We start from the raw sequence: 144,179 nt of genomic DNA on the forward strand, positions 1-144,179 counted from the left end.
AATGGTAGTCGTGGCACAGCTGCGTATGCTTTCTGAAGTGGTAATCTGGGCTTCTCCTCAGTAGTATTTGTTCTTTTTTGTCTATTTAAATCCAATTAATTTTGTATTTATTTTCCTCAATAGTGGTAATTGGAATTTCATGGAATTAAATTAGAATTCAATTCCAAATTCACAAAATGAAATAATTGATATGGAATTGAATTTTAAAAATTGTGTGAGAACACACTACACACGTCGCGCAATCATTAAAATACACACACACATACTCACTAAAAACACACTATGCACGCGCATACTCACATACCACATCGCTAAAAACACACTACACACACATACATAACTCACTATATACGCTAATACGCACACTATACCACTCACAATACACACACTACATGCCATGTGTGTATGATTGTGCATGTGTCATGTGTGTTTTTCAAGGTGTGTGTTTGTGTGTGCACGCGCATGTGTGAGTGTGTGTGGATATGTGCTGTGTGTGAATATGTGTGTGCAGTGTGTGTAAGCAATGTGTATAATTTAATAAATATTTGCAATACAACTACTTTTGCTATAGAATTCAACTTATGGAATTGGAGGATTTGGAATTGTAATTTAATTCCAAATTAAAGAATTTTTGGATACCAAACACTGGATTTGGAATTGAAGATTTCAATTCTAATTCCACACCTCCAATTTCGTTTACCAAATGGAGCCTTATAGAAGTTTACATGATAGCCTAAATAAGTTAGTGTAAAAATTGTAATCTCACAAATTTTATTTTTTTCTACTTTCCAGATATTATTCTTAGTTAGTGTGAAAATTAAATTGAGAATGAAACATAGACGAACAATTGGAACGTACAAACCGATTCTGGGATTAAGAATCAAAGAATTTGGACAAGAAATACACCAAGAGCACAAGAATTACGTGGTTCGGTTCAAGAACTTACATCTAAGAAAAAGAGACTTTGATCTTTATTAATCACAGCTACACACATTACCTACAATTGAGCTCATTGCTGAGAACTAAACACTACTTCGAATCACAATCTGATTCGTCTCCCTCGCTTGAAAACTGATCATAGTAGGGAGAAAAAATGTCTACATATGATACGGAGTGAAAGGCGGAAGGACTGTATGCCCTCGATAATTGTCGGTATAAGTAGCATATTGCCCGGCAGGCATGATAATTTTGCAGAATAGTAACAGTAACAAGGACGTAAACTTAGAAGTCTGGTAATTCCACTATAGAACAACTATGTTGTAAAATATCGCAATGAATTTATTCGAATGAATAAATTAAACTGCGATTTCTATTTGACACAACAAGGCCAAACCCAAACACTAAACGACATAGAAGCCGAAAACTACATAGACAAACAAACCATCGACACGAACACATATATGTAGACTAAAGTTAAGGACTAAAACGATATCACATTCTCGAATCCAAAATTCTTGAGTGAGAGAAGGCTCGGATTAAAAATCAGGGCACAACCCTTCACATTTGCATCCTTAAACATATCGACGTGTTGAAGAGTTCTTGTCTTGTTGGAGTAGTAGAACAGATAAGAATTGTCCACCAACATCAAAACGTCACCATCTTTAAAAAGTTTAATTGCTTCAATAGATAAATAATGCCTAGGAAAGTAGAAACCGAAACCATTAGTACTTATCTTGTACTCTATGGTCCAAGATTCATCGACTTGGTATTCCTTCATCATCCAAATGACAATTTCATAGTTGTAGAGTGTGTAGTAAGAATAAAACAGGCAGTCCTCAAGGCAGATAATTTCCCAATTCCAATTCCAGCCACAGGGAGAGAGAAGATGCTAAAACGTTTTGTTTCAAAGTCAAAACCACAAATCAAATTGATGCAGACACGAATCATATCCCATCCATTGGAGGTTGCCATTACATAACAAGCGTCCAACAGAATGAAATTTGAAGCCTGAAGCCGCGCCAGCTTCAAGGCGCCTCCATGTCTCTGTCCCGAGGGTGTATACATAGTGGGAGTCGAATTTGCCGAGCGCATTGATACAGACCACCTTATTTTGCTCACACCAAATCCAAATTGCAACACATGACCACGGGTGTCTTTCTCAGGGCAGCAAAGCTCGGTATACTCACGAGGGATCGGATTGCATATGTGAAGATGATTCCTTGATCTTGAGTACATAAGAAGCAATCCATTCACAGAGATACCTCTTAGTCCTTTGATGCCTTCCATTAGTCCTTTGATCTCCAAATCTGTGAGCGGGTGGCACTGAAGATCATGGCTCTCCAAATCGTGCACCTAGTTGACTCGGTTGATTTTAAGCGAACTAGGATGGGTGGGGTTTTGATTTTGGATTTGACGAAATCGTCGGACTGCTAAAGATCGCACCATGGTTTGCAAACGCATTTGCTGATTGCAAGGCTTCCGGTAGAGAGGCGTGAGAGGATGTTGGTGGTGAGTTCCGATGGTAGATTTGTGAAGTAATCAGCCTCCATTAATGGTGCAAATCAAGAGAAGACGAAGCGGCTGCGTATATTTTGTGAATTAAGAATTAGAGTTCTTCCCATCACTTTTTATATTATTTTATTTATTTATTAGCTAATTTACTTTTTCTAAAAATTAATATTATATATTCCATTCATTCTAATTCAAGACAAAAATTATTTTTTGAAATCGTTTGATTAATGTTACATGTGCTTGTAACCGTGACCTATTTTGAAATTGTTCGATTGTTACGTGTGCTTGTAATTTGAGGTCATATATATTTATTTTTTATTCCATTGTATTTTTTCTAAAAGAGATTCAATTATTTGATAAAAAAATAAAATATTTTATTTTTAATGAGGTAGAAGGATTTTATAAAAGTGCGTGTCGTGTGGGACACATATATCAATAGCTTTTCTAACCATTTTTTCTTTATATTTTTTTAAATCCATGTTGTGACTAAAGTGAAAAAATTTTTAAATCCATATTGTGACTAAAGTGAAAAATTATTGGAGAACGGCGGGAGTATTATTTTAAATATAGCTATAGATTCGAGCATATGTATTTCAACGACTAGTCCAATAATTTGGTGTATGTAGTTCATCAATTTAGATTTCAAATTATTTCGATTTCATTTTTCTAATATAGTTTATTTGTCTAAATTTCATAAAGTTGTGACATGACTTACCTTCTGTTATTTATCACTTATTCCATGACTCATCTATTGAGTTATGAAACTTTTGTTTTGTTTTCTTTTCTTTTTCAGATACCTCAATAAAACACGAACCCCACTCCCGATTTTCTCTCTTTCCCAACGTGAAAAACAGCCTCACATGTTAATAAATTAAATAGACTCTTCTTCTTAATATGCTAATTTTTTATATTATTACCTGTTAAAAACTTTTCATATTTAGACTTTATTTAATTTTGTGGGACAAATGATAATACTAGTCTAATTTTTGGGGATGAGTGGATTAAATAGGTCCTTGACTAGATATCTTGAAAAAAAAAAAAATTTGGGATGGTATAATTTATAAACCATATTTCTCTTCTTTTTTTTTTTTTTTTTTTTTGTTGAGACCATATTTCTCTTTTGATGATTATTAAGTCTATTGAGAGGATTGTGTCATGCTTTTAGGAGAATTGTTCCTCTTTAAATTTTAGTTTTAGCATGGACTTCCATTTTCTCTTTTTTGTTATTTTTCGTGTTCACTGCCTTTAATCCTGTTTTCGCACTAATCAATAAATGGACCAGTTCAACGTTATCCATCTATAAAGTTTTAGTGTAACTATCTATCTAAATTTTTATTCAGAATAATGATTGGAGAGACTAAGATTAATAATATTATTTGTATGCCTTTGTCATTAAAACTCTTTCAAATTCATTTAAGTTATTTTACTTTATTGTAGTACTCCCTCCGTTCCATAGTAATGGAGGCAAAACTTTTTGGTATGGAGATTAAGAAAAATTTTGTTAGGTGAGTTATGTAAAGAGAGAATAAAGTGGAAAATGAAAAGAGTAGAGAAATGTAGAAAGAAAAAAGTAAGAGAGAATAAAGTAGGTGTGGAAAAATATGTTGACTTTTACTAAAAAGGGAAATGACTCTATTACTATGGAACGGACGGAAATGAAAAAACGCCCCTATTACTATGGAACGGAGGGAGTAATATACTTCATGTAAAAGAAATTAATATATAACCTATAAAGTATCATCGTGCATTGCATGTTCCAATAATTAAATGGTGAACAAAATGAACTGAATAATCCAAAGCACTTATTCTTCTCTAAAATATTTCATGATGATTAGCATCCTTTACACTTAACATCAGTCATTATATTTTAATATATATATATAATATATATTATATTCCACTATTTCAGAATATAAGAATAATACATTCTTATTCCAAAAAGGAGGACCAACATATATTAATCATCGATAGCTATTTTAAAGCATCCACTATTTAATACATTTTCGTGTTTTTTCTCCTTTAAAATATGGACTCTTATGCAGGGACCTAATGAGAAGTATGATTGGTCTAAGGAATTTTAGAAAAATTTTGTGGGTGATTTTGTATTTAACATATCACCTTTTTATATAAAATATATTTCTAGTTCATAAATAAATAATCCAATAATTGAACCTTTTTTATCTGTATATTTATATTTCGAGACAAATACAGTAAAATTTCATCTCCTATAATGACGGAGTCATATGGCTTTAGTGGGCCTTTTTTGAGGGTGTATAAGTAAATTTGTATATTTTTTTAATAGTATAAAACAACACAAACCCAAAGGCACAATTCTCACCTCTAGCTGATAGATGAATTAATAATCAAAGCTTAGAAGTTAAAACTAATAAGGAAACATGTATGGTGTGTGTGTAAGTTGGTCTATGATTCCAGTAGAGTGGTTGATATCCGAAGGTCAAATGTCTTGGGTCTCAGTCTACTATAATGAAGATTTTAAATTTCTATGGATTTACCTATGTAATTAAACATGTTATCTCTCTCGTTGGGCATATAATTGAGTTGGAGTTCATATACTATATACTTATCAATTTTTCATTAAGAAAATTTTATATTTACGTATCAATTTAATCCGACAAATGTTACTTTAAACACATGTTAAAGTTGGCTTATGCTTATTTGAATTTGCTCTTTTACTTTTTACCAGGTGATAAGGGGCCACTAATCAGAACACTACTTTCTTCTTTAGGCAAGTATAGATAATGTATAAAGTTTTATACCATTTTAAAGTTAGAAGCACATTACTCTCTTCTTTAGTTAAGTGGAGATAATATATAAAAGGTCTTGGTCGGGTCCGGCCGCACCATACATCCGGGCTGGCTACATTTCTTATTTATTTAATTATTTTTAATCAATTGGTAAATATATTTTCAACGAAAGAAACATAAATTTGAATTAATGATTATTAAATGTTAAACAGGAATTCATGGATTTTTGGGGTTGGAAGCGTTTAACCGTTGATTAAAATTCCCAAAATATTGGGAGAGAAAAAAATATAGATGGAAGTGCATTTTCATTGACCCTAGCTCTATCGAAATAACAATCAAAATAACAAATAACCTAACACTTAATATACTCTTAAGTCTTGATCATTCTCCAAAACTTAGTATTGATATAATGATAATTTAGATAATAGTACATTTAATTGGAGAGATTAATACATCTTAATTGAATAATAGGACAGATGCATCGTGCATCTAGATTCCTATATCTAAATGGCTGCAACCGACAATCATTTTAAGCTTACAATGCTCCTATTTGGATTGCTCTTCGTCACCTCTCTTCATTTCACAGGACCAGTGATCAATTGCTCAAATTATTTACTCGCTCCGTCCCGAATAATTCAGGTCACTTTGACTGGGCACGGGTTTTAAGAATTGTAATGAAAAGTGGGTTGAAAAAGTTAGTGGAATGTGGGTCCTACCTTTATATATTAGTTTTATAATAAAATGTGAGTAGGAATGGGTTAGTGGAATATGGGATCCACTACCAAAAATGGTACTCCCTCCGTTCCTTCATAGTTGAGTCATTTTTCCATTTCAGAAAGTTCCCTCATAGTTGAGTTATTTTCATATATAGTAACTTTTTCCTCTTTGTTACTTTACTCTCTGTTATTTTATTCTCTCTATTTTATTCACTTTTTACTTTATTTTCTTTACCTTTTTCTCTTTCTTACTTTTTTTTATCTATTTATTTAACACACTCAACATTCATTTCCGCCTCAACTATGAGGGAACGGAGGGAGTAAAAGTGAAGTGAGACAAATTATGTGGGATGGACCGAAATGGAAACTGAGACGAATTATCCGGGACGGAGGGAGTATATCTTATCGTTAATTCTAACACACAAACACTAGTGTAGTAGATGCACTTTGTCGAGCGTAAGTAATGCATTTGTTTCATATAACATAAGCATAAATTTTGTTAGGACTGAGTCATGATCCTTGCTTTGCAATATTGAATGAATAGCAGGATCAAAACTCAGTCCCAACGAAAATTGCTTCAACTATGTTGCATGAAACACATATGGTCAACCAATGTTGACTCGTTAGAAAGTCTTACGTAAGTATAATGACAGTATCTTTGTTGTTTGTGTTTCGTGCAACATAACCTTAAAACTTGTTAGGACTAAGTTTTGATTCTGCATTGGCAGGATCGAAAACTGGCCCGACAAAATCCTTGCTTAGTTATGTTGCACGAAACACATGTATATGTATTTAACCTAGTCTTACACAAGTAGAATTATGTAGCTGGCCAGGTTGGCACTTTGTTCGGAAGGCTGGGCACCAACGTGCCCGGCCCGGCCGCAACGGTGCCCCTGTACCAGCAGAACAACATCCGCCGGATGCGTCTCTTCGACCCCCACGCCCCGACTCTTCGCGCCCTCAGCGGCACCAACATCCGCCTCATGATGGGCGTCTCCCACTCCGACCTCTGCGATCTCTCTAACTGCCCCCAGGCGGCGACCTCCTGGGTCCGCCAGAACATACTCCGCTTCCCGAATGTCACGTTCCGCTACATCATCGCCGGGAACGAGATCGACCCCAATTCTGAACTGGGGTCGTTCGTGTTCCCGGCGATGCAGAACATGTACCGCGTGACCCGCGCGGCCGGGCAGGGTGGTCGCGTCCAAGTCTCGACGTCCATCCATATAAGCCTCCTGAGACGGTGCAGCCCGCCCCAGGCGGCCGCGTTCAAGTGCAGCGTGAACTGGTTCATCCGCCCGATCCTCGAGTTCTTGAGGGAAACCCGAGCCCCGATGCATATCAATATATTCCCCTTCAACGCCTACATCAACGACCGGAGGAACATCAACCTCTCCTTCGCCCTTCTGCAGCCCAACAGCGGTGTCGTTCTCGGCGGCGTCTACTACGACAACCTCTTCTACGTGATCCACGACGCCTTCATTGCCGCCATGACCAAAATCCTTGCGGCAGCATCGCCATTATCCCTTCAACAAACACATGAAATGCAGTCTGGAATGCAGGTTAATTAAGGGAACGACTGGTATTCCATCAGGTGGGGAAAATGTGATACGAGTATATGTACAAGATATTCTCATATCTCTTTTATTTAATATATTATTGTTAGCATATACTACCTCTGTCCCTGAAAATTTGATACATATTACCATTTCGGTCTGTCCCTGAAAATTGGATACATTTCACTTTTATCATTTTTGGTAGTGGACCCCATATTCCACTAACTTATTCCTACTCACATTTTATTATAAAACTAATACTTTAAAAGTAGGACCCACATCCCACCAACTTTTTCAACTCACTTTCCATTACATTTCTTAAAATCCGTGTTGGGTCAAAGTGTAGCAAATTTTGGTGGACGGAGGTAGTATTTCTTATTTCTTGATCATTAAGTTAGGTTATTAATTAGTAGTATAACTTAGAGTCTCTGTTATCATTGGAGGGAATCATTCAAGAAATACAATTATCTTTTTATTGTCTTTTACTTTTACGTCTCTTTCATTCTTGCAAATTTATCATTCCAAAACCTAAAGGACGGCGGCTGCTCGACGGAGAAAACCTCCGCAAACGATCCTCCCCCTTCGGAAACTCTTGCCGGACGCACAGATACGATCACAATCGTATCATCTGGTGCTTTCATTGAGAGTTAATTGTCGTAAAACCCCAATATTGGGTATGATTCAATGGAGTTAATTGTCGATGATAGTGATGAATCAGTAAAATCTTGTTCGAGTCCTGCAATTGATCGATTGACTAACCGAGATCAAGTTGGAGTTGAAGAGGTGTTTTTAGAAGATGAAGAGAGTGATGGATTTCTGAAAGCTTCATCACTGTTCCCAATGTCTATGTGTATTCATAACCTTTGTTTTCGAGCTCATCGTGAGATACTAGGGTGCATTCAAATTGGGCTAGGTGTCTATGAAAAGATCTACTCTTTTGATGTAAGAGAAGCTGTGATTTCAAGCATACATGAGGTAGATGCAGGTGCTATCAATGTTGCTTCGCTTTCGACTAGGTGGTTGTGTGCAAAACAACGATCTTGTACATTCGATCTCGGAGGGTGTACCTCACCTAGCTTTGATCGTAATGGGAAGAAGATTGAAGCTTTGATTAGATCGAATACATCGACAGTTCAGACACATAGTCATGCACAACAAGGTAACGATTTTGCAGGTGCACATGAAACAAAGGATCCAAATGCAAGGAGTGGTTTTGTAATCATCATGAGTGCAAATGGAAAAATATATCAGCCAAAGGCTCATGGTGTTTTGATGGTTCTCTCCACATTTATCAGTGGTATAAGTAAGTATCTCTCTACTAATCTTCGAAACACTCAATCAGTTACTTTTGGGGTAGAAAGTGCACTGATGGATATATCATGGTTTACATATGTCACTTCCATTGGAGGAGACATTGATGTCCTTTGTAATCCACGGTAATTTCCTCGTTGTGTTGGTACATTTTGCCATAACTAATGCAGTTGAAGAGGTGGCTGATTCAGAAAGTCAGATTGTAGTAGCTTCAAAAAATTTGATTTCTAGTGGAAAAGTGGAGGCTCCTCTTGTTGACTTTCTTGGTAGAATTTCAGAGTTGGGTGTCTTTGCCGGGGGACTTATGACCCATCGATCTAAGAATTGTCCAAGGATTTCCAAAGTTGATCTATTCGTCATGGCTTCTTCATCAACGCGCTTTGTCGCTTCTTGGTTTCCACCTTGAGGACAAGGTGAATTTTAACCATGGGGGAGTTGATACGAGCATAATCCCTATGATTATCCCCATATCTATTACTCCCTCCGTCCCGGATAATTCGGGTCACTTTGACTGGGCACGGATTTTAAGAATTGTAATGAAAAGTGGGTTGAAAAAGTTAGTGGAATGTGGGTCCTACCTTTATATATTAGTTTTATAATAAAATGTGAGTAGGAATGAGTTAGTGGAATATGAGGTCCACTACCAAAAATGGTAAAAGTGAAATGGGACAAATTATGTGGGACGGACCGAAATGGAAAACTGGGACGAATTATCTGGGACGAAGGGAGTATTTAGTTAGTTATTGATTTCCTATATCTTTTCATATATTATTAGGATCTTTATTTTCTTGTTCCCTAAGCCAGAGTAGTCTTATAAATAGGAGATATTGTACTCTTCAATTCAATTCAAGAAATATCAAATCAATTTATCTTTTATTATTCTTTTATATTTTCTTCTTTATTTTTCTGCAAGTTTCTTCCACCGCCAAACCGTTGGCGTGTGAATATCGTAACTTCGACGGAGCAATCCTCTGCGACGGAATACTTCATCTCGGTGGCAGAACCACCTTATTCCACGATACGAGTTCATCTCGTATCAAAATGCGGCGCCTCCGCCGGAGGGAAGCATTCCGTTCGAGCGCAACACGATAACGCTCAGTGATGGACCGATCAACACGGTTAACAACGCGAGAACCTACATCAACAACTTGGTGCGCATAGTGAGGACTGGAACGCCGATGAGGCCCGGCCGGCCAATAGAGACGTACATATTTTCGATGTTCGATGAGAATCTGAGGCTCGGACCGGACTACGAGAGGATTTCGGGATCTTCCATCCGAATGGCCAGCCGAAGTTCACGTTTCGATTCCGGTGATATCTTGCCATCTATGGTGGTGGTGGTGTGAACGAGTTTGCAGTGTGTGTATCGTGAGTGCAATAGGATATCCATATCCTACTATTATTGTAATTTCAAGTCCGATGATGGATTATATCTCTTTATCTCTTCTCTTGCCTACCCACGTGATAGTAGTCCGATGTGTCATTCTGGCCCACACGTGAGGGGACGTGTTAAAACTCTCTATATCTTGTCCCACATCGACTTGGTGACGATCCTAGCTCACCTATATAAGTGTGGATAACCCTCCCCCTTATGAGGCCTTTTAAGGAGTGAATAGCCATTTCTAATAAGTTGATTGATTTAGTTGGATGTGTTGTGATTGAAAATGTGACATAAAAGTTTAACTTTAGTTGTGGTAATAATAATTCCAGTTGAGCAATAATAGCAATATTAGGAATTTAGGATATAAGATGTATTCCCAATTCCCATATATTTCCCCGTCCTAGCTTCACTTTTCCCATTTAAGTATGTTTCGTATTAAGAGTCTACTTTTACTTCTTTTTTTCTTTTTTTTTTTATCATAGTAGATCACACATTTTACTAACTTATTTAGCTCAAATTTTATTATAAGACTAATATATATATTATATTAAGTTTTTCAACCAATTTTCATTTACAATTTTTGAAATGTACCAAAAAGAAAATTGGCGTTCGGGACAGATCTGTGCCAACATACTAGACACTATACAACCCTTCAAATCCATAAATACACACAAAATCACTACTACTCCCTCCACACTATACAACCATTTGCAATCTATAAATACTCACAAAATTCACAAACTACTCCCTCCACAATATACAAACATACTTGCCACACCAAATACCTCGACACACAAACATACACAACATTATTATTTAACTAAAGCAAGTATTTAACAATCTATCACCTGCGATGCTTCTTCTGCATATCTTCCACTGTAAACTTTGCTTTGATCTTCTGTAGAGCAGCTACTACTTGCTTCATGTTGATTCTTTCATGTGGTAAAAAGGCCAAACATTTCATCGCCAGTTCAAAAACAGATGTCACACATTCTAACTTTGCAGAGAATTGTCCATCTTCTATTGATACCAAAACAGAGGCCACAACTACGCTTATTGCATTTTCGTTTAATGCTTTACCCACCCACTCCTTTATGCTCATTTCTCCATTGAACATATCATCTGTCGGTTTCTTGCTTGTAAACGTCTCCAACAACAGTATCCCATAATAACAGTATACATCTCCCATTGTAGATACCGTTCCTTCTGATCCAAACTCTACAAATTGTAATTCACACGTTCAACACCAATCAACATAATAACATAATAAGAAAGTGAAATTCAAGATTTTATAAATTACGCATCACCTGGTGCTGCATAACCAATAGTTCCCCTGGCTATAGTGTGAACTACAGCCTCGTCGTGGTCAAAGAGCTTGGCGATACCAAAGTCCCCAACATGAGCAGTCATATCTGCATCAAGCAACACATTGCTTGGCTTTATATCACAGTGAATGACAGGGTATGTATGGTCATGATGAAGATATTCCAAAGCTAACGCCACATCTATTGCTACTTGTAGTCTTTGCACCAGATCAAGACAATTCTTGTCCGAATGCAGCCATTTCTCCAAGCTTCCATTCGGCATATATGCAAGAATCAAAGGTTTGAATTCAGGGTTACTGCAACAACCAAGTATCTTCACCAAGTTTCTATGTCGAATAGTGCTCAATATATGACTCTCACTTTCAAAGATCCTGATGGCTCCTTCTACTTATAAGTTGAACACTTTCACCGCAACTTCTGTCCCATCTGCTAGTGTTGCTTTGAGGACTTTACCGATGCTTCCTTTACCAAGGAGATTTGTCTCACTAAAAGAACTTGTTCCCTGCTCTAGCCAATATTTTTCTAGCAATATCAAAATGTCACCATCTTTGGAAAGTTTAAATGGATAAAAACACCATTCAAAAACAATCCCAATCAAAATCGAAATCAAAACTAGCAGTACTTGCAATGCTAGATCAATGCATCAAGTAATAGTTGAATACTTCTCAGTTAATCAACAAATTTTATTCATGATCGTATCAAACAACACCAATTCGCCATCTAACGGTGGCATATAGTGCGTGTTGGGTTGACATGGATAAGGCCAAACCCAAACACCACACTGCAAAGAAACCTTCAACACAAACAGGACCAACTAACGACAAAACAACATTATGAACTAGAATGAGAGATTACATTCTCAATTCCAAAACTCTTTAGTGAGAGAAGGACAGAGTGAAAATCATGGCATAGGTGAGGTGATTCCGTACATCCACATCCTCGATCAAACGTAGATCTTCCTTGACCACACCGGGTAACCCCATCACACCGAGCTGTACATCAATCAACCCGAGCTGTTCAATGGTACCTGTCTTGTTGGAGTAGTGGATGAGCCACCTCATTCTGGAGTAGAAGTTAAAGTCTTCCGGCACCATCAACATCAAAACGTCACCATCATTGAAAACTTTGATAGGATAAACAGACCCTATCCCATAGTCAAAATTAACACCATAAGTGCTCAACCTGTACTCCATGGTCCAAGATTCCTCGTCTCGGTATTCCTTCATTGACCAGATGACAATTTCATTCTCCGGTGCATAAGAAACACACAGACAGTCGCTCAAAACACTCAACTCCACAGTTAGGCGCTCATCCACAGCGGCAGTAGGAGCAGAGAAGATGCTAAAACATTCTGTTTCAACGTCAAAACCACATATCAACAAGGGGCGAGTGGAGTCATACACGGTCCAATGGAGGTTTCCGTTACACACGACCCGTCCATCTAAATTGAATGCAAAACCAGAAGCAGCGCCCGCTTCAAGGCACCTCCATGTTCCCGTTCCGAGGGTGTATGCGTGATGAGCAGATCCATCGCGATTGATGCAGACGACCTTATATTCCCCACTAATTCGACTCACACCGAATCCAAAACTCAACTTAAATATATAGGAAATGGATTGTTTGGGGCTGAAGAGATTGATGCATTGACGAGTGAGAGGATTCCATATAAAAAGAGGGATGCTAGGATGCCCTAACTGTGAGTATACAAGCAACAATCCATTAGCTGCGATACCTACCATTGAATATGGGTTTGATTCTCCGGCTTCTCCGAGCTGAGTATAGAAATTTGTGAGCCGCTTGTAGTGAAGTTCAAGGAAAATTGGATTTGGAAATCGGCAATCGACTTCATCTTCTTCTTCATCTTCGTCTTCGGTTTGGAATTCGTGGAGATTTTGATTATGGTCTTCGCGTTCTTCATCATCGATTAGGACTTCCTCTTCGAGTTCGAAAAGTGTGCAGCGAGTTGAGCCAGACTCGTTGTAGAATATCGACGGCGTCAAGCAAGCAAGGTCGGGAGGGGTTTCGAAATCGGAAAGAAGGGATTTGGCGAAATCGAGAGAGCAGAGGAGATTGCGCCATGGTTTGCAGACGCATTTGCTGATTGCAAGGGTTCGGAGAGGGAGGCGTGAGAGGATGTTGGTGGTGAGCACTGATGGTAGATTTATGAAGAAATCACGCCTCCCCATTGATGGATTTGAATCAATGCTTGAAGAAGAAGAAATGAAAATTGCGGCAGAGTTGCGTTTGCTTTGTGAATTGGTAATTAGGGTTTCTTCTCAGTAGGAGTCTTATTTATTCTTTTTTTGCTTTTTTAAATCCAATTAATTTTGTATTTTTTAAATTTGGTAGAAAAAGGAATCAAACACAGTACCTCCGCAGATGCAAGAGGAAGTAAGGGTTGTGTTGGCTCTGTGTTGTTGGTGTGTGATTAATGTGTGGTGCACGAACCTCGAACACTAGCATCGAACGTGTTTATGATACTGAACTTGGCGTTAGTTCCAACGCGGCCTTCTCCAATCCTTTCCACGCGCAATGGCATGTCAAACTGAGCATGCTTCTAAAGAGCGAGTAGGTACCATCACTCATTGTAACTGTTGATATGGAGTAAAGATAATTCGATAAAAAAAAATAACGAAAATAGAGAAAAGCCAAACTCAATAGAAGAACAATACTCCGAAGAAACCCTATACTATCCTTTGAAGAGGCCTAATATTCCCCTCACTGAAGGCTACTATTTATACGATAATATACACTTTATTTTTCGAGATATCTAGCTAAGAGTGTAAAGAGAAGCTATTTATAGGACTTCTAATAAGTCTATTCAAGGAAAGTAAAGCAACATATAAACAAATAAATAAGGAAACAATTCCTCAAATTTAAAGTAATCTTCGACAAAACTATTATAATCTCAAGATATAATGAAGATCACTAGCTTCATCTGTCAAATCAGTGGCGGATCCAGGCGGGGGTAGGTGGGGGCGGTCGCCCCCACCTTGCGACTAATTTTCCTTTATCCTGGATGTATATTTTCCATATCTGCCCCCTCCGTTGCCTCCGACGTCGCCCCGTTGACCGAAAAAATAACCATTACCCCATGCTCAATTGAAATAACATCCACAGACTTGCTAAGTTGTATGGCATGCCTCGATCCAAAAAATGATTTCGCTGCTTTTAAAATTGATAAGCTTGTTCATCTTGCTACTCTTTACCCAAAAGACTTCACATCGACTCAACATACTGAATTGTTTAAACAACTTGAAACTTTTGTTGATATTGTGAGAAGAGATGCACGCTAGAATGCTATTGAAGATTTGGCTAGCCTATCTCAGAAGATTGTTGAAACTAAGAAAGATAGTTTTTTCGTTGGTTTATCGCCCGATTGAGTTGGTATTGATCTTACCCGTAGCGACTGCATCTGTTGAAAGAGTATTTCCAGCAATGAAATTTGTCAAGACTGACTAGTGGAATAGGATGGAAGATGAGTGGTTGAATGACAGTTTGGTAGTATATAATGAAAGATCCATCTTTGCTAGTGTTTCTAATGAAAGAATCTTGAAACGTTTTCAAGATAGGATTTTCAAGATATGGATACCTTAGAAATCAGTTGTCTCGGTTAACAGATGCTAGAGCTACTTGAATTGTAATAGACTTTCATTTTGCTAAAAAAACATATTGGAGTATTATATTTAATATTTTATTATTTTATTCCGCCCCCTCCATTTTTTAATCCTGAATCCGCCACTGTGTCAAATCCATTGAGTCATTCACGCAGCGGCGGAACTACACAGGGCCAAGGCCCCGCGCCAGCGGGGGCTTAGCCGGCACCAGACCCCGATTCCCTCTTATACGGCCTTCCTCCGACCGGCATCCGCCCCTGCACTCCAATCGTCCAGTTCCAGCGAGTTCCGCTCAGCGCCGCTCTCTGCGTCTCTGAAATTGAATTAGGGGAGAAGACAAAGACTTGGGCTTCTTAATTTTTGGACCAATTATTTTATTTTTGGGCCGCTTTTTATTTTTGGCCTTTAGTGTAGTACTAAATTAACTAATGATGCTTTGACATAATTAGCCCAAATTAATAATCACGAGTCACGCCCCTGCCAGAGATTTGCACGATTCTGGTAAGAATTTTGATGGATATTAGGGTATGTAAATGTTAATTATTTGATAAAATTACAAAATATAATAAAATCGAATATAATAATCTAATTTGGAGCAATAGTGTACGTAATTGTGCTTTTTATGTTTATAAATTTTTTATGCCTCAATACCTTACTTGGATTTGGACTTGGATACAACTTATTATTATAGATTTGAAAAGTAGAATGGGAGATAAATGGGAATGATATCTTAGCTATCTAAGATTGAGAAAGAATTTTAAAAAAAAAAAATTTAAAAATGAGATAATTCTTCAGCGATTTGAAGGTACGACTACTTGCTCAAAACAATTAGTCACTCTATCTACTATTAGGAGTCTCATTTTTTGAAGGCACAAGTTTTAAGAAATGTTGAAGAAAAGTGACTGAAAAAAAGTTAGTGGAATTGAATTCCACTTGTACATAGTATTAGTTTAAAATGAAATGTGATTGGAATGAGTTAGTGAAATGTGAGATCTTATTACCATTTACAGTAAAAAGAAACCGAAACTCTTATTTGCGGACGGACTAAAATGAAAAACAAGACTCCTATTCGCGGACAAAGGGAGTATCATCTAGTATGTCGTAAAAATTGTATAGACATTATATGTAAAATTAAATATTTTCATACTATATTTAAAAAAAAAGTAAAAAATTAGCCTCGGCTTATTTAAATTTCTGGTTCCGCCACTGCATTCACGCACCAAATGATATGGAGAAAAGGCGGTTGTTATCGGAGAGGCCCAAGACAGTCCTCCGAAAAGACCTACTAATCCTCTCAATAAGGCATATCGTTTGCACCGATTACATATAATCTTCAACACCATTTTCATCATGAAAAAGTGTCCCATTTTTCAAAATGGGTTTTCCAGACCGGTCCAAACCTAGAATTTTGCTTCTTCTTAGAACTTTTTATACTCCTATTTTTTTATTTATCCGTAAAAAATATTGCCTACACTGTAATTTTAATTGTGAAAATGCAACCTTATTCTTAATAAAAGAATATAAATCAAAATTAAAACCTCAAACTACTTATATCAATTTGTATGTGTGTGTGGTTAATTGTTTGATGTGTTGTGTTAGATAATTCCACTTTTGTAAGTAACAACTATGTGTATGATTCGCATGGAATTCATTCGAATGAATAAATTAAACTACAATTTTTATTCGACACAACAAGGCCAAACCCGAACAATAAATGACAAAGAAGCCTTAGAACTGGAAAACTACACACACAAAAAATCTTCGACACAAACACACAAATGTAGACTACAATTATGGACTAGAACGAGATCACATTCTCAAATCTGAAACTCTTGAGTGAGAGAAGGCTAGGTTTGAAAATCAGGGCATAACCATTCTTTGCATCTGCATCCTTCATCATATTAACTTGTTGGTGTCAGATGGGAAAAAACTTTGATACATTTCGAACTGTTTTCATGCTAAATTTATAATTATGCTTCCGTAATTTACTTAAGATAAAAGAATTAAATTACCTTTTATTCATTAGAACGCACAAACAAGCTCCGGATGAAAAAAAATCAATCCATAAACAGTTCCAGATGAGCCTACAAAGACAACCAAACATTCGACACAAACACATATGTAGTTAAAACAAGATCACATTCTCGAAACCGAAACTCTTCAGTGAGAGAAGACTAGGATTGAAAATCAGGGCATAGTCTGCATCTGCATCGTTCAACATATTGACTTGTTGGAGAGTTCTAGTCTTGTTGGAGTAGTAGATTTTAATAGAATGGTCCAGCAACATCAAAACATCACCATCTTTAAAAATTTTAATTGCTTCAACTGTGTATAATGCCTATCAAAATAAGTAGTACTCATGTTGTACTCTATGGTCCAAGATTCACTAACTTGGTATTCCTTCATCGTCCAAATGAGAATTTCATCTTGGCGTTCGTTGTAATAAGAATAACACAGGCAGTCCCTCAAAACAGATAATTCCCCATCTCTAATTCCCGCAAGAGGAAGGGAGAAGATGCTAAAACGTTCTGTTTAAGGTCAAAACTACAAATCCATTTGATGACTCAAGTCAACTACTTTCCAATGGAGGTTGCCATTACATACTATGCACCCAACTAAATCGAATTCGAAACCAAAAACCGTGCCGCCTTCAAGGCACCTCCATGTTCCTGTTCCGAGGGTGTACACATAATGAGAGTCGGATTTATGGAACGAAATGATACAAATCACCTTATATTGCCCACTTATTTCGCTGACATCAAATCCAAATCGCATCACATGATCCGGTCACAGGGCAGTAGGGCTCGGTATACTCATGAGTGATCGGATTGCATATGTAAATAAGATTGCTAAATCTTGAGTAAATAAGAAGCAATCCATTAGCGGCGACACAGTGCTTTCGCACTCTGTAGCCTTCCATTAGTCCTTTGATCTTGAAATCTATGAGCGGATGGTAGTGAAGATCATGGCTCTCCAAATTATCTACGTCTTCAATCTCGAAAATCGTGCACCGAGTTGACTTCCACCATCTGCTCGACGTCAATCGAACTAGGGCGGGCGGGGTTTTGATTTTGGATTTGACAAAATCATCGGATTTCAAAAGATCGCGCCATGGTTTGCAAACGGATTTGTTGATAGCAAGGCTTCGGATAGAGAGCCATGAGTGGATTTCAGTGGTGATTTCTTATGGTAGATTTGTGAAGTAATTAAGCTCCATTAACAACAGAAATTAATAAAATTAAGAATCAGGGTTCTTCTCTTCCGAATATGGGCCACTTTTTTTATAACACAAAACTCAGACAAAATATTAGGCATGATTCAGTTACATGATTTGGTGATATTATTGGCTTGATGTAATGATATTTCTTTCTTAAATCTTAATCAAATCTTGAATAAATCATTTAGAAGATTTGGATATAGTGACTTAGTTTTTTTTAGGAATATGAGTATTAGTTTATAGGATATATTTAAGTATATAAAAATATTTTAGAAATTTAATCAAAATTGGAAGGAATATTTACTATAACAAATAATGGAGTATATGAAAATAATTTAGGAGAGTTATCTATAAAACTATTATAATCGTAAGGAAACCGATAGCTGCATCCTTAAACATACCTATGATAATATACCGCCCAATGTGTGAGAATAACACAGGCAGTAATTCATTTGCGAAGCCAGCTATGTGTGCAAAGCTGTTTCCACATCGGGGTAGTTGATAGAGACCAAGATTGTGATCTCCATTATAATCTTGAAATTATATTCAGCTGTATCTACATTATGTCAACATTACTTTTCAAGTTTGAGGGTCTGTTTCCTTGTTTAATTAGTTTTTAGTTAATTTACATTTCTAGGTTAGAGTTGCTTCCCATAAACATTTCCTATTTTGAAGAGTTTGACATCTCTTAAAACAACAATAGGCTTCTTTGGAGGATTGTTCTTCTTTAAGTTCTAATTTTGTGTTAAAGAGCCTTCCTTCCTTCATGACAAACCCGTAGAAGACAAGATAAGAAAAGTCTTAGCACAAAAACGAACACGACAACAATGTGATTTAATTTTTGTTCAAACAGCCCGATAACAAAAAATGTAGATTAACATTACAGACTAGAATGAGATAATAATCAACAGCCCGCATTAATATATACACTAGCTAATCAAGCCTAACAAATCGTGCGTGTTGGCTTGACACAATAAACATTTGAAACGAACAACAACAGATAGGGATAAACATAGACGTAGACCAACATTATTAACTAGAAAGAGAATATAGACAACATCGCAAAATATATGTACAGGCTTGCAAACAGTGTGTGTCAGGTCAAACAGTAAGACCAAATCAAACAGCAACCAATAAACAAAATCTCAACATACTTTCTGGTTGCCTGATGCTGAAACTGCAGAATCTGGACCAAGGACGTCGAAATCTGATTGAACCTCTGACAAAAGCCCATGAAAGGCTCTCCATAACAGAGGTAATTAACAAAATTCCATTTAGGGTACAATTTGGGGTTAATTGATGCGCATTATTGCAAAATCGCAAGAGATAGTATAGGTGCAGTAGCGACAACAATATTACATACAACATCCAAAAATATATATAGTACCCAGGCCCCACATATAGTGTGTGTCGGGTCAACAAGATAAGGCCAAAACTGAACAGGAAACAACAAAGAAGACTTATAATCCAAAAACTACACCACAAACAAAACTTCCATACAAACACACAAATCTAGACTAACTAAAACGAGATCACATTCTCGAATACGAAATTCTTGAAGGAGAAAAGGCTTGGAGTGAAAATCATGGCACTAACGTAATTCTGCGCAGTTGCATCATTTAACATACCTACTTGTTGAATAGTTTTTGTCTTGTTGGAGTAGTAGATGAGTTTCTTTTGGTCCAGCAGCATCAAAACGTCACCATCTTTAAAAAGTCTAATTGGTTTAACACCCATATATTTCCAATCAGATGCAAAATCCCAATCCAAATCAAAACCATTTCTACTTATCTTGTACAGATTGGTCCAAGATTCCTCGACCTGGTACTCCTTCATCAACCAGATGACAATATCATCTTCCCATGTGTACGAATAACAAAGGCAGTCCATCAAAGTAGACAACTCCCTGGTTTGACTGCCACGTCCATCTACAGACGGAGGAGGAGGAGGAGAGAAGATGTCAAAACATTCGTTTTCAAGATCAAAACCACAAACCCATAAGGTATGAGCCAAATCATCTTCTCCTCCTACCCAATGGAGGATGCCGTTAAAAACAAAGTATCCAGGTGAACAGGTTCCGAGACCAGAAACAGCGCCAGCCTCAACAAGCCTCCATGTTCCTGTTCCAAGGGTGTATACATGACGATAAGAGTCGGAACTCGCGTCTATATAATTACAGAGCACCTTATATTGCCCGCTAATTTTGCTCATTCCAAATCCATAACTAAGCATAATATGTACATCATCATCATCATCATCGTCATCATCTACAATGTATTCCTCAGGGCACCAGAGCTCGATATATTGACGAGTGATCGGATTGCATATAAAAAGAGGAATTTGAGGAAACCCTCCCTGTGAGTGTATAAAAAGCAATCCATTTGCAGCCATACCTACCAGTATTTCTGAATTTTCGTCTCTAATTTCGAAATGTGTGAGCGGAATGTAGTGAAGATCATGGATCTCTAGATCGGCTCCGTCTTCGTCTTCAAATTCGAAAATCGAGCACCGAGTTGAGTTTGTCTGCTGCAAGAGAGCTAGGGCGGGTGGGGTTTTGAATTTGAAATCGTCGAAATCGAGCAGATTGAGCCATGATTTGCAAACACACTTGCTCAATGCAATGCTTCGGAGAGGGAGGCGTGAGAGGATGTCGGTGGTGATTTCAGATGGCAGATTTGTGAAGAAATTGCGCTCCATTGATGGTAGAAATGGAATGCTTACAGTGAAGAAGAAAGAGTAGCAGCGGCAAAAATATTAGAATTTAGGGCTTCTTCACATTAAATACTACAGAGTATTGTTTTCTTTATTTTCGAAATTAATTGCACTCTTAATTCTAATGGAGACATCGTTATTCTAAAATTCAAAAAATTGGAGAAAATTTTCTTTTATCCTCAAATTTTAAACTCCGGCTTCGCTGCCTCCGTTGGAACGAGGGTGCCTAAAGGGTAAAGGCAAGCGATGAGACAACGGGTTAAGCAGGCGGCCCTAAGGGCATCAACAACGGTGGCCCTTAACCAGGTAACACGTAACTAAGAAATTGAGCTCCTTATGTCTTGTTTGGGCTTAAACCCGAACATGTCTACGCTGCAGCGGGCTATAGTAATTGAACCGGGCAATGCCACGATGCTCAACCTCAAATTGTTAAGCAAGCACACAATCAAGCATATTGCATAAAAAACGCACAAAGTTAATTCGAGGATTAAATGCTTGATCGAGCATACTCGACCTCTCAATGGTAGGTAAGCATGATCGAGCATCTTGCATCAAGTTTGTTCAATGCTCAATACTTAGTTGTAAATTTGGAATTATTTATTCTTGTCGTTTGTATCCAAATAAAGAAAACGCAAACATTAAAGCTTAAAGCTAATGATGTTTTGTGATTAAAATTGCTATTGCACATCATATTATTGGAAAATCATTTAAAGGCCCGACATTCTACGAATGAGCTTTGCGGATCGCGTTGCATTTACATACTCAATTATGACAATGATACCATATGTCATGAAAAATTACATATAGTTAACATGCTTGAAACAATTGGATGACCAAGATCTGTAAGTAAACTAACAATTGATGAGTAAGTTGCAATTTTTTGTACATTCGAGCACATTATCAAAAGAATCATACAATGAAAACTAATTTCACGCGGTCAAGACAATCGATTAGCAGGCACTTCAATAGTATACTGCAAATGCATAAAATTGCAATTCACAGCATGCAGACTACGGCCGGTGGGGTTTCGAATGCCACCTCCCCTCGATGCTTGACCGATACGTTCTAAGTCCTACCTAGAATGCTCGTTGGTTGTTCGCACGATAATGCATTAAACTCACCACCGCCACAAACCACCTTCTAAAATTGGCAACACAAACAAGTAACAACATGGCTAAGACCACCATCACAACAATAATTCATTTTAATGCGGTTGGTGTCAAATGGGAAAAAACTGAGATACATTTCGAATTAATTCATGCTAAAGTTATAATTATGTTTCTGTAATTTACTTAAGATAAAAGACTTATATTACCTTTAATTCATTAGATGGCACAAACAAGCTCCGGATGAATAACAATCAATCCATAAATAGTTTCAGAGGAGCCTACAAAGACAATCAAACATTCGACACGAACACATATGTAGACTATAATTATGGATTAAAACGAGATCACATTCTTGAATCCCAAACTCTTGAGTGGGAGAAGGCTAAGATTGAAAATCAAGGCAAAACCCTTCTTTGCATCTGCATCCTTCAACACATTAACTTCTAGAAGAGTTCTAGTCTTGTTGGAGTAGTAGACTAGAAAAGAACTGTCCAGCAACATCAAAACATCACCATCTTTAAAAAGTTTAAATGCTTCAACAGATATATGTTCCTTAAGAAGAGATAAACCTAAACCAATAGTACTCATCTTGTACTCTGTGATCCAAGATTCATTGACTTGGTATTCCTTCATCGTCCAGATTACAATTTCATCGTTGTTGTGTATGTAGTAAGAATAGCACAGGCAGTCCCTCAAAACAGACAATTGCCCATGTCTAATATCCATAGGAGGAAGAGAGAAGATGCTAAAACATGTTTCAACGTCAAAAGCACAAACTACCCATTTGCCTTTCCTCCAATCATATACCAACCAATGGAGGTTGTCATTACATAATAAAACGGGTCCACCCTAGATACTTAAACCAGAAGCAGCCCCCGCATCAATGCTCCTCCATGTTTTCGTTCCGAGGGTGTTTACAAAATGAGAGCCGGAACCGGTGTCCGCGTTGATTGAGAGCACCTTATATTTCCCACTTATTTTGCTCACACCTAATCCCAATTGCAACAACATATACGGAGTGGAGTCGTCAGGGTAACTGAGCTCGGTATATTCACGACTGATCAAATTGCATATGTAAATAGGATTACCTTTTCTTGATAGTGAGTAGAGAAGAAGCAATGCATTAGCAGTGATGCCTAACATTTGTCTTGTGTATCCGTGAGGGATCACCAAATCTGTGAGCGGATGGTAGTGAAGATCGTGGCTCTCCAGATCAGCTTCGTCTTCGTCTTCAATTTCGATAATCTTGCACCGAGTAGAGTTATTCCCCCCATAAAATTGAACTAGGGCGGGTGGTGTTTGATTTTGGATTTGACGAATGCTTTGCAAACAGATTTGCTTATTGCAAGGCTTTTCTTAGAGAGACGTGACAGGATTTCGGTGGTGATTTCTGTTGGTAGATTTGTGAAGTTATCAACCTCCATTATTGAAAAGTAGCTGTGTATATTTTGTGATATAGAGAGACTTGGTTTTTTAATTAGAATATGAGTATTAGTTTGTAGAATATATTGAAATATATAAAAATATTTAAGAGAAATATTTAATTAAACAAAAAATAATAGGGAATGAAAAAGATTTAGAAGTTTTATCTATAAAACTAGTATAACCGTGATTTTATTAAAATTTTAGGGTGAACTTTGGATTAAAAAATTTTACATGATTTTATTTAAGATTTAGAAAATAAATATTACTCCTAAATCACATCTGATATTATATGGAAAAGACTTAGGATATTTTCATTACGCCTAATTCACGTCTAATATTATATGGAAAATATTTTGGAGATTTTAATTAAGATTTAGAAAATAAATATGATAAAATCATGCCTAATATCACCAAATCAGACTAAATATGTACTCATTTTGTTCCTAAATAATAGAAAACATTTGAATCTATAATGGTTTTAATATAAAATTGGTAAAGTAAAAGAGACAGAAAGAAAAAGTAATTGGAGTATAGTTAGTGTAGAATGAGACTCACCTTATTAGAAAAAAAATATTTTCTTAAATAGAATTGATCTATTTTTAAGAGACATTCCAAAATAATAAATGTAATCTATCTTTAAAAGACATAGGCCCTTTGTTTCTTAAAATTGAAAATTTCTTAAACGGCATGATTTTTAATTCAAAATTAATAAAATAAGAAAGACATAGAAAAAAAAATATTCTCCCTTCCACGACAAAATAGGACACATTATGAACAACACGAGTTTTAATGTTTAATTGGTAAAGTAAGAGAGAAAAGAAAAAAAGTAAGAGAGAAGTAGTGTTAGTGGAATGTGGGGTCTCTATTATTAGTAAGAGAGAATGAAAAAAAGTAAGGAGATAAGTTGTTGAAAACTTTTCTTTTTAAAATGTGCTCTATTTTTCGTGGATAACCAAAAATAGCAAATGTGCTCTATTTTTCGCGAACAACCAAAAATAGCAAATATGCTCTATTTTTCGTGGACGGAGGAAGTATATTAATAAAAATGATTCTCACATGAACATTTACCACTAAATAAATAACTTCTTCCTTTTACCAAAAAAATAATAACTACTTCAACTAATAAAGTGATAACTAATTACATTAAATTTTAAATTTCAAAAAAGTATTCTTATAATATAATAAGTAGTTGAAATGTCTTCACTCGCCAACAACCAACCAGACTTCAAATTGATGACAAGTCTGAAGTTAATGAGTCAAATTGGTGCTTCCTAATTTCTTGGTCGCCACTAGATCTGAGGAGGTATTAGTTAATGTGTTTAATTAAAGAGAGAAAAAGTGGATGTAAATATTAAAATAGAAAGAGAAAGAAAGATGAATATTTTAATAGGAGTGAAAAAAAAGTGATTGGATTTGTTAATTAGAAAGAAAGAGTTTCCTAAAAAAAAGAAACGTGTCATCTTAGTTGGGACAAATTAAAAAGAAAAATATGTCATCTTAAGTGGTACGGAGGGAGTATAACATAACACAATATTTTCAAATAGACTTGTAAAACAATAAAAAAAAATTAAGGTAAGATCATAATTTGCTATTATAAAATTTAATTAGCGGGGCAGCTTGAAAAGTTTACAGGATCAACCAGATTTTTAAAGTGATCAGTAATGGTTCCTCGTTTACTCTATACTCTACTTCCAAAATCCAACTTATTTGTTGGAGGTGAATGTCTTACAAACTAAATTTCTTTTCATCATCTTTTGAACTAGCTAAATTGTATTCCAAACTTATTACATCTTGTAACATGCACGTTCCTTGTCCATCCCCGGAACAACGCATCTCGCAAACATCCTATCGTCCTTTCACAATCACAAGATCGATTTTCCTATTCAAGAAGACTTAAATATTCGGTCTGATGATTCTTAAATGGTGGCTATAAATAAAATACCAAAACTTGAAATCACTCTAGCAAAAGTGATTCTAGTATATACGGTGCTCCACAATATGTATATGCTACCTCCCTCCTTAAAAATCAAAACTATTTCCATTTTAGTATGTCCCTTAAAAATATAAACTTTTTAGTTTAAGTGGGAAACATAATCCACTAACACTACTTCCAATGCTTTTTTCTTCCTATCTCTTACTTTACTCATTTTTCGCTCAGTCTTACCAATTGTGTATTAAAACCGGTGTCATTTTAAAAGTTTCTACTCCCTCCATCCGACAATAGGAGTCACACATTGCATTTTGGTCCGTCTCACAACAAGAGTCGCACTTCATTATTACCATAAATGATAAGTAGGTCCCACAATCCACTAACTCACTTCACTCACGTTTTAAACTAATAAAAAAAAGTGGTTCCACTAACTTATTTTAACCACTATTCTTTATATTTCTTAAAATTTGTGCCCACAATATGAGTGATTCCTATAGTGGGACGGGGTGAGTATTTTTTAATGACGATGATAGTACTACATTAGCCAGATAAGATAACAACACAGCATCAAAAGGTAATATCCAAACACCACACGATAATAAAACATTCAATACAAACGCATCTTAATGACATAATGTAAATAAGGCCATATAACGACCAAAACATTTTGTACATGTGCAAACACCATAGCAAAGAATAGTTTATACTAATACAGAAATGTTAAGCAAAACATAGCAACGCATAGATAATACAAAAACAAGACAGAGATTTTGATTTTTTATGAGAGTATATATGTAGTAACTAGTAAGTGGGAGAGAGAATTAATGGAGGAAGTGAGATGTGAAAATAAGTGGATCATAATGACATAATGTAAATAAGGCCATATAACGACCAAAACAAAAATGTAGACTAAAATTATGATTTGGAACGAGATCACATTCTCTAATCCGAAACTCTCTAGTTTGAAAAGGCTAGGAGTGAAAATGGTTGCAACATTAACGTAATACCCCTCATTTGCATCATTAAACATACCTATATGTTGAGTACTTCTTGTCTTGTTGGAGTAGTAGATAAGGTCTTCTCCATCAAGTATCATCAAAACGTCGCCATCTTTGAACATTTTGATACGACAAGCAAAATTGTTAACCCAACCACCATCGATATCAAAACCAATAGTACTCAACTTGTACTCTATGGACCAAGATTCCTCAACTCTGTATTCTTTCATTAGCCAGATGATAATTTCATAATCCACTGTGTAACAAAAACACAAGAAGTCGCTAACAACATTAAACACCAAATGTAAATCATCAACTCTATCATCAAGAAGAGTTAGAGGTGCAGGAGGAGAGAAGATGCTAAAATATTCTGTTTCAACATCAAAACCACAGATCCGAAAGCAAGGTCTATCCAAAACATCCACCGTCCGATGGAGGTTCCCATTACATGCAGCATGTTGAACAAGATAACAGAATGTGAAACCAGAAGCAACGCCGGTTTCAACGCGCATCCATATTCCCGTTCCGAGGATGTATACTTGAAAATACTCAGATCCACCAACCTCAGTGATACAGACCACCTTATATTGCCCACTTATCTTAGGATGGCAGAGCACAATATATTGACGAGTGAGAGGATTGCATATGTTAAACCAGATTTTCAACATCTCTTCTAATTGTGTATAGAAGAAGCAATCCATTAGCAGCGGTACATCCCATTGGTTCGCATCCGTGAGGTGTATGGAAATCCGTTAACGGAACATAATGAAGATCGTGACTCTCCAAATCGGCTTCGTCTTCAAGTTCGAAAATCGTTCAACGAGAAGCGTTCTCCTTCAAGCAAACTAAGGCGGGAGGGGTTTTTATTTTGAAGTAGTCGGAATCGAGCAGATTGAGCCATGATTTGCAAACGCATTTGCTGATTGCAATGGTTCGGAATAGGGACGCGTGAGAGGATGTTGGTCGTTAATTCTGATGGCAGAATTTGGAAGAAATCACGCCCCATTAATGGAGAACTCAAACATACGTAGAAGAAGCGGGAGAAAACTTGAACGAGGGATTTTATTGCTTGATATCTTTCCTTTATTTTAGATATTTCGGGATCTTCCTTCCGAATGGCCAGCCGAAGTTCACGTTTCGATTCCGGTGATATCTTGCCATCTATGGTGGTGGTGGTGTGAACGAGTTTGCAGTGTGTGTATCGTGAGTGCAATAGGATATCCATATCCTACTATTATTGTAATTTCAAGTCCGATGATGGATTATATCTCTTTATCTCTTCTCTTGCCTACCCACGTGATAGAAGTCCGATGTGTCATTCTGGCCCACACATGAGGGGACGTGTTAAAACTCTCTATATCTTGTCCCACATCGACTTGGTGACGATCCTAGCTCACCTATATAAGTGTGGATAACCCTCCCCTTATGAGGCCTTTTAAGGAGTGAGTGGCCATTTCTAATAAGTTGATTGATTTAGTTGGATGTGTTGTGATTGAAAATGTGACATAAAAGTTTAACTTTAGTTGTGGTAATAATAATTCCAGTTGAGCAATAATAGCAATATTAGGAATTTAGGATATAAGATGTATTCCCAATTCCCATATATTTCCCCGTCCTAGCTTCACTTTTCCCATTTAAGTATGTTTCGTATTAAGAGTCTACTTTTACTTCTTCTTTTTTTCTTTTTTTTTTTTATCATAGTAGATCACACATTTTACTAACTTATTTAGCTCAAATTTTATTATAAGACTAATATATATATTATATTAAGTTTTTCAACCAATTTTCATTTACAATTTTTGAAATTCGTACCAAAAAGAAAATTGGCGTTCGGGACAGATCTGTGCCAACATACTAGACACTATACAACCCTTCAAATCCATAAATACACACAAAATCACTACTACTCCCTCCACACTATACAACCATTTGCAATCTATAAATACTCACAAAATTCACAAACTACTCCCTCCACAATATACAAACATACTTGCCACACCAAATACCTCGACACACAAACATACACAACATTATTATTTAACTAAAGCAAGTATTTAACAATCTATCACCTGCGATGCTTCTTCTGCATATCTTCCACTGTAAACTTTGCTTTGATCTTCTGTAGAGCAGCTACTACTTGCTTCATGTTGATTCTTTCATGTGGTAAAAAGGCCAAACATTTCATCGCCAGTTCAAAAACAGATGTCACACATTCTAACTTTGCAGAGAATTGTCCATCTTCTATTGATACCAAAACAGAGGCCACAACTACGCTTATTGCATTTTCGTTTAATGCTTTACCCACCCACTCCTTTATGCTCATTTCTCCATTGAACATATCATCTGTCGGTTTCTTGCTTGTAAACGTCTCCAACAACAGTATCCCATAATAACAGTATACATCTCCCATTGTAGATACCGTTCCTTCTGATCCAAACTCTACAAATTGTAATTCACACGTTCAACACCAATCAACATAATAACATAATAAGAAAGTGAAATTCAAGATTTTATAAATTACGCATCACCTGGTGCTGCATAACCAATAGTTCCCCTGGCTATAGTGTGAACTACAGCCTCGTCGTGGTCAAAGAGCTTGGCGATACCAAAGTCCCCAACATGAGCAGTCATATCTGCATCAAGCAACACATTGCTTGGCTTTATATCACAGTGAATGACAGGGTATGTATGGTCATGATGAAGATATTCCAAAGCTAACGCCACATCTATTGCTACTTGTAGTCTTTGCACCAGATCAAGACAATTCTTGTCCGAATGCAGCCATTTCTCCAAGCTTCCATTCGGCATATATGCAAGAATCAAAGGTTTGAATTCAGGGTTACTGCAACAACCAAGTATCTTCACCAAGTTTCTATGTCGAATAGTGCTCAATATATGACTCTCACTTTCAAAGATCCTGATGGCTCCTTCTACTTATAAGTTGAACACTTTCACCGCAACTTCTGTCCCATCTGCTAGTGTTGCTTTGAGGACTTTACCGATGCTTCCTTTACCAAGGAGATTTGTCTCACTAAAAGAACTTGTTCCCTGCTCTAGCCAATATTTTTCTAGCAATATCAAAATGTCACCATCTTTGGAAAGTTTAAATGGATAAAAACACCATTCAAAAACAATCCCAATCAAAATCGAAATCAAAACTAGCAGTACTTGCAATGCTAGATCAATGCATCAAGTAATAGTTGAATACTTCTCAGTTAATCAACAAATTTTATTCATGATCGTATCAAACAACACCAATTCGCCATCTAACGGTGGCATATAGTGCGTGTTGGGTTGACATGGATAAGGCCAAACCCAAACACCACACTGCAAAGAAACCTTCAACACAAACAGGACCAACTAACGACAAAACAACATTATGAACTAGAATGAGAGATTACATTCTCAATTCCAAAACTCTTTAGTGAGAGAAGGACAGAGTGAAAATCATGGCATAGGTGAGGTGATTCCGTACATCCACATCCTCGATCAAACGTAGATCTTCCTTGACCACACCGGGTAACCCCATCACACCGAGCTGTACATCAATCAACCCGAGCTGTTCAATGGTACCTGTCTTGTTGGAGTAGTGGATGAGCCACCTCATTCTGGAGTAGAAGTTAAAGTCTTCCGGCACCATCAACATCAAAACGTCACCATCATTGAAAACTTTGATAGGATAAACAGACCCTATCCCATAGTCAAAATTAACACCATAAGTGCTCAACCTGTACTCCATGGTCCAAGATTCCTCGTCTCGGTATTCCTTCATTGACCAGATGACAATTTCATTCTCCGGTGCATAAGAAACACACAGACAGTCGCTCAAAACACTCAACTCCACAGTTAGGCGCTCATCCACAGCGGCAGTAGGAGCAGAGAAGATGCTAAAACATTCTGTTTCAACGTCAAAACCACATATCAACAAGGGGCGAGTGGAGTCATACACGGTCCAATGGAGGTTTCCGTTACACACGACCCGTCCATCTAAATTGAATGCAAAACCAGAAGCAGCGCCCGCTTCAAGGCACCTCCATGTTCCCGTTCCGAGGGTGTATGCGTGATGAGCAGATCCATCGCGATTGATGCAGACGACCTTATATTCCCCACTAATTCGACTCACACCGAATCCAAAACTCAACTTAAATATATAGGAAATGGATTGTTTGGGGCTGAAGAGATTGATGCATTGACGAGTGAGAGGATTCCATATAAAAAGAGGGATGCTAGGATGCCCTAACTGTGAGTATACAAGCAACAATCCATTAGCTGCGATACCTACCATTGAATATGGGTTTGATTCTCCGGCTTCTCCGAGCTGAGTATAGAAATTTGTGAGCCGCTTGTAGTGAAGTTCAAGGAAAATTGGATTTGGAAATCGGCAATCGACTTCATCTTCTTCTTCATCTTCGTCTTCGGTTTGGAATTCGTGGAGATTTTGATTATGGTCTTCGCGTTCTTCATCATCGATTAGGACTTCCTCTTCGAGTTCGAAAAGTGTGCAGCGAGTTGAGCCAGACTCGTTGTAGAATATCGACGGCGTCAAGCAAGCAAGGTCGGGAGGGGTTTCGAAATCGGAAAGAAGGGATTTGGCGAAATCGAGAGAGCAGAGGAGATTGCGCCATGGTTTGCAGACGCATTTGCTGATTGCAAGGGTTCGGAGAGGGAGGCGTGAGAGGATGTTGGTGGTGAGCACTGATGGTAGATTTATGAAGAAATCACGCCTCCCCATTGATGGATTTGAATCAATGCTTGAAGAAGAAGAAATGAAAATTGCGGCAGAGTTGCGTTTGCTTTGTGAATTGGTAATTAGGGTTTCTTCTCAGTAGGAGTCTTATTTATTCTTTTTTTGCTTTTTTAAATCCAATTAATTTTGTATTTTTTAAATTTGGTAGAAAAAGGAATCAAACACAGTACCTCCGCAGATGCAAGAGGAAGTAAGGGTTGTGTTGGCTCTGTGTTGTTGGTGTGTGATTAATGTGTGGTGCACGAACCTCGAACACTAGCATCGAACGTGTTTATGATACTGAACTTGGCGTTAGTTCCAACGCGGCCTTCTCCAATCCTTTCCACGCGCAATGGCATGTCAAACTGAGCATGCTTCTAAAGAGCGAGTAGGTACCATCACTCATTGTAACTGTTGATATGGAGTAAAGATAATTCGATAAAAAAAAATAACGAAAATAGAGAAAAGCCAAACTCAATAGAAGAACAATACTCCGAAGAAACCCTATACTATCCTTTGAAGAGGCCTAATATTCCCCTCACTGAAGGCTACTATTTATACGATAATATACACTTTATTTTTCGAGATATCTAGCTAAGAGTGTAAAGAGAAGCTATTTATAGGACTTCTAATAAGTCTATTCAAGGAAAGTAAAGCAACATATAAATAAATAAATAAGGAAACAATTCCTCAAATTTAAAGTAATCTTCGACAAAACTATTATAATCTCAAGATATAATGAAGATCACTAGCTTCATCTGTCAAATCAGTGGCGGATCCAGGCGGGGGCAGGTGGGGGCGGTCGCCCCCACCTTGCGACTAATTTTCCTTTATCCTGGATGTATATTTTCCATATCTGCCCCCTCCGTTGCCTCCGACGTCGCCCCGTTGACCGAAAAAATAACCATTACCCCATGCTCAATTGAAATAACATCCACAGACTTACTAAGTTGTATGGCATGCCTCGATCCAAAAAATGATTTCGCTGCTTTTAAAATTGATAAGCTTGTTCATCTTGCTACTCTTTACCCAAAAGACTTCACATCGACTCAACATACTGAATTGTTTAAACAACTTGAAACTTTTGTTGATATTGTGAGAAGAGATGCACGCTAGAATGCTATTGAAGATTTGGCTAGCCTATCTCAGAAGATTGTTGAAACTAAGAAAGATAGTTTTTTCGTTGGTTTATCGCCCGATTGAGTTGGTATTGATCTTACCCGTAGCGACTGCATCTGTTGAAAGAGTATTTCCAGCAATGAAATTTGTCAAGACTGACTAGTGGAATAGGATGGAAGATGAGTGGTTGAATGACAGTTTGGTAGTATATAATGAAAGATCCATCTTTGCTAGTGTTTCTAATGAAAGAATCTTGAAACGTTTTCAAGATAGGATTTTCAAGATATGGATACCTTAGAAATCAGTTGTCTCGGTTAACAGATGCTAGAGCTACTTGAATTGTAATAGACTTTCATTTTGCTAAAAAAACATATTGGAGTATTATATTTAATATTTTATTATTTTATTCCGCCCCCTCCATTTTTTAATCCTGAATCCGCCACTGTGTCAAATCCATTGAGTCATTCACGCAGCGGCGGAACTACACAGGGCCAAGGCCCCGCGCCAGCGGGGGCTTAGCCGGCACCAGACCCCGATTCCCTCTTATACGGCCTTCCTCCGACCGGCATCCGCCCCTGCACTCCAATCGTCCAGTTCCAGCGAGTTCCGCTCAGCGCCGCTCTCTGCGTCTCTGAAATTGAATTAGGGGAGAAGACAAAGACTTGGGCTTCTTAATTTTTGGACCAATTATTTTATTTTTGGGCCGCTTTTTATTTTTGGCCTTTAGTGTAGTACTAAATTAACTAATGATGCTTTGACATAATTAGCCCAAATTAATAATCACGAGTCACGCCCCTGCCAGAGATTTGCACGATTCTGGTAAGAATTTTGATGGATATTAGGGTATGTAAATGTTAATTATTTGATAAAATTACAAAATATAATAAAATCGAATATAATAATCTAATTTGGAGCAATAGTGTACGTAATTGTGCTTTTTATGTTTATAAATTTTTTATGCCTCAATACCTTACTTGGATTTGGACTTGGATACAACTTATTATTATAGATTTGAAAAGTAGAATGGGAGATAAATGGGAATGATATCTTAGCTATCTAAGATTGAGAAAGAATTTTAAAAAAAAAAAATTTAAAAATGAGATAATTCTTCAGCGATTTGAAGGTACGACTACTTGCTCAAAACAATTAGTCACTCTATCTACTATTAGGAGTCTCATTTTTTGAAGGCACAAGTTTTAAGAAATGTTGAAGAAAAGTGACTGAAAAAAAGTTAGTGGAATTGAATTCCACTTGTACATAATATTAGTTTAAAATGAAATGTGATTGGAATGAGTTAGTGAAATGTGAGATCTTATTACCATTTACAGTAAAAAGAAACCGAAACTCTTATTTGCGGACGGACTAAAATGAAAAACAAGACTCCTATTCGCGGACAAAGGGAGTATCATCTAGTATGTCGTAAAAATTGTATAGACATTATATGTAAAATTAAATATTTTCATACTATATTTAAAAAAAAAGTAAAAAATTAGCCTCGGCTTATTTAAATTTCTGGTTCCGCCACTGCATTCACGCACCAAATGATATGGAGAAAAGGCGGTTGTTATCGGAGAGGCCCAAGACAGTCCTCCGAAAAGACCTACTAATCCTCTCAATAAGGCATATCGTTTGCACCGATTACATATAATCTTCAACACCATTTTCATCATGAAAAAGTGTCCCATTTTTCAAAATGGGTTTTCCAGACCGGTCCAAACCTAGAATTTTGCTTCTTCTTAGAACTTTTTATACTCCTATTTTTTTATTTATCCGTAAAAAATATTGCCTACACTGTAATTTTAATTGTGAAAATGCAACCTTATTCTTAATAAAAGAATATAAATCAAAATTAAAACCTCAAACTACTTATATCAATTTGTATGTGTGTGTGGTTAATTGTTTGATGTGTTGTGTTAGATAATTCCACTTTTGTAAGTAACAACTATGTGTATGATTCGCATGGAATTCATTCGAATGAATAAATTAAACTACAATTTTTATTCGACACAACAAGGCCAAACCCGAACAATAAATGACAAAGAAGCCTTAGAACTGGAAAACTACACACACAAAAAATCTTCGACACAAACACACAAATGTAGACTACAATTATGGACTAGAACGAGATCACATTCTCAAATCTGAAACTCTTGAGTGAGAGAAGGCTAGGTTTGAAAATCAGGGCATAACCATTCTTTGCATCTGCATCCTTCATCATATTAACTTGTTGGTGTCAGATGGGAAAAAACTTTGATACATTTCGAACTGTTTTCATGCTAAATTTATAATTATGCTTCCGTAATTTACTTAAGATAAAAGAATTAAATTACCTTTTATTCATTAGAACGCACAAACAAGCTCCGGATGAAAAAAAATCAATCCATAAACAGTTCCAGATGAGCCTACAAAGACAACCAAACATTCGACACAAACACATATGTAGTTAAAACAAGATCACATTCTCGAAACCGAAACTCTTCAGTGAGAGAAGACTAGGATTGAAAATCAGGGCATAGTCTGCATCTGCATCGTTCAACATATTGACTTGTTGGAGAGTTCTAGTCTTGTTGGAGTAGTAGATTTTAATAGAATGGTCCAGCAACATCAAAACATCACCATCTTTAAAAATTTTAATTGCTTCAACTGTGTATAATGCCTATCAAAATAAGTAGTACTCATGTTGTACTCTATGGTCCAAGATTCACTAACTTGGTATTCCTTCATCGTCCAAATGAGAATTTCATCTTGGCGTTCGTTGTAATAAGAATAACACAGGCAGTCCCTCAAAACAGATAATTCCCCATCTCTAATTCCCGCAAGAGGAAGGGAGAAGATGCTAAAACGTTCTGTTTAAGGTCAAAACTACAAATCCATTTGATGACTCAAGTCAACTACTTTCCAATGGAGGTTGCCATTACATACTATGCACCCAACTAAATCGAATTCGAAACCAAAAACCGTGCCGCCTTCAAGGCACCTCCATGTTCCTGTTCCGAGGGTGTACACATAATGAGAGTCGGATTTATGGAACGAAATGATACAAATCACCTTATATTGCCCACTTATTTCGCTGACATCAAATCCAAATCGCATCACATGATCCGGTCACAGGGCAGTAGGGCTCGGTATACTCATGAGTGATCGGATTGCATATGTAAATAAGATTGCTAAATCTTGAGTAAATAAGAAGCAATCCATTAGCGGCGACACAGTGCTTTCGCACTCTGTAGCCTTCCATTAGTCCTTTGATCTTGAAATCTATGAGCGGATGGTAGTGAAGATCATGGCTCTCCAAATTATCTACGTCTTCAATCTCGAAAATCGTGCACCGAGTTGACTTCCACCATCTGCTCGACGTCAATCGAACTAGGGCGGGCGGGGTTTTGATTTTGGATTTGACAAAATCATCGGATTTCAAAAGATCGCGCCATGGTTTGCAAACGGATTTGTTGATAGCAAGGCTTCGGATAGAGAGCCATGAGTGGATTTCAGTGGTGATTTCTTATGGTAGATTTGTGAAGTAATTAAGCTCCATTAACAACAGAAATTAATAAAATTAAGAATCAGGGTTCTTCTCTTCCGAATATGGGCCACTTTTTTTATAACACAAAACTCAGACAAAATATTAGGCATGATTCAGTTACATGATTTGGTGATATTATTGGCTTGATGTAATGATATTTCTTTCTTAAATCTTAATCAAATCTTGAATAAATCATTTAGAAGATTTGGATATAGTGACTTAGTTTTTTTTAGGAATATGAGTATTAGTTTATAGGATATATTTAAGTATATAAAAATATTTTAGAAATTTAATCAAAATTGGAAGGAATATTTACTATAACAAATAATGGAGTATATGAAAATAATTTAGGAGAGTTATCTATAAAACTATTATAATCGTAAGGAAACCGATAGCTGCATCCTTAAACATACCTATGATAATATACCGCCCAATGTGTGAGAATAACACAGGCAGTAATTCATTTGCGAAGCCAGCTATGTGTGCAAAGCTGTTTCCACATCGGGGTAGTTGATAGAGACCAAGATTGTGATCTCCATTATAATCTTGAAATTATATTCAGCTGTATCTACATTATGTCAACATTACTTTTCAAGTTTGAGGGTCTGTTTCCTTGTTTAATTAGTTTTTAGTTAATTTACATTTCTAGGTTAGAGTTGCTTCCCATAAACATTTCCTATTTTGAAGAGTTTGACATCTCTTAAAACAACAATAGGCTTCTTTGGAGGATTGTTCTTCTTTAAGTTCTAATTTTGTGTTAAAGAGCCTTCCTTCCTTCATGACAAACCCGTAGAAGACAAGATAAGAAAAGTCTTAGCACAAAAACGAACACGACAACAATGTGATTTAATTTTTGTTCAAACAGCCCGATAACAAAAAATGTAGATTAACATTACAGACTAGAATGAGATAATAATCAACAGCCCGCATTAATATATACACTAGCTAATCAAGCCTAACAAATCGTGCGTGTTGGCTTGACACAATAAACATTTGAAACGAACAACAACAGATAGGGATAAACATAGACGTAGACCAACATTATTAACTAGAAAGAGAATATAGACAACATCGCAAAATATATGTACAGGCTTGCAAACAGTGTGTGTCAGGTCAAACAGTAAGACCAAATCAAACAGCAACCAATAAACAAAATCTCAACATACTTTCTGGTTGCCTGATGCTGAAACTGCAGAATCTGGACCAAGGACGTCGAAATCTGATTGAACCTCTGACAAAAGCCCATGAAAGGCTCTCCATAACAGAGGTAATTAACAAAATTCCATTTAGGGTACAATTTGGGGTTAATTGATGCGCATTATTGCAAAATCGCAAGAGATAGTATAGGTGCAGTAGCGACAACAATATTACATACAACATCCAAAAATATATATAGTACCCAGGCCCCACATATAGTGTGTGTCGGGTCAACAAGATAAGGCCAAAACTGAACAGGAAACAACAAAGAAGACTTATAATCCAAAAACTACACCACAAACAAAACTTCCATACAAACACACAAATCTAGACTAACTAAAACGAGATCACATTCTCGAATACGAAATTCTTGAAGGAGAAAAGGCTTGGAGTGAAAATCATGGCACTAACGTAATTCTGCGCAGTTGCATCATTTAACATACCTACTTGTTGAATAGTTTTTGTCTTGTTGGAGTAGTAGATGAGTTTCTTTTGGTCCAGCAGCATCAAAACGTCACCATCTTTAAAAAGTCTAATTGGTTTAACACCCATATATTTCCAATCAGATGCAAAATCCCAATCCAAATCAAAACCATTTCTACTTATCTTGTACAGATTGGTCCAAGATTCCTCGACCTGGTACTCCTTCATCAACCAGATGACAATATCATCTTCCCATGTGTACGAATAACAAAGGCAGTCCATCAAAGTAGACAACTCCCTGGTTTGACTGCCACGTCCATCTACAGACGGAGGAGGAGGAGGAGAGAAGATGTCAAAACATTCGTTTTCAAGATCAAAACCACAAACCCATAAGGTATGAGCCAAATCATCTTCTCCTCCTACCCAATGGAGGATGCCGTTAAAAACAAAGTATCCAGGTGAACAGGTTCCGAGACCAGAAACAGCGCCAGCCTCAACAAGCCTCCATGTTCCTGTTCCAAGGGTGTATACATGACGATAAGAGTCGGAACTCGCGTCTATATAATTACAGAGCACCTTATATTGCCCGCTAATTTTGCTCATTCCAAATCCATAACTAAGCATAATATGTACATCATCATCATCATCATCGTCATCATCTACAATGTATTCCTCAGGGCACCAGAGCTCGATATATTGACGAGTGATCGGATTGCATATAAAAAGAGGAATTTGAGGAAACCCTCCCTGTGAGTGTATAAAAAGCAATCCATTTGCAGCCATACCTACCAGTATTTCTGAATTTTCGTCTCTAATTTCGAAATGTGTGAGCGGAATGTAGTGAAGATCATGGATCTCTAGATCGGCTCCGTCTTCGTCTTCAAATTCGAAAATCGAGCACCGAGTTGAGTTTGTCTGCTGCAAGAGAGCTAGGGCGGGTGGGGTTTTGAATTTGAAATCGTCGAAATCGAGCAGATTGAGCCATGATTTGCAAACACACTTGCTCAATGCAATGCTTCGGAGAGGGAGGCGTGAGAGGATGTCGGTGGTGATTTCAGATGGCAGATTTGTGAAGAAATTGCGCTCCATTGATGGTAGAAATGGAATGCTTACAGTGAAGAAGAAAGAGTAGCAGCGGCAAAAATATTAGAATTTAGGGCTTCTTCACATTAAATACTACAGAGTATTGTTTTCTTTATTTTCGAAATTAATTGCACTCTTAATTCTAATGGAGACATCGTTATTCTAAAATTCAAAAAATTGGAGAAAATTTTCTTTTATCCTCAAATTTTAAACTCCGGCTTCGCTGCCTCCGTTGGAACGAGGGTGCCTAAAGGGTAAAGGCAAGCGATGAGACAACGGGTTAAGCAGGCGGCCCTAAGGGCATCAACAACGGTGGCCCTTAACCAGGTAACACGTAACTAAGAAATTGAGCTCCTTATGTCTTGTTTGGGCTTAAACCCGAACATGTCTACGCTGCAGCGGGCTATAGTAATTGAACCGGGCAATGCCACGATGCTCAACCTCAAATTGTTAAGCAAGCACACAATCAAGCATATTGCATAAAAAACGCACAAAGTTAATTCGAGGATTAAATGCTTGATCGAGCATACTCGACCTCTCAATGGTAGGTAAGCATGATCGAGCATCTTGCATCAAGTTTGTTCAATGCTCAATACTTAGTTGTAAATTTGGAATTATTTATTCTTGTCGTTTGTATCCAAATAAAGAAAACGCAAACATTAAAGCTTAAAGCTAATGATGTTTTGTGATTAAAATTGCTATTGCACATCATATTATTGGAAAATCATTTAAAGGCCCGACATTCTACGAATGAGCTTTGCGGATCGCGTTGCATTTACATACTCAATTATGACAATGATACCATATGTCATGAAAAATTACATATAGTTAACATGCTTGAAACAATTGGATGACCAAGATCTGTAAGTAAACTAACAATTGATGAGTAAGTTGCAATTTTTTGTACATTCGAGCACATTATCAAAAGAATCATACAATGAAAACTAATTTCACGCGGTCAAGACAATCGATTAGCAGGCACTTCAATAGTATACTGCAAATGCATAAAATTGCAATTCACAGCATGCAGACTACGGCCGGTGGGGTTTCGAATGCCACCTCCCCTCGATGCTTGACCGATACGTTCTAAGTCCTACCTAGAATGCTCGTTGGTTGTTCGCACGATAATGCATTAAACTCACCACCGCCACAAACCACCTTCTAAAATTGGCAACACAAACAAGTAACAACATGGCTAAGACCACCATCACAACAATAATTCATTTTAATGCGGTTGGTGTCAAATGGGAAAAAACTGAGATACATTTCGAATTAATTCATGCTAAAGTTATAATTATGTTTCTGTAATTTACTTAAGATAAAAGACTTATATTACCTTTAATTCATTAGATGGCACAAACAAGCTCCGGATGAATAACAATCAATCCATAAATAGTTTCAGAGGAGCCTACAAAGACAATCAAACATTCGACACGAACACATATGTAGACTATAATTATGGATTAAAACGAGATCACATTCTTGAATCCCAAACTCTTGAGTGGGAGAAGGCTAAGATTGAAAATCAAGGCAAAACCCTTCTTTGCATCTGCATCCTTCAACACATTAACTTCTAGAAGAGTTCTAGTCTTGTTGGAGTAGTAGACTAGAAAAGAACTGTCCAGCAACATCAAAACATCACCATCTTTAAAAAGTTTAAATGCTTCAACAGATATATGTTCCTTAAGAAGAGATAAACCTAAACCAATAGTACTCATCTTGTACTCTGTGATCCAAGATTCATTGACTTGGTATTCCTTCATCGTCCAGATTACAATTTCATCGTTGTTGTGTATGTAGTAAGAATAGCACAGGCAGTCCCTCAAAACAGACAATTGCCCATGTCTAATATCCATAGGAGGAAGAGAGAAGATGCTAAAACATGTTTCAACGTCAAAAGCACAAACTACCCATTTGCCTTTCCTCCAATCATATACCAACCAATGGAGGTTGTCATTACATAATAAAACGGGTCCACCCTAGATACTTAAACCAGAAGCAGCCCCCGCATCAATGCTCCTCCATGTTTTCGTTCCGAGGGTGTTTACAAAATGAGAGCCGGAACCGGTGTCCGCGTTGATTGAGAGCACCTTATATTTCCCACTTATTTTGCTCACACCTAATCCCAATTGCAACAACATATACGGAGTGGAGTCGTCAGGGTAACTGAGCTCGGTATATTCACGACTGATCAAATTGCATATGTAAATAGGATTACCTTTTCTTGATAGTGAGTAGAGAAGAAGCAATGCATTAGCAGTGATGCCTAACATTTGTCTTGTGTATCCGTGAGGGATCACCAAATCTGTGAGCGGATGGTAGTGAAGATCGTGGCTCTCCAGATCAGCTTCGTCTTCGTCTTCAATTTCGATAATCTTGCACCGAGTAGAGTTATTCCCCCCATAAAATTGAACTAGGGCGGGTGGTGTTTGATTTTGGATTTGACGAATGCTTTGCAAACAGATTTGCTTATTGCAAGGCTTTTCTTAGAGAGACGTGACAGGATTTCGGTGGTGATTTCTGTTGGTAGATTTGTGAAGTTATCAACCTCCATTATTGAAAAGTAGCTGTGTATATTTTGTGATATAGAGAGACTTGGTTTTTTAATTAGAATATGAGTATTAGTTTGTAGAATATATTGAAATATATAAAAATATTTAAGAGAAATATTTAATTAAACAAAAAATAATAGGGAATGAAAAAGATTTAGAAGTTTTATCTATAAAACTAGTATAACCGTGATTTTATTAAAATTTTAGGGTGAACTTTGGATTAAAAAATTTTACATGATTTTATTTAAGATTTAGAAAATAAATATTACTCCTAAATCACATCTGATATTATATGGAAAAGACTTAGGATATTTTCATTACGCCTAATTCACGTCTAATATTATATGGAAAATATTTTGGAGATTTTAATTAAGATTTAGAAAATAAATATGATAAAATCATGCCTAATATCACCAAATCAGACTAAATATGTACTCATTTTGTTCCTAAATAATAGAAAACATTTGAATCTATAATGGTTTTAATATAAAATTGGTAAAGTAAAAGAGACAGAAAGAAAAAGTAATTGGAGTATAGTTAGTGTAGAATGAGACTCACCTTATTAGAAAAAAAATATTTTCTTAAATAGAATTGATCTATTTTTAAGAGACATTCCAAAATAATAAATGTAATCTATCTTTAAAAGACATAGGCCCTTTGTTTCTTAAAATTGAAAATTTCTTAAACGGCATGATTTTTAATTCAAAATTAATAAAATAAGAAAGACATAGAAAAAAAAATATTCTCCCTTCCACGACAAAATAGGACACATTATGAACAACACGAGTTTTAATGTTTAATTGGTAAAGTAAGAGAGAAAAGAAAAAAAGTAAGAGAGAAGTAGTGTTAGTGGAATGTGGGGTCTCTATTATTAGTAAGAGAGAATGAAAAAAAGTAAGGAGATAAGTTGTTGAAAACTTTTCTTTTTAAAATGTGCTCTATTTTTCGTGGATAACCAAAAATAGCAAATGTGCTCTATTTTTCGCGAACAACCAAAAATAGCAAATATGCTCTATTTTTCGTGGACGGAGGAAGTATATTAATAAAAATGATTCTCACATGAACATTTACCACTAAATAAATAACTTCTTCCTTTTACCAAAAAAATAATAACTACTTCAACTAATAAAGTGATAACTAATTACATTAAATTTTAAATTTCAAAAAAGTATTCTTATAATATAATAAGTAGTTGAAATGTCTTCACTCGCCAACAACCAACCAGACTTCAAATTGATGACAAGTCTGAAGTTAATGAGTCAAATTGGTGCTTCCTAATTTCTTGGTCGCCACTAGATCTGAGGAGGTATTAGTTAATGTGTTTAATTAAAGAGAGAAAAAGTGGATGTAAATATTAAAATAGAAAGAGAAAGAAAGATGAATATTTTAATAGGAGTGAAAAAAAAGTGATTGGATTTGTTAATTAGAAAGAAAGAGTTTCCTAAAAAAAAGAAACGTGTCATCTTAGTTGGGACAAATTAAAAAGAAAAATATGTCATCTTAAGTGGTACGGAGGGAGTATAACATAACACAATATTTTCAAATAGACTTGTAAAACAATAAAAAAAAATTAAGGTAAGATCATAATTTGCTATTATAAAATTTAATTAGCGGGGCAGCTTGAAAAGTTTACAGGATCAACCAGATTTTTAAAGTGATCAGTAATGGTTCCTCGTTTACTCTATACTCTACTTCCAAAATCCAACTTATTTGTTGGAGGTGAATGTCTTACAAACTAAATTTCTTTTCATCATCTTTTGAACTAGCTAAATTGTATTCCAAACTTATTACATCTTGTAACATGCACGTTCCTTGTCCATCCCCGGAACAACGCATCTCGCAAACATCCTATCGTCCTTTCACAATCACAAGATCGATTTTCCTATTCAAGAAGACTTAAATATTCGGTCTGATGATTCTTAAATGGTGGCTATAAATAAAATACCAAAACTTGAAATCACTCTAGCAAAAGTGATTCTAGTATATACGGTGCTCCACAATATGTATATGCTACCTCCCTCCTTAAAAATCAAAACTATTTCCATTTTAGTATGTCCCTTAAAAATATAAACTTTTTAGTTTAAGTGGGAAACATAATCCACTAACACTACTTCCAATGCTTTTTTCTTCCTATCTCTTACTTTACTCATTTTTCGCTCAGTCTTACCAATTGTGTATTAAAACCGGTGTCATTTTAAAAGTTTCTACTCCCTCCATCCGACAATAGGAGTCACACATTGCATTTTGGTCCGTCTCACAACAAGAGTCGCACTTCATTATTACCATAAATGATAAGTAGGTCCCACAATCCACTAACTCACTTCACTCACGTTTTAAACTAATAAAAAAAAGTGGTTCCACTAACTTATTTTAACCACTATTCTTTATATTTCTTAAAATTTGTGCCCACAATATGAGTGATTCCTATAGTGGGACGGGGTGAGTATTTTTTAATGACGATGATAGTACTACATTAGCCAGATAAGATAACAACACAGCATCAAAAGGTAATATCCAAACACCACACGATAATAAAACATTCAATACAAACGCATCTTAATGACATAATGTAAATAAGGCCATATAACGACCAAAACATTTTGTACATGTGCAAACACCATAGCAAAGAATAGTTTATACTAATACAGAAATGTTAAGCAAAACATAGCAACGCATAGATAATACAAAAACAAGACAGAGATTTTGATTTTTTATGAGAGTATATATGTAGTAACTAGTAAGTGGGAGAGAGAATTAATGGAGGAAGTGAGATGTGAAAATAAGTGGATCATAATGACATAATGTAAATAAGGCCATATAACGACCAAAACAAAAATGTAGACTAAAATTATGATTTGGAACGAGATCACATTCTCTAATCCGAAACTCTCTAGTTTGAAAAGGCTAGGAGTGAAAATGGTTGCAACATTAACGTAATACCCCTCATTTGCATCATTAAACATACCTATATGTTGAGTACTTCTTGTCTTGTTGGAGTAGTAGATAAGGTCTTCTCCATCAAGTATCATCAAAACGTCGCCATCTTTGAACATTTTGATACGACAAGCAAAATTGTTAACCCAACCACCATCGATATCAAAACCAATAGTACTCAACTTGTACTCTATGGACCAAGATTCCTCAACTCTGTATTCTTTCATTAGCCAGATGATAATTTCATAATCCACTGTGTAACAAAAACACAAGAAGTCGCTAACAACATTAAACACCAAATGTAAATCATCAACTCTATCATCAAGAAGAGTTAGAGGTGCAGGAGGAGAGAAGATGCTAAAATATTCTGTTTCAACATCAAAACCACAGATCCGAAAGCAAGGTCTATCCAAAACATCCACCGTCCGATGGAGGTTCCCATTACATGCAGCATGTTGAACAAGATAACAGAATGTGAAACCAGAAGCAACGCCGGTTTCAACGCGCATCCATATTCCCGTTCCGAGGATGTATACTTGAAAATACTCAGATCCACCAACCTCAGTGATACAGACCACCTTATATTGCCCACTTATCTTAGGATGGCAGAGCACAATATATTGACGAGTGAGAGGATTGCATATGTTAAACCAGATTTTCAACATCTCTTCTAATTGTGTATAGAAGAAGCAATCCATTAGCAGCGGTACATCCCATTGGTTCGCATCCGTGAGGTGTATGGAAATCCGTTAACGGAACATAATGAAGATCGTGACTCTCCAAATCGGCTTCGTCTTCAAGTTCGAAAATCGTTCAACGAGAAGCGTTCTCCTTCAAGCAAACTAAGGCGGGAGGGGTTTTTATTTTGAAGTAGTCGGAATCGAGCAGATTGAGCCATGATTTGCAAACGCATTTGCTGATTGCAATGGTTCGGAATAGGGACGCGTGAGAGGATGTTGGTCGTTAATTCTGATGGCAGAATTTGGAAGAAATCACGCCCCATTAATGGAGAACTCAAACATACGTAGAAGAAGCGGGAGAAAACTTGAACGAGGGATTTTATTGCTTGATATCTTTCCTTTATTTTAGATATTTCGGGATCTTCCTTCCGAATGGCCAGCCGAAGTTCACGTTTCGATTCCGGTGATATCTTGCCATCTATGGTGGTGGTGGTGTGAACGAGTTTGCAGTGTGTGTATCGTGAGTGCAATAGGATATCCATATCCAACTATTATTGTAATTTCAAGTCCGATGATGGATTATATCTCTTTATCTCTTCTCTTGCCTACCCACGTGATAGAAGTCCGATGTGTCATTCTGGCCCACACATGAGGGGACGTGTTAAAACTCTCTATATCTTGTCCCACATCGACTTGGTGACGATCCTAGCTCACCTATATAAGTGTGGATAACCCTCCCCTTATGAGGCCTTTTAAGGAGTGAGTGGCCATTTCTAATAAGTTGATTGATTTAGTTGGATGTGTTGTGATTGAAAATGTGACATAAAAGTTTAACTTTAGTTGTGGTAATAATAATTCCAGTTGAGCAATAATAGCAATATTAGGAATTTAGGATATAAGATGTATTCCCAATTCCCATATATTTCCCCGTCCTAGCTTCACTTTTCCCATTTAAGTATGTTTCGTATTAAGAGTCTACTTTTACTTCTTCTTTTTTTCTTTTTTTTTTTATCATAGTAGATCACACATTTTACTAACTTATTTAGCTCAAATTTTATTATAAGACTAATATATATATTATATTAAGTTTTTCAACCAATTTTCATTTACAATTTTTGAAATTCGTACCAAAAAGAAAATTGGCGTTCGGGACAGATCTGTGCCAACATACTAGACACTATACAACCCTTCAAATCCATAAATACACACAAAATCACTACTACTCCCTCCACACTATACAACCATTTGCAATCTATAAATACTCACAAAATTCACAAACTACTCCCTCCACAATATACAAACATACTTGCCACACCAAATACCTCGACACACAAACATACACAACATTATTATTTAACTAAAGCAAGTATTTAACAATCTATCACCTGCGATGCTTCTTCTGCATATCTTCCACTGTAAACTTTGCTTTGATCTTCTGTAGAGCAGCTACTACTTGCTTCATGTTGATTCTTTCATGTGGTAAAAAGGCCAAACATTTCATCGCCAGTTCAAAAACAGATGTCACACATTCTAACTTTGCAGAGAATTGTCCATCTTCTATTGATACCAAAACAGAGGCCACAACTACGCTTATTGCATTTTCGTTTAATGCTTTACCCACCCACTCCTTTATGCTCATTTCTCCATTGAACATATCATCTGTCGGTTTCTTGCTTGTAAACGTCTCCAACAACAGTATCCCATAATAACAGTATACATCTCCCATTGTAGATACCGTTCCTTCTGATCCAAACTCTACAAATTGTAATTCACACGTTCAACACCAATCAACATAATAACATAATAAGAAAGTGAAATTCAAGATTTTATAAATTACGCATCACCTGGTGCTGCATAACCAATAGTTCCCCTGGCTATAGTGTGAACTACAGCCTCGTCGTGGTCAAAGAGCTTGGCGATACCAAAGTCCCCAACATGAGCAGTCATATCTGCATCAAGCAACACATTGCTTGGCTTTATATCACAGTGAATGACAGGGTATGTATGGTCATGATGAAGATATTCCAAAGCTAACGCCACATCTATTGCTACTTGTAGTCTTTGCACCAGATCAAGACAATTCTTGTCCGAATGCAGCCATTTCTCCAAGCTTCCATTCGGCATATATGCAAGAATCAAAGGTTTGAATTCAGGGTTACTGCAACAACCAAGTATCTTCACCAAGTTTCTATGTCGAATAGTGCTCAATATATGACTCTCACTTTCAAAGATCCTGATGGCTCCTTCTACTTATAAGTTGAACACTTTCACCGCAACTTCTGTCCCATCTGCTAGTGTTGCTTTGAGGACTTTACCGATGCTTCCTTTACCAAGGAGATTTGTCTCACTAAAAGAACTTGTTCCCTGCTCTAGCCAATATTTTTCTAGCAATATCAAAATGTCACCATCTTTGGAAAGTTTAAATGGATAAAAACACCATTCAAAAACAATCCCAATCAAAATCGAAATCAAAACTAGCAGTACTTGCAATGCTAGATCAATGCATCAAGTAATAGTTGAATACTTCTCAGTTAATCAACAAATTTTATTCATGATCGTATCAAACAACACCAATTCGCCATCTAACGGTGGCATATAGTGCGTGTTGGGTTGACATGGATAAGGCCAAACCCAAACACCACACTGCAAAGAAACCTTCAACACAAACAGGACCAACTAACGACAAAACAACATTATGAACTAGAATGAGAGATTACATTCTCAATTCCAAAACTCTTTAGTGAGAGAAGGACAGAGTGAAAATCATGGCATAGGTGAGGTGATTCCGTACATCCACATCCTCGATCAAACGTAGATCTTCCTTGACCACACCGGGTAACCCCATCACACCGAGCTGTACATCAATCAACCCGAGCTGTTCAATGGTACCTGTCTTGTTGGAGTAGTGGATGAGCCACCTCATTCTGGAGTAGAAGTTAAAGTCTTCCGGCACCATCAACATCAAAACGTCACCATCATTGAAAACTTTGATAGGATAAACAGACCCTATCCCATAGTCAAAATTAACACCATAAGTGCTCAACCTGTACTCCATGGTCCAAGATTCCTCGTCTCGGTATTCCTTCATTGACCAGATGACAATTTCATTCTCCGGTGCATAAGAAACACACAGACAGTCGCTCAAAACACTCAACTCCACAGTTAGGCGCTCATCCACAGCGGCAGTAGGAGCAGAGAAGATGCTAAAACATTCTGTTTCAACGTCAAAACCACATATCAACAAGGGGCGAGTGGAGTCATACACGGTCCAATGGAGGTTTCCGTTACACACGACCCGTCCATCTAAATTGAATGCAAAACCAGAAGCAGCGCCCGCTTCAAGGCACCTCCATGTTCCCGTTCCGAGGGTGTATGCGTGATGAGCAGATCCATCGCGATTGATGCAGACGACCTTATATTCCCCACTAATTCGACTCACACCGAATCCAAAACTCAACTTAAATATATAGGAAATGGATTGTTTGGGGCTGAAGAGATTGATGCATTGACGAGTGAGAGGATTCCATATAAAAAGAGGGATGCTAGGATGCCCTAACTGTGAGTATACAAGCAACAATCCATTAGCTGCGATACCTACCATTGAATATGGGTTTGATTCTCCGGCTTCTCCGAGCTGAGTATAGAAATTTGTGAGCCGCTTGTAGTGAAGTTCAAGGAAAATTGGATTTGGAAATCGGCAATCGACTTCATCTTCTTCTTCATCTTCGTCTTCGGTTTGGAATTCGTGGAGATTTTGATTATGGTCTTCGCGTTCTTCATCATCGATTAGGACTTCCTCTTCGAGTTCGAAAAGTGTGCAGCGAGTTGAGCCAGACTCGTTGTAGAATATCGACGGCGTCAAGCAAGCAAGGTCGGGAGGGGTTTCGAAATCGGAAAGAAGGGATTTGGCGAAATCGAGAGAGCAGAGGAGATTGCGCCATGGTTTGCAGACGCATTTGCTGATTGCAAGGGTTCGGAGAGGGAGGCGTGAGAGGATGTTGGTGGTGAGCACTGATGGTAGATTTATGAAGAAATCACGCCTCCCCATTGATGGATTTGAATCAATGCTTGAAGAAGAAGAAATGAAAATTGCGGCAGAGTTGCGTTTGCTTTGTGAATTGGTAATTAGGGTTTCTTCTCAGTAGGAGTCTTATTTATTCTTTTTTTGCTTTTTTAAATCCAATTAATTTTGTATTTTTTAAATTTGGTAGAAAAAGGAATCAAACACAGTACCTCCGCAGATGCAAGAGGAAGTAAGGGTTGTGTTGGCTCTGTGTTGTTGGTGTGTGATTAATGTGTGGTGCACGAACCTCGAACACTAGCATCGAACGTGTTTATGATACTGAACTTGGCGTTAGTTCCAACGCGGCCTTCTCCAATCCTTTCCACGCGCAATGGCATGTCAAACTGAGCATGCTTCTAAAGAGCGAGTAGGTACCATCACTCATTGTAACTGTTGATATGGAGTAAAGATAATTCGATAAAAAAAAATAACGAAAATAGAGAAAAGCCAAACTCAATAGAAGAACAATACTCCGAAGAAACCCTATACTATCCTTTGAAGAGGCCTAATATTCCCCTCACTGAAGGCTACTATTTATACGATAATATACACTTTATTTTTCGAGATATCTAGCTAAGAGTGTAAAGAGAAGCTATTTATAGGACTTCTAATAAGTCTATTCAAGGAAAGTAAAGCAACATATAAATAAATAAATAAGGAAACAATTCCTCAAATTTAAAGTAATCTTCGACCAAACTATTATAATCTCAAGATATAATGAAGATCACTAGCTTCATCTGTCAAATCAGTGGCGGATCCAGGCGGGGGCAGGTGGGGGCGGTCGCCCCCACCTTGCGACTAATTTTCCTTTATCCTGGATGTATATTTTCCATATCTGCCCCCTCCGTTGCCTCCGACGTCGCCCCGTTGACCGAAAAAATAACCATTACCCCATGCTCAATTGAAATAACATCCACAGACTTGCTAAGTTGTATGGCATGCCTCGATCCAAAAAATGATTTCGCTGCTTTTAAAATTGATAAGCTTGTTCATCTTGCTACTCTTTACCCAAAAGACTTCACATCGACTCAACATACTGAATTGTTTAAACAACTTGAAACTTTTGTTGATATTGTGAGAAGAGATGCACGCTAGAATGCTATTGAAGATTTGGCTAGCCTATCTCAGAAGATTGTTGAAACTAAGAAAGATAGTTTTTTCGTTGGTTTATCGCCCGATTGAGTTGGTATTGATCTTACCCGTAGCGACTGCATCTGTTGAAAGAGTATTTCCAGCAATGAAATTTGTCAAGACTGACTAGTGGAATAGGATGGAAGATGAGTGGTTGAATGACAGTTTGGTAGTATATAATGAAAGATCCATCTTTGCTAGTGTTTCTAATGAAAGAATCTTGAAACGTTTTCAAGATAGGATTTTCAAGATATGGATACCTTAGAAATCAGTTGTCTCGGTTAACAGATGCTAGAGCTACTTGAATTGTAATAGACTTTCATTTTGCTAAAAAAACATATTGGAGTATTATATTTAATATTTTATTATTTTATTCCGCCCCCTCCATTTTTTAATCCTGAATCCGCCACTGTGTCAAATCCATTGAGTCATTCACGCAGCGGCGGAACTACACAGGGCCAAGGCCCCGCGCCAGCGGGGGCTTAGCCGGCACCAGACCCCGATTCCCTCTTATACGGCCTTCCTCCGACCGGCATCCGCCCCTGCACTCCAATCGTCCAGTTCCAGCGAGTTCCGCTCAGCGCCGCTCTCTGCGTCTCTGAAATTGAATTAGGGGAGAAGACAAAGACTTGGGCTTCTTAATTTTTGGACCAATTATTTTATTTTTGGGCCGCTTTTTATTTTTGGCCTTTAGTGTAGTACTAAATTAACTAATGATGCTTTGACATAATTAGCCCAAATTAATAATCACGAGTCACGCCCCTGCCAGAGATTTGCACGATTCTGGTAAGAATTTTGATGGATATTAGGGTATGTAAATGTTAATTATTTGATAAAATTACAAAATATAATAAAATCGAATATAATAATCTAATTTGGAGCAATAGTGTACGTAATTGTGCTTTTTATGTTTATAAATTTTTTATGCCTCAATACCTTACTTGGATTTGGACTTGGATACAACTTATTATTATAGATTTGAAAAGTAGAATGGGAGATAAATGGGAATGATATCTTAGCTATCTAAGATTGAGAAAGAATTTTAAAAAAAAAAAATTTAAAAATGAGATAATTCTTCAGCGATTTGAAGGTACGACTACTTGCTCAAAACAATTAGTCACTCTATCTACTATTAGGAGTCTCATTTTTTGAAGGCACAAGTTTTAAGAAATGTTGAAGAAAAGTGACTGAAAAAAAGTTAGTGGAATTGAATTCCACTTGTACATAATATTAGTTTAAAATGAAATGTGATTGGAATGAGTTAGTGAAATGTGAGATCTTATTACCATTTACAGTAAAAAGAAACCGAAACTCTTATTTGCGGACGGACTAAAATGAAAAACAAGACTCCTATTCGCGGACAAAGGGAGTATCATCTAGTATGTCGTAAAAATTGTATAGACATTATATGTAAAATTAAATATTTTCATACTATATTTAAAAAAAAAGTAAAAAATTAGCCTCGGCTTATTTAAATTTCTGGTTCCGCCACTGCATTCACGCACCAAATGATATGGAGAAAAGGCGGTTGTTATCGGAGAGGCCCAAGACAGTCCTCCGAAAAGACCTACTAATCCTCTCAATAAGGCATATCGTTTGCACCGATTACATATAATCTTCAACACCATTTTCATCATGAAAAAGTGTCCCATTTTTCAAAATGGGTTTTCCAGACCGGTCCAAACCTAGAATTTTGCTTCTTCTTAGAACTTTTTATACTCCTATTTTTTTATTTATCCGTAAAAAATATTGCCTACACTGTAATTTTAATTGTGAAAATGCAACCTTATTCTTAATAAAAGAATATAAATCAAAATTAAAACCTCAAACTACTTATATCAATTTGTATGTGTGTGTGGTTAATTGTTTGATGTGTTGTGTTAGATAATTCCACTTTTGTAAGTAACAACTATGTGTATGATTCGCATGGAATTCATTCGAATGAATAAATTAAACTACAATTTTTATTCGACACAACAAGGCCAAACCCGAACAATAAATGACAAAGAAGCCTTAGAACTGGAAAACTACACACACAAAAAATCTTCGACACAAACACACAAATGTAGACTACAATTATGGACTAGAACGAGATCACATTCTCAAATCTGAAACTCTTGAGTGAGAGAAGGCTAGGTTTGAAAATCAGGGCATAACCATTCTTTGCATCTGCATCCTTCATCATATTAACTTGTTGGTGTCAGATGGGAAAAAACTTTGATACATTTCGAACTGTTTTCATGCTAAATTTATAATTATGCTTCCGTAATTTACTTAAGATAAAAGAATTAAATTACCTTTTATTCATTAGAACGCACAAACAAGCTCCGGATGAAAAAAAATCAATCCATAAACAGTTCCAGATGAGCCTACAAAGACAACCAAACATTCGACACAAACACATATGTAGTTAAAACAAGATCACATTCTCGAAACCGAAACTCTTCAGTGAGAGAAGACTAGGATTGAAAATCAGGGCATAGTCTGCATCTGCATCGTTCAACATATTGACTTGTTGGAGAGTTCTAGTCTTGTTGGAGTAGTAGATTTTAATAGAATGGTCCAGCAACATCAAAACATCACCATCTTTAAAAATTTTAATTGCTTCAACTGTGTATAATGCCTATCAAAATAAGTAGTACTCATGTTGTACTCTATGGTCCAAGATTCACTAACTTGGTATTCCTTCATCGTCCAAATGAGAATTTCATCTTGGCGTTCGTTGTAATAAGAATAACACAGGCAGTCCCTCAAAACAGATAATTCCCCATCTCTAATTCCCGCAAGAGGAAGGGAGAAGATGCTAAAACGTTCTGTTTAAGGTCAAAACTACAAATCCATTTGATGACTCAAGTCAACTACTTTCCAATGGAGGTTGCCATTACATACTATGCACCCAACTAAATCGAATTCGAAACCAAAAACCGTGCCGCCTTCAAGGCACCTCCATGTTCCTGTTCCGAGGGTGTACACATAATGAGAGTCGGATTTATGGAACGAAATGATACAAATCACCTTATATTGCCCACTTATTTCGCTGACATCAAATCCAAATCGCATCACATGATCCGGTCACAGGGCAGTAGGGCTCGGTATACTCATGAGTGATCGGATTGCATATGTAAATAAGATTGCTAAATCTTGAGTAAATAAGAAGCAATCCATTAGCGGCGACACAGTGCTTTCGCACTCTGTAGCCTTCCATTAGTCCTTTGATCTTGAAATCTATGAGCGGATGGTAGTGAAGATCATGGCTCTCCAAATTATCTACGTCTTCAATCTCGAAAATCGTGCACCGAGTTGACTTCCACCATCTGCTCGACGTCAATCGAACTAGGGCGGGCGGGGTTTTGATTTTGGATTTGACAAAATCATCGGATTTCAAAAGATCGCGCCATGGTTTGCAAACGGATTTGTTGATAGCAAGGCTTCGGATAGAGAGCCATGAGTGGATTTCAGTGGTGATTTCTTATGGTAGATTTGTGAAGTAATTAAGCTCCATTAACAACAGAAATTAATAAAATTAAGAATCAGGGTTCTTCTCTTCCGAATATGGGCCACTTTTTTTATAACACAAAACTCAGACAAAATATTAGGCATGATTCAGTTACATGATTTGGTGATATTATTGGCTTGATGTAATGATATTTCTTTCTTAAATCTTAATCAAATCTTGAATAAATCATTTAGAAGATTTGGATATAGTGACTTAGTTTTTTTTAGGAATATGAGTATTAGTTTATAGGATATATTTAAGTATATAAAAATATTTTAGAAATTTAATCAAAATTGGAAGGAATATTTACTATAACAAATAATGGAGTATATGAAAATAATTTAGGAGAGTTATCTATAAAACTATTATAATCGTAAGGAAACCGATAGCTGCATCCTTAAACATACCTATGATAATATACCGCCCAATGTGTGAGAATAACACAGGCAGTAATTCATTTGCGAAGCCAGCTATGTGTGCAAAGCTGTTTCCACATCGGGGTAGTTGATAGAGACCAAGATTGTGATCTCCATTATAATCTTGAAATTATATTCAGCTGTATCTACATTATGTCAACATTACTTTTCAAGTTTGAGGGTCTGTTTCCTTGTTTAATTAGTTTTTAGTTAATTTACATTTCTAGGTTAGAGTTGCTTCCCATAAACATTTCCTATTTTGAAGAGTTTGACATCTCTTAAAACAACAATAGGCTTCTTTGGAGGATTGTTCTTCTTTAAGTTCTAATTTTGTGTTAAAGAGCCTTCCTTCCTTCATGACAAACCCGTAGAAGACAAGATAAGAAAAGTCTTAGCACAAAAACGAACACGACAACAATGTGATTTAATTTTTGTTCAAACAGCCCGATAACAAAAAATGTAGATTAACATTACAGACTAGAATGAGATAATAATCAACAGCCCGCATTAATATATACACTAGCTAATCAAGCCTAACAAATCGTGCGTGTTGGCTTGACACAATAAACATTTGAAACGAACAACAACAGATAGGGATAAACATAGACGTAGACCAACATTATTAACTAGAAAGAGAATATAGACAACATCGCAAAATATATGTACAGGCTTGCAAACAGTGTGTGTCAGGTCAAACAGTAAGACCAAATCAAACAGCAACCAATAAACAAAATCTCAACATACTTTCTGGTTGCCTGATGCTGAAACTGCAGAATCTGGACCAAGGACGTCGAAATCTGATTGAACCTCTGACAAAAGCCCATGAAAGGCTCTCCATAACAGAGGTAATTAACAAAATTCCATTTAGGGTACAATTTGGGGTTAATTGATGCGCATTATTGCAAAATCGCAAGAGATAGTATAGGTGCAGTAGCGACAACAATATTACATACAACATCCAAAAATATATATAGTACCCAGGCCCCACATATAGTGTGTGTCGGGTCAACAAGATAAGGCCAAAACTGAACAGGAAACAACAAAGAAGACTTATAATCCAAAAACTACACCACAAACAAAACTTCCATACAAACACACAAATCTAGACTAACTAAAACGAGATCACATTCTCGAATACGAAATTCTTGAAGGAGAAAAGGCTTGGAGTGAAAATCATGGCACTAACGTAATTCTGCGCAGTTGCATCATTTAACATACCTACTTGTTGAATAGTTTTTGTCTTGTTGGAGTAGTAGATGAGTTTCTTTTGGTCCAGCAGCATCAAAACGTCACCATCTTTAAAAAGTCTAATTGGTTTAACACCCATATATTTCCAATCAGATGCAAAATCCCAATCCAAATCAAAACCATTTCTACTTATCTTGTACAGATTGGTCCAAGATTCCTCGACCTGGTACTCCTTCATCAACCAGATGACAATATCATCTTCCCATGTGTACGAATAACAAAGGCAGTCCATCAAAGTAGACAACTCCCTGGTTTGACTGCCACGTCCATCTACAGACGGAGGAGGAGGAGGAGAGAAGATGTCAAAACATTCGTTTTCAAGATCAAAACCACAAACCCATAAGGTATGAGCCAAATCATCTTCTCCTCCTACCCAATGGAGGATGCCGTTAAAAACAAAGTATCCAGGTGAACAGGTTCCGAGACCAGAAACAGCGCCAGCCTCAACAAGCCTCCATGTTCCTGTTCCAAGGGTGTATACATGACGATAAGAGTCGGAACTCGCGTCTATATAATTACAGAGCACCTTATATTGCCCGCTAATTTTGCTCATTCCAAATCCATAACTAAGCATAATATGTACATCATCATCATCATCATCGTCATCATCTACAATGTATTCCTCAGGGCACCAGAGCTCGATATATTGACGAGTGATCGGATTGCATATAAAAAGAGGAATTTGAGGAAACCCTCCCTGTGAGTGTATAAAAAGCAATCCATTTGCAGCCATACCTACCAGTATTTCTGAATTTTCGTCTCTAATTTCGAAATGTGTGAGCGGAATGTAGTGAAGATCATGGATCTCTAGATCGGCTCCGTCTTCGTCTTCAAATTCGAAAATCGAGCACCGAGTTGAGTTTGTCTGCTGCAAGAGAGCTAGGGCGGGTGGGGTTTTGAATTTGAAATCGTCGAAATCGAGCAGATTGAGCCATGATTTGCAAACACACTTGCTCAATGCAATGCTTCGGAGAGGGAGGCGTGAGAGGATGTCGGTGGTGATTTCAGATGGCAGATTTGTGAAGAAATTGCGCTCCATTGATGGTAGAAATGGAATGCTTACAGTGAAGAAGAAAGAGTAGCAGCGGCAAAAATATTAGAATTTAGGGCTTCTTCACATTAAATACTACAGAGTATTGTTTTCTTTATTTTCGAAATTAATTGCACTCTTAATTCTAATGGAGACATCGTTATTCTAAAATTCAAAAAATTGGAGAAAATTTTCTTTTATCCTCAAATTTTAAACTCCGGCTTCGCTGCCTCCGTTGGAACGAGGGTGCCTAAAGGGTAAAGGCAAGCGATGAGACAACGGGTTAAGCAGGCGGCCCTAAGGGCATCAACAACGGTGGCCCTTAACCAGGTAACACGTAACTAAGAAATTGAGCTCCTTATGTCTTGTTTGGGCTTAAACCCGAACATGTCTACGCTGCAGCGGGCTATAGTAATTGAACCGGGCAATGCCACGATGCTCAACCTCAAATTGTTAAGCAAGCACACAATCAAGCATATTGCATAAAAAACGCACAAAGTTAATTCGAGGATTAAATGCTTGATCGAGCATACTCGACCTCTCAATGGTAGGTAAGCATGATCGAGCATCTTGCATCAAGTTTGTTCAATGCTCAATACTTAGTTGTAAATTTGGAATTATTTATTCTTGTCGTTTGTATCCAAATAAAGAAAACGCAAACATTAAAGCTTAAAGCTAATGATGTTTTGTGATTAAAATTGCTATTGCACATCATATTATTGGAAAATCATTTAAAGGCCCGACATTCTACGAATGAGCTTTGCGGATCGCGTTGCATTTACATACTCAATTATGACAATGATACCATATGTCATGAAAAATTACATATAGTTAACATGCTTGAAACAATTGGATGACCAAGATCTGTAAGTAAACTAACAATTGATGAGTAAGTTGCAATTTTTTGTACATTCGAGCACATTATCAAAAGAATCATACAATGAAAACTAATTTCACGCGGTCAAGACAATCGATTAGCAGGCACTTCAATAGTATACTGCAAATGCATAAAATTGCAATTCACAGCATGCAGACTACGGCCGGTGGGGTTTCGAATGCCACCTCCCCTCGATGCTTGACCGATACGTTCTAAGTCCTACCTAGAATGCTCGTTGGTTGTTCGCACGATAATGCATTAAACTCACCACCGCCACAAACCACCTTCTAAAATTGGCAACACAAACAAGTAACAACATGGCTAAGACCACCATCACAACAATAATTCATTTTAATGCGGTTGGTGTCAAATGGGAAAAAACTGAGATACATTTCGAATTAATTCATGCTAAAGTTATAATTATGTTTCTGTAATTTACTTAAGATAAAAGACTTATATTACCTTTAATTCATTAGATGGCACAAACAAGCTCCGGATGAATAACAATCAATCCATAAATAGTTTCAGAGGAGCCTACAAAGACAATCAAACATTCGACACGAACACATATGTAGACTATAATTATGGATTAAAACGAGATCACATTCTTGAATCCCAAACTCTTGAGTGGGAGAAGGCTAAGATTGAAAATCAAGGCAAAACCCTTCTTTGCATCTGCATCCTTCAACACATTAACTTCTAGAAGAGTTCTAGTCTTGTTGGAGTAGTAGACTAGAAAAGAACTGTCCAGCAACATCAAAACATCACCATCTTTAAAAAGTTTAAATGCTTCAACAGATATATGTTCCTTAAGAAGAGATAAACCTAAACCAATAGTACTCATCTTGTACTCTGTGATCCAAGATTCATTGACTTGGTATTCCTTCATCGTCCAGATTACAATTTCATCGTTGTTGTGTATGTAGTAAGAATAGCACAGGCAGTCCCTCAAAACAGACAATTGCCCATGTCTAATATCCATAGGAGGAAGAGAGAAGATGCTAAAACATGTTTCAACGTCAAAAGCACAAACTACCCATTTGCCTTTCCTCCAATCATATACCAACCAATGGAGGTTGTCATTACATAATAAAACGGGTCCACCCTAGATACTTAAACCAGAAGCAGCCCCCGCATCAATGCTCCTCCATGTTTTCGTTCCGAGGGTGTTTACAAAATGAGAGCCGGAACCGGTGTCCGCGTTGATTGAGAGCACCTTATATTTCCCACTTATTTTGCTCACACCTAATCCCAATTGCAACAACATATACGGAGTGGAGTCGTCAGGGTAACTGAGCTCGGTATATTCACGACTGATCAAATTGCATATGTAAATAGGATTACCTTTTCTTGATAGTGAGTAGAGAAGAAGCAATGCATTAGCAGTGATGCCTAACATTTGTCTTGTGTATCCGTGAGGGATCACCAAATCTGTGAGCGGATGGTAGTGAAGATCGTGGCTCTCCAGATCAGCTTCGTCTTCGTCTTCAATTTCGATAATCTTGCACCGAGTAGAGTTATTCCCCCCATAAAATTGAACTAGGGCGGGTGGTGTTTGATTTTGGATTTGACGAATGCTTTGCAAACAGATTTGCTTATTGCAAGGCTTTTCTTAGAGAGACGTGACAGGATTTCGGTGGTGATTTCTGTTGGTAGATTTGTGAAGTTATCAACCTCCATTATTGAAAAGTAGCTGTGTATATTTTGTGATATAGAGAGACTTGGTTTTTTAATTAGAATATGAGTATTAGTTTGTAGAATATATTGAAATATATAAAAATATTTAAGAGAAATATTTAATTAAACAAAAAATAATAGGGAATGAAAAAGATTTAGAAGTTTTATCTATAAAACTAGTATAACCGTGATTTTATTAAAATTTTAGGGTGAACTTTGGATTAAAAAATTTTACATGATTTTATTTAAGATTTAGAAAATAAATATTACTCCTAAATCACATCTGATATTATATGGAAAAGACTTAGGATATTTTCATTACGCCTAATTCACGTCTAATATTATATGGAAAATATTTTGGAGATTTTAATTAAGATTTAGAAAATAAATATGATAAAATCATGCCTAATATCACCAAATCAGACTAAATATGTACTCATTTTGTTCCTAAATAATAGAAAACATTTGAATCTATAATGGTTTTAATATAAAATTGGTAAAGTAAAAGAGACAGAAAGAAAAAGTAATTGGAGTATAGTTAGTGTAGAATGAGACTCACCTTATTAGAAAAAAAATATTTTCTTAAATAGAATTGATCTATTTTTAAGAGACATTCCAAAATAATAAATGTAATCTATCTTTAAAAGACATAGGCCCTTTGTTTCTTAAAATTGAAAATTTCTTAAACGGCATGATTTTTAATTCAAAATTAATAAAATAAGAAAGACATAGAAAAAAAAATATTCTCCCTTCCACGACAAAATAGGACACATTATGAACAACACGAGTTTTAATGTTTAATTGGTAAAGTAAGAGAGAAAAGAAAAAAAGTAAGAGAGAAGTAGTGTTAGTGGAATGTGGGGTCTCTATTATTAGTAAGAGAGAATGAAAAAAAGTAAGGAGATAAGTTGTTGAAAACTTTTCTTTTTAAAATGTGCTCTATTTTTCGTGGATAACCAAAAATAGCAAATGTGCTCTATTTTTCGCGAACAACCAAAAATAGCAAATATGCTCTATTTTTCGTGGACGGAGGAAGTATATTAATAAAAATGATTCTCACATGAACATTTACCACTAAATAAATAACTTCTTCCTTTTACCAAAAAAATAATAACTACTTCAACTAATAAAGTGATAACTAATTACATTAAATTTTAAATTTCAAAAAAGTATTCTTATAATATAATAAGTAGTTGAAATGTCTTCACTCGCCAACAACCAACCAGACTTCAAATTGATGACAAGTCTGAAGTTAATGAGTCAAATTGGTGCTTCCTAATTTCTTGGTCGCCACTAGATCTGAGGAGGTATTAGTTAATGTGTTTAATTAAAGAGAGAAAAAGTGGATGTAAATATTAAAATAGAAAGAGAAAGAAAGATGAATATTTTAATAGGAGTGAAAAAAAAGTGATTGGATTTGTTAATTAGAAAGAAAGAGTTTCCTAAAAAAAAGAAACGTGTCATCTTAGTTGGGACAAATTAAAAAGAAAAATATGTCATCTTAAGTGGTACGGAGGGAGTATAACATAACACAATATTTTCAAATAGACTTGTAAAACAATAAAAAAAAATTAAGGTAAGATCATAATTTGCTATTATAAAATTTAATTAGCGGGGCAGCTTGAAAAGTTTACAGGATCAACCAGATTTTTAAAGTGATCAGTAATGGTTCCTCGTTTACTCTATACTCTACTTCCAAAATCCAACTTATTTGTTGGAGGTGAATGTCTTACAAACTAAATTTCTTTTCATCATCTTTTGAACTAGCTAAATTGTATTCCAAACTTATTACATCTTGTAACATGCACGTTCCTTGTCCATCCCCGGAACAACGCATCTCGCAAACATCCTATCGTCCTTTCACAATCACAAGATCGATTTTCCTATTCAAGAAGACTTAAATATTCGGTCTGATGATTCTTAAATGGTGGCTATAAATAAAATACCAAAACTTGAAATCACTCTAGCAAAAGTGATTCTAGTATATACGGTGCTCCACAATATGTATATGCTACCTCCCTCCTTAAAAATCAAAACTATTTCCATTTTAGTATGTCCCTTAAAAATATAAACTTTTTAGTTTAAGTGGGAAACATAATCCACTAACACTACTTCCAATGCTTTTTTCTTCCTATCTCTTACTTTACTCATTTTTCGCTCAGTCTTACCAATTGTGTATTAAAACCGGTGTCATTTTAAAAGTTTCTACTCCCTCCATCCGACAATAGGAGTCACACATTGCATTTTGGTCCGTCTCACAACAAGAGTCGCACTTCATTATTACCATAAATGATAAGTAGGTCCCACAATCCACTAACTCACTTCACTCACGTTTTAAACTAATAAAAAAAAGTGGTTCCACTAACTTATTTTAACCACTATTCTTTATATTTCTTAAAATTTGTGCCCACAATATGAGTGATTCCTATAGTGGGACGGGGTGAGTATTTTTTAATGACGATGATAGTACTACATTAGCCAGATAAGATAACAACACAGCATCAAAAGGTAATATCCAAACACCACACGATAATAAAACATTCAATACAAACGCATCTTAATGACATAATGTAAATAAGGCCATATAACGACCAAAACATTTTGTACATGTGCAAACACCATAGCAAAGAATAGTTTATACTAATACAGAAATGTTAAGCAAAACATAGCAACGCATAGATAATACAAAAACAAGACAGAGATTTTGATTTTTTATGAGAGTATATATGTAGTAACTAGTAAGTGGGAGAGAGAATTAATGGAGGAAGTGAGATGTGAAAATAAGTGGATCATAATGACATAATGTAAATAAGGCCATATAACGACCAAAACAAAAATGTAGACTAAAATTATGATTTGGAACGAGATCACATTCTCTAATCCGAAACTCTCTAGTTTGAAAAGGCTAGGAGTGAAAATGGTTGCAACATTAACGTAATACCCCTCATTTGCATCATTAAACATACCTATATGTTGAGTACTTCTTGTCTTGTTGGAGTAGTAGATAAGGTCTTCTCCATCAAGTATCATCAAAACGTCGCCATCTTTGAACATTTTGATACGACAAGCAAAATTGTTAACCCAACCACCATCGATATCAAAACCAATAGTACTCAACTTGTACTCTATGGACCAAGATTCCTCAACTCTGTATTCTTTCATTAGCCAGATGATAATTTCATAATCCACTGTGTAACAAAAACACAAGAAGTCGCTAACAACATTAAACACCAAATGTAAATCATCAACTCTATCATCAAGAAGAGTTAGAGGTGCAGGAGGAGAGAAGATGCTAAAATATTCTGTTTCAACATCAAAACCACAGATCCGAAAGCAAGGTCTATCCAAAACATCCACCGTCCGATGGAGGTTCCCATTACATGCAGCATGTTGAACAAGATAACAGAATGTGAAACCAGAAGCAACGCCGGTTTCAACGCGCATCCATATTCCCGTTCCGAGGATGTATACTTGAAAATACTCAGATCCACCAACCTCAGTGATACAGACCACCTTATATTGCCCACTTATCTTAGGATGGCAGAGCACAATATATTGACGAGTGAGAGGATTGCATATGTTAAACCAGATTTTCAACATCTCTTCTAATTGTGTATAGAAGAAGCAATCCATTAGCAGCGGTACATCCCATTGGTTCGCATCCGTGAGGTGTATGGAAATCCGTTAACGGAACATAATGAAGATCGTGACTCTCCAAATCGGCTTCGTCTTCAAGTTCGAAAATCGTTCAACGAGAAGCGTTCTCCTTCAAGCAAACTAAGGCGGGAGGGGTTTTTATTTTGAAGTAGTCGGAATCGAGCAGATTGAGCCATGATTTGCAAACGCATTTGCTGATTGCAATGGTTCGGAATAGGGACGCGTGAGAGGATGTTGGTCGTTAATTCTGATGGCAGAATTTGGAAGAAATCACGCCCCATTAATGGAGAACTCAAACATACGTAGAAGAAGCGGGAGAAAACTTGAACGAGGGATTTTATTGCTTGATATCTTTCCTTTATTTTAGATATTTCGGGATCTTCCTTCCGAATGGCCAGCCGAAGTTCACGTTTCGATTCCGGTGATATCTTGCCATCTATGGTGGTGGTGGTGTGAACGAGTTTGCAGTGTGTGTATCGTGAGTGCAATAGGATATCCATATCCTACTATTATTGTAATTTCAAGTCCGATGATGGATTATATCTCTTTATCTCTTCTCTTGCCTACCCACGTGATAGAAGTCCGATGTGTCATTCTGGCCCACACATGAGGGGACGTGTTAAAACTCTCTATATCTTGTCCCACATCGACTTGGTGACGATCCTAGCTCACCTATATAAGTGTGGATAACCCTCCCCTTATGAGGCCTTTTAAGGAGTGAGTGGCCATTTCTAATAAGTTGATTGATTTAGTTGGATGTGTTGTGATTGAAAATGTGACATAAAAGTTTAACTTTAGTTGTGGTAATAATAATTCCAGTTGAGCAATAATAGCAATATTAGGAATTTAGGATATAAGATGTATTCCCAATTCCCATATATTTCCCCGTCCTAGCTTCACTTTTCCCATTTAAGTATGTTTCGTATTAAGAGTCTACTTTTACTTCTTCTTTTTTTCTTTTTTTTTTTATCATAGTAGATCACACATTTTACTAACTTATTTAGCTCAAATTTTATTATAAGACTAATATATATATTATATTAAGTTTTTCAACCAATTTTCATTTACAATTTTTGAAATTCGTACCAAAAAGAAAATTGGCGTTCGGGACAGATCTGTGCCAACATACTAGACACTATACAACCCTTCAAATCCATAAATACACACAAAATCACTACTACTCCCTCCACACTATACAACCATTTGCAATCTATAAATACTCACAAAATTCACAAACTACTCCCTCCACAATATACAAACATACTTGCCACACCAAATACCTCGACACACAAACATACACAACATTATTATTTAACTAAAGCAAGTATTTAACAATCTATCACCTGCGATGCTTCTTCTGCATATCTTCCACTGTAAACTTTGCTTTGATCTTCTGTAGAGCAGCTACTACTTGCTTCATGTTGATTCTTTCATGTGGTAAAAAGGCCAAACATTTCATCGCCAGTTCAAAAACAGATGTCACACATTCTAACTTTGCAGAGAATTGTCCATCTTCTATTGATACCAAAACAGAGGCCACAACTACGCTTATTGCATTTTCGTTTAATGCTTTACCCACCCACTCCTTTATGCTCATTTCTCCATTGAACATATCATCTGTCGGTTTCTTGCTTGTAAACGTCTCCAACAACAGTATCCCATAATAACAGTATACATCTCCCATTGTAGATACCGTTCCTTCTGATCCAAACTCTACAAATTGTAATTCACACGTTCAACACCAATCAACATAATAACATAATAAGAAAGTGAAATTCAAGATTTTATAAATTACGCATCACCTGGTGCTGCATAACCAATAGTTCCCCTGGCTATAGTGTGAACTACAGCCTCGTCGTGGTCAAAGAGCTTGGCGATACCAAAGTCCCCAACATGAGCAGTCATATCTGCATCAAGCAACACATTGCTTGGCTTTATATCACAGTGAATGACAGGGTATGTATGGTCATGATGAAGATATTCCAAAGCTAACGCCACATCTATTGCTACTTGTAGTCTTTGCACCAGATCAAGACAATTCTTGTCCGAATGCAGCCATTTCTCCAAGCTTCCATTCGGCATATATGCAAGAATCAAAGGTTTGAATTCAGGGTTACTGCAACAACCAAGTATCTTCACCAAGTTTCTATGTCGAATAGTGCTCAATATATGACTCTCACTTTCAAAGATCCTGATGGCTCCTTCTACTTATAAGTTGAACACTTTCACCGCAACTTCTGTCCCATCTGCTAGTGTTGCTTTGAGGACTTTACCGATGCTTCCTTTACCAAGGAGATTTGTCTCACTAAAAGAACTTGTTCCCTGCTCTAGCCAATATTTTTCTAGCAATATCAAAATGTCACCATCTTTGGAAAGTTTAAATGGATAAAAACACCATTCAAAAACAATCCCAATCAAAATCGAAATCAAAACTAGCAGTACTTGCAATGCTAGATCAATGCATCAAGTAATAGTTGAATACTTCTCAGTTAATCAACAAATTTTATTCATGATCGTATCAAACAACACCAATTCGCCATCTAACGGTGGCATATAGTGCGTGTTGGGTTGACATGGATAAGGCCAAACCCAAACACCACACTGCAAAGAAACCTTCAACACAAACAGGACCAACTAACGACAAAACAACATTATGAACTAGAATGAGAGATTACATTCTCAATTCCAAAACTCTTTAGTGAGAGAAGGACAGAGTGAAAATCATGGCATAGGTGAGGTGATTCCGTACATCCACATCCTCGATCAAACGTAGATCTTCCTTGACCACACCGGGTAACCCCATCACACCGAGCTGTACATCAATCAACCCGAGCTGTTCAATGGTACCTGTCTTGTTGGAGTAGTGGATGAGCCACCTCATTCTGGAGTAGAAGTTAAAGTCTTCCGGCACCATCAACATCAAAACGTCACCATCATTGAAAACTTTGATAGGATAAACAGACCCTATCCCATAGTCAAAATTAACACCATAAGTGCTCAACCTGTACTCCATGGTCCAAGATTCCTCGTCTCGGTATTCCTTCATTGACCAGATGACAATTTCATTCTCCGGTGCATAAGAAACACACAGACAGTCGCTCAAAACACTCAACTCCACAGTTAGGCGCTCATCCACAGCGGCAGTAGGAGCAGAGAAGATGCTAAAACATTCTGTTTCAACGTCAAAACCACATATCAACAAGGGGCGAGTGGAGTCATACACGGTCCAATGGAGGTTTCCGTTACACACGACCCGTCCATCTAAATTGAATGCAAAACCAGAAGCAGCGCCCGCTTCAAGGCACCTCCATGTTCCCGTTCCGAGGGTGTATGCGTGATGAGCAGATCCATCGCGATTGATGCAGACGACCTTATATTCCCCACTAATTCGACTCACACCGAATCCAAAACTCAACTTAAATATATAGGAAATGGATTGTTTGGGGCTGAAGAGATTGATGCATTGACGAGTGAGAGGATTCCATATAAAAAGAGGGATGCTAGGATGCCCTAACTGTGAGTATACAAGCAACAATCCATTAGCTGCGATACCTACCATTGAATATGGGTTTGATTCTCCGGCTTCTCCGAGCTGAGTATAGAAATTTGTGAGCCGCTTGTAGTGAAGTTCAAGGAAAATTGGATTTGGAAATCGGCAATCGACTTCATCTTCTTCTTCATCTTCGTCTTCGGTTTGGAATTCGTGGAGATTTTGATTATGGTCTTCGCGTTCTTCATCATCGATTAGGACTTCCTCTTCGAGTTCGAAAAGTGTGCAGCGAGTTGAGCCAGACTCGTTGTAGAATATCGACGGCGTCAAGCAAGCAAGGTCGGGAGGGGTTTCGAAATCGGAAAGAAGGGATTTGGCGAAATCGAGAGAGCAGAGGAGATTGCGCCATGGTTTGCAGACGCATTTGCTGATTGCAAGGGTTCGGAGAGGGAGGCGTGAGAGGATGTTGGTGGTGAGCACTGATGGTAGATTTATGAAGAAATCACGCCTCCCCATTGATGGATTTGAATCAATGCTTGAAGAAGAAGAAATGAAAATTGCGGCAGAGTTGCGTTTGCTTTGTGAATTGGTAATTAGGGTTTCTTCTCAGTAGGAGTCTTATTTATTCTTTTTTTGCTTTTTTAAATCCAATTAATTTTGTATTTTTTAAATTTGGTAGAAAAAGGAATCAAACACAGTACCTCCGCAGATGCAAGAGGAAGTAAGGGTTGTGTTGGCTCTGTGTTGTTGGTGTGTGATTAATGTGTGGTGCACGAACCTCGAACACTAGCATCGAACGTGTTTATGATACTGAACTTGGCGTTAGTTCCAACGCGGCCTTCTCCAATCCTTTCCACGCGCAATGGCATGTCAAACTGAGCATGCTTCTAAAGAGCGAGTAGGTACCATCACTCATTGTAACTGTTGATATGGAGTAAAGATAATTCGATAAAAAAAAATAACGAAAATAGAGAAAAGCCAAACTCAATAGAAGAACAATACTCCGAAGAAACCCTATACTATCCTTTGAAGAGGCCTAATATTCCCCTCACTGAAGGCTACTATTTATACGATAATATACACTTTATTTTTCGAGATATCTAGCTAAGAGTGTAAAGAGAAGCTATTTATAGGACTTCTAATAAGTCTATTCAAGGAAAGTAAAGCAACATATAAATAAATAAATAAGGAAACAATTCCTCAAATTTAAAGTAATCTTCGACAAAACTATTATAATCTCAAGATATAATGAAGATCACTAGCTTCATCTGTCAAATCAGTGGCGGATCCAGGCGGGGGCAGGTGGGGGCGGTCGCCCCCACCTTGCGACTAATTTTCCTTTATCCTGGATGTATATTTTCCATATCTGCCCCCTCCGTTGCCTCCGACGTCGCCCCGTTGACCGAAAAAATAACCATTACCCCATGCTCAATTGAAATAACATCCACAGACTTGCTAAGTTGTATGGCATGCCTCGATCCAAAAAATGATTTCGCTGCTTTTAAAATTGATAAGCTTGTTCATCTTGCTACTCTTTACCCAAAAGACTTCACATCGACTCAACATACTGAATTGTTTAAACAACTTGAAACTTTTGTTGATATTGTGAGAAGAGATGCACGCTAGAATGCTATTGAAGATTTGGCTAGCCTATCTCAGAAGATTGTTGAAACTAAGAAAGATAGTTTTTTCGTTGGTTTATCGCCCGATTGAGTTGGTATTGATCTTACCCGTAGCGACTGCATCTGTTGAAAGAGTATTTCCAGCAATGAAATTTGTCAAGACTGACTAGTGGAATAGGATGGAAGATGAGTGGTTGAATGACAGTTTGGTAGTATATAATGAAAGATCCATCTTTGCTAGTGTTTCTAATGAAAGAATCTTGAAACGTTTTCAAGATAGGATTTTCAAGATATGGATACCTTAGAAATCAGTTGTCTCGGTTAACAGATGCTAGAGCTACTTGAATTGTAATAGACTTTCATTTTGCTAAAAAAACATATTGGAGTATTATATTTAATATTTTATTATTTTATTCCGCCCCCTCCATTTTTTAATCCTGAATCCGCCACTGTGTCAAATCCATTGAGTCATTCACGCAGCGGCGGAACTACACAGGGCCAAGCCCCCGCGCCAGCGGGGGCTTAGCCGGCACCAGACCCCGATTCCCTCTTATACGGCCTTCCTCCGACCGGCATCCGCCCCTGCACTCCAATCGTCCAGTTCCAGCGAGTTCCGCTCAGCGCCGCTCTCTGCGTCTCTGAAATTGAATTAGGGCAGAAGACAAAGACTTGGGCTTCTTAATTTTTGGACCAATTATTTTATTTTTGGGCCGCTTTTTATTTTTGGCCTTTAGTGTAGTACTAAATTAACTAATGATGCTTTGACATAATTAGCCCAAATTAATAATCACGAGTCACGCCCCTGCCAGAGATTTGCACGATTCTGGTAAGAATTTTGATGGATATTAGGGTATGTAAATGTTAATTATTTGATAAAATTACAAAATATAATAAAATCGAATATAATAATCTAATTTGGAGCAATAGTGTACGTAATTGTGCTTTTTATGTTTATAAATTTTTTATGCCTCAATACCTTACTTGGATTTGGACTTGGATACAACTTATTATTATAGATTTGAAAAGTAGAATGGGAGATAAATGGGAATGATATCTTAGCTATCTAAGATTGAGAAAGAATTTTAAAAAAAAAAAATTTAAAAATGAGATAATTCTTCAGCGATTTGAAGGTACGACTACTTGCTCAAAACAATTAGTCACTCTATCTACTATTAGGAGTCTCATTTTTTGAAGGCACAAGTTTTAAGAAATGTTGAAGAAAAGTGACTGAAAAAAAGTTAGTGGAATTGAATTCCACTTGTACATAGTATTAGTTTAAAATGAAATGTGATTGGAATGAGTTAGTGAAATGTGAGATCTTATTACCATTTACAGTAAAAAGAAACCGAAACTCTTATTTGCGGACGGACTAAAATGAAAAACAAGACTCCTATTCGCGGACAAAGGGAGTATCATCTAGTATGTCGTAAAAATTGTATAGACATTATATGTAAAATTAAATATTTTCATACTATATTTAAAAAAAAAGTAAAAAATTAGCCTCGGCTTATTTAAATTTCTGGTTCCGCCACTGCATTCACGCACCAAATGATATGGAGAAAAGGCGGTTGTTATCGGAGAGGCCCAAGACAGTCCTCCGAAAAGACCTACTAATCCTCTCAATAAGGCATATCGTTTGCACCGATTACATATAATCTTCAACACCATTTTCATCATGAAAAAGTGTCCCATTTTTCAAAATGGGTTTTCCAGACCGGTCCAAACCTAGAATTTTGCTTCTTCTTAGAACTTTTTATACTCCTATTTTTTTATTTATCCGTAAAAAATATTGCCTACACTGTAATTTTAATTGTGAAAATGCAACCTTATTCTTAATAAAAGAATATAAATCAAAATTAAAACCTCAAACTACTTATATCAATTTGTATGTGTGTGTGGTTAATTGTTTGATGTGTTGTGTTAGATAATTCCACTTTTGTAAGTAACAACTATGTGTATGATTCGCATGGAATTCATTCGAATGAATAAATTAAACTACAATTTTTATTCGACACAACAAGGCCAAACCCGAACAATAAATGACAAAGAAGCCTTAGAACTGGAAAACTACACACACAAAAAATCTTCGACACAAACACACAAATGTAGACTACAATTATGGACTAGAACGAGATCACATTCTCAAATCTGAAACTCTTGAGTGAGAGAAGGCTAGGTTTGAAAATCAGGGCATAACCATTCTTTGCATCTGCATCCTTCATCATATTAACTTGTTGGTGTCAGATGGGAAAAAACTTTGATACATTTCGAACTGTTTTCATGCTAAATTTATAATTATGCTTCCGTAATTTACTTAAGATAAAAGAATTAAATTACCTTTTATTCATTAGAACGCACAAACAAGCTCCGGATGAAAAAAAATCAATCCATAAACAGTTCCAGATGAGCCTACAAAGACAACCAAACATTCGACACAAACACATATGTAGTTAAAACAAGATCACATTCTCGAAACCGAAACTCTTCAGTGAGAGAAGACTAGGATTGAAAATCAGGGCATAGTCTGCATCTGCATCGTTCAACATATTGACTTGTTGGAGAGTTCTAGTCTTGTTGGAGTAGTAGATTTTAATAGAATGGTCCAGCAACATCAAAACATCACCATCTTTAAAAATTTTAATTGCTTCAACTGTGTATAATGCCTATCAAAATAAGTAGTACTCATGTTGTACTCTATGGTCCAAGATTCACTAACTTGGTATTCCTTCATCGTCCAAATGAGAATTTCATCTTGGCGTTCGTTGTAATAAGAATAACACAGGCAGTCCCTCAAAACAGATAATTCCCCATCTCTAATTCCCGCAAGAGGAAGGGAGAAGATGCTAAAACGTTCTGTTTAAGGTCAAAACTACAAATCCATTTGATGACTCAAGTCAACTACTTTCCAATGGAGGTTGCCATTACATACTATGCACCCAACTAAATCGAATTCGAAACCAAAAACCGTGCCGCCTTCAAGGCACCTCCATGTTCCTGTTCCGAGGGTGTACACATAATGAGAGTCGGATTTATGGAACGAAATGATACAAATCACCTTATATTGCCCACTTATTTCGCTGACATCAAATCCAAATCGCATCACATGATCCGGTCACAGGGCAGTAGGGCTCGGTATACTCATGAGTGATCGGATTGCATATGTAAATAAGATTGCTAAATCTTGAGTAAATAAGAAGCAATCCATTAGCGGCGACACAGTGCTTTCGCACTCTGTAGCCTTCCATTAGTCCTTTGATCTTGAAATCTATGAGCGGATGGTAGTGAAGATCATGGCTCTCCAAATTATCTACGTCTTCAATCTCGAAAATCGTGCACCGAGTTGACTTCCACCATCTGCTCGACGTCAATCGAACTAGGGCGGGCGGGGTTTTGATTTTGGATTTGACAAAATCATCGGATTTCAAAAGATCGCGCCATGGTTTGCAAACGGATTTGTTGATAGCAAGGCTTCGGATAGAGAGCCATGAGTGGATTTCAGTGGTGATTTCTTATGGTAGATTTGTGAAGTAATTAAGCTCCATTAACAACAGAAATTAATAAAATTAAGAATCAGGGTTCTTCTCTTCCGAATATGGGCCACTTTTTTTATAACACAAAACTCAGACAAAATATTAGGCATGATTCAGTTACATGATTTGGTGATATTATTGGCTTGATGTAATGATATTTCTTTCTTAAATCTTAATCAAATCTTGAATAAATCATTTAGAAGATTTGGATATAGTGACTTAGTTTTTTTTAGGAATATGAGTATTAGTTTATAGGATATATTTAAGTATATAAAAATATTTTAGAAATTTAATCAAAATTGGAAGGAATATTTACTATAACAAATAATGGAGTATATGAAAATAATTTAGGAGAGTTATCTATAAAACTATTATAATCGTAAGGAAACCGATAGCTGCATCCTTAAACATACCTATGATAATATACCGCCCAATGTGTGAGAATAACACAGGCAGTAATTCATTTGCGAAGCCAGCTATGTGTGCAAAGCTGTTTCCACATCGGGGTAGTTGATAGAGACCAAGATTGTGATCTCCATTATAATCTTGAAATTATATTCAGCTGTATCTACATTATGTCAACATTACTTTTCAAGTTTGAGGGTCTGTTTCCTTGTTTAATTAGTTTTTAGTTAATTTACATTTCTAGGTTAGAGTTGCTTCCCATAAACATTTCCTATTTTGAAGAGTTTGACATCTCTTAAAACAACAATAGGCTTCTTTGGAGGATTGTTCTTCTTTAAGTTCTAATTTTGTGTTAAAGAGCCTTCCTTCCTTCATGACAAACCCGTAGAAGACAAGATAAGAAAAGTCTTAGCACAAAAACGAACACGACAACAATGTGATTTAATTTTTGTTCAAACAGCCCGATAACAAAAAATGTAGATTAACATTACAGACTAGAATGAGATAATAATCAACAGCCCGCATTAATATATACACTAGCTAATCAAGCCTAACAAATCGTGCGTGTTGGCTTGACACAATAAACATTTGAAACGAACAACAACAGATAGGGATAAACATAGACGTAGACCAACATTATTAACTAGAAAGAGAATATAGACAACATCGCAAAATATATGTACAGGCTTGCAAACAGTGTGTGTCAGGTCAAACAGTAAGACCAAATCAAACAGCAACCAATAAACAAAATCTCAACATACTTTCTGGTTGCCTGATGCTGAAACTGCAGAATCTGGACCAAGGACGTCGAAATCTGATTGAACCTCTGACAAAAGCCCATGAAAGGCTCTCCATAACAGAGGTAATTAACAAAATTCCATTTAGGGTACAATTTGGGGTTAATTGATGCGCATTATTGCAAAATCGCAAGAGATAGTATAGGTGCAGTAGCGACAACAATATTACATACAACATCCAAAAATATATATAGTACCCAGGCCCCACATATAGTGTGTGTCGGGTCAACAAGATAAGGCCAAAACTGAACAGGAAACAACAAAGAAGACTTATAATCCAAAAACTACACCACAAACAAAACTTCCATACAAACACACAAATCTAGACTAACTAAAACGAGATCACATTCTCGAATACGAAATTCTTGAAGGAGAAAAGGCTTGGAGTGAAAATCATGGCACTAACGTAATTCTGCGCAGTTGCATCATTTAACATACCTACTTGTTGAATAGTTTTTGTCTTGTTGGAGTAGTAGATGAGTTTCTTTTGGTCCAGCAGCATCAAAACGTCACCATCTTTAAAAAGTCTAATTGGTTTAACACCCATATATTTCCAATCAGATGCAAAATCCCAATCCAAATCAAAACCATTTCTACTTATCTTGTACAGATTGGTCCAAGATTCCTCGACCTGGTACTCCTTCATCAACCAGATGACAATATCATCTTCCCATGTGTACGAATAACAAAGGCAGTCCATCAAAGTAGACAACTCCCTGGTTTGACTGCCACGTCCATCTACAGACGGAGGAGGAGGAGGAGAGAAGATGTCAAAACATTCGTTTTCAAGATCAAAACCACAAACCCATAAGGTATGAGCCAAATCATCTTCTCCTCCTACCCAATGGAGGATGCCGTTAAAAACAAAGTATCCAGGTGAACAGGTTCCGAGACCAGAAACAGCGCCAGCCTCAACAAGCCTCCATGTTCCTGTTCCAAGGGTGTATACATGACGATAAGAGTCGGAACTCGCGTCTATATAATTACAGAGCACCTTATATTGCCCGCTAATTTTGCTCATTCCAAATCCATAACTAAGCATAATATGTACATCATCATCATCATCATCGTCATCATCTACAATGTATTCCTCAGGGCACCAGAGCTCGATATATTGACGAGTGATCAGATTGCATATAAAAAGAGGAATTTGAGGAAACCCTCCCTGTGAGTGTATAAAAAGCAATCCATTTGCAGCCATACCTACCAGTATTTCTGAATTTTCGTCTCTAATTTCGAAATGTGTGAGCGGAATGTAGTGAAGATCATGGATCTCTAGATCGGCTCCGTCTTCGTCTTCAAATTCGAAAATCGAGCACCGAGTTGAGTTTGTCTGCTGCAAGAGAGCTAGGGCGGGTGGGGTTTTGAATTTGAAATCGTCGAAATCGAGCAGATTGAGCCATGATTTGCAAACACACTTGCTCAATGCAATGCTTCGGAGAGGGAGGCGTGAGAGGATGTCGGTGGTGATTTCAGATGGCAGATTTGTGAAGAAATTGCGCTCCATTGATGGTAGAAATGGAATGCTTACAGTGAAGAAGAAAGAGTAGCAGCGGCAAAAATATTAGAATTTAGGGCTTCTTCACATTAAATACTACAGAGTATTGTTTTCTTTATTTTCGAAATTAATTGCACTCTTAATTCTAATGGAGACATCGTTATTCTAAAATTCAAAAAATTGGAGAAAATTTTCTTTTATCCTCAAATTTTAAACTCCGGCTTCGCTGCCTCCGTTGGAACGAGGGTGCCTAAAGGGTAAAGGCAAGCGATGAGACAACGGGTTAAGCAGGCGGCCCTAAGGGCATCAACAACGGTGGCCCTTAACCAGGTAACACGTAACTAAGAAATTGAGCTCCTTATGTCTTGTTTGGGCTTAAACCCGAACATGTCTACGCTGCAGCGGGCTATAGTAATTGAACCGGGCAATGCCACGATGCTCAACCTCAAATTGTTAAGCAAGCACACAATCAAGCATATTGCATAAAAAACGCACAAAGTTAATTCGAGGATTAAATGCTTGATCGAGCATACTCGACCTCTCAATGGTAGGTAAGCATGATCGAGCATCTTGCATCAAGTTTGTTCAATGCTCAATACTTAGTTGTAAATTTGGAATTATTTATTCTTGTCGTTTGTATCCAAATAAAGAAAACGCAAACATTAAAGCTTAAAGCTAATGATGTTTTGTGATTAAAATTGCTATTGCACATCATATTATTGGAAAATCATTTAAAGGCCCGACATTCTACGAATGAGCTTTGCGGATCGCGTTGCATTTACATACTCAATTATGACAATGATACCATATGTCATGAAAAATTACATATAGTTAACATGCTTGAAACAATTGGATGACCAAGATCTGTAAGTAAACTAACAATTGATGAGTAAGTTGCAATATTTTGTACATTCGAGCACATTATCAAAAGAATCATACAATGAAAACTAATTTCACGCGGTCAAGACAATCGATTAGCAGGCACTTCAATAGTATACTGCAAATGCATAAAATTGCAATTCACAGCATGCAGACTACGGCCGGTGGGGTTTCGAATGCCACCTCCCCTCGATGCTTGACCGATACGTTCTAAGTCCTACCTAGAATGCTCGTTGGTTGTTCGCACGATAATGCATTAAACTCACCACCGCCACAAACCACCTTCTAAAATTGGCAACACAAACAAGTAACAACATGGCTAAGACCACCATCACAACAATAATTCATTTTAATGCGGTTGGTGTCAAATGGGAAAAAACTGAGATACATTTCGAATTAATTCATGCTAAAGTTATAATTATGTTTCTGTAATTTACTTAAGATAAAAGACTTATATTACCTTTAATTCATTAGATGGCACAAACAAGCTCCGGATGAATAACAATCAATCCATAAATAGTTTCAGAGGAGCCTACAAAGACAATCAAACATTCGACACGAACACATATGTAGACTATAATTATGGATTAAAACGAGATCACATTCTTGAATCCCAAACTCTTGAGTGGGAGAAGGCTAAGATTGAAAATCAAGGCAAAACCCTTCTTTGCATCTGCATCCTTCAACACATTAACTTCTAGAAGAGTTCTAGTCTTGTTGGAGTAGTAGACTAGAAAAGAACTGTCCAGCAACATCAAAACATCACCATCTTTAAAAAGTTTAAATGCTTCAACAGATATATGTTCCTTAAGAAGAGATAAACCTAAACCAATAGTACTCATCTTGTACTCTGTGATCCAAGATTCATTGACTTGGTATTCCTTCATCGTCCAGATTACAATTTCATCGTTGTTGTGTATGTAGTAAGAATAGCACAGGCAGTCCCTCAAAACAGACAATTGCCCATGTCTAATATCCATAGGAGGAAGAGAGAAGATGCTAAAACATGTTTCAACGTCAAAAGCACAAACTACCCATTTGCCTTTCCTCCAATCATATACCAACCAATGGAGGTTGTCATTACATAATAAAACGGGTCCACCCTAGATACTTAAACCAGAAGCAGCCCCCGCATCAATGCTCCTCCATGTTTTCGTTCCGAGGGTGTTTACAAAATGAGAGCCGGAACCGGTGTCCGCGTTGATTGAGAGCACCTTATATTTCCCACTTATTTTGCTCACACCTAATCCCAATTGCAACAACATATACGGAGTGGAGTCGTCAGGGTAACTGAGCTCGGTATATTCACGACTGATCAAATTGCATATGTAAATAGGATTACCTTTTCTTGATAGTGAGTAGAGAAGAAGCAATGCATTAGCAGTGATGCCTAACATTTGTCTTGTGTATCCGTGAGGGATCACCAAATCTGTGAGCGGATGGTAGTGAAGATCGTGGCTCTCCAGATCAGCTTCGTCTTCGTCTTCAATTTCGATAATCTTGCACCGAGTAGAGTTATTCCCCCCATAAAATTGAACTAGGGCGGGTGGTGTTTGATTTTGGATTTGACGAATGCTTTGCAAACAGATTTGCTTATTGCAAGGCTTTTCTTAGAGAGACGTGACAGGATTTCGGTGGTGATTTCTGTTGGTAGATTTGTGAAGTTATCAACCTCCATTATTGAAAAGTAGCTGTGTATATTTTGTGATATAGAGAGACTTGGTTTTTTAATTAGAATATGAGTATTAGTTTGTAGAATATATTGAAATATATAAAAATATTTAAGAGAAATATTTAATTAAACAAAAAATAATAGGGAATGAAAAAGATTTAGAAGTTTTATCTATAAAACTAGTATAACCGTGATTTTATTAAAATTTTAGGGTGAACTTTGGATTAAAAAATTTTACATGATTTTATTTAAGATTTAGAAAATAAATATTACTCCTAAATCACATCTGATATTATATGGAAAAGACTTAGGATATTTTCATTACGCCTAATTCACGTCTAATATTATATGGAAAATATTTTGGAGATTTTAATTAAGATTTAGAAAATAAATATGATAAAATCATGCCTAATATCACCAAATCAGACTAAATATGTACTCATTTTGTTCCTAGATAATAGAAAACATTTGAATCTATAATGGTTTTAATATAAAATTGGTAAAGTAAAAGAGACAGAAAGAAAAAGTAATTGGAGTATAGTTAGTGTAGAATGAGACTCACCTTATTAGAAAAAAAATATTTTCTTAAATAGAATTGATCTATTTTTAAGAGACATTCCAAAATAATAAATGTAATCTATCTTTAAAAGACATAGGCCCTTTGTTTCTTAAAATTGAAAATTTCTTAAACGGCATGATTTTTAATTCAAAATTAATAAAATAAGAAAGACATAGAAAAAAAAATATTCTCCCTTCCACGACAAAATAGGACACATTATGAACAACACGAGTTTTAATGTTTAATTGGTAAAGTAAGAGAGAAAAGAAAAAAAGTAAGAGAGAAGTAGTGTTAGTGGAATGTGGGGTCTCTATTATTAGTAAGAGAGAATGAAAAAAAGTAAGGAGATAAGTTGTTGAAAACTTTTCTTTTTAAAATGTGCTCTATTTTTCGTGGATAACCAAAAATAGCAAATGTGCTCTATTTTTCGCGAACAACCAAAAATAGCAAATATGCTCTATTTTTCGTGGACGGAGGAAGTATATTAATAAAAATGATTCTCACATGAACATTTACCACTAAATAAATAACTTCTTCCTTTTACCAAAAAAATAATAACTACTTCAACTAATAAAGTGATAACTAATTACATTAAATTTTAAATTTCAAAAAAGTATTCTTATAATATAATAAGTAGTTGAAATGTCTTCACTCGCCAACAACCAACCAGACTTCAAATTGATGACAAGTCTGAAGTTAATGAGTCAAATTGGTGCTTCCTAATTTCTTGGTCGCCACTAGATCTGAGGAGGTATTAGTTAATGTGTTTAATTAAAGAGAGAAAAAGTGGATGTAAATATTAAAATAGAAAGAGAAAGAAAGATGAATATTTTAATAGGAGTGAAAAAAAAGTGATTGGATTTGTTAATTAGAAAGAAAGAGTTTCCTAAAAAAAAGAAACGTGTCATCTTAGTTGGGACAAATTAAAAAGAAAAATATGTCATCTTAAGTGGTACGGAGGGAGTATAACATAACACAATATTTTCAAATAGACTTGTAAAACAATAAAAAAAAATTAAGGTAAGATCATAATTTGCTATTATAAAATTTAATTAGCGGGGCAGTTTGAAAAGTTTACAGGATCAACCAGATTTTTAAAGTGATCAGTAATGGTTCCTCGTTTACTCTATACTCTACTTCCAAAATCCAACTTATTTGTTGGAGGTGAATGTCTTACAAACTAAATTTCTTTTCATCATCTTTTGAACTAGCTAAATTGTATTCCAAACTTATTACATCTTGTAACATGCACGTTCCTTGTCCATCCCCGGAACAACGCATCTCGCAAACATCCTATCGTCCTTTCACAATCACAAGATCGATTTTCCTATTCAAGAAGACTTAAATATTCGGTCTGATGATTCTTAAAATGGTGGCTATAAATAAAATACCAAAACTTGAAATCACTCTAGCAAAAGTGATTCTAGTATATACGGTGCTCCACAATATGTATATGCTACCTCCCTCCTTAAAAATCAAAACTATTTCCATTTTAGTATGTCCCTTAAAAATATAAACTTTTTAGTTTAAGTGGGAAACATAATCCACTAACACTACTTCCAATGCTTTTTTCTTCCTATCTCTTACTTTACTCATTTTTCGCTCAGTCTTACCAATTGTGTATTAAAACCGGTGTCATTTTAAAAGTTTCTACTCCCTCCATCCGACAATAGGAGTCACACATTGCATTTTGGTCCGTCTCACAACAAGAGTCGCACTTCATTATTACCATAAATGATAAGTAGGTCCCACAATCCACTAACTCACTTCACTCACGTTTTAAACTAATAAAAAAAAGTGGTTCCACTAACTTATTTTAACCACTATTCTTTATATTTCTTAAAATTTGTGCCCACAATATGAGTTATTCCTATAGTGGGACGGGGTGAGTATTTTTTAATGACGATGATAGTACTACATTAGCCAGATAAGATAACAACACAGCATCAAAAGGTAATATCCAAACACCACACGATAATAAAACATTCAATACAAACGCATCTTAATGACATAATGTAAATAAGGCCATATAACGACCAAAACATTTTGTACATGTGCAAACACCATAGCAAAGAATAGTTTATACTAATACAGAAATGTTAAGCAAAACATAGCAACGAATAGATAATACAAAAACAAGACAGAGATTGTGATTTTTTATGAGAGTATATATGTAGTAACTAGTAAGTGGGAGAGAGAATTAATGGAGGAAGTGAGATGTGAAAATAAGTGGATCATAATGACATAATGTAAATAAGGCCATATAACGACCAAAACAAAAATGTAGACTAAAATTATGATTTGGAACGAGATCACATTCTCTAATCCGAAACTCTCTAGTTTGAAAAGGCTAGGAGTGAAAATGGTTGCAACATTAACGTAATACCCCTCATTTGCATCATTAAACATACCTATATGTTGAGTACTTCTTGTATTGTTGGAGTAGTAGATAAGGTCTTCTCCATCAAGTATCATCAAAACGTTGCCATCTTTGAACATTTTGATAGGACAAGCAAAATTGTTAACCCAACCACCATCGATATCAAAACCAATAGTACTCAACTTGTACTCTATGGACCAAGATTCCTCAATTCTGTATTCTTTCATTAGCCAGATGATAATTTCATAATCCACTGTGTAACAAAAACACAAGAAGTCGCTAACAACATTAAACACCAAATGTAAATCATCAACTCTATCATCAAGAAGAGTTAGAGGTGCAGGAGGAGAGAAGATGCTAAAATATTCTGTTTCAACATCAAAACCACAGATCCGAAAGCAGGGTCTATCCAAAACATCCACCGTCCAATGGAGGTTCCCATTACATGCAGCATGTTGAACAAGATAACAGAATGTGAAACTAGAAGCAACGCCGGTTTCAACGCGCATCCATATTCCCGTTCCGAGGATGTATACTTGAAAACACTCAGATCCACCAACCTCAGTGATACAGACCACCTTATATTGTGATGCAGAGCACAATATATTGACGAGTGAGAGGATTGCATATGTAAACCAGATTTTCAACATCTCTTCTAATTGTGTATAGAAGAAGCAATCCATTAGCAGCGGTACATCCCATTGGTTCGCATCCGTGAGGTGTATGGAAATCCGTTAACAGAACATAATGAAGATCGTGACTCTCCAAATCGGCTTCGTCTTCAAGTTCGAAAATCGTTCAACGAGAAGCGTTCCCCTTCAAGCAAACTAAGGCGGGAGGGGTTTTTATTTTGAAGTAGTCGGAATCGAGCAGATTGAGCCATGATTTGCAAACGCATTTGCTGATTGCAATGGTTCGGAATAGGGACGCGTGAGAGGATGTTGGTCGTTAATTCTGATGGCAGAATTTGGAAGAAATCACGCCCCATTAATGGAGAACTCAAACATACGTAGAAGAAGCGGGAGAAAACTTGAACAAGGGATTTTATTGCTTGATATCTTTCCTTTATTTTAGATATTTCCTAAACATTTGCCGCTCCAAAACGAGAGAGAGAGAGTAAAACATTGTTAGGGTAAAATCATAAAGTAATTATGGACTTTATAATCTAAGAACAAAATATTATATTCTACGATCCCATAAATATGAATATGCTATATATAATACTAGTAAATTTAAGAATAAAGGCCAAAACTGGTCCTGAACATATGATCATTTTATGATTTTGGTCCTAAATTTTATCTTTTGGATTTTTTGATCCTGCATATTTTAAATCGGATCACAATTGATCCTAAGTTATGTTTTTTATTTAATAAAATATATTTTTCAATTATTTCAACGTTGACACTGTCTCATTCTCACATTATTTATCTCTCATTTTCCATATCTATCAATTTCGTATTGTTGATATTGGAATTGTTTTGGGCACCGTTGACACTAAAAACATACACTAATTATTATTAGTAGTTTGGACTCCACCTTATCAAAATCTTTAACATGTGGAGTACATAAAAATAAATCTTTTTCAATTTATAGACAAATACCCCATGATGTGTACTACGCTGACAAGATAATAATACAACATGCCATATCCTCATAGAGATCAATATCGGAATCTCTATTATTTCTCAAAATTATTTTAGTGTTAGATTATATCGAGTCAAGTTCATATTTGGAGATTTATTTCCTTGTTTTTTAAAGTTGATTTACCTTACTAATTGAGAATTCGTAGGAGTAGTCCATTAAATAATTACTCTTTACGAAGATTAATAGATTGGATTCCACACATTGTTAAGCAATGAATAGTGTATACTAAAACAATAAAGATATGGTGATTTTTGATGAGAGTATATTTGTCAAAAGTAGGAAAAACCGAAAGAGGATTAGTTATCCGAAATATAGTGTGTGTGGGGCTATCACGATAAGGCCAAATCCGAAAACCACACAATAAATAAACATTGTACACTTACATGATTAGTGATAAGGCAAATTTCATGCATTGGTTATGGGGATGAATTTTGTGATTTCCTAGATCTAACAAGGTTTTATAAGCCAGATGTGTAGAGAAATCGCCAGCCCCAGGAAAAAGACGAAGATTGCCTGGAAGAAGGAGCTGGCAGGAAAAGTGAGCGGAAGAAGGAAGAGTTACTAGACTAAGGAGCAACCAATTGGAGGGCAAAATGGGAATCACAAGAACAGTCTAGAAGCTCTACCTACTATAAATAAGAGCATGCGATCAACATGAGATCTATCCTTTTTTCCATTTCGGCTCTTAGCTTAGCTTTTCCATTTTCTCTACAGGGGAATTATCTTGGGGAGTTCACGTTTCAGATCAGTTGTGTTGTAACACCGTCTCTACGGAGGCGAAGATACAATCATTATTTGCTTTTTGTTTACATTTCGTATTTCCCCGAGTCTTCATTGTTCGAAGCTCGGTCGTGTTTTGTTATTCTCTCGTTGGATACTTTGCATTTTGCTATGGAAATTGCTATTTTGGTTTCAGTTATGTTCTTGTCGTGTTACCTGTTGTTGCGATGAATATTGTTGGTTGATATGAGTTTGGAGTTTGAATTGCATGGAGATTTGTAGTTGATCGGTTGAAACTAGTGAAATCTGAGAAGATCGGAGATGGAAACGGTGTTTGATTGTTGTGGATTGCTTGGATCCGGAGTGGGTGAAGTGTCTGATGTGTAGATCTGTTCGCATTTGCATGGTTGTGATAATTTGAGTTCTGTTTACTCGTTGCCTCGTCTAGTAATCGTAGATCTGTTTTAGCTTCAGTAGTTAATTGTGTTTACCAGTTTAATTTTGTTCGTCCTGTTCCGATCCTTGCTTGCTCTGTTTTTCATCCGTTATTTCGAGATAAAAGTTAGAGAAGATGATGTCGCTGTTAGTTAGTCCTTTAGTTCGTTAATCTGCAGCTTTTTCCGTCGTACTATGCCGTTTTAGGAAATGGTCCCCACGTTTCGCTTTTCGTCTGTCTAGGCTAGCTTAGGAAGTCGTTTATCCAGTCAAGTAGTTGTTTCAAATACTTTCAGTCATCATGCATGTCCCTGCCTAGATCTAGCTGTTAGAGTATCTCCAACCATTCCACTAAACTCAAACCGATTTTAGTGTAAATCTCACACTGAATATTGATTTTGCTCCAACCATTTACACTAAACTCAAGCCCAAAAGAATATTCCTCGCCCACTAACTTTTTATACTTTTCAATGACACCTATATATTTTATCTAAATTACACATTAACCTTGTGACACTTTATCAATATCATAAATTAAATGATATAATATAAGATTTATATATGAAATCTATTATTCATTGAATAATAAATTACAAAATTTAGAAAATTTAAATACAATAAAAATACTATAAAAAATATTACAACGTACCATAAAATAACTAAAATTCAAATCAAAGTTCATTTAAAAAATTTAATTTAATTATCAGTCTTCTGTTTTGATTTTATTTATTTTGGCTTATGTTTCTCTATTTTAAAATTTCTATATTATGCATCGTTTTTTATTACTTATGTTTAACTATTTGTTTTTGTTATGATAGCATATTTGATTTGAATATAGTAATGTACGTATAGTATTTAATTACTAACTAATAAATTAATAGTTTCCATAGGTTTTATATGTACCGTTATTATCTACTACTACTATTTAATAAAATTGGGTTCCATAATGGAATAAAGTGACGGCTCATTCTTAGTAAATAGTAGTAATAGATTATTTTTTCCAATTATATTGAATAATATAATATTAATTTGGGTTAGCCCCTTATGTAATAACTAAATCAAATATTAATAAGATTAGATTAGGTTAATTCATATCTTCTTCTTCTCCGCCGCTTCCTTCTTCTCCCAGTAAGTTTTCTTTTTCACTATATTTTAATTTCTCTTCCTTCTCTTCTTCTATTTTGATAAATATGAATTGATTTGGACTTGAATGCAATAACTCAAACTATAAAAAGTGTTTTTGGTATACTTTTAATGCAAATCTAAAGATAGGTATTTTTTCTTCTAAAACCTATAATAGGATTGGTTTTGCAGTACCATTGGAGGTATTATTCTACTGCATTTTAGGTAGAGTGTTATATTTACCCAGTTTAGGAATTAAAGCTCAACTCCGAAAATTGCGTGGCAGCAGCCAAAAATAGCTTCCAGGTCTTTGAGCATGTTTACTTACACATCTGTCTCTGTGTATTCGATCCCTGCTTCCCTGTACTAATCTTTTTAGCAATAGCGGCCTGTCTCTGTGTATTCGATCCCTGCTTCCCTGTACTAATCTTTTTAGCTTCCCTGTACTAATCTTTTTAGCAATAGCGGCCTGTCTCTGTGTATTTCGATCCCTGTTTCCCTGTACTAATCTTTTTAGCAATAGCAGGTTGAGGGTTTTGAAGGGCGAAGGAAGTGATTGTGTGTCCAACGACAAGTTACCCAAAGATTCTCTGAGTTCCTAGACCCGGTGTCTAGTGGATTCTCTGGATCGGGAGATTTTATTTCAAACACACCTCGCTGACTTTTCGCAACTCTTCAACCAGATAACTACACAACAAATAAACATTGTACACGAACATGACCAGATAACTATAAAACACAAATGTGGACTAAAATTCCAATTTAGAACGAGATCACATTCTCTAATATAAAACTCTTTAGTGAGAACAGTTCAGGAGTGAAAATCTCACATGCATCATTAAATATACCCACTTGTTGAGTAGTTCTTGTCTTGTTGTAGTAGTAGATGAGCACACTGTACCGTCCCATCAAAGTGTTACCATCTTTGAAAACTTTGATAGGGTAATGCAAATTTAAATCAATAGTACTCAACTTGTACTCTATGGTCCAAGATTCCTCAACTCGGTATTCTTTCATCAACCAGATGTTGATTTCGTAGTCCCGTGTGTAACAGATACACAAGCCGTCCCTAAAAACAGACAACTTCAAATCCATCTCCTCAACTCCATCGATAAGAAGAGCAGGAGGAGGAGAGAAAATGCTAAAACATTCTGTTTCAATATCAAAACCACAAATCCGATATAAGGGTCGAACTCAATCATCTACTGTCCAATGGATGTTGCCATTACATACAGCGCGTCCATCCCAACGGAATTTGAAACCAGAAGCAGCCCCGGTTTCAACGGGCCTCCATGATCCTGTTCCGAGGGTGTATACATAAACAGGCATGGATTCAAAGATCCGACCCAAACAGACTACCTTATATTGCCCACTTATTTCGCTCGCTCCAAATTCAAAATACATCAAACATTTAATTGAGGTGTATTCCTTATGGGGGAAGAGCCGATATATTCACGACTGAGAGGATTGCATATGTAAACATGATTATCAGTATAATCTTGTGGGTGAAGAAGAATCAATCCATTAGCAGCTGTGCATTCCTTTGCACTGATTCTGAAAGGGATATCGAAATCTGTGCGCAGAATGTAGTGAAGATCATGGCTCTCATAATCGGCTTCGTCTTTGTCTTCAATCTCGAAAATCATGCAACGAGATGGGTTCGTCTTCAAGCAAACTAGGGAGGGAGGGGGTTTCATTTTGCAGTAGTCGGAATTGAGCAGATTGAGCCATGATTTGCAGACGCATTTGCTGATTGTAATGCTTCGGAATGGGAGGCATGAGAAGATGTTGGTCGTTAATTCTGAAGGCAGAATTTGGAAGAAATCACGCCCGATTAAGGGAGAACTCATACACACGTAGAAGAGGCAGAGCAGCTGTGAATAAGAATTAGGGCTTTAATAAATCTAATAGCGAGTTTATATATTGATATCTTTCCTTAATTAGTTTAAAATTTTCCTTTTAGTAGATTTTTCCTTTAAATTATTTTTCATCAAGATTACGTTTGAATTGAAGATTTATTTCTTTGTTTATTCCCTCTTAAGCAGCCTTTGGTTATGTCCATTCGATGGCCTTCCGACACAGACACACAAATGTAGACTACAAATGTAGACTAAATTATGAACTAAAATGAGATCAGTTCCTCAAATAGGAGTGACAATTATTGAGTGACAAATAGGAGTGAAAATCAGGGAGTTAAAGTAACCTGATGTGATCCTCGTCTCGGCCCTGAAGCTACGCACGAGAAGAGGAAATATATGGTGGCCCGAAGTATTGAGTTGGCTGAACATGAGAAGATAAACACAAAAGCAAAGAGAAAGAGATAAGTATGGTCGATTGATATGGAGATCAATCGTGAAGATATGAGTTTGATATTAAAAAAAAAATATATAGTGTTTATTATTATAATCTAAAAGATAGAATTGTAAATTAGTTTTCGGATTCTTTGCTGATTAGAATTAGGAATTAGTTTGGGAATATTTAATTATTTAGTGTCTAGTTTAGTTAGGATTTACGTTTGATTTGTTTTAATAGGATTTAGTTAGATTTGAGACTATCATTTAGTTTAGTTTTAGTTAATTATTTTTCCTATAAAAGGCATAAGATGTATACGCATTTGAGTAGAAGATTATTGATGAATAAAATCGTGTGTGTTTCTTGAGTTTTCACTCTTGAATTTTCCTATTCGAATTCTTGTAGCAAAGTGTTCGTTTTCGAATAGTTTATCGACTTATCAATCGAACGTTCATATTCGGTGTTCGTTTTCGAATAGTTTATCGACTTATCAATCGAACGTTCATATTCGATTGTGGCGTCATTCATTCCATATTCACCACCATATTTCTCGTCGAATCCATATCCATCCGTATTGTAAAGTTGTAGGAATGCTATGTCTACAACAAGTTCTTGCAATTTTCATCCATATTCCGAAGCATGTTCGTGTTACAAATGCTATAAGTTGCGGGGTGCCATGTCGCAACCCTTTTGCGACCTATATTGCAGGCCATACGGTCGGCGAGTGGCTGATTCGTTCGGAGAGGTGTCACGAGAGTTCCGCGAGCCAGCGAGGCTCATATCAGGTGGTATCAGAGCCACGCGACACCATCAGTCAGCCTATGCACCTGCCCCACTGCCGACGACGCCCAGGCGTACCTTGGTGACGCTGCCGGATAATTTGATAGAAAGGTTGATCGATCGATTGGTGCCAAGGATTGAAGCGGTGATCCGACGAGCCGTTGTATCAGCCGTGAGGCAAGATTGTGATGGCAAACAAGAGAGAGCAAATGCTACAGCAAAGGAAGAGGAAGTGGTGCCTTCAACAATTCCACAAGAGGAAGGAGCAAAAGAAGGAGTGAATTTAAACATGAAAGAAGAAATAGGTTCGAAAGGAATAGTTGGTTCAGTCTCAATTCCAAGTCTTGCACTAGTTGAGATCCCAACACCAACCAATCTATCTATCATGTCTCATAATTATTCAACATTACATTTGTCTCCAATCAGGGAGTTAAGCCCAGCCGTAACTCCAGTTTCAGCTAATCGACGGCAAGTTGAAGTTTCACAATGTGACGGAGTCGGCTCGTTTCCTGGTTGCAGCCGCTGTGCTGGAAGCAGACAAACAGATCCCCGAACCTGTTATTCGTTGGTAGGTGGCAAAATAGACAATGATCTGGAGCGTGAATCTCGGCAATCAAGTAGGAGTTTGTGTAAAAATATCATTGTGAGGAATGATCCATGGAGAGAGGGCTCTAGAGTGCCAAGGAAATGTCGAGGATGGTGGCAGTTCAAGTTTTGTCGAAGGAGATGGGAGCAATCTCGACAACGAATGCATGTACCTAGTCAACAACGATCCTTTGGCAAAACAAGGAGACATCGAGAGTCATTGAATCTGAAAGTTAGGGAAGGAATTTGCATTGCGACCAGTAATGTAGATTTCGCGGATTCGAGGTCGAATCCTTTTGAAGAGGGAGAGTATGATGTGATCCTCGACTCGGCCCTGAAGCTACGCACGAGAAGAGGAAATATATCGTGGACCGAAGTATTGAGTTGGCTGAACATGAGAAGATAAACACAAAAGCAAAGAGAAAGAGATAAGTATGGTCGATTGATCTCCACAGCAAAGAGAAAGAGATAAATATGGTCGATTGATATGGAGATCAATCGTGAAGATATGAGTTTGATATTAAAAAAATAAAAATATAGTGTTTATTATTATAATCTAAAAGATAGAATTGTAAATTAGTTTTCGGATTCTTTGCTGATTAGAATTAGGAATTAGTTTGGGAATATTTAATTATTTAGTGTCTAGTTTTAGTTAGGATTTACGTTTGATTTGTTTTAATAGGATTTAGTTAGATTTGAGACTATCATTTAGTTTAGTTTTAGTTAATTATTTTTCCTATAAAAGGCATAAGATGTATACGCATTTGAGGAGAAGATTATTGATGAATAAAATCGTGTGTGTTTCTTGAGTTTTCACTCTTGAATTTTCCTATTCGAATTCTTGTAGCAAAGTGTTCGTTTTCGAATAGTTTATCGACTTATCAATCGAACGTTCATATTCGATTGTGGCGTCATTCATTCCATATTCACCACCATATTTCTCGTCGAATCCATATCCATCCGTATTGTAAAGTTGTAGGAATGCTATGTCTACAACAAGTTCTTGCAATTTTCATCCATATTCCGAAGCATGTTCGTGTTACAAATGCTATAAGTTGCGGGGTGCCATGTCGCAACCCTTTTGCGACCTATATTGCAGGCCATACGGTCGGCGAGTGGCTGATTCGTTCGGAGAGGTGTCACGAGAGTTCCGCGAGCCAGCGAGGCTCATATCATAACCTCTTCTCAACTGCATCCTCAAATATACCGACGTGTTGAATAGTTATTGTCTTGTTGGAGTAGTAGGTGAGCCGATGTTTGTTCAGCAACATTAAAATATTCCCATCTTTGAAAAGTTTAATTGGATCAACACATAATCCCAATCAAAATCAAACTCAAAATCAGAAGTACTCAACTTGTACACTACAGTCCAAGATGCTCAACTGATATTCCTTCGTCATCCAGATGATAATTTCTTTGGCTTCCTATGCAAGAATAACACAGACAGTCACACAAAACAGGCAAATCTTCATCTCCCACTGGAGGAAAAGAGAATGGGCCCACCATAACAGAATGTGAGAACAGTAGCACCAGAAGTAGCACCGGGGGCAGTTGGATCTTCGTGATCTCCTCCCCATCATCGGCTGCTGCCAGGGATGTTGGATGCACCAAAAGTTCACAACAACTGAACTGATCACTTTGTTCCATTTCGGTCTCATGATCCAAGAGCAGCACCATTCCAAAGTTCCTCTTCAAAGTTTCTCTTACTGCTCACAATCTCGAGCAACACCATTCCAAAACTGTACAAGGATTTGGAGGAGATGGAGAGGTTGGCAAGCAGCTTTGGAGCCAACTAGCCTCGCGTGCCTCTCACGCTAGTTAGGGTCTATACTGGTGATCCCTATGGTTAACGAGCATCACAGAGCCAAAATAAGAAACCTCTGCGCATCTCGTTTAAGAGGGATGTTCTCGGGTTTGATGTCAAAGAGAAAAATGCAATCCCTACATTCCTCGTTGAGATATGCGCTGCTATACAGATTCTCCCACGATATATATAATAGCCCAACACGATCACAAAACGCAACATTATAAGGTCAAACTCAAACACCACACGATAAGAAAACCTTAAACATGATCACATACACATCCCGTGTAAACACGAACATGATAGCATGTTAACAACACAATTGAATTCATGTTGACACAATCTGATACGACAAAAACCAAAAATAGCTAGGCTAGACTTATAGTGCGTCTCAGGTCGGCACGAACACGACCATATAACAACATAACACAAATGTAAACATAAAAACATTAACTAGAATGACGTCACATTCTCAAATTCGAATTTCCTAAGTGAGAAAACGCTTGGAGTGTAAATCATGGCAAAGCTAATGTCATCCTCATCCGCATCCTCTGGATTTCCATCGGTAAGCATACCGACTTGTTGAGTAGTCCTTGTCTCGTGAGAGTAGTAGAAGAGGCACTTATCTTCAAACAACATCAAAACGTCACCATTTTTGAAAAGTTTGATTGGATGAACAGTCATATCATGGCAATCAAAATCATAACCAAAGTCAATATCAAAATCAACACTAATCTTGCACTCTATGGTCCAAGATTCCCCGACTCGGTAATCCTTCATCATCCAGATGACAAGTTTATAACCTCGCGTGTAAGACAAACAAAGGCAGTCCCTCAAAACATTCAACTTCACATTCGCAACACGTCGATCAACAGCAGGAGCAGAGAAGATGCTAACACGTTCTGTTTCAAGATCAAAACCACAAATCCATAAGGTATGAGTCGAATCATATACCGTCCAATGGAGGCTGCCGTTACATACAATGTGTGCATTGTAAGAGAATGTGTAACCAGACACAGAGGCGGCTTCAACGCGCCTCCATGTTCCTGTTCCGAGGGTGTACACATGAAAAGAGCCGGATCCAGCATCCACATTGGTACAGACGACCTTATATTTCGCACTTATTTCGCTCACACCAAATCCATAACTCATCAAATAATTATCCGACTTGCATTTCCTGGAGCAGCACAGCTTGATGTATTGACGAGTGAAAGGATTGCATATGTAAATATCACGCTCTAACACTGAGTGCAGAAGAAGCAATCCATTAGTTTGCTGACCTCGATATATTGATTTTGATTGTCCGTGAGGGATTTCGAAATCTGCGAGCAGATGAAAGGGAAGATTATGCCTAACCAGATCGGCTCTCTCTTCTTCTCCTTCTCCTTCTCCTTCTTCATCTTCATCTTCTGCTTTGTTGTCAAATTCAAAAACCGTGCAGCGAGTTGAGTTCCTCTCCGTCGGAATTAAGCGAACTAGGGCGGGGGCGGGGGCGGGAGGGGTTTTGATTTGGGGAAGATCAGACTCGATATCGGTGGTGATATTTGAAAGTAGATTTTTGAAGAAATGACGCCCCATTGACTAACTATTGAAACCTTCCCAAGAGTAGTGTATAAAATCCCTTTCAACTTGTTCTCGCTGTTGGCATCTTCACATTTTACTCAGGGATTTCTTCCAACATCTTCTGCACGTTCTTGGTAATGGCAAACTTCACTGTTTTCGATTCGGAACTCTATCAAACAGATGGTCGGCACCTTCAAATACAGAAACCCTCCATTGAACGATAAATAATTTTATAAATAAAGAGGGAACCTTCGAGTTATTTCCATTGATTTTGATGACTTCTTATCGATTAGCTGCAATTGACTTCAGAGTTCAGAATAATTCACGAAAGAAGTTATAAATAAATTACAAAAAAGATTTAAAAAAACATTCTCATCAAAATATCAAAAGATATGAGAGAATATTATCCAGCACAAGAAATCGTTGTGATAAACCGGAAATTGGAAGACAAAAAGATTCACAAAATATTCTAAAAATATAAAATGGAACTAGTTTGGTGGCTCTATTTATTTCGGGAAAAAAAATCAATCAAAGATAATTGATTTAGAATATTTTGTGAATCACAAATGAAAAATCAAATTAATTTGAAAAATTAAAAAATGAAATCAAAATTTGGCCAAAGTTGAGATTTTAGCGTGCAATATCCCTATATTTTACTTGAAATCTTAAATATGTTATCAAAGATCTTAAAAAATATAAAATTAAATTAAATAAACACTACAATCAAAATAAATCTATAAAATAAGGTACTATTAGAATTCAAATTAATGAACCCATTTAGTAAATGATAAAAATAATTTAAATAAATCAATACCAAACCCATTTATAAATAGAGATAACCGTATTATTTTTGAAAATTCAAATTAAATGAACCCATTTAGTAAATGATACAAATAATTAAAATAAATTAATACCAAACCCATTTATAAATATAGAGATAACCGTATTATTTTTGAATGATTGAGCTTGATTAATGGGCTGATTGACCTTTATTGAGGCTATTTGACCAGATGACACTAAACCCATTCGTGAGCCCACAACCAATTAACTAAACACAATCCAAGTTAATAATTGGGGTAATTAAGATAAGTTGATTAACACTCCTTCCATCACAAGATTAGCTAGACGTTTCTTTTTTCCTCTCATTTTTAAAAAACAATAGTATAAAATAGTTAAAATAGAGAAAAGTAAATTACGGTAGAGTAGTATAGACTATGTCTTGCAAAGAGTAAAATGAAAATATTGATTCTAGAACAATAACTTGATTTATAAATAGGGAGGCATCATCTTGCATTCCACACCTTATCCGAAAGCACTATTGGAGCGTACCTCGTCTTATGGACGAAGGTCTTCCTCGATTCTGCTTAAAAATACAATTTCAAGTTTAAGTTTGTACGTCAAGTTCCTTGTAATCTTCTTTTTCTTCTTCTTATTTTGTTTTTTTTCATGGATTGTATTACGTTTGACAATTTTTTATTTTTGTAATCAAATTTTATATTTAATGAAGTGGGTTATAATCTTTATTAATTAATATTTTACCAATTTTGTATTATAATATCACTATCAATACTATTTTTCGTAGATAGATGTAGCGTGAATTAATTAGACTAGTCTATACCTCGTATTTGTAATTAGGATTCGAAAAATTGCAAGACCATCTATTCATACTCCCAGACCCCAACGTGAGATTCTTCCTATTTTCATACAGTAGTAATTTTTTTTGCAGAATCTATACCTCGTATTTGTAATTAGGCTTCCTCTTCCTCCCTACGTCGATCTTCTTCTAGCGATTCTTCCATTATTCAACGCATTTGCTCAAAAGGATCCATGAATTGATTAAAATTTGGGAGAAAAATAATGTTTTGAGATGAATATGTAGAGTGTTTGAGTGAGAATAGAGAGTTTTTTTATGGTAGATAATTTGAGGAAATGATTTTATATTTATAGAAGTGATTAGGGGATTAAAAAAATAGAAAAATAATTAAAAATTTGAAAAAACGGCTATAAACGGCTAGTATATTTTTGGGATTTTTTTTTATATTTTTGAATTTTCCTAAAATTTTTTAAAAAAAAAACAAAAAAAAAACATTTTTAACAGATATAAACGACGCCCACTAGCGGGCCGGCGAGCCGGCGATAGACGTCACGCACTAACGGGAGCACGCCACGTCGCCAAGGCGCGTGGCGAGCTGTCTCGTGAGACGCCTCTCCAGGACGAGCCAAGCGACGAGATGATGACGAGACCGGGACCAATGATGGACGCAGGAATTAAAACTCGTGGGGTCGAATATAATAGAAAATAATAATAAAAATAATATTTAAATAATTATTTTTTAAAAAGTATTTACTTTAAATAGTTTATTTTCTAACTTAAATTTTTTTTTAAGTTATCTTTAATTTTAAAACTAATCTTATTACTACCTACGTCCCCCAAATTTTGACACACTTTGACCCGACATGAGCTTTAAAAAATGCAATGGAAAGTGAGTTGAAAAAATTGGTAGCATGTGTGTCCTACTTTTAAAGTATTAGTTTTATAATAACATGTGAGTAGGAATGAGTTAATGGAATATGAGGTCCACTACTAAAAATGGTAAAAGTGAAGTGTGTCCAGGGACGAAACAAAATGGTAAACTGTGTCAAAATTTGAGGGATGGAGGTAGTAATATTTATCAATAATTTTACAAAAAATTAAATAAATAAAAATTATGATGAAATTATCATTAATAAAATGAACATTATAATTATAATTATAATTACTCTTAATTAATCTATGACTATCAGTATTAAGAGTAGGCCCAATTATTTAGCTCATTTCATACAAAAGTAAGAATTAAAATTTATAACACGTCTTCTTCTCCATCGCTCCTTTCCACAGCGGCGACCCTCCCTCTTCCTCTCCATCTCTCCATCGCTTTGTTATTCTCATCTATCTCTCTCTTTTTTTTCAAAGGATGAAGAATTGCAGTGGAGATCTGTCTCTTGGTGTCAAGACGAAGCTCCGTCAGCTCTCGGCGGATGACGGTGGGGTCGGTCGACCCCACCCGACCCCACCTGGGTCCGTCATTGACCGGGACGAGATGGCGTGTTGCATCGCCGTCTCGATGCTGTCTAGTCTCTCCGAGACGAGATAGAGACGGCATCGAGACGCGATGCAGATGGCCTCATTTTTCACTAATATAGTGTATTTTCTTACTTTACCAATTTTTCATTAAAACAATATCGTTTTAAATTTTTCCTAATTTTAACCTTTGAAAGGATTATTATAATCTCTCTGTTTCATAAAATACTAGGAATTTAGAAACGATACAGGTTTTGATGCAAAAATGATAAAGTAAGAGTGAAAAAGAGAAAAAATGATAAAGTAAAAGTGAAATAGAAAAGTAGTGAAATTAATATTAGTGGATTGTAAGGTCCATTACAAAAAATAAAATGCCTTTATTTTTAAGTAACGGACTAAAAAGAAAGAATTTCTATTTTTCAAAAATTGAGAGAGTATTTGAACTAATTTTTAATTATTAATTCTATAAGACTGTATTAAATAAATTTCAAAGTAAAATACTCCTAATACAAAAGCCTATGTTATTTAATACTCGTTCCATCCCGTAGAAATTTATCATATTTTCTTTTTCTTCCGTCCTATAGAAATAGTGCATATCTACTACTAGAAACATTTTTCTCATTCTCTCTTAATTTACCAATTATGCATTAAAATTCGTATCAATTCTAAATGGCCTATTTCTATGGGACGGAGGGAGTATGTTGAATATCTATTTCAAATATCTAATTCTATGGACAATTGAAATGACACGGAATTAATGTACAATTGGTAAAGTAAATAAGAAGAGGAGAAGGATAGTTAAAATAGTATTAGTGAGACTCATATTATTATTAGTGTTTACTGATTTGTAATGGTGAGTCATAGTGGTATAAGTTATAAATAAATTGATGTGTATAAGTAATGAGTTGTGGACAATTTTCCATAAATGGAGATGGCCATATTTTTTTGAGACGGACGGAAATGAAAAGTGCAAATATTTTTATTGGACGGAGGGAGAATAAAATAATAATCTCTTCGTCCTCAAAATAAATAGACAAACTTATAAATGACACAGATTTTAATGTGCAATTGATAAAATAAGAGATAAGAAAAGGTAAGAGAGAGAGGAAAAAGACAGTAAAAATAATGTCAGTGGGTTGTTGGGTTCACATTATTAGTGGTGTAATTGATTAAAAACACTTATGCTTAGTCTAATTTTGGGGAACGACACAATGGTAAAACTAGTCTAGTTTTTTAAAACAAAGGGAGTATATGGGTCATGCTAAAATAAAACTAATTTCCAATACAGAACACTAAGCTTTTTCAATATTGCACTCCCTCCGTTCCATAATAATAGAGTCATTTTGTCATATTGGTATGTTCCATAGTAATAGAGTCATTTCCATTTTTAGTAAAAGTCAACACATTTTTTCACATATACTTTACTCTCTCTTACTTTTCTCACTTTTCATCTCTCTACATTTTTCATTTTCCATTTTATTCTCTCTTTACTTAACTCACCTAATACAATTTTTCTTAATCTCTGTGCCGAAAAGTTTCGCCTCCATTACTATGGAACTCCCTCCGTTCACAAAAAATAGAGCACAATTACCATTTTTGGCCGTCCACAAAAAATAACAAAAAATAGAGCACAATTATTTATGGAAAGTTTTCAATAAATAATAACCCTACACATTATTCCACTAACACTACTTATCACTTACTTTTTCTCTTCTCTCTTACTTTCTTCTCTTCTCTCTTACTTTACCAATTTTATATTAAAACCCGTGTCATACACCAATTGTTCTATTTTTTTTTGGACGGAGAGAGTATTAAAATTTCCAACACAAGACTTTTGATATATCTATGTATTTGTGTTGATATTTGAATTACCTACATATTTGTGTTGATATTTGAATTCACGTATTGTATTGATAAAGTTATGTCCTCGTTTATATTTTTAATATGCAGTACGTACAGAACTTTCTGAGTTATGAATTGAAACAAGTTAGAAAAGATAGAGTTTCATATCTAATTAAAATGGGAAGACGTAAATTCATTCAATGACTGTGTTACCTATATGCGCCTCTAATAATAACTAGGAGAGTCACTAAACTCGGTTATGTTAACTTCTATAATTAGAGTCTCCTCCCTAACACTTCGAAGTAACTTGATCTCTTTAGATATGCGGCCACGTGATGCAATGAGATATTATTGAGCATACAATCTACACTCTTCCTTCACATTCCTCATTTTCTATAAAAAAATCATTTTAATTTTCTTACTCATATTCACTAGAATGAAGTTTTGATGTGATAATATTATCTTTCATTGGACTGAAAATTAAGAGTGGCTAACTGATTTGTCAGTTATTAATTAACAAAACAAACGTGAGAAGTCTTACAACTATAATAAGCCCAAGTGATAATAGTTAGTAGTTGAGTACCAAACCATCTATATTACTACTACTTTCTCAGCCAAAATTCATGAAGAGTAAACACTTATACTTCAATGTCCACTCCTATACTATATGGATAAGGAAGCAAAACTATCCACACATATACTAATTAATATTCTATAATAAAGTCTTGAATTTACAACATAACTTGGAAGGTTCAACATAACATGCAAATAAATGTAAGAAAACAACAATACCCATAAGTATACCTTGAAGCTCAACTTTCTTATCTTCTTCTTTGTGTTGCCAAATTTCCTCTATATATGGCTTCTCATCTTTATCCTGTAAAATCTGTAGATCCATTCCAACAACCATTTAGGCCTTCCATACCTAAGAACCAGACCACCCACAATCCCACCTATTACGAATCCACATCCATACCCGGAAACAACAGCCTGCCAACAGAATCCCTCTAGAATACCATAATCATCATCATCATCCTCTTGCAGCATCACCGGAGGCGAAGGCCCTTCGCATGTTCGTGATAAAGGAAATCCACATAGTCCAGAATTCCCAACATATGATGTATTTTCGAATGTGGAAAACTGGCCAATGGATTGAGGTATCTTCCCTGAAAGATTATTCATGGAAAGGTTTATCACGGAAAGAAATGTGAGCTTTGTTAGCTCTGTTGGAATTTCCCCTTCCAAACGGTTTGAAGACAGGTCCAGCGACTCGAGTTCTGTCGCATTTCCAATCGATGCAGGTATTCCTCCTGTGAGGCAATTGTGAGACAGATTCAGATATATCAAGGAATTCAAATTTCCTATGGAGTTTGGGATACTGCCTGAAAATCTGTTGGATGACATGTCGATGGTTGTCAAGGCTTTCAGAACTCTCTTATATTCTCGATCAAAATCTTTCACTGTTAATGTCATTGTTATTGTCAATGAATCTATATATAATCGAGACAGATCTTGTCCTCCTCGATGATTCTCTTGTACATCAATCATCCCTTTGAAATTCCTCAAATATTCATGGGGCAGATTTCCAGTGAATCCATTACGGGATATATCAAAAACTTGCAGCATGGGGAATGGAAGCCTGGTCTTGGAAGTGTGAGAAGAAATGGTACCACTGAAGTAGTTGGACCTCAATATGAGGACGCGGAGATCAATGAGATTTCCGGTCCAAACTGGAAAGATGTCTTGTATTCTGTTGTTTCCAATATCAAAAACCTCCAGACTTTGACAATTGGAAAGGGATTGAGGTAATGCTCCTTCCAACTTATTACCATTCAAGTTGAGCGACGTAAGATTACAACCCTTTGGAAATATAGTTGGAATGATTCCATAAAAGTAATTCAAGACCTCCAAATGCTGCAACCTGCCTATTGATTTGGGAATAGAGACTGAAAACTTATTGCTGGATAGATCCAGAGTAGTCAAGCCTGTGACGTTCCCCAAAGATTCGGGGATGGATCCATTGAACGTATTGTTCGACAAATTTAGGTATACAAGTGACTCACATCCACCAATTGATTCAGGAATAGAACCTGAAAACTTGTTAGAGGATAAGTCTAACGCGTAAATAGCCTTCAACCTTCCAATATACGGAAGTTGACCACTCAGATTGTTTGTAGACAAGTCCAAAAATATGAGGTCTGCAAGACTAAAGATTTCCGAAGGGAGAGTGGAACTCAGCTTGTTCAAGTTCATTGTGACCACTCTTAGAGATTTAACTTCCCCCAAACATTCTGGTATCGGACCTACAAGCATGTTGGCGTGCAAGTACAAGTACATCAATTTACTCATTGTACAAAGATCATGAGGGATATATCCGCCCAGACGGTTATTATAGAGGACTAACCTCCCCAGTTGCTTCAACTTCCCCATTGTTGCCGGGATGAATCCTGTGAGATTATTCATAGATAAATCCAAAGCTTGTAAATTGCTCAAATTTCCGATTGATTCAGGAATAGAACCTGAAAACTCGTTAGAGGATAAGTCTAACTCGTTAATAGCCTTCAACCTTCCAATATACGGAAGTTGACCACTCAGATTGTTCGAAGACAAGTCCAAATATATGAGGTCTGCAAGACCAAAGATTTCTGAAGGGAGAGTGGAACTCAGCTTGTTCGAGTTCATTGTGACCATTCTTAGAGATTTAACTTCCCCCAAACATTCTGGTATCGGACCTACAAGCATGTTGGCATGCAAGCCCAAGTTCATCAATTTACTCATTAGACAAAGATCACGAGGGATATATCCGCCCAGCCGGTTATTATAGAGGTTTAACTTCCCTAGTTGCTTCAACTTCCCCATTGTTGCCGGGATGAATCCTGTGAGATTATTCGTAGATAAATCCAAAGTTTGTAAATTGCTCAAATTTCCAAAAGCAGAAGGAATAACTCCTTGAATGTTGCAGTTAGATGCTTGAAAATTGATGAGAGAAGCAGATAAGTTCCCAACCGAAGGCGGGAGGACACCATTCATCCGCGGATTATGTGATGACTCCAATATCTCCAAATACGGGCAGTTAGTTAATGAAGAGAGAAATGTGAGCTCTCGTCAGATTATTTCCCCAAAGTCGAAGGAATCGGAGGGACCTTAAGTTATCAAAGTGGGGAATGGAGCCAGTGACAGCTCCCGTCAGATTATTTCCCCAAAGTCGAAGGAATCGGAGGGACCTTAAGTTATCAAAGTGGGGAATGGAGCCAGTGAATGAGTTATCATTCAACTGCAACCAAGTAAGCATGGAAGCATTGCTGATAGTGGTTGGGATTTCTCCTGTGAGTCTATTGGAAGATAAATGTAGCTCTTCGAGATTGACAAGTGAGAGGCCTATGTTTGGAGGAAGACCGCCGGAAAGTTGATTTAACTGAAGAGATAATACCGACAATGTTGAGAGATTAAGTATGGAATGTGGGATGGAACCACTCAAAGCATTCATGTATGCTTGAATAAGTGTGATGTTTTTGAGATTACCAAGCTCTTCCGGCAGTTCACCTTCCATCAAGTAATTCATATTTAGTAACAAATCTCATTAATAAGTAATGTAACTTGCATGCTTCAATGTTTTCTTTTGAGAACATACCTGTCAAATTGTTGGAATCAATAGATAACGTTCTCAGCATAGTAAGGTTCCCAATTTGCTTTGGTATGTGACCTAAATAGCATAAAACACTTGTTAGTATTAATAATCAATTTACAAGGGCTATAAGATATGTCGATTAAAGTGCAATCTAAATAATAATCGAACACCAAAACTTGTGTGCAAACATGTGTGATTAATAATCAAATACTGTATTAATTAATAGTAAATCAATAACTAAATATTAATCATGTAGTGTTAATTTAGATCAAATACGATTTATTAATCCTCAATTAAAATTTATTAATTTCACTTGGAGTTTATTACTCCAACTATGGTTAAGATAGATTAATTTCAAATAGACTTTATTAATCTCCCCAATAATAACTAAATTAACTACGGTCAATTAAAATTATTAATGCCCAACTAGAAATAAATACTCCCTCTGCCCGGAAAGAATCCACTTTGAGTTCAACAAGTGTTTCAATGTAAAATTGGTAAAGTAAGAGAAATACAAAAAAAAAAAAATTTAAAATATTGTTAGTGTAAAATGAGTCACACCTCATTAGAGAGAAAAGAGTTTCTAAATTTAAAAAGTGCATATTTTTGTGGGACAGACTAAAAAAGAAAAAGTGCATATTCTTGTGGGGTAGACTAAAGAGGAAAGAGTCCAAATTCTCGTGAAATGAATTTCACGAAGGGAGTATATAAATAGGTGGTGGGTCAGGTTCATTATGAAATTATGTTAGAGTTTATAGTTCAGTGGAAGAGAAAAACTTGAGCAAGCTCAATCTTCCGAAGAGCTCAAACAAATAGTACTAGTATTTTTATATGAAAAAGTTACTTTGGAGTACTATTTCTTTAACGATTAAAAGTTATTCTGTTAAAAAATGACTGTTATTGTGAATAGAAGTTATTATTCTTATGATAAAATTGATTGTTCTGTCCTTCTTGTTAAAGTGATTTGTTATTTTGTGTACTGAAATTAAGTTGATGCATTTTTTTTGACACTGAAATTAATAAATTGTATTAAATGAGTTAAATGGAGATAAAATAAAATAGGAGATAAAATGTAGGATAGATAACCAAGAGTAAAGTAAGAATGATTGGATACTTAGTTTTTTTTGTAAAAATAGGAAATGACTCAACTTAGTTGAGACATTCCAAAAAGGGAATACAACTCAACTTAATTGTATGACTGAAGTAGGAGTTTTGGTTTAAAAAAAAAAGGTTCAAGACAAGGCGGGATGGTCCGAGCGACGCATTGCGCGCGTACCCAAACGCTCTTAGTGGTATTTTACCTGTCAAGTTGTTTTTATTAAGTTTTAGATGCTGCAAGGAGGTGAGATATCCAATTTCTTTGGGTATGCCACCTACAAATACAAGTACAACATAGTTACCCAAAAGAAAAGACTTCCAAAATATAACTTCAACATATAACAGATATATACTCTCAAGTTGTTAATTAATTACCTGTCAAGTAGTTGCTGTCAAGATACAATAATTGAAGCCTGGTTAAACTGTTGAAAATGGGGACACTACTACTAAGAATGTTGTCACTAAGGTACACAATTTCCAGAGAAGAAATGTTGAAGACAGATGAAGGAATTTCTCCTGCTCAATCAGAATCATTATATCAAAAAGTTAGTGAATATTCCAAGAAACATAACTAAAAATGATAACTATTTCAAATAAGAAGAGATGATGATACCTTCCAAATGGTTTGAAAACATGCTTAGAAAAGTAAGCTTCGTCAAGTTCCCGATTTCAGTTGGTATGTTGGCAGTGATTTTGTTAGAGGATATTCGCAAATCTTCCATCTCTACGCACTTCCATATACTCTTCGGGATTTTTCCAACAATTTTATTTCCGCTCAGAAGTAATCTCTTGAGCTTCGGAGTGTTACTGCATATATCACTTGGGAGCTCGCCTGATAGGTTGTTAAACCTGAGGTTGATCTCTACCAACACAGACATGTTGGTGAAGATGCCACTCGGTAAACCACCCACAAGCTGATTACTCGATAAGTTCAATGTCTTAAGCCTTTGGATGTTGTACAGCTCTGAGGGTATGGAGCCTGTGAAATTATTGGAGCTCAAGTCCAAAGACTGAAGGAACGTTAAGTTTCCAAGATGTGGAGAGATGGTTCCGTGGAGGAGGAAGCCGGAGAAATTGAGGGCCGTGACCCTTTGGTGGTCGAGGCTGCATGAGACGCCAGTCCAGCTACAGATGGAAGCATTTGTGGACCAGTTTTTGTTCAGCATGGAATCGGACTCCAAATTGATTGCGTTTTTGAAGGTGAGGAGAGCGTCTTGATCAGTATTTGAGTTGGAAAACGGGGACGAGGAGGAGGTGATTCTTAAAGATGGTAATCGACAGAGGCGAGATGGCTATACATATTGAGAGAGTTTGGGAGTAGAAGAAGATTGAAGATTTGTATTTTCTGTGTTATGTTTTCAACTATTTACACCCCTCATTATATAGGGAAGATGGTGTCCCTAATTATGGAAAACATATCAACCTATTCTAGGATACAATATTTTCACATATTCCTAGTCAATCAATTATTCCCCAAATCTTCTCCTTCTATCGTTGATTCCTCCTTTAATTCCATTGATTTTGTTTGACACTCCCCCTCAAGTTGAGCAACGGTATCTCCGATACTCGACTTGTCCAAAATTTTCTTGAAGACTTTGGGATGAACAGCTTTAGTCAAGATATCTGCAAGTTGTTCTTCGGACCGAACAAAGGGAAATTCTATGATCCCTCCTTCGAGCTTCTCCTTGATGAAGTGACGATCAACTTCAACATGTTTGGTACGGTCATGTTGCACTGGATTCTCTGCAATACTGATTGCGGCCTTGTTATCACAAAACAATTGACTTTTCCGTGTAGGTGGAAAGCCAAGTTCTGTCAATAATCTCCTTAGCCAGATGATTTCCATTAGTCCACTTTTGATTCCTCGGAACTCTGCCTCTGCACTTGATAGAGCTACCACCTTTTGCTTCTTACTTCTCCAAGTGACCAAGTTCCCTCCAATGAAGGTGAAGTAACCCCCAGTGGACCTTCTGTCAATAGGATTACTTGCCTAATCTGCATCTGTGTATCCGTCGATCTCCAATTCATCCTTCTTGGCTAAAAACACTCCATAGCCAATGGTTCCCTTCAAATATCTGACAATCCTCAACGCAGCATCCATATGGTCGACTTGAGGTCGGTGCATGAATTGACTAACTATGCCGACTGCATATGTGATATCCGGTCGGGTATGTGATAGGTATATGAGCTTCCCTACCAGGTATCGTTCTCGATCTGTAAGAGCAGCCCCTTCTTCTATCTTTAATCCATGATTAGGATTCATTGGAGTTTCAGCAGGTTTGCAATCCAACAACCCTGTCTCTGCAAGTAAATCTAAAACATATTTTTTCTGTCTCAGAAATATCCCGTGCTTTGATCTCAACATCTCTATCCCAAGAAAATATTTTAATGCCCCTAAGTCCTTCATTTCAAATTCTTTGAATAAGTTCTCCCTTAGGTTGTAGATTTCCTCTACATCGTCACCAGTAATAATCATGTCATCAACATAAATAATTAGACATGTTATCTTTCCATTCCTTCTTTTTGTGAAGAGTGTATGATCTGAGAGGCTTTGTTTAAACCCGTGTTTGAACATTGCCTGGCAGAACCTTCCAAACCATATTCTAGGAGACTGCTTCAGCCCATACAGAGTTTTTCTAAGGCGACATACTTGCCCGAGTTTTCCCCCAATTCACCATGTAGAAACACATTTGTGACATCGAATTGATGTAGAGGCCAATCCTTGCATGCTGCTACGGAAAGAAGTGCTCGAACAGTGTCTAACTTGGCAACTGGGGAGAATGTCTCTTCATAATCTACTCCATATACTTGTGTGTATCCTTTGGCCACAAGTCTCGCCTTATATCTCTCGATTGACCCATCTGCACGTCTTTTTATGGTGAATATCCATCGACATCCAACTGGCTTCTTCCCTTCTGGCAATGTACACTTTTCCCATGTCTCATTTTTAATGAGAGCGTCAATTTCCTTTTTCATGGCCTCTCTCCAATGTTTATGTCTTGAGGCCGCCTCAAATGTCTGTGGAATCTCCTCTTCTTCATACAGGGCAGCTTCAAATGCACTAGCCATTTCAGTGAGTTGGGTTTGTGCAATATTCGCCACCGCATATCTGGCCTTCTTTCCTTTCCAGTCCGGAGAGTATCTCCGGGCAGGGATTCCCCTCGTGCTTCTATGAGGCAAATCATATGGTGATTCCCTTGGATGAGCTTCTCTACCACTTGTTAGACAGTTATCTCCACCATTCCTGTCAGGATTAGTATTCTCCACAATTACATTATCCATATCTGAACTGTTTACCTCCGACATCGAAGATGGGGTTGATGGTTGAGCAGTGTCACCTAACTCCACGTTCTGTTCAATGGGAGAAGACGGCTCGGCGGTACCACTACTTTCCTCTGTTGGACCGACTTCTGTGACAGGGCTTGACTCAAGCGTCGACTCTCCCCCTGACTGGTTTCTCCCTTGACTAGGTAGCCAATTTAGTAGGTCACTAGTAGGATTATGGTTCGACGATATCTCCCCCTGACTACTATATTGGCTGTAAAAGTATTCCCCTTCCACAAAATCACAATTCATGGTAGTGTGCATGTTGCCTGTAGTCGGATCATAGCATCGATACCCCTTCTGACTTTTTCCATACCCTAAAAAAACACATTTACGAGCACATGGTGAAAATTTAGTACGTTCATGTTTAGGAATATGAACAAATACTGAACAACCAAAGACCTTGGGCTCTAGGGAAAGAGAGGAAGGTAGCTCGAAGTGTGTGGAAAAAATATCCAAGGGTGACTTGAAGTCTAGAATCCCATTGGGTAGGCGGTTCATGAGGTAGACTGAAGTGGCTATGGCTTCAGGCCAAAAAGTTCTCGGTATTTTTGACTCGATCAAGAGAGCTCTAGTAATCTCAAGGATGTACCTATTTTTCCTTTCTGCTACCTCGTTTTGCTCTGGAGGAGTGTAGGGACACGAGGTTTGGTGGACTAGACCATTCTGTCGAAAAAAGTCTTGCATTTTCGTATTCACAAATTCTCCCCCATTATCTGACCTAAGGATTTGGATTTTGTGGTTATACTGGGTTTGGATGAGAGAGTAGAAAGTAGTGAATTTTTCAAACACATCGGATTTATTTTTTAAGAAATATACCCAAGTCATACGAGAATAATCATCCACAAATAACATAAAATAACGAAATCCTTGCCCCCCAGTAATTGGTGCCGGGCCCCAAACATCAGAGTGGATCAAAGCAAAAGGAGTTTTCATTCTAGAATTGTTCAGCTTAAATGAATGTCTGTGGCTTTTGGCCAATAAACAAGTTTCACAATGAAAGGAATGCATAGAAGCAACTAAATTAGGATAAAGTAGACGAAGATATCCTATAGATGGGTGTCCTAACCGACGATGCCAAAGCCAAGCCTGTCTTTCAGTTGGTCCGTGAGTCAGCATTGCAGTACTCTGTTGAGCTATCTCGTCCACATAGTACAACCCGTTTCGCTCAGTGCCACGCCCAACTATCGTCCCCGTCTTGATATCCTGTAACATACAAAATCGCGGTTGCATTAGTAACTTGCAGTTCAATTCCTTAGTCACATGACTAACGGATAGCAACTTATGTGACAATGATGGAACATAAAGGCAGTTAGATAGGCATAAAGTGGGGGAAACATTAATGGTTCCCGCCCCTTGGACTGGCGCTAGGTCCCCACTGGCTGTTTGCACATAGGTTTTGCTAGATTGCGAGATGGTTAAGAAGTCTGAGGCATCAAATGATATTGTGTCGTTAGCCCCACAATCGAATATCCATTGGGTGTCTTTGGCATCTGATTGTGAGGTAGAGGAACATGCCAATGCTTCGAAGGAATTTTTGCACGGAATTGAGGGCTTAAATTTTTGGGACTGTGGTGCAATTTGTAGAGTTTTGGCAGTTTGGGGGTAATTTTGTGACTGGGCATTTTTCTGGGGGTCAATGTGAAATTTTTGGAAGTTCTGGGGCTGATTTCGAGATAATTTGGGATGAGGGGTTGGTTTTGGAATTTCTGAAATGTCTGGGGTGGTTTTGAGAGTAAGTGGGGTATAATGTTTAAATTTTGGAATGTAGAGGGGTCAGATTGAGATTCTGAGAAATTTGGGGTGTTTGAGGGAAATAATTCCCTTTTCTTTGTAACACTAGCCGTCGACCCCCAAATTTGAGGGAAAAACCTAGCGCCGCCCTGTTCATCGTCGAGACTCGCCGTCTCCTCACCGCCGGTGGCGAGAGAATCGCCGATGTATTACCTTCGGACCATGTCCTTGCCACAGAGACTGATGCGATTGCCAATTTCTCCTCGTTTCGGTTTTCGCCTCCACCTGCTCCCGATGGGCCGACGCCGCCCGCCGATTTCTCGACGTAGGTGGCTCGGTCCACGGCGACTGCTGCTGATGCCCTGCTACCTCCATTGTTCCGATTTGGATTTCGAGCTTGCCGGGCCTTCTTCATTTCTTCCCACCACTCCGGGAACCCATGGATGTGGAAGCATGATTCTTTGGTATGTTTCTTGCCTCCACAATGACTACACACTAATTTGGACTTGTCCTCTTCTTTCCGGTAGCCATGGTTGCACGGTGGTGGTTGGTGATTCTGGGTGGTTCGGCTCCTGTCGAAAACGGCGAGGCCGACTCCTATTCCGGATTCTTTGGGTGGTTCTGGGTTCATCAGTTTGGCATTTACCACTTCTCGTCTGACCATTCCGTATGCCTTCCTTGCTGTTGGTATTGGATCCATGTCCAATATCTCCCTTTTAATCTTGTCGTACTGATCGTCTAACGCCCAGACGAATTGGTACAGCCGATGCCTTTGAGTGTTCTGGTTGTATTTTTCAATGCTTGAAGGAGTATCCATCGGGTTTGGATCCCGGGTGTCGATTGAAATCCATAGATCCTGAAGCTTCTGCCATAAATTTTCTAATGACAGATTTCCTTGTTTCAAACTGTATGCTTGTCTGTGCAGGTCTGAAATTTGGAACTGATCGGCACCGCTTCCGTACGTAGTGTCCAGACTTTCCCATAAGTCCTGTGCTGTTGCGTATTGGGATACCTCGTTCACGAGGCTGGCTTCGATGTTGCTTATAATCCAGTTGAAGCAACAATCATCTCGTTGCTGCCATCGATCGAAGTGTGGGTCAGTCGGTGGAGGGGGGTCTGTAACTCCGGATATGTGAGACGCCAGCCCTTTTCCACCGATGGCTCGTCTCATCAGTTTTACCCATAGGTGGTAATTATCCCCATTGAGTTTGTCCGTCAGGCGCACCTCGCCTATCGATTCCAGGGACGAAGGTTGATGGTTGGAGGTTTTCTGAGACACATTTAGTCTCATAAATTCAGCGAATTGCTTGGCTGAGAGAGTTATTGATCGGTTGTTGTGAGGGGTTTCAGATTCAGAATCTGACATCTTGTTGCTTGGTTTTTTTTTCATGTTTCAAAAGGTCGAGGAAGGTACTCGAGACTGTGATGATATTTTTCTGAGTCTCAAGCCCGAATAAACCTGCTCTGATACCATCTTAAAGATGGTAATCGAGAGAGGCGAGATGGCTATACATATTGAGAGAGTTTGGGAGTAGAAGAAGATTGAAGATTTGTATTTTCTGTGTTATGTTTTCAACGTTTTACACCCCTCATTATATAGGGAAGAGGGTGTCCCTAATTATGGAAAACATATCAACCTATTCTAGGATACAATATTTTCACATATTCCTAGTCAATCAATTATTCCCCAAATCTTCTCCTTCTATCGTTGATTCCTCCTTTAATTCCATTGATTTTGTTTGACAGTGATCAGCGTAACGCTGGTTAATGTCAAGAGCACGAGAGCAAGAGAGAAGGAAGAGAAAGAGGTCTCCATTAGTTTCTTGAATCTTTCGAAAGCTCAGATGAAGATGAAGATGAAGATGAAGATGAAGATGAAAACGAAGAGGATCATTTAATTTTGAAATTTGGTTAGTGGAAACAAAAGAAAAAGCAATCTACTTTCCTAAAGCATCTTTGTGTACACATTATATTTAACAAACTACTTTTAGTCTTTTAGCTTATGTCCCACAAGCATTATATCTTTGTTATGTTCCACTTTATCATAATATCAGTAAATCTATTTTACTTCTTTTGACCTGCATAAATTTTAGGTTTGATAAATAGGTATCAGTTAATTTTATTCCTCGACCAATTTTCTGCACCAAAAAAGTACAATTGCCATCCAAAGTGGATGAAATGATGTCGTTTCGAATCAGATGGAAGATAAAATATTAACTTCCATCTTATTGCAACGACGTCGTTTCATGAAAAAAAAGCTAGTATATCTCATAAGACAATAATAGTAAACAAGGCTACATGGTTAAATTAGGATATACTCGTTTCAGAGAGTTGATCTGCTACATTGTAACAAAATAAGCATCTAGCAGCAGCACGAAGTTGAGCATATTAGAGCATAAACATAAAGAAAAGATACTACCTACATTAAGTGTAAAGCTCATAGTGCTGTGGAAGTCAGTCCAACAAGAAGAAGCTTCCCGGTCAGAACGAATATAAGTCTTCCATTCCAAAATTTCTGAGGGATAGAAAGCTTGAGGTGTGGAGAATCGCACCTACAAGAGTATGATTTCCACCACGAGCATCAAACATCTCAATCTTCTGTCAAGATTTCATCTTGCCATTGTAGTAGAACAGCAGGGACTCATCACATTTCATCAAGATGCCACCATTTTTGAAAACCTTAATAGGGGAAACAAGCACGTAATCTCCACAAAGCTTGGCATCTTTGTTGATGACATATTCCTTTGTCCAAGACTTCGCCACCCCATATTCCCTCATCACCCAGATGACGATTTTTCCTTCGGATGAATTATCACATAAGCATAGACGACCCTCCAAAACCGACAAGCTCCCGACATACCCTCCTTTTGTCAGAGGAGGATGGGAGAAGGTGCTGAAACGTTCTGTTTCAAGATCAAAGCAAGAAATTTTTGATGGGGCTTTTGTATCTACCACCAACCAGTGAAGATTACCGTTAAGAAATACCCATTAGCTGAACCCTCAAGCGCTTCAGCATGAGGGAAAACAAACTTGGTGACCAAACTGTGGCGGAGATTATGGTGCTCAAGGTCAAGGCTGTCTTCAAATTGAAAATTTTCGTAGACCGAACCACAGCCAACCCCGGGACTGATTTAGAAAGATGAGACTTGACAAACTCGCGAGAGTTGAGTAACTCGAGCCCTGACTTGCAAACACACTTGCAACTAATAACATCTCTGGCGGAGAGCCGTGAGAGGATATCAATCGTGTTTTCTGTCGGTAAATTCACGAAGAATCCTCTCGTCATTTCTCTACCTTAAAGAACAGACAGTCGTATTACAATGTTAATCAAAGAAATCCAACATCATGTTCGATATCATATCAATTTCTAACTTCAAATTGATTCTATCTGCTAAGAGTGGTGAATACCATATTAAAATTGGGGGTAATGAGCAGCCCTAATTGGTGAATACATAATCTGAAAATGACAAAGCTAACAAAGCTTACTTCTCTCAGTTGGGGAAAGGTAACAGAAATCAAACACACAAACACTGCTTTGCTAAGATGCGGGAGCTTGAATACCTCTTTGTTACTGAAAATGACGGTGAATGAATAGTGGCGCTACACAAATGGTGGATCTGGATTTTAAAGAAAAACAGAAATTGATATGATATTCGGACATAATAAACCGAAATATGGAAATTATAGAAACTTATTTGGCGGCGGAAGGACGGCGAGGGAGGAAAGCGAAGGCCCGCTGGACTACGGTGGCGACTGGCGACGGAGCAGTTTTATAAAAGAGTGATTTTAGAGCATCTCCAATGGTGCATAGGCCAGCAATAGGCCAACAATAGGCTAGCCATTCTCTCCCCTGCCACGTCAGCAACACTAAAAAATCCACCTGCCACATCAGATTTAGGCCAGCCATAGGCCAGCCGCAATAAAAATAATTCAAAATATACTACATTTACGGAATTAAAATTACGATTAAAATACGGAATTAAATTTACGAGACATATACGGGAAAATTAATCCATTCCATTAAAAAAAAGTACAAAGATTTTAAAAAAAAAGTACATGATTTTTTTTTTAAAAAAAGGCTTCAACACACGAGCCCCGCCACTCTCTACTCCTCATCGCCGTCGCCGTCGTCCTTGCCGTCGCCGTCGCCGTCGTCCTTGCCGTCGCCGTCGCCGTCGTCCTTGCCGTCGCCGCCGCCGCTGCCGCCACCACCCGTGGTATCTGAGCCCACGTCGGAACCCGCTAGCCGTGCCCTCGCGATTTCCAAATCAACCCGCATGCTCTCGAGCATCGAGTGAAGAAACATCTTCTCCGTGGGGACAGTGGCGGCCTTCCAATCTTGGAAGACCTTGTACATCTGATCCCGCGTATGGTTACGCGAATGGAGAGTGTACTCGAGTGGGGCGGGTGGGAGGGCGGAGGACTGGACCTCGCAGGGCGATAGGGGGGATCCGCCCCTCGCAGCCCGTTGCGCCCGCTTATGTCCAACCGGGCGGGGGCGACCAGGAAATGAAGGAGGGGATGGAAACTCCTCAGCATCCGGGGGGAGGTCGTGGGATCCGCCGCTGCTGCCGCTGTAGTCGCCGCTATAGTTCAGTCTCTGCTTCTTCGGCCACCCAGCGTCGCACCTCGCCCGGAACTTCTCGGAGTCCTTCAGCAACAAGAAGCACTCCCAGAAGGTGAACTCCTTATACTTCCCTGCCAAGGGGAACTGACTCTTGGCTATCCTCCGGGCGTTGTCCTCATTCTGCCCACTACTGAGCTGACGGAGGGCGTTGGCGTACAAATTCGCAAAACAGCCCACCGCGGCCCTGGTGCGCTCCCACCCCTTCCGGACCTCCTCCCCGCTAAAGTCCTTCCCGTGCGGGCAGTGCTTCCTATAGGCAGCTCTGATCTTCGCCCACATGTTGACGACCCGCTGGTTGTTCGCAACCAGCGGATCGTCGCACACCTCCAACCACCCCCTGGCCACCCCGGCGTACTCATCCTCTGTCCACTTCCTCCGGCCAGGGGTGTCGTCAACAGCGGGCTGCGATGACTCGCGACCGCCTTGGCCTTCCCCCTCGTCTTCTTCTTCGGCGCGGCCCGCCTCGCTGGAACGGGAGTATCCGGATCCCCGAGATCGATCCCCATATCATGCAATGACAGAAGGTCATCGCCAGTGAACTGCGTCTCCACTGGGGTCGACGTGTGAGACGAAGCCGTCAAAAAATCAAGCGAGGGACGATATACCGTGTCCCCTCCCGGTGACCCCTGCATCCCCTCCTGCATCCCCGGATGCATACTGTGCTGCATCCCTCCCTGCATCCCGCCCTGCCACATCATCCACTCGCCGACCGCCTTGGCCTTCCCCTCGTCTTCTTCTTCGGCGCGGCCTGCCTCGCTGGAACGGGAGTATCCGGATCCCCGAGATCGATCCCCATATCATGCAATGACAGAAGGTCATCGCCAGCGTCTCCACTGGGGTCGACGTGTGAGACGAAGCCGTCAAAAAATCAAACGAGGGACGATATACCATGTCCCCTCCCGGTGACCCCTGCATCCCCCCTGCATCCGGGATGCATACTGTGCTGCATCCCCCGTGCATCCCGCCCTGCCACATCATCCCCATCATCAGTTGCAGCAGCATCTGTTGCTGCATCTGGGGCATACCCCCCCACCAGGGCGATGACTGCCCGCCGCTCCCCTGCCCCCCGCCCGGCATCCCCCGCGGCATACCCCCCTGGTTCCCCCCTGCACCCCTCTCCCCGACGCACCGGCCATCATCCCCATCATCTGATTCCAAGGGATGTTAAACCCCGAGCCCATCTGCCCCCATCCAGATCCCACAGGTACCGTGGGAGTCTGAGATCAACTCGTCGCTGGAATGGACTCGTTGTTGTGATCCATCGCTCGATGATGCTCTTGTACAGAAAGTTAGAGAGAGAGAAAACTCGTTAAAACAAGTGGTGCAAATGAAAATGAAACGAAAATCGCGTTTATATAGGTTTTTTTAAAAAAAAAAAAAAAACAAAAACAAAAATCGGCGCTGGCCGATCGCTGGCCGAGCGATCGGCCAGCCCACGCCGGTCCGCTCGCCGACTCCAATGGTTCGGCTAGCCGATCGGCCAGCGCGACGAATCGGCTAGCCGGTGGCTAGCTGACCATTGGAGATGCTCTTATAAGATGCAAAATATAAGAGAGAATTACTGTATACTTAATGCTACTCCGTATTAATTAATTAAATTAATAAAAATAGATCAAACATAATTATTCCTACACAAAAAAGGTTAAAAATCGATACTAGTACAATTTTATTTCCACAATAATTAATGGCAATTAGGCATTGCTCCGTACCACTAGTGCCAATGGTACCATGAATTTCAATTCTTATTTTTAATCAAGATCACACCATTTCATTTTAATTCATTGGATATATTCTAAAATCAAAGAAAAAAATATCCATATTCATACCTTAGCATTTAATATAAAAACCAAAATAAAAAAAATAATAATGTAATTTGCTTGATAATTTTAGGAGCCTGTAAATTTAAATCTAAGTATTCATATAAATTCATTTTTTTAAAAATATTACTCCCTTTAATCGCTATTAGAAGTCTTAATTTTAACTGACATGAATTTTAAAAAATTATTTAATTTTATAATTGAAAATGATTGTAAAAGTTAATGAAACGTGAGTCATCGTTTTATACGTCGATTTGACCTTTTGATACTAAATTTGGTTTTTTATTAAATGGTGAATAGCTTATTTATTCATGGTATCAAAATAGACCCAATTTTACAAAGGACAAAGGTTAAAATAAAACCTAATTATTATTCACATAAATAAACGCTGCTCTGCCGCTTCTCTCCACTAATGGAGCGTAATTTCTTCCAAATTCTGCCGCCAGATATCACCACCAACATCTTCTCATGCCTCTCATTCCGACCCGTTGCAATCAGCAAATGCGTTTGAAATGTTGGAATAATTGTTTGAACAATTACCTAAAGCTCTCTATGATGATTAACCGAGAACGACGGAGAAGGAGCATAAACTGTAGAGCAGAAGCGTACCTTGATTCATAACGAATTGAAAGGCGGAATTGCTTTGCAGCGGCTATGGATCTTCCAAACGATCAGAGACATTCTTCGCAATAGTCTGCCGAGAGAATACAGAGATATCGAATGTTCTTCTGACGTTTGGGGACCATAACCCTAGCTTATATTTATATTAAATATAAACCCCTTTATTTTCTATTCGGTCCCTCATTAAATAGAAAATCACTTTATGGTATCTACACTTATTTCCATAACAATTAAATACACTTTAGCCCAAACTTTAATCTTTAATAGATCACTTTAATTGGGCAACTGAAAGATAGCCATACACATTAAATTAGTCATATGGAAGCCCAAATTTCTAACAATCTCCCACTTGGGCAACACATGACACCAAATAAATGTGTACAAACCGAATGAGCGCTCAAAAGTGCTATCACATAGTGTATTTCCGAACAATCTTATGATCAACCATATCGACATAGAACTAAAGGGGCAGTCACCATATTTTTTTATGATTAAACCCATCAGTAATCACATATGCAAATATAATCAACAACAGATCAATTATGGAGTGTAACATGAAAATTTCATGCAAGGTGATCATACATGCCTATTTCCAACTGGTCCTCCCAAATTGAGATCAAACCAAAAATAATGGACAAAACATAATACTTTATTTCTGCAGAGAATAACATGAGTTTTATAACTACATGTTCAAAACATAATGTAGAGCAATAACCAAAACTACTCCCACTAAACGGAAGTATCCTTAAACAACATAACACCCATTTGGGCTACATGCCCATGAAAGACCTTGGGTAATAGTCCCTTAATAATTGGATTTGTAATCATCAAATCCATTCCCTTATGCTCTATAGGTATTTGTCCATTCTGAACTTTTACTTGCAACCAAGAAACCTATGACATAGCATAGCTCTTGTTGTTTAGAATATAACACTGCAGAGTTATTGTCACAACATAACTTAAACGGTCTTTCAATACCTTTCAGTATGCAGCCTAGTGACAAAATTTCACAGTCATATTCAATAACTAGATGCCCCAAAACAAGTTACGAATTCTGTTATCATGGCAGAAGTAGCTACAAGTGTTTGCTCAGCACTTCTCCACGAAATGGGTCTACAGCCAATAGACACACGTAACCTAAAATGGATCCTTTACTGTATTGGCATCTAACAAAATCATAATCAAAATGCCTAAAGATCTCTCCAAATGATCTGATTTTCTGTATGCGAGCATGTAATACTTAGTTCTCTGTAAATATCTCATAACCCGTTTTGCTGCTTCCTAATGATCCATATTGGGTTATTCAGATATTTGCCCAACATATAAACAATTAAACCAAATTGGGTCTAATACACACTTAAACACACATTAGGCTCCCAATCACCGAAGCATATGGAACCTTCTGCATTTTCTAAATCTCCTTTAGTCATGGGGGTATTTCTTTACTTGCAATTATGCATCTCAAATACTTTAAGCACCTTTTCACTATATCCCTTCTGTGACAATTGAAAATTATTTCGTCCGATTCCAAATACAAAAGAGGCTTCCCCAAGATCTTTCATATCAAATTTCTTCGAGAGAAAAATCTTGGTGTTAGTGCAACATATCCTTATCGAAAGTTATTTCTTTTGATTCCAAATACAAAAGAAGATGCATTTGCTCCCACTGAACTTGTGATACACACAACCATCAATAGCATTCTTTCTAAATCCAAATGAAAGAACTACTTCATAAAATTTGTGGTACCATTGACGAGAGTCTTAATTGATGTTGTTGAGATTGACTTTAAATGATATCATCCGCATGAGATTGAATGTTTACAACAATATCATCTTGAGGTTCTTAATATGCTTCTTCATCAATGATAGTAATTGATACCTGATCATTGTCAGAAGCGGTAGTAGGTGTCTATACAGACTCCTCCTCAAAAGTAATGTTTCTTAACACATTCTTCCTCCCAAACTCAACATCCTCAAGGAATACTATATTTCTCGTCCCAAAAATTAGTTCCTTTTGTGGGATCATAAAATTTAAAACCCCCTAAATTTTTCTGGAAGACCAAAGTGAGAATATATGCTACAGTCTTTAATGCTTCTCCCTAAAGCGAATGCGACAAGGAAGAATGATAAATCATACTCCTTCACATATCTTTAAGAGTTTTATTTCGTCTTTTAGCTACACCACTCATGCTAGGCGATCCCGGCATGGTGTACAAAACGACGATCCCACACTCTTCCAAATAGAAGGCAAAATGTATTTGACATTGTTCACCTGAGCAGTCATTTTTGTCGTAGTATTTGCCACCACGGTCAGATTTGACTTTCTTAATGCCTTTGTTGAGTTGAAGCTCAACATCAACCCTGAATATTTTGAACTTGTCTAAAGCCTCAAACTTTTAATAGATTAAATGTAGGTGCCCAAAACAAGAATATTCATTTGTGAATGATATAAAATATTGTTGATCATTCCAAAAAACCGAAGTGAATGAACCACAAATGTCCGTATATATCAATTCTAAAATGTATAGCTCTATTGGCACCTAATTTCTTAAGTTTGGTCTGCTTTCCTTCGATACATTAAACACACAAATCAAGTTCTGAAAAGATAAGTGTATTCAATACAACATATGACACAAGTCTCACAATCTTTTATTTTGAGATATAACCAAAACACTTGTGTCATAAATCAACCAAATTCTAATTATTTAATTTGCTTAGTCCCTTTTGATTCAACATGTAAAGCTTCTGAATATGAAGTAACATAATTGAGCATACAAAGATTGTTATATGCACTTAAGGAAACAGTTCCCACAATACTAGAATTATTTGAAGGAAGAACTTTACTATTTCTGAATGTACAAGAGAAACCAAATTTGTCCAAAGCAGAAATAGAAACCAAATTTTGTCTAAAAGACAGTACAATAAAGTATCCTTCAAAGAAAGAATAATTCCAGTCTTTAATAACAATCTACAATGCACAATAGTCTCTACTTCCACCGATTTGTCATGTCCCACATAGATGTATCTTTCACCATCAATTGACTTTCAGTAGCTCAGACAGCCTTGCACTGATAACCTTATGTGAGTAGTAGCACCAGAACCTACCCACTAAATATCATTAGAGACTAAATCCAAATTAACTTTAGAACAAACCAAAACAAGAATTGTAACTTCCTTTGCACGCCATACGTGATATTTACAATTCTTCTTTTTATATCCATGTTTACCACAAAAGAAACAACTATCATTATCTTTATGTTGTTTCTTTTGTGATCAACCCTTATCCATAGTAGCATTCTCAATACACCCTCTTAATGCCCTTTACTTTATTTCTTGAGATACTGACCAGATGTGCAACACCAAATGCACATACAAGTCTTTAGAATTCAAGCTTAATTGAAGCAACGTGAGACATTTTCATAATGTGCTCCCTTATGTAGCCCTTGCTTATATACTTTATTGAGATCAATCACGCTTGTCTCAACCTTATCGTTTTTCATAAAACGTTCCTTATATTGGCAAGGTATTCACTATCCTTAGTGATATACTTAGATGCAGTACCTCGAAAAGCTTCTGGGATGCTAAACCTAATGATCAGTAGACTTACACAATTCGAGTATTCCTACTTCTCGTAGTTTCTCCTTAGATAAGAAGTACTACCGTCCGTAGGAGAAGTAGGTTGCTCAATCCTTAGCGCGTAATCCAGATCCATGCAACCCAGAGCAATCAAAATATAATCTTCGCAATCCTTAAAATTTGACCCATTCAACACTGGCATATTGTTCATGTTGGAAGAAACTGCAGAAGCAGACATCATAATTGAACAGAGAACAAAACCAAATAAATTATCATGCTCACATCATAAAATTCAAATAAAATGGTAACATCTCGAGGTACCGACACAATATTCATACCAAGTCTTTGGACAGTAATATGAACTTGTAAGTGGTAACCTCTATGTAGTGATCAAACACTGACAATAAGATCATGTCAAGTAATGTCCACCTTTGGGCATCACAATTACTTACACAAAAACTGGATAATTGTCACCCATTTATCACCACAGATATGTATGTATCTCGTGCGAAATAATAATCTTCCTTTGGGCCGACTAATATCCGCATTAAAAATACACACACATCACCGTCCTAATATTCGCAATAAAGAAGTCTAGACAAGAGAGGTTATTTTTGCAACGTCTTGCTTCGACTAATCTACTTTGAACATTAGTAAAACATTACGAGGTTCCGAGCACAACAGCCACATCAAGTCTTTTGACAGTAATGTGAACTTGCAAGTGGCAACCTCCTTATAGTGATCAAACACTGACAATAAAATCATGTCAAATAGTGTCCACCTTTGGGCATCACACTACTTACACGAAAACTGAATAATTGTCACGTATTTATCACCAAAGATATGTGTGTATTTCGTGCCAAATATTAATCTTCCTTTGGGCCGACTAATATCCGCATTAAAATACACACATCAATAAAAGGAACATGAGATGCACCAAAATTATTGAATTTAAAATTTTAAAACTGTATACAAACGCTTGCAAGCAAGTCGTTGATAATTTTCCGGAATACAATGGCTAGCCAACGAGTCACTGGGTCGCGCACCTCGCGAACTTAGCAAGTCGCTGAATCCTGACAGCCAACCCTATAGCTCCCCAGCAAATCGCAAATTGCTAACTCTTAATGGGATTCCATATAATTTTTCCAAATCCAATTTTCACTAAAATCGACAAAATCCAAATTTTGATGTTTCCAAGAACGTAACCAACGAACATAACAACAAAAAAAACAACATCAAAATAGCCAAACAAATTCATAAAGCTCTGATACCACTTGTTGGAATAATTGTTTGAAAAATTACGTAAAGCTCTCTATGATGATTAACCGAGAACGACGGAGAAGGAACATAAACTGTAGAGCGGAAGCGTACCTTGATTCATAACGAATTGAAAGGCGGAATTGCTTTGCAGCGGCTATGGATCTTCCAAACGATCAGAGACATTCTTCGCAATAGTCTGCCGAGAGAATACAGAGATATCGAATGTTCTTTTGACGTCTGGGGACCATAACCCTAGCTTATATTTATATTAAATATAAACCCCTTTATTTTCTATTCGGTCCCTCATCAAATAGAAAATCACTTTCTGGTATCTGCACTTATTTCCATAACAATTAAATACACTTTAGCCCAAACTTTAATCTTTAATAGATCACTTTAATTGGGCAACTGAAAGATAGCCATACACACTAAATTAGTCATGTGGAAGCCCAAATTTCTAACATGAAAATCATGGCTCAATCTGCTTGATTCCGACTACTTCGAAATAAAATTCCCGCCCGCCCTAGTTACCTTAAAGAGGAACCCATCTTGTTGCACGATTTTTTAAATCCAAGACAAAGGCGAAGCCGATTTGGAGAGCCACGATCTTCATTGCGTTCCGCTCACAGATTTCAAAACTCCTCTCGGAAGCACACTAATGGAATGCACAGCTGCTAATGGACCGCTTCTTCTTCACCCACAAGATTATACTGATAATCATGTTTACATATGCAATCCTCTCACTTGTGAATATATAAAACTCGCCTGTCCAATAAATTACGCCTCACTCGAGTATCTGCTTACTTTTGATTTTTGTATGAGCAAAATAAGTGGCCAGTATAAAGTGATTTGTATCGTTCGGGCTTATGAATACGAATATTTTCAAGTATACACCCCCGGGACAGGGAAGTGGAGGCGTGTCGAAGCCTCTTATTTGAAATTCTGCTCATATGGGCAAGCGGAATGTAATGGCAACCTCCATTGGGTTGGAGATGATTCGGTTCAACCTTCCTTTCAGATTTGTGCTTTTGATTTTGAAACTGAATGTTTTAGCTTCTTCTCTCCTCCTGCCGCTCTTCCTCGAGTTGAAGAGTTGACGGTTTTTAAGGACCGCCTGTGTATTTGCTACTCACAAGGCTACAAAATCGTCATCTGGTTGATGAAAGAATATGGAGTTCAGGAATCTTGGACCATGGAGTACAAGTTGAGTTATACTGATTTTATGTGCTTTGAATTTGCAAAATCCAAAATTATAATGGATTTATAATGGATTAATGTTTCAAACAAAATTATAATGGATTAATGTTTCAAACTTGAATTTGTAAATAAATAAATTATTTAATGGATTTATAAATAATTGGTGGATTTACAAGTTGAGGAATCGATTTATAAATAATTGGTGCAAAATCCAAAATTATAAATAAATCGATTTTTTTTTTATAATGGATTAATGTTTAGGGTACTATAGAAAGCACTAAGTAATCCTTAATATTCATACAATGGGCAAATGCCATATAATGCACGGATAACAAAACTAGAGCAAATCTTTTTAGATTTTATTTATAAATGAATAATAGAATGGTGTTTACAAACCGAATCCTAGAATATATGAAATAAATATGGTAGAGATGAAATGGGTTTGAGGGAAATCGAGCGCAATTTATGGAATAGAAGGGAATGGGGTTTAGAAAATTAAAGGCAGTAAACTTAATGAAGGATACAAAGGTAAATTAAGTTTCAATTGAACCAAAAATTATAAATAACCCGATTTTCTTTTCTATTGAACCAAATTATGGTTGTACATAACGTGGCTGAATATCTTTTCCCTTATAAGAAATAGGTTTACTAAAAGCATCCCCATTCGTGCTTTTAGCTAAGAGCACGGAGGTGGGCCCGAACCCACTTTTACTCCTTGTCCTTAGCTAAGAGCACAACACCCACATCCGTGCTCTTAGCTAAGGACAAGCTCAAGGGTCCCACCATTCTATTATTCAATTTAAATACTCTAATTATTAAAAACATTTCTACATTATAAAAATACATTAAAAAATAAAAATGACATAATTAAAATCCTAAAAAATAAAAATTACGTAATTAAAATATTAAAAAATAAAAATACATAATTAAAATCCTAGAAAATAAAAATATACATAATTAAAATCCTACAAATTAAAAATTACACATGTGGAAGACTACTCCTCTAACCCCAATTGCCTCTTGAGACCCCGGATCATTTGCTCATGTGTTGCAAGTTGATCCGGAGTCATCTGAGACGTATCGTTCATATAGAGTTGACTCAAGATGGCCCACAACGTGTTGTTCGGGGGTGGAGGAGGCACAAAGGGAGCGGGGGCGGGGGCGGATGGAGTCAAGGCGCGACGGCGGGGGCGGTTGGCCGCCGCCTTCTTCCTTCCTTGCGGGCGGGAACTGCTCGGGCCAGCGTCGGGGCTACCCAAGTTAGCTCCGGCAAGCTGGGTAGCCACATCATCGGAAGCGCCGTCGGATAGGGCTACCGACCTGGACCGTTTGCTGGAGGAGCTGGAGGAGGATGCTACTATGCCGCCCCTATACTTCAGATGTAGGCGCCCCTCCTGCCAACAATCGAGGTACTTGAACGGTTTGAACTCCTCCCGTTGGTATGCCGCCAGGGCGGCAGTGATGATGTCGAGCTCGTTCGTGCCGCTCCCCGCCGACCGCTCTTCCTGAAGGTAAATCCCCTGGAACTTCCCGATTGCCTCGTTGCATCTGAACATTCAATTGCGAACCATACTATCATTGCGATAGATGGTTCCCGCCGGCCGGGTTTCATTGTAGAGGCGAGTGATGCGCCACCAATACGTATCCCCGATTTGGTTCGTGCCGACGTCCGGATCTTCGGAGACTGCCAAGTATGCTTTGAACATCGCCATCATCTCACCCGGAGTGTACGGGGTGCGGGTGCCACGAAGAGCTTGCGAACCTTGGGTTTGAGGAGGGGCCGTAAATTGGGTTTCCGGACTATATCCGGCCTCGGAGTCGAACCAATCGTGGTTCCAACCGCGATTGCCGGAGGGGTGATCGCCGGAGCCGGACATTGTGTAATGTGGTGGGGAATTTAGATAGAGAGTATGAGCAAAAAAGATGAGAGAATCTAGATGATGATAGAATAGACAATAGATGAGAATGTGATTTTTTTTTGTGTTGGAGTGGGGGTATTTATAGATGAAAATGTGAATTTTGGGGAAAAAATTGAAAAATAAATTAAAAGTGGGTAGAAAATGGATATATTTTTTTGGGAAGTGGGAAAATATTTTTTTTATATAAAAACATTTTTTAAAATAAATTTCGAATTTTTTTTTAAAAAAAATAAAAAAACGAAATTGCCAACGGCTATGCCGTTGGCCAATCAGAAGCTGCCACGTAATGGTGCTCAGCGGCACGGACGGACGAGGCTCAACGGCGGACGGACAACTATGTGCTCAGCGGCACGGACGGACGAGCACCGCAGCTGCTACCGCTGCGGATGCTCTAAAGCCCTGATTCTTATTCACATAAAATAAATGCCTCTCTGCCGCTTCTGCTATGTGTGTTTGAGTTCAAGTTCTCCATTAATGGGGAGGCGTGATTTCTTCACAAATCTACCATCAGAAATCACCATTAACATCCTCTCACGGCTCCCTCTCTGAAGCATTTCAATTAGCAAATGCGTATGCAAATCATGGCTCAATCTGCTCAATTCCAACTACTTCGAAATAAAATTCCCACTCGCCCTAGTTACCTTGAAAATGAACCCATCTCATTGCACGATTTTTGAAATTGAAGACAAAGGCGAACTGATTTGGAGAGCCACGATCGTCACTACATTCTGCTCACAGTTTTCGAAACCCCTCTCGGAATCACATCAATGGAATGCATGGCTGCTGATGGATTGCTTCTTCTTTACCCTGACAGAGATTATACTTTTAATCATGTTTGCATATGCAATCCTCTCACTCGTGAATATATCGGGCTTTTTTGTCAAATAAATTACACCCCACTTGAGTATACGCTTACTTTTGATTTTTGTATGAGCAAAATAAGCGAGCAATATAAGGTGATTTGTATCGTTCGGGCTAATGAATACGACTACTTTCAAGTATACACCCTCGGAACAGGAGAACCGAGGCGTGTTGAGGCTGGCACAGTTCCTGGTATGAAATTCTATTCATATGGACATGCTGAATATAATGGCAACCTCAATTGGATAGAAGATGATTTGGTTCAGCCCTCCTTTCAGATTTGTGCTTTTGATGTTGAAACAGAATGTTTTAGTTTCTTCTCTCCTCCTCCATCTCTTCCTGGAGATGGAGCTGAGGAGTTGAGGGACTGCCTGTGTATTTGTTATTCACGAGACTATGAAATCATCATCTGGTTAACGAAAGAATACCGAGTTGAGGAATCTTGGACCATAGAGTACAAGTTGAGTACAATTCATTTTGATATCAGTGGAAGTTGGATTTATCCTATCAATGTTTTCAAAGATGTCGACCTTTTGATGTTGTTGCACGGATATCGACTCATCTACTACTCCAACAAGACAAGAAATACTCAACATGTAGGTATGTTTAATGATGTTGTTGAAGGGTTTTACTTTACCTTTGCCATTATTTTCACGCCTGGCCTTTTCTCACTAAAGAGTTTTGAATTCGAGAATGTGATCTCATTCTAAATCATAGTGTCAGTCTACATTTGTATTTTGTCGATACCTGGTCATGTTCGTGTACAAGGTTTCTTTGTTGTGTGGGTTTCGGGTTTGGGCCTTATTGTCTTTAAACTTTGAAATATTACCACCTGTAGGACTTTTTTTTGTCCTGTATGCTCTTTAAAACATTGTATCATTGTATGTATGCAATGGAAATATTGTAAGTACGTAATGAAAATATTGCATCATTATGATGAAGTTATAAACTACAATGGAAACATTATAAGTACACAATAGATGAGTCATAATCGACTTATTAATGGAAATAGACATTTTTATAGGCATTGGCGGATCAGGAATTTATATTGGGAGTGCGATAAATAATTTCACCAACATAAAGATTTAAAATTTAATTTAACCTCTTCTATTATTTCCATTATTTATTTTCTAGTGACTCGTTTTGTTATGCATAAAAAATATATTATTGTTTTATTTTACTTAAAAAATTTCACTAATTGAGATAGAGGCTCTTAGATATATAACTAAGAATTTATTCTAGTTTAAATATTTAAACAAATATAAAATGATCATATTTTTAAAATAATTGTATCAAATATGAGCATTAGAAACTATAAATAATACTAAAAATTATATCTAACCGTACTTTTATTGTGAATAAAACAAATGAGAGAGTAAATAATAAATTATTATTTGTAATCAAACCTAAAATAGAGTTATTATATGTAATCAAACCTAAAATAGAGACAGTAATTGTTAGTTAAGACAAAACAGCGTGCAAATAAACTAATATATTTGTAACCAACATTTAACATTAGATTGAAATTAGAAACTATAAACAAATAATGACGATAGAATATAGCGCATGAAGAGGGGTAGAATATAGCGGTCATTTAATGAAGATAAAATAGGAACAATTGTGCCTGCTAGAATTCGATCCCGTATGGATGCAACGGAAGTTTAGCAAATTACCACTAGGCTATTTAGAGTTTTTGGAGGTACCGCTGTCCCCCTTTGTTATGAATTGGATCCGCCGGTGTTTATAGGTGTGCAAAAATTGAATTGTTGCGCAGATACATAATTTTACCAATTTTACCTTACCTTTGCCATGATTTTCACTCCTAACATTTTCTTTCCGAAGAGTTTCGAATTAGAAAATCGGATCTTGTTCTTTATCATGACGTTACCTACATTACTGTGTTCGTCGTTATTTGGTCGTGTTTATGGTTCAACAGTACAAGGTTTCTTTTATTATGTGGTTTTTGAGTTAGGCCTTATCTTGTCGACCCCACACATTATTCACATTATGTCATTATGATCCACTTATTTTTTCTATGTCCCTTGCTTCTGTTGAGTTTATTAAACTCAATTACTTCAATATTAAGAAAAGGCTTGGTGGAAGTGATGAAGTAGGTGCATCACCTACTTATCATATGTGGATGAAATTTTGTTTCCTCATGGCTACATGAAAGCCACGTACCATATTGATCACTAGGAGGTGGATTTAGTGGATAACATTTGTTATCTTCTACATTAAGAAAGTGGGTGACGTAGTGCATATGTATATCATAGCTAGCAAATATTGTCCTATATATAGCCTAGTTGTGTTCATTGTAAGATTAATCATAAGAGAAAAAAAAGAAATGTAGTGAATGAGATTTAGAGAGAATGAGCCGTAGCTCATAGTAGAGAGAAAGGAAGAGTGAGTGTTTTAAGAGCTGAAGCTCTTAGAGAGAAAGAAAGAAAAGGAATTGTATGAGTTGGGAGTGGAAAAGAGCCGTAGCCCTAAGTTGGGAAAATTGTGAGAGCTTTTGTTGTTGTGCAGGAGCACGTTTGATTGTATTTTGTAATCATTTTGTGAGAAGCCTATAAATACTTATCCTCCATATTTCATCTTTGTTGAGTGTTCTTATATTTTGTGTGTCAAAATTTCCAACAAATCTGGTATCAGAGCCACTCGATCCTACCTATGGCGGCAACGCTGAACATGGTTCAACCCCAAATTCCCAAATTAGAAAAACACAATTATGGAAATTGGAGTATTCAGATGCGAGTCTTGTTGCAATATTGTGGGATATTGTTCAAGACGGCTACACCGAACCTGCTTCCCAAGAAGCCAAAGATGCACTGACGAACAACCAGAAGAACGCCCTCAGAGATGCAAGGAAACGAGACAAGAAGGCATTATTCAATATCTATCAAGGTATTGATGAAACCACGTTTGAGAAAGTAAGTGCAGCCACCACGTCGAAACAAGCCTGGGAGATTCTGAAGAATGCTTTCACCGGCGTTGATAAGGCAATACGAGTTCGACTGCAGATCCTGCGAGGTGAGTTTGAAAGTTTGGCCATGTCTGAAACGGAGAGCATTTCAGACTATTTCGCAAGAACATTAGTTATTGTGAATCAAATGAAAAGACAAGGGGAAATAACTGAAGAAGTTGATGGAGCTGGAGAAGAAAATGTGAATCTTATTTGTTTTCATATGCATGCGGATCTTGCCTACGCAGATGTTGCGCAAGACATGATGAATTGAGTTTAAGGGAGGATGTTGAGTTTATTAAACTCAATTACTTCAATATTAAGAAAAGGCTTGGTGGAAGTGATGAAGTAGGTGCATCACCTACTTATCATATGTGGATGAAATTTTGTTTTCTCATGGCTACATGAAAGCCACGTACCATATTGATCACTAGGAGGTGGATTTAGTGGATAACATTTGTTATCTTCTACATTAAGAAAGTGGGTGACGTAGTGCATATGTATATCATAGCTAGCAAATATTGTCCTATATATAGCCTAGTTGTGTTCATTGTAAGATTAATCATAAGAGAAAAAAAAGAAATGTAGGGAATGAGATTTAGAGAGAATGAGCCGTAGCTCATAGTAGAGAGAAAGGAAGAGTGAGTGTTTTAAGAGCTGAAGCTCTTAGAGAGAAAGAAAGAAAAGGAATTGTATGAGTTGGAGTGGAAAAGAGCCGTAGCCCTAAGTTGGGAAAATTGTGAGAGTTTTTGTTGTTGTGCAGAAGCACGTTTGATTGTATTTTGTAATCCTTTTATGAGAAGCCTATAAATACTTATCCTTCATATTTCATCTTTGTTGAGTGTTCCTATATTTTGTGTGTCAAAATTTCCAACAGCTTCTTGACAAATATTCTCATAAAAAATCACCATCTCTTTCTTGTTTTTGTATTATGTACTATTAGTTGCTTAATATTTGTTTGAATGTTTTATTATCGCGTGGTGTTCGGATTTGACCTTTTGATACTAGTGGAGTATTTATATTGTGGGGCACTGTCTATATATGGAAATAGACTCATTTTTGCTAGAGTGTTTAAAAGATTTGGTATTTCACGCAACATTTAAAAATAGACCAGTTCGATCGTGAAACGACCAAGTTGACTCGATTTGCCACCCATGATGTCCTAGAGAATAGGATGGTTGTGGGACCAAGTTGACTCAATTTGATAAGTGTAGGGATCAGATCACTCGGGATTCGCTAATTACCGGGACCACTTTTTATGGATTGATCTCTGAGATGGCTAATCTCAGAAGTTACAAGCCAATTACAATGCAATCTATAACAAGATTACAAGTAGACAGACTAAGTATCTATTACAGGGTATGAACCCTAATCAGAAACCCTAGCTATACTCAGATCCTTCACCGGATCTGGAATCCAAGTTTCAACTGATTGGGGATCCCTGCACACTAGAATACACAAGTCAGTAATACAAGAAAGTGATCCTTTCGGATCTAATCTGAAAGAACAACAAAGGTTAAGAAGATTTAGGATATGGCTCAGGTCGCACACACAGGACTTCACAGGGCCAAGGACCTTCTCAATCTTCATCAACAAGTCTCAAGGGAGCACCGTGGAGTAACCAAACCCTAACCCTAGGGATACTCCAACTGCTACAACACAGAGACTATCTCTGTTGCAAGGATCTCACAGCAACCTCCAAACACTGCTACGCACCACAAGAACTCTCAAAGAACCTCCAATCTCACACGAATCCAACAGAGAAGTTGGACAAACCCTAGATCTAAGAAGGAACGCTCAAGCACTCACTTCACACAGAATCTAACCGAGGAGTCTCTCTAGAACCGAGAATCCAAGGTGGAATCAGAAGATCAGATCAGAGAAGATAACCGGCGAACGGCGCCGGAATCTAGAGAGAGAAGAGAGAAGTCTGGAACGAATAATCCCAGAATGTGATGAGTCTCAAGACTCATAACAAACACAAACCTGGATCCAACGGCCAACCTCCACGATCCTTGTGAGATAGCCACGTGGCAGCCATCGGAGTATCCCTCTAATTTATCAGGCCAAAACCAACATGGGTCACCAATAAACACTTGGGCCTCTGAATTAAATCAGCCCAACCGAATTAATCAAGCATAATCACAATTAAAATCCATTATATTTCACAATAAGGGACATGCATTGTGAAGTACAGTAAATACTAGACTAACTGCTCAAAGCTGACAAATCTTATGGTTGGATAAACACTTAGCACTTAAACTTCTCATAAAAAACTCACACTGAAGCGTAGTAAGTAAGTAATTCAACTTTGAAATACAAAAGTTCACATGCATTTTTCATTAAACAAGATAAAATTCACAAGTAAAACATCTACGCTATCATCCAAATTTAAGGGAATGATTCGATTATACACGATGGGTGGAGATGTAAGTCTGACTTTTTACCAGAAGACGAACATGGAATTGTTGTAAGGAAAGGGGAAAAATTGGTTTTTATATTAAATGGTGAATAGCTTTTTTATGACATGGTATCAAAACAGACCCACATAAATAGATGTATATCTTTTTCCCGTAGACTAATAAAAGGAAAGATTTAAACTGAGGAGTGTATATCTTTTTCCCATAGACTAATAAAAGGAAAGATTAACTAACATAAAAAAATATCTGAAGCAATGGAGCTATAAAGTCACTCTTTTATATTTTGCTTTTATTTTTAATTTAATTTTTAAGTTTTGCTTTTCCAATTTTTCAATTTTAATTTAGCTTTTCTATTAACTTTTGAAATTTTATAAAGTACATCGTGTCCTCTTTACTAAAAAGGTTTAGTAAAGCCCTAATTCTTATTTACATAAATAAACGCTGCTCTGTCGCTTCTACTATGTGTGTTTGAATTCTCCACTAATGGGGCGTAATTTCTTCCAAGTTTTGCCATCAGAAATCACCACCGACATTCTCTCACGCCTCCCATTCCGAAGCGATGCAATCAACAAATGCGTTTGCAAATCATGGCTCAATCTGCTCAATTCCGACTATTTCGAAATAAAATTCCCGCCCGCCCTAGTTACCTTAAAGAGGAATCCATCTCGTTGCAAGATTTTCGAAATCGAAGACAAAGGCGAAGCCGATTTGGAGAGCCACGATCTTTACTAAGTTCCGCTCACAAATTTCAAAACCCCTTTCGGAAGCACACCAATGGAACGCACAGCTGCTAATGGACTTCTTCTTCTTCACCCACAAGATTATACTGATAATCATGTTTACATATGCAGTCCTCTCACTCGTGAATATATCGGGCTCGTCTGTCGAATAAATTACGCCTCACTCGAGTATCTGCTTACTTTTGATTTTTGTACGAGCAAAATAAGTGGCCAGTATAAGGTGATTTGTATCGTTCGGGCTAATGAATACGACTATTTTCAAGTATACACCCTCGGAACAGGGAAATGGAGGCGTGTTGAAGCCTCAGTTCCTGATTTGAAATTCTACTCATATGGGCACGCGGAATGTGATGGCAACCTCCATTGGGTAGGAGATGATTTGGTTCAACCCTCCTTTCAGATTTGTGCTTTTGATGTTGAAACTTAATGTTTTAGCTTCTTCTCTGCTCCTACCCTTCTTCCTCGAGATGAAGAGTTGACTGTTTTTAAGGACTGCCTGTGTATTTGTTACTCACAAGACTACGAAATCGTCATCTGGTTAATGAAAGAATATGGAGTTGAGGAATCTTGGACCATGGAGTACAAGTTGAGTTATACTGATTTTGATATCAGTAGAAGTTGGGTTTATCCTATCAAAATTTTCAAAGATGGTGACAATTTGATGTTGATGCATAGACGACTGATTTACTACTCCAACGAAACAAGAACTACTCAACGAGTAGCGAGGTTTTACTTTACATATGCCATAGTTTTCACGCCTAGCCTTTTCTCATTAAAAAGTTTCGAATTCGAGAATGTAATCTCATTCTAAATCATAGTGTTAGTCTACATTTGTGTTTTGTCGTTACCTGGTCATGTTCGTGTACAAGGTTTCTTTATTGTGGGGTTTTCTGGCCTGGCCTTATTATCTTTAAACTTTGAAATAATACCACCTGTGGGCTTTTTTTGTCAGTCCTTTCAATTAATGGAAATTGACTTATTTTTATATATGTACGAAAAGACGAACTGTTGTGCTGATACATTTTTATTGCCTTACCTTAGCCATTATTTCACTCCTAATCATTTCTTTCTAAAGAGTTTCAAATTAGAGAATCGGATCTCGTTCTAAATCATAATGTTACGTTTTTATGGTTCAACGTTACAAGGTTTCTGTTTTATGTGGTTTTTGGGTTAGGCCTTATCTTGTCGACCCCACACATTATGTCATTATATATGATCCACTTATTTTTTCTATGTCCCTTACTTTATTAATTATCTCCCACTTCTTGACAAATATACTCATCAAAAATACCATCTCTTTCTTGTTTTTGTATTATGTATTAGTTGCTTAACATTTCTGTTTTAGTGTAAACTATTAATTCGTTGCTATTGAGTTGCATTTGTACAAGATGGTTGAATGTTTAATTATCGTTTGGTGTTCGATTTGACCTTTTGATACTGTGTTTGTATCTTGTCTAGCTAGTGGAGTATATATGTTGTGGGGCACTGTCTATGTATAGAAATAGACTCATTTTTGGTAGAGTGTTTTCAAGATTTGGTATTTCACCCAAACATTTTAAAAATCAGTATTTAAGTCTTCTTGAATACAAAAAGTCGACCTGTTTGATCGTGAAATGACCGATGGTTAACCCGATTTGGCATCCGTGATGTCCTGGAGGATAGGATTTGTGGGATGCGTTGTTAAGGGGATGGACATGGGACGTGCATTGTGAAGTACCTTAATTGTTTCAAGTTATAAGATGTAGTAATATTTTTGGAATACAATCTAGCTAGTGTTTCAAGTTGCTAATGGATTGCTTCTTCTATACCCATTCATCCGCCGTGATCCTGAAGATCCTGTTTACATATGCAATCCTCTCACTCGTGATTGTATCGTTCTCTTCCCTCCTAAGGAATACATCTCAAGTATATGCTTTGATATGCATTTTGGATTTGGTGTGAGCCAAATATGTGGGAAATATAAGGTGGTCTGTTTGGGTTGGATCTTCGAATGTGTGCTTATTCACATATACACCCTCGGAACAGGAACATGGAGGCCCGTTGAAACCGGGGCTGCTTCTGGTTTAAAATTCTGTTTGGATGGACACGCTGTGTGTAATGGCAACATCCATTGGAGAGTAGAAGACTGGTTCCATCCCTTCTATCTTATTTGTGGTTTTGATATTGAAACAAAATGTTTTAATATTTTTTCTCGTCCTCGAACTCTTCTTATGGTGGAATTGAGGAATTGACTGTTTTTAGGGAGTGCTTGTGTATATGTTACACACGGGACTACGAAATCAACATCTGGTTGATGAAAGAATATCGAGTTGAGGAATCTTGGACCTTAGAGTACAAGTTGAGTACTAATGAATTATACACATCAATGTATATTGCGTTAATCCTATCAAAGTTTTCAAAGATGGCGACATTTTGATGCAGTTGAGCATAGATCAGCTTATCTTCTACTCCAACAAGACAAAAACTATTCAACGAGTAGGTATGTTTAATGATACAAATGCAATGCATTTCTTTAATACCATGATTTTCACTCCTAGCCCTTTCTTACTAAAGAATTTTGAATTTGAGAATGTGATCTCATTCTAAATCATAACGTTAGTCTGCATTTATGTTTTGTCGTTATTTTGGTTGTGTTCGTGATCAAGGATTCTATAGTGTGTGGTTTTCTGGCTTGGCCTTATTGTGTCGGCCCAGCACACACTATATGGCAGGCCTATCTAATATATAACTCATTATTTACATTATACTGCCTCCCTTTTCGAACAAACATGAATTTTTAAATAACACAGGTTTAAATACGGAATTAAGAAAGTATGCGCACTCACAATAGCGTCGATCTTTAGCCCCTAGAGGGTCTTACTGGTTTCATCGGGTCAAGCATCAAATGGAAGTGGCATCAGGCAGCAATGGTGGTGCTGGCACTGATGGTATTGGTATAGCTTCGTTGTTGTTGTTGTTGGGGTTTACAGAGAAAGATCTATTCAAGATGATTGTTTGATTTACATCTAAACATGTATATTTGATATAATAATATACGCAATTAATTCATATAATCACATAATAAATCAATATATCTATTTATACGTAAACGTGACCTGGATTCAATCACCACTTCATGATCTTTGATCTTGATCTTGACAAGATCTCGACCACGGAATCTTGACCCCCTCATGAAGTGAACAAATAAGCAAGCAATCCCTCACTTCCATTCAAGATCTCGCTCAAGAGGTTAACTTTCTATATTTAATTTGAAAATAAATGTCCCTCATTAAAATATTCAACTACTTTTTCTCTCTTACTTATTCTTAAGAATGTGAGCATCTTGAGTGGGATGAAAGAAGTTATTCTTAATCTTCGTGTTTAGTACTCCCTCCATTCCAACTAAGATGACACACTTTCCTTTTTAGTTTGTCTTAACATAGATGACACCTTTATACCTTTATGTTTTTGGTAATTTTCTATATCCAATTAATACATCTAACCATTTTTTTCCTCTCCAATTAAATATTCATTTCTCTTTTCTCTCCAATTAATCTCATCAACCAACAACTCGTAAAATCCCGTGCCAATTTAGGAATGTATCAACCTAGCCGGGACGGAGAGAGTAGATTTTAGAATCAATTGTGCTAATAAAATTGATTATGAAACTATTTGGCTAAACTTATGCAGATTTGTAAATGATGGCAATATTATTTCACAATTTTAAACTCACACTTACTGTATCATTAAATTTCAATTTTAATATTACGGCTCTCCTTTCCAAACGCTAGATCGTCCCTCCAGATATCTACTCCTATATTCCGTTCTCAAACAATGGTTTCCAGTGACATTTTGATATGTCACATAATTACTCGACTTCTACTTTTGCCATGTGTTTCTTATGAGGTAGTGGACACATTCTCTATTAATAATATTTTTGTATTTTTTTTTATTTTATATTTTATATTTTATTAATTTTGGTGCTAACTCGTTACTTGGTTCAAATTTGAGATATGAGATTTACATATATTATTTTGTATTTTTAATTTATACTAAAATTTAGTGCACATCTAGTATAAGAGCATCTAAAAGGGGAGAGGTAATGGAGAAGGTATTATACATTTTCTAATTTTACCATATTTAGCTCATGAAAAATCATTCTCTAAGGAAAAAGATATTTGAGAAGGTATTACACTTTATATTTTTTAATGCATATTGTATAATTATTTTATTTAAAAGAATTAATTTACTCTTTTATATTTTTGCAATTTTATAAATACCAATAGTCTCTTTAATAAAGCCCTAATTCTTGGTCACAGAATAAACGCTGCTCTGCCGCTTCTTCTATGTGTGTTTGAGTTGTGTATTAATGGGGCGTGATTTCTTCCAAACTCTGCCATCAGAATTGAAAAACGTCATCTTCTCCCGACTCCCTCTCCGAAGCGCTGCAGTAAGTAAATGCGTTTGCAAATCATGGCTCAATCTACTCGATTCCGGTGATTTCGAACTAAAAATAAATACCCCACCCGCCCTAGTTTGCTTGAATAACGTGGAGACGAACCCAACTCGGTGCACGATTTTCAAACTTGAAGACGAAGACGAAGCCGATTTGGAGAGCCACGTTCTTCACTATGTTCCGCTCACAGGTTTCGATATCCCTCACGGAAGAACACCAATGGAATGTACGGCCGCTAATGGATTGCTTCTTCTATACCCAAGCCCATCTGATCATGAAACTCCAGTTTACATATGCAATCCGCTCAATCGTAAATATATCGTGCTCTCCCACCCCGATGCAAACACTTCATTTAAATATTGGTTTACTTTTAAATTTTTGTGTGAGCAAAATAAGTGGACAGTATAAAGTGGTCTGTATTGGTCGGGCCTATACATTCCACACTTTTCAAGTATACACCCTTGGAACAGGAACGTGGAAGCGCGTTGAAACCGGTGATATTTATGGTTTCAGATATCTATACATATATAAAAGGCGAGTTTTGGCCGTAATTTGATATATTTAGAAGTTATGGGATGAATTTGAATTATTATAAAATATGTAACTATCATGAATATTTATTTAAATATTTTAATGCTTTGACTAATCTTTAAATAGGATAATGAGCATTTAACAAATTTTGTAACCTCTATTCTCTTAATTTTATAATTTATGTTGTTTTAATTTCATGATTTCTCATATTCTAATTTTGTGCCTATAAAAAGCATAGAGTTGTAGATGAATTGCACATTCACCATTCTCTCTCAAGCTCTCAACATTTTATTGTATATTTTAGAGTATTGCTCAATTTTTGGAACTCCGTCAAGTTCATCGGTGCCACCGGGTTTGAGAAGTTATACACGTTAGGAGGAAGACGTTTCATCTTTGGGGATAATACGTCAATTCGAAAGTACTAACCGTGATGTACTTTGTCGTGCGGAAAGAGGGTTTTTCTCAACTAGACTTATAGTTCGGTTTATTTTATAATTTTCGTTGTAATTTCCATTTCATTTTTTTTATTGCAATAGTTAGAGTACTGCGTGTATATGGTTCGAGAATTCTATGCTAATATTTTTTACAATTCTTAGAGATGGAAGAATTGTAACATCCTTAACTCAAACAAGCATAATGTTTATCTTCATCTTTACACAATTTATTATTTTATATATTTATATTCCAACTTGTGCTGTAATTATATTATATGGTGTCTCAAAAATAATATTTTATGACTTATGATGAATTAATAAGTGATGCATAATATGTATATTTGCAATGAGATAATTAAACCTTTTAAAATAGAGTTGATCAAACAATTAGTTGTTCAAACAAAATAAAATAGTTTACAACCAAATTTTGGTTTACTAATAATACTATTGTTGAAATTAGGATTTGGCACTTAATTGTTCCGGGATACAACTGATTTTCTATAGAGAATCTAATTATCTTATATATAGGTGATCAACTAAGTAAAATATATACTTATATTAAATATATTTTTAAAAAAAAAAATTTGCAGCATTGAGAATTGTAAAGTAGCATAAAAAATAATATAGATTTTTCATATTCCAACAAGCCACGTTTAAAAGTACAATAAATAAAGGTAAACGTTCCAACATTCAAAGGGCTATCATTATTCATTAATATAATAGTGTTAATTCAACCAATTAAAGTAATATTTTTTGTATAGTTTATCATTTGAATTTTTTTATGTTCATAGTTTTGACATTTTGAATATTATGAGTTATCGATTTATTATTTTGTTAAAAGTGTGATATACATTATTTTTAGTTGAGAAATATGAAGGATTGTTTTAAACATATTTTTTAAATGTGTCTAACGCTTGATATAGTCTCTTCATCATTGTCCAAATAATTGTGTCTACCTTGATTCCATTTCAAATATGTCTAATTTTATGTTTTTAAGTGTAAAATGCATCGAGGAGCATATATTTATTGAATTTTTATTATATGTATATTTTTCTATTTTTAAATTTTATATAGTTATATTTTCATATTTTAATTAATCAATTAACAATTTAAAAATATGTGATAAAAAAAATATTTTATCATGCATCGCACGTGGGTTAACACTAGTTCTTATAATGAGCAAGTTGAATGCAATAGAAACCTCCATTGGACACTGTCTAGTTCGGTTAAACCCTACTTTCAGATTTGCGGTTTTGATGTTGAAAATGAATGTTTTAGCGTCTTCTCTCCTCCTCCCGCTCTTCCTATAGATATAATTGTGAAGTTCACTGTTTTGAAGGACTGTCTGTGTTTTTGTTACACATGGGGCTATGAAATTGTCGCGTGGCTGATGAAAGAATACCAAGTTGAGGAATCTTGGACTATAGAGTACAAGTTGAGTACATTTGATTTTTATGTTAATAGAGCTTGGGTTTATCCTATCAAAGTTTTTAAAGATGGCGACATTTTGATGTTGCTGAAGTTATGGCAACATTGGCTGAGCTACTATTCCAACAAGACAACTACTCATCCAGTAAGTATCATGTTTAATGATGTAGATTACCCTAGCTTTGCAATGATTTTCACTCCTAGCCTTTTATCACTAAAGAGTTTCGGATTCGAGAATGTGTTCTCATTCTAAATCATAGTGTTGTCTATAGCCGTGTTCAGATACAAGGTTTTTCGGGTTTGGCCTTATGGTGTTGGCATCAAACACACTACATGGCGAGCCTAGCTAGTATATAACACATTATTTATAGTATTATACTTCTTCCGTCCCATTCGATGACGTATTTTGCTTTTTTGAATGTCTCGTTTTAATTGAAACATTTCCTAAAAAGGAAACTATTACCTCAGCTTGTTTCTCTTACTTTATTATCTTTACACTAAATTCACAAAACAAAATTATAATCATGTGCCGATTATGAAATGTTTCACTAGAATTAGCGGAGGAAGCATGTCATGATGATCCATTTACTTTATCTATCTCACGTACGTTATAAATTATCTCTTCTACTTCTTGAACCTTGAGGCCTATTCTATTGATGTTGGAGTATGTACTATGTTTCTAATTCTTATTCATAGTCTACTCTCTGAATAACCGTGCAATTTAATGTCAATACAATTTGTGGAATACAATCTATTTATCTTTATAAAGAGGATTGTTTAATGGGTTACTGTACGAATTCAAAATTAGGAAAGTAAATCAACTTAAAAATCAACAAGAAATAAATCTTCAAATATGAGAAGTAATTCTGAGATAATATATGCTAGTGAAAATAATTTTACGAGATAATGGACATCCCAATCTTAATCTCTATAAGGATTTGACTTCAATGTTTTGTTGTGATCTTGTCGGAGTAGTATATAGTATATCATGGATGTTATCTATAAATGACAAAACACATCTAGAAGTCCTTGGACTAATATATTTTGTTTCATTGGTCATTCTATTAATTTTTGTTTCATTTCATTATGTTCTTTTACAATTTTTTGTTTCATAAGCCTTTATACAATACACTTTAATTTAAGAGGATTTTATACTTTTATATTTAATTTGTTTCAATCTTTATTTCACAGACTATAATTTATTAAACTTTTTTGTGTTAATTAGATTATATATTTATTTTTCTCCTATTATTTTGATGATGAAAAGAAATTTAGCTATAGTTCATACGATGATGAAAAGAAATTTAGCTTTTATTTTGTACTTATAGACGTGTTTGCTTTGGGGATAACTCATCCGAAGATGAGATTGCTAACTTGTTGATGAATATATGGAGACGAGAAATCGTAAAGAAAAGAATATGTGATTAGCAAAAGTGAGAATTATAGGACTGAGTTTTATGAAGTAGTTTGACCAATCTGATTTTGGGGTGAGTTCTCTCTCTTTTACTATTCTAGCAAGACGAGAACTATTTTGGGGATCGAAATGTTTGGCAATGCTAATTCAGTCCTTCATACCTCGAGTTTTCTCTCCCTCGCGAGTTTTGGAATGGAGAATGTTACCGAATCATGAGTAAGCTTAATTGAAAAAGTGAGTAATTGAACCAAAAACGTCGCCGTTTTATGGCATCATAGTCCATGAGGTGTTTCCGCGACAACAGAGATCCACGATAGATGATGACGTGGAGTTTAATATTTTAAAACTCCACGTATTAAATAGTAATAACATAAAATGACGTCGTTTTAATTTTCACCTAAAAAATAAAGTTTCTTTTTTGCATTTAAGAATTTAAAAATAAAAAATAAGACAGTATAAAAGGTGATGCATAGAACCCTAATTCATCTTTTTCTCCCCTTTGTCTGAACGGCAGAATTCTACCAAAAATGGAGCTTGAATTCTTCACAAATCTATCATCAGATAAGCCAATCAACATCCTAAATCTGCCATCAGATATGACAATCAACATCCTATCGCGGCTCTCTACCCGAGAAATTGCAATCAGCAAATGCGTTTGCAAACCATGGCTCAATCTGATCGAGTCCAACGACATCGTCAAATCCAAAATCAAAACCGCATCTGCCCTAGTTCATTACACGCTCTCAGCTCAATGCACGATTTTCGAAATTGAAGACGAAGACGAAGCTGATTTGGAGATCCATGATCTTCACTACCATCCACTAACTGATTTGGTGATCCCTCACCCAAACAGATCACCAATGGAAGGTACCACTGCTAATGACTTGCTTCTTCTCTATCCATCAATAACAAAAGGTATTCCTCTTTACATATGCAATCCGATGACTCGTGAATATGCTGAGCTCTCTTACCCTCTTTATATCCCCGAGCGTGAGTTAAAATTTGGATTCGGTGTGAGCAAATTAAGTGGGGAGTATAAGGTGGTCTGCATCAATGCGGACAATGGTTTCAACACTCACTATGTATACACCCTCGGAATAGGGAAATGGAGGCGCATTGAAGCCGGGGCTGCTTCTGGTTACAAATTTTGGACTGAACCTCTTTTATGTAATCACAACCTCCATTGGGCGGTTATAGATTTGTGGTATAACAATTCTATTTGTGGTTTTGATGTTGAAACAGAACGTTTTAGCGTCTTCTCTTTTCCTGCTAATGGATATGGATATGGGGATTTGTGTGTTTTGAGGGACCACTTGTGTTATTGTTACACTTTTGATGATGATTTTATCATATGGATGATGAAGGAATACCAAGTTGAAGAATCTTGGACTATAGAATACAAGTTGGGTCCAATAATTTGTGATTTTGATTGGGATTTTATGCTTGTCGAACCATTCAAAGTTTTCAAAGATGGTGACATTTTGATGTTGCTAGACAAAGGTCGTTTCATCTACTATTCCAACAAGACAGGAACTTTTGAATTTGTGGATATGTTTAAGGATTTAGAGGCGACGGATTTTGTCACTCCCTTGATTCTCAATCCTAGCCTTAACTCACTCAAAAATTTTGGATTTAAAAATGTGATATCCCTTTAGTTCAGAATTTTAGTCTACATTTGTGTGTTCGTGTCTAAGGTTTCTTTGTTGTGTATATTTTGTGTTCTAAGGTGTCTTTGTAGTTTAGTGTTTAGGTTTACCCATATTGTGTCAATCCAACACACACTATATGTCTAGCCTAGCTAGCTAGCATATAGTTTTGACTTATTGTCTATGATCTCATTGTAGTTCATAATGTTAATCTACATGAAGCACTTCGTCACATTACAAGTGCTTGACCATGAAGAAATGAGAAAAAGTGTTTGAGCTAAAGTTTCTCTCTCATTGAGTAAGGACTCAAATTTGGATTGATGGGCCAGGATGCTAGTGGTTTGGCAAATATCAGTTGAAGGTGGTGAATTATATGTCGGCATGTTGTGTTGTAATATCGTTTGAGGTGGTAAATCACCATGGCTTGTGATAGATTATAGTCCGCAACCCATCAGTTCGTCGAATTAACAAGAGGTTCGTGGAGGATGAGAAGATCAAGGATGATGAGATTTGCTAGACTCTCATGCTTATTTAATTTTCATTATTAACTTCGCAATATCTTTTGTTAAGGAAGTTATAAGGATGATGAGATTTGCAAGACCTTCCTGAATATTATGTACTATTACTTTTCATTAATAGCTTTGCAGTATGTTTTACTCCCCCCGTCCTGAAAATTATGAACTATTTCCTTTTTAGTCCGCTTTTGAAAAATATGAACTTTCTAATTTTGGAAACTTCTATGTCTCTAATGAGATGTGACCCATCCTCCACTAGCACTACTTTAAAAACTTTTTCTTTCTCTCTCTCTCTTATTTTTCCAATTATGCATTTAAACCCGTGCCGAAGCAAATATTCATACTTTTTAGGACATACGGTGTATTAAGTAATAAGGATTTAATGTGATGGCCTAATAAGTTTAAGCTATTATGTACACTTCTATAGAAGGATAGACTTGGAGGTTAGGAGGGGCATTTTGGAAAGTACATTTGTAATCGGGGCAAACCGTAGGCCTTAAAGAGAGGATTATTTGGCATTTTCGGAGGATTGTGTTAGGCCTCTCTGATGACTTCTTATTTGAGTTAAATTCTAGTTCTTATTTTCCAACTTTGCTATACCTCAATTAGTCTTGCGTCAACCGCCTTTACTCTATATCAGATTGGGGTTTGGCAGAAGAACTTTATAACTTTCCAAAAATTGAAGATACAGATCATGAAATCGAATTTCAATTCTTTTTGTACAGATATCAATTGGTAGAACCCTCGATGAAAGAAAGAAATGTTGTGCATGAATCACTCACATATTCTTGTGAATTAAATGTATCCGCGGGCAATCAAAATATTTTCTATCGGCTGGTTTTCCATATATATGGAATATCAACCTGCCCCCGAATCACCCCATCTGTCCTCCTGAGGATAGGTTTGGTTTCATTAAAGCCCTATTCGCATCATTATGTTCAATAAAAGGAATGAGGGAAGCTTCAATAGAAAATTATTGGAAGGGAAATATACTTCAAAGATGAAACGCAACTCCTTTGGAAATATTACCAGAATGGTATTTCTTTCCTGTATTTCAAATACTTCAAATATTGACTACACCCCTAAGTGTTCGTCGTACTCTTACCGAGTAACATGCAAGTTCCAAGGCATCTTCTTTGAGTTAAATTCTAGTTCTTATTTTCCAATTTTGCTATGTCTAAGTTGGTTTTGTGTCAACCGCTTTTACTCCATATCAGTTGGTGCGGTGAATGTGGATCTAGGCATAATGAACACTCGCAACACTGAACAATGACTTGATGGATGAGATCAAGCTAGTGATCTTCATAATCCCTTGAGATTATTTTCATTATTATGAAGATTGTTGAAGATTACTTTCAATTTGAGGACTTGTTTCCCTATTTATTTTCTTTCCTAGAACGGAGTTTGTAGGAGTCCTATAAATAGCTTCTCTTTTCTTGGGACGAGTAAATGAATTTAAATTTTTAGGTCGCGCCACAAAGGACTGGAACCTGGCTGAGGCATTAACCTCTCTGCCTCTTGGCCAACTAACACACACAATAGCTTCTCTTAATATTAGCTAGATACCTCAAAAATAAAGTGTATAGGATGGTATAAACAGTAGGCTTCAGTGAGGGAAATATTAGGCCTCTTCGGAGGATTGTCTTAGGTTTATTTTCAGGATTGTTCTTTTGAGTTTTAGTTGCAGTTATTGAACAAGTTATTGCGTCCAGTTTTTCTCTATGTTCGTTGTTTCTTTTGTTGAATTGTCTTTACTCCATATCAATGGTTACGGTGAGCGATGGATTCTACTCGCTCTTTTGAAGCATACTTGAATGACATGCTATTGTGCGTGGAAGGATTGGAGAAGGCAGTGTCGGAGCTAAATGCCAGGTTCAATACCATGAATAACAAGTTTGATCCTAGTGTTGGCGATTCGTGCACCACACACTTATACAACATGATCTATCTGGAGGATGTTCAACATTCATCACACTTCAACAACACTGACATTAATACCCTTTATTTAAAATTAAAATATAATTAACTTGACATTATTTCAATCGCTAAATCTATCTTAGTGTAACTATACAAATTATGATCTGAGTTTATCATTAGTACACTCCACATTGCCAACGAATGGGGCTTCAAATTTTAAAATATATTTCTTCAATCCCATTTTAGAAGTCTCGGCTTACTACTTTTGGGTGTCCCACTTTAGGATTCCCAAGTGAGACATTCCATTTTTAGACATAACAATTACCCTTCACTTTTCAATTATTTACCGGCCATGCCATCAAAGCAAAAAACAAAAATAATTGAATAATAAGTAAAAGTAAAAATAAAAATAAAAAGTGATGAGAAGAAGCCCTAATTCCTAAGAGTATCCACAGTTGGAGGGCCGCGGCCCTTGGCCCGAAGTCGCCCCCCCCCCACTACTGGGGCGGAAGGGAGGCGCGGCTAGGGGGTGGATGAGAGAGAGGCGAGCTAGCCCTTGGGCACGAGGCGCGGCTCGCCACTGCACAGGCTTAGAGCCGCGACCCTTGGGCTTCCGAATTTTTTATTTTATTTAAAAAAAAATTTCAATTTTTTTTTTGAAATTCATCATTTTCCTCCATTTTTTTCACCCCAACCCAAACTCCACTCTTTCCAATTGATTTCAATTTACTTTCAAAATATGGATTCCGACGATGAAAGTTTCCACCAAGCGATCGATCAGGAGTTCGATGAACTAGTTGCAGCGGTGCAAGGTGAAGCTGCCGAGGAGGAGGCGGCGGCGGCGGCGGCAGCAATCCCTCAGCCGATCTATCGTCGACGGTATATCAACCGTGACCATGCCGGGGCCGACCAGCGGTTGATGGAAGACTACTTGTACCGTGGAGATTTTTCGTCGATGATTCAGAATGTCGCAACAACTCTTCATCCATATAGCGATGTGTTTGTCTCAACGGTACAGGTGCTCCACCTTGCGACATGATGCCACCGGTCGACCCGGATTGTTGACATATCAGAAGTGTACCGTGGCAATTAGGCAGCTTGTCTATGCCGGGCCAGCTGGCATGTTCGACGAATATCTACAAATGGGCGAAACGACTGCCCTTAAGACGCTGAGACTGTTTTGTAAGGGTATCAAAGATATCTTCAAGGGGGAGTACCTACGGAAACCAACGACCGTTGAATGCCAGAGAGACTGATAGATATGCATGGGACTGTGCATCATTTTCCAGGGATGTTTTCGCCCAACGCATATTCACACTTTAGCCCAAATACCAGTAGCCCAAGTTAATTAATAATGATCCAAAACTTGGTAAAATTTCCTACTCCAGATTCTAACTTGAAGAATGAAACGGATTCCCTCTTCCTCAATTTCATTTCTCTATCCCCAAATCAACAACCCTAAATTAGAACCCTCCAACTCTCTCTTCTTCTCGGCGTCCGAAACTTGCACCGGAGCATCACTGTCTCGTCTCCAGCCACCTGGCTGCCCCTCCATCTCCCTCTCCTTCCTCATCACTCCTCGGCGGTGATTCACCGCCAGTCTCTGGCTCCGTCTCTCGGCGACACCGTGCCGGAACAGCAGTCGACGATTCCACCTCTTCGTTTCCTCTTACTACTCGTCGATCTGCAGCGCTCGGCAAAGCTGCTGTCCGAGAGCTTGGAAGCTGCGCGTTGCTGCCTCCCGTCGCCGTCGCCGACTTCTCAGACCAGCGCTGCTGCCGCCTCTCCCATCCTCTTCTTCTCCGTCGAATTCACATCGTCCTGACGGATTTTCTGAGCTCCTTTGCTCGCGGTCGGCCACAGCCGCCGTCGCCGGACAGCCCTTCGGTTGTCGGCCAAAAGGTAAGTCTTCTGTCTTATAGCCTATTTCCCTTTTATTTACTTCGGTTCTTAGTAATTGTAAGTCAGTTTCTGCTCTTAAACATGAGTTTCGTAGCTGAGGTAAATTGTGAAAATCTGTTGGGCGAGAAAAGGCCTAAGCTTGTTGTTCTTGTGCGTACTATGGTGTGCATTAGAAATGAAATAAAGCTTTAGATTTTCTTATCCTAAGCATGACATTTTAAACGAGGCAGAGGGTGTGCAAGTGCTTTACTGTAGTCTTCCATTTATTCCCCTTGTGCTTGGTTTCTACATGAGCATGAAATGAGGGTGTTGTGGACCTACCTGCTGTGGTGATGAAACTGGAAGAGAAATTGATGTGCTCTTGCTAGCTTAGTCCACTCACTGCCCTTTCATAACTGCCCCTTTCACAAAGCTCACTCTCTCACTATTGCTGGAAAAATCTTATGGTGTATAGGAGAGTGTTCATAGGTGGTGTGGAGGGGAATTTATAGGCAGAGTGTGTACTCGTGAGGCCTTAATTGGAGCTGTTGTATTACTTTGTTCTCTTCTTGCAGCAAATCCTCTTCATTATGATTCTGCAGCAAACTTTTAAATTTGGCTCCATATGGGTACCTAGTACTTAGCTAATAACTCCCATTGTTTGATTGTGGCCAGTACATATGCAAGAATGCAGTGCTGCTATATGGTGTGAAGACTTGCAGGATTTGACTTGCTCACTTTGGTGAGTCCTTGGTCTACTATTGTTAAAGAAGGGTTGTTTCTTTCCTTCTGATAGTACTTCTTTAATTTCTCTTGTTCCTTAGCCATCAAAACATGTTATCTGGTAGGTGAGGGAATGGCTTGGCTCCCACGTTGTTGTCCGAGACATAGGCTCGCTGCCCTGGGCTTCGAAGTGGCTGATCTTCTAGTTATTGGGCCGAGCATAAAATAATTTGGGCTCAAGAGAAATTAGACATAACCCAACACTTGTACTTTACCATTATGGACTTGATTGCTTATTTGGACTTCAATTCTAAATGAGTAATGAGTCACTATTTATCCCTTTTCTGTCCCCCTCTTCTTATTTCCCACCCCTAGTCACAGTTTCCCGGCTTTGCTATCCTTAGTAAAGTGCGGTCGTGACAGAGTGGTATCAGAGCAGTTTCTTTGATGCTCTGAACCCAAGAGTCTCTTTCAGATACCAGTCTAGACTTGTTGTACTAGACTATCTAATTAGTCAATAAACTCTCAACATTCCCACCAATCGTGCTCAACGAGGAAAAAGGTAATTTGTTCATTCTTTTAAAAGCGAAGTAGATATGTTCAAAAGGTTTGGAAAGAGAAAACTAAAGGGACTGACGGTCAAATGAACGGGTCCGGTATGAAAATATGAGATTTTAGATAAATAGGTCATGAGTTTTATGAGGCATCAAGTGAAAAAAATGAGACTTTAGAGAAAGATGAGCTTTATCGAGTAGATACTCGGAAGAAAAGAGAGTTGAGAGTGTGAGTTATAAAGAAATTGATAATTTGTTCCATTCAAGAAAGAGTTGAAAACTTTTAGAACGAAAATGATGTTTTTCTTTATCGAGTAAAGGGAAGAATTGATGTGCCTTTATTAAGTGAAGACTTTAAATGATAAAGGAAGAAGTGACTTTTGTTTTTAATAAAAGTAGTGAAATGTGAAAGTGGAATAAAAGAAATTCTTTGCAAAAACAATGTACAGAAAGGAAGATTGTTCTTTATCAAGAAAAGTTGAAAACTTTTTGAAAGAATGTGTCTCTTGTTAGAGTTTGTATACTAGAAATCACGTTTCGAGTAAAACTCTTATTTTATATTCCAAGGAATAAAACAGATTATTTTTGTCATAATGATGTTATGTTTTACATTTAATGGATGTTAATTGCATGTTTAAATGTATAAGTTAACTTATAAAAGTCTAAGTCTTTGTTTTAGTAGACCGCGGTCAGTCCTAAACAAAGAAAAAGATGAATTTCACAACCTAGATGGAATTAGACTATCTATCGTGAAAGGTTGCAATATCAGTCCGCATATTTCTAAGCCTTACTGAAATAAGATGACATTGGTGTGGTATAGCACTGAACGGATCTAACAGCAAGACTTGTTCTTAGGCTATCTACTGAAAGACGAGGTCTTGATAAATATTTGTTTCTTAATCAATGTAGGTTAGCATTGAGCATACGGTATTGATTATGCATTACTTTGATTTATCAAATGGTGTGGGTTTTTCGTAACCTAATGATCCTGATCTATTGGGTAGTGGTGATCAATATCTAGCGGTGCTAGGGTTGCTATTATATTGAATCGTGCACAAGGTGAGTCTCGTTTGATAATGTCCTCAAGAGGAGCGCAATATAAGGTTTTATTATTCGGAACCTAGCTAGTTGGAGTTTGATTACTCTATGAATAATAAATAAGCGTTTCATGCTAAGTCCACTCTTGGATTTAATAAGAAGTTAATTAATTAAGTCCATACCAGACATTAATTAATTAATTGACATTTTTATCTTACGCGCGGGAAATGAAAGTTAAAACGGAAACCCGGATTACTTATAATTTCGGATTTGGATGGGGAGAGTTCAATATTACTTCTGTAGTGGCTGCTCGTAATTTCCAATTAAAGCTTATATTAAATTGTGGGTTCAATTTAATTAGTAAAAAGTAAATTGGATGAGCCCATATCCAAAACCTTCGATGGATCCATGTCTGGGCCCAAAAGGAACTTAATATATATAGGAGAATAAAGGAGACAGAAAATATAAGTCCATATACTACAATTTTCGTCCCTCTCTACATAGAGGAGTTCGAAATTTTCCTCTATTCCTTGAATAGGATTTGTTCTGTCTTCTTTATTTAAGTCCTAGTATTCTGGTGAGATCAGCCCACACTGATATTGGAGTACAGTTCGGGAACCAGAGAGAAGATCCGTGGTCTAGTATTCAAAGCATCACGTGGAGAAGCTGCTAGCCATCTTCAATTCTTTGGAGAATTAATTAGGTATTATTTCTGCTCCGTAGAAAAAGCATGTTTTAGGTTTCTATATTCTTAAAGCATGATTAATTCAAGTTATGAGCATGATACATGTGAGAATTACGCGAATAGATTTTTTCTAAATAATCTGCTAAATAGATCTGATTATTATGTGATAT

The 144,179-nt window shown here is 37.1% G+C and overlaps 17 protein-coding genes and 2 pseudogenes across 17 annotated transcripts; 2 read left to right on the plus strand and 17 right to left on the minus strand.

Annotated features, from left to right (window-relative positions):
- Window positions 1-5,723: 5,723 nt before the first annotated feature.
- On the plus strand, window positions 5,724-10,114 carry LOC125206666 (glucan endo-1,3-beta-glucosidase, acidic-like; annotated as a pseudogene).
- Window positions 10,115-10,797: 683 nt separating this feature from the next.
- Window positions 10,798-12,073, minus strand: LOC148923666 (putative LRR receptor-like serine/threonine-protein kinase At3g47570). Its single transcript, XM_089060422.1, has 2 exons — window positions 11,488-12,073; window positions 10,798-11,398 (listed from the first exon to the last, which is right to left on the minus strand). Exons 1-2 carry the CDS (start codon window positions 11,765-11,767, stop codon window positions 11,025-11,027), a joined length of 654 nt encoding a protein of 217 aa, XP_088916548.1. The 5' UTR covers window positions 11,768-12,073; the 3' UTR covers window positions 10,798-11,024.
- Window positions 12,074-12,380: 307 nt separating this feature from the next.
- LOC125206692 (putative F-box protein At3g10240) lies at window positions 12,381-13,691 on the minus strand. The gene has a single exon (XM_048105932.2). The coding sequence runs from the start codon at window positions 13,689-13,691 to the stop codon at window positions 12,381-12,383; it is 1,311 nt and encodes a 436-aa protein (XP_047961889.2).
- A 6,169-nt stretch (window positions 13,692-19,860) lies between these two features.
- Window positions 19,861-21,036, minus strand: LOC125206663 (F-box/kelch-repeat protein At3g23880-like). The gene has a single exon (XM_048105902.1). It carries the CDS (start codon window positions 21,034-21,036, stop codon window positions 19,861-19,863), a length of 1,176 nt encoding a protein of 391 aa, XP_047961859.1.
- A 7,315-nt stretch (window positions 21,037-28,351) lies between these two features.
- On the minus strand, window positions 28,352-29,627 carry LOC148923667 (putative LRR receptor-like serine/threonine-protein kinase At3g47570). The gene is made up of 2 exons (XM_089060419.1): window positions 29,042-29,627; window positions 28,352-28,952 (listed from the first exon to the last, which is right to left on the minus strand). Exons 1-2 carry the CDS (start codon window positions 29,319-29,321, stop codon window positions 28,579-28,581), a joined length of 654 nt encoding a protein of 217 aa, XP_088916545.1. The 5' UTR covers window positions 29,322-29,627; the 3' UTR covers window positions 28,352-28,578.
- Window positions 29,628-29,934: 307 nt separating this feature from the next.
- LOC148923668 (putative F-box protein At3g10240) lies at window positions 29,935-31,245 on the minus strand. Its single transcript, XM_089061570.1, has one exon. It carries the CDS (start codon window positions 31,243-31,245, stop codon window positions 29,935-29,937), a length of 1,311 nt encoding a protein of 436 aa, XP_088917696.1.
- A 6,169-nt stretch (window positions 31,246-37,414) lies between these two features.
- Window positions 37,415-38,590, minus strand: LOC148923669 (F-box/kelch-repeat protein At3g23880-like). Its single transcript, XM_089061571.1, has one exon. It carries the CDS (start codon window positions 38,588-38,590, stop codon window positions 37,415-37,417), a length of 1,176 nt encoding a protein of 391 aa, XP_088917697.1.
- A 7,314-nt stretch (window positions 38,591-45,904) lies between these two features.
- Window positions 45,905-47,180, minus strand: LOC148923670 (putative LRR receptor-like serine/threonine-protein kinase At3g47570). Its single transcript, XM_089060423.1, has 2 exons — window positions 46,595-47,180; window positions 45,905-46,505 (listed from the first exon to the last, which is right to left on the minus strand). The coding sequence occupies exons 1-2, from the start codon at window positions 46,872-46,874 to the stop codon at window positions 46,132-46,134; spliced, it is 654 nt and encodes a 217-aa protein (XP_088916549.1). The 5' UTR covers window positions 46,875-47,180; the 3' UTR covers window positions 45,905-46,131.
- A 307-nt stretch (window positions 47,181-47,487) lies between these two features.
- On the minus strand, window positions 47,488-48,798 carry LOC148923671 (putative F-box protein At3g10240). Its single transcript, XM_089061572.1, has one exon. It carries the CDS (start codon window positions 48,796-48,798, stop codon window positions 47,488-47,490), a length of 1,311 nt encoding a protein of 436 aa, XP_088917698.1.
- Window positions 48,799-54,967: 6,169 nt separating this feature from the next.
- On the minus strand, window positions 54,968-56,143 carry LOC148923672 (F-box/kelch-repeat protein At3g23880-like). The gene has a single exon (XM_089061573.1). It carries the CDS (start codon window positions 56,141-56,143, stop codon window positions 54,968-54,970), a length of 1,176 nt encoding a protein of 391 aa, XP_088917699.1.
- Window positions 56,144-63,457: 7,314 nt separating this feature from the next.
- Window positions 63,458-64,734, minus strand: LOC125203123 (putative LRR receptor-like serine/threonine-protein kinase At3g47570). Its single transcript, XM_048101409.2, has 2 exons — window positions 64,148-64,734; window positions 63,458-64,058 (listed from the first exon to the last, which is right to left on the minus strand). Exons 1-2 carry the CDS (start codon window positions 64,425-64,427, stop codon window positions 63,685-63,687), a joined length of 654 nt encoding a protein of 217 aa, XP_047957366.1. The 5' UTR covers window positions 64,428-64,734; the 3' UTR covers window positions 63,458-63,684.
- A 306-nt stretch (window positions 64,735-65,040) lies between these two features.
- On the minus strand, window positions 65,041-66,351 carry LOC148923673 (putative F-box protein At3g10240). The gene has a single exon (XM_089061574.1). It carries the CDS (start codon window positions 66,349-66,351, stop codon window positions 65,041-65,043), a length of 1,311 nt encoding a protein of 436 aa, XP_088917700.1.
- A 6,169-nt stretch (window positions 66,352-72,520) lies between these two features.
- LOC148923674 (F-box/kelch-repeat protein At3g23880-like) lies at window positions 72,521-73,696 on the minus strand. Its single transcript, XM_089061575.1, has one exon. The coding sequence runs from the start codon at window positions 73,694-73,696 to the stop codon at window positions 72,521-72,523; it is 1,176 nt and encodes a 391-aa protein (XP_088917701.1).
- Window positions 73,697-75,153: 1,457 nt separating this feature from the next.
- Window positions 75,154-84,948, minus strand: LOC148923675 (uncharacterized). Its single transcript, XM_089061576.1, has 4 exons — window positions 84,508-84,948; window positions 84,332-84,396; window positions 84,000-84,239; window positions 75,154-75,565 (listed from the first exon to the last, which is right to left on the minus strand). Exons 1-4 carry the CDS (start codon window positions 84,946-84,948, stop codon window positions 75,154-75,156), a joined length of 1,158 nt encoding a protein of 385 aa, XP_088917702.1.
- Window positions 84,949-89,012: 4,064 nt separating this feature from the next.
- LOC148923676 (F-box/kelch-repeat protein At3g06240-like) lies at window positions 89,013-89,711 on the minus strand. The gene has a single exon (XM_089061577.1). It carries the CDS (start codon window positions 89,709-89,711, stop codon window positions 89,013-89,015), a length of 699 nt encoding a protein of 232 aa, XP_088917703.1.
- A 5,946-nt stretch (window positions 89,712-95,657) lies between these two features.
- Window positions 95,658-101,597, minus strand: LOC125206669 (uncharacterized). The gene is made up of 6 exons (XM_089061578.1): window positions 101,304-101,597; window positions 100,365-101,043; window positions 100,127-100,267; window positions 98,657-98,728; window positions 98,204-98,349; window positions 95,658-98,124 (listed from the first exon to the last, which is right to left on the minus strand). The coding sequence occupies exons 1-6, from the start codon at window positions 101,595-101,597 to the stop codon at window positions 95,878-95,880; spliced, it is 3,579 nt and encodes a 1,192-aa protein (XP_088917704.1). The 3' UTR covers window positions 95,658-95,877.
- A 770-nt stretch (window positions 101,598-102,367) lies between these two features.
- LOC148923677 (uncharacterized) lies at window positions 102,368-106,175 on the minus strand. The gene is made up of 2 exons (XM_089061579.1): window positions 105,023-106,175; window positions 102,368-103,392 (listed from the first exon to the last, which is right to left on the minus strand). Exons 1-2 carry the CDS (start codon window positions 106,173-106,175, stop codon window positions 102,368-102,370), a joined length of 2,178 nt encoding a protein of 725 aa, XP_088917705.1.
- Window positions 106,176-107,290: 1,115 nt separating this feature from the next.
- Window positions 107,291-108,095, minus strand: LOC148923678 (F-box protein At3g07870-like; annotated as a pseudogene).
- A 27,482-nt stretch (window positions 108,096-135,577) lies between these two features.
- On the plus strand, window positions 135,578-136,705 carry LOC125199518 (F-box protein CPR1-like). Its single transcript, XM_089061580.1, has 2 exons — window positions 135,578-135,917; window positions 136,152-136,705. Exons 1-2 carry the CDS (start codon window positions 135,578-135,580, stop codon window positions 136,703-136,705), a joined length of 894 nt encoding a protein of 297 aa, XP_088917706.1.
- Window positions 136,706-144,179: the final 7,474 nt, after the last annotated feature.

This window comes from Salvia hispanica, chromosome 6, assembly GCF_029641045.1.
Source record: "Salvia hispanica isolate PSC_SH4W2 chromosome 6, Shi_PSC_v1, whole genome shotgun sequence".
Lineage (NCBI taxonomy): Eukaryota > Viridiplantae > Streptophyta > Magnoliopsida > Lamiales > Lamiaceae > Salvia > Salvia hispanica.

Coding starts and splice junctions, on each gene's coding strand:
- LOC148923677 (XM_089061579.1), bottom strand. CDS start 106,175: ATGTCAGATTCTGAATCTGAAACCCCTCACAACAACCGATCAATAACT. Junction 103,393..105,022: donor GGCAAGGACATGGTCCGAAG/GTAATACATCGG, acceptor GTGTTTTTTTAG/GGTATGGAAAAAGTCAGAAG.
- LOC125206692 (XM_048105932.2), bottom strand. CDS start 13,691: ATGGGGAGGCGTGATTTCTTCATAAATCTACCATCAGTGCTCACCACC.
- LOC125199518 (XM_089061580.1), top strand. CDS start 135,578: ATGGAGCTTGAATTCTTCACAAATCTATCATCAGATAAGCCAATCAAC. Junction 135,918..136,151: donor AAACAGATCACCAATGGAAG/GTACCACTGCTA, acceptor CCCTCGGAATAG/GGAAATGGAGGCGCATTGAA.
- LOC148923670 (XM_089060423.1), bottom strand. CDS start 46,874: ATGCCGAATGGAAGCTTGGAGAAATGGCTGCATTCGGACAAGAATTGT. Junction 46,506..46,594: donor TATTGGTTATGCAGCACCAG/GTGATGCGTAAT, acceptor TACAATTTGTAG/AGTTTGGATCAGAAGGAACG.
- LOC148923667 (XM_089060419.1), bottom strand. CDS start 29,321: ATGCCGAATGGAAGCTTGGAGAAATGGCTGCATTCGGACAAGAATTGT. Junction 28,953..29,041: donor TATTGGTTATGCAGCACCAG/GTGATGCGTAAT, acceptor TACAATTTGTAG/AGTTTGGATCAGAAGGAACG.
- LOC148923676 (XM_089061577.1), bottom strand. CDS start 89,711: ATGAGTTATGGATTTGGTGTGAGCGAAATAAGTGCGAAATATAAGGTC.
- LOC148923675 (XM_089061576.1), bottom strand. CDS start 84,948: ATGAGTTCTCCCTTAATCGGGCGTGATTTCTTCCAAATTCTGCCTTCA. Junction 84,240..84,331: donor TCCGTTGGGATGGACGCGCT/GTATGTAATGGC, acceptor AGAATGTTTTAG/CATTTTCTCTCCTCCTCCTG. Junction 75,566..83,999: donor GGTAACACTTTGATGGGACG/GTACAGTGTGCT, acceptor AACATGTTTTAG/CATCTTCTCTCTTCCTCCTA.
- LOC148923674 (XM_089061575.1), bottom strand. CDS start 73,696: ATGGAGCGCAATTTCTTCACAAATCTGCCATCTGAAATCACCACCGAC.
- LOC148923669 (XM_089061571.1), bottom strand. CDS start 38,590: ATGGAGCGCAATTTCTTCACAAATCTGCCATCTGAAATCACCACCGAC.
- LOC148923673 (XM_089061574.1), bottom strand. CDS start 66,351: ATGGGGAGGCGTGATTTCTTCATAAATCTACCATCAGTGCTCACCACC.
- LOC125203123 (XM_048101409.2), bottom strand. CDS start 64,427: ATGCCGAATGGAAGCTTGGAGAAATGGCTGCATTCGGACAAGAATTGT. Junction 64,059..64,147: donor TATTGGTTATGCAGCACCAG/GTGATGCGTAAT, acceptor TACAATTTGTAG/AGTTTGGATCAGAAGGAACG.
- LOC148923668 (XM_089061570.1), bottom strand. CDS start 31,245: ATGGGGAGGCGTGATTTCTTCATAAATCTACCATCAGTGCTCACCACC.
- LOC148923666 (XM_089060422.1), bottom strand. CDS start 11,767: ATGCCGAATGGAAGCTTGGAGAAATGGCTGCATTCGGACAAGAATTGT. Junction 11,399..11,487: donor TATTGGTTATGCAGCACCAG/GTGATGCGTAAT, acceptor TACAATTTGTAG/AGTTTGGATCAGAAGGAACG.
- LOC148923672 (XM_089061573.1), bottom strand. CDS start 56,143: ATGGAGCGCAATTTCTTCACAAATCTGCCATCTGAAATCACCACCGAC.
- LOC125206669 (XM_089061578.1), bottom strand. CDS start 101,597: ATGGAAATCATCTGGCTAAGGAGATTATTGACAGAACTTGGCTTTCCA. Junction 100,268..100,364: donor GTTTTCAAACCATTTGGAAG/GTATCATCATCT, acceptor CTGATTGAGCAG/GAGAAATTCCTTCATCTGTC. Junction 98,729..100,126: donor TGACAGCAACTACTTGACAG/GTAATTAATTAA, acceptor TATGCTATTTAG/GTCACATACCAAAGCAAATT.
- LOC125206663 (XM_048105902.1), bottom strand. CDS start 21,036: ATGGAGCGCAATTTCTTCACAAATCTGCCATCTGAAATCACCACCGAC.
- LOC148923671 (XM_089061572.1), bottom strand. CDS start 48,798: ATGGGGAGGCGTGATTTCTTCATAAATCTACCATCAGTGCTCACCACC.